Here is a 118,130-nt window from a genome sequence, read left to right on the forward strand (position 1 = left end):
AGTAGCCGGAAAGCTTTGGCTCTCTCAATGTCAAAAACAGAAGGGAGTCATTTCGCTTTGAAGGAAGCACTACTTGCTCCACTTGTTTTGATGACTTCTCCATGTGTGAAGTGCAAGTATTCGATTGAACATGGGAAGCTTTCCACACAGGGCAATGAAACCTCATGACAAGTCAGTGTCATCTATTAGGACTCTGCTGGTAGGAGGTAAAAGAGTCACCTGAAAGCACAAAGTTCAATGAACGTGTTAAATGGTCTGGGTGAGCACAGTTTAGTTTAGTACTGACTAATATAACCATTACCTGAGGGTTTTTCTTTGCTGTTACTGCTTTTCTGCATAATGTGCGGGCCAATACAAAAGCCCACTTTAGAGGAAGATGGAAAAAGAGTAGCGGAGGATGGGGGCCAAGCGGTTTGCTGTGGTGAGGTAAAATTGCAGACGAAAGCATATCTCCTAATCACGCAGCCCAGAGGATGGAAGAGGAGGAATCCTCTTACTGTTATTGTTTCCCATGTTCTTCCACCCCCGGTAATATTTTCCACATTAAAGCATGCTCTTTGCCCTCGCTCCAAAGACGGACCCAAATTTCACAGGAGAAAACCAAAGGAACCGCAAAAAACGACCGGGAGAACCCATGTCTGCTCAAGACTTAAATAATACTTTTATACGACAAAGTCCTACAGATGAGCTGCTGGCTTAGAAACGGCCGTATTCTTCTTTAATTTATTGGATTCAACAGCTCACACTGATGTAATGTGATTTCATGCTTTATAGTTACAGTAATGAGTAGATGCCTTCGGAAAGATTTTATAAGACTCTTACACCACGGGTCTTACAGCTCGGAGAAATCTGGATACAAAATGTTTACTAGTATAACCTAAACGTGGCTCGAGTGGAACAGTGAGGCATTTCCTGGACCACATCAGAAAACGAGACAAGCTTAATTACCACACGCTTCTGAACAAACACATGTATACACTTAGTTCCCCATTCAGCACAGACTGCTTTCAGAGGCCAGTGTTGAGCTCATAATTTGGCTGAGTGTCTGCAAGCTTTTTTGTCTCGTTCCTTCAGACTACCTCATAAGAACAGTCTTCCAATCCCGCTTTGGACATGCATGTTTAGTTTGGAAGTTTAGCTTGGGAATCATTTCTGAACATGCAAAGTCAGGTCCTTTTAGCTCTGCCTCTTCGTCATTGCAGCTAGGATCAGGAAAGAGGTTTGAATTTGGTTAGTTGAACAGGCAGATGTCAGGGACAGAGTTTCATCTCTGCACTTTTCCTTTGAAAAGTTTCTGAAGTGCGAAGTGTTTACTAGTGAAATGCCACCGGCTTCCTGCACATGAATGCTGCGTCAAGTGTTTAATTTCCGGCGAGCGGCGGAGCTCGTTGCCATAATTACTGTCCATTTGACAGGTTGTTGTAAATGTCGCATGTCATTCCCGAGGACCTGATGCTGTGACATAAAACGCCTGCTGAAACTACTCAAAAGTTACATTCATCCAGCAACAGCAATCAAATGAAACTTTTTATTACTCGTGCTTTTCCTTCACAGCACTGGCAGTCGGTTTCACTGTGGAACAATAGGGTGCCTGTCGATCGAATTGTCTCAAAAGGAAAACTTTATAACGTTTGCTGTTCCTCCAGAGCCATGCAGCAAATTTCTTTTCCAAGAGCTCTGTTCGTATAACCTTACTTGGATGACCTTAAGGTACCGGACTGCAATGTACTCAGTCGAAAAAACTCCATGGCTTTTGTTTCAACCGTTGCTCTAGTCAGACACTTAATCAGCCCTAAACTCTCATTTGCACGGCTATTTGTAGCAGATGCTGTACTTGATTACTCCCCTATTTGTGGACTAGAAGAATAAAGTAGAGTAATTCATGGTCTGTTCATTTGCAAAAACATAGCTGGTAGCCTGCTGCATAAAGATTATTTTAAATGCGGATCATTATGCTTGTGTTATGTTACCTCTGTCTTAATACCTTAAATTGAAGGTGCTTAACCACTGTTACCTAATGTTTGTCTGTCATGGCTTCCCTGAGCCAGCCATAACAACTTAGCCAATATTTAGTCAGCTATTTCCACTGGTCAGGCCATTAAAAAGACTGGAGCCCCAGACAGACAGTATTACACCAGTGTGTCTGTTCAGGCAACATCCTCAGATTATGTAAACACTGTGCGTTATAGTGCTGAGTCTCCTGTCAGCATAGAAGTCTGCATCTGTGACAAAGACTGTTATCCACTATGTGTGCTTCGCTAAACCAGTGTCAGAGTATTTAAATTTACTTAGTGTACTTTTTACTGCCAGCTTTTCAGCAGCCTGATTTAACATTCTCAAACCCAATTTCCTTTTTAAATCTTTTAATTGTGTGCACGTGTGCATTAAACATTTAATTAAGCTGTGAATCAGCCCTCGTTATGCAATCCATCATTTGTAGTTTTAGGGAATCGCAGCTATCAGTGGTTTTTTGCCTCCTATACAACATGCGGAAGTGGTTAGAGGGAGTCAACAGGAGACAGCTGTCTGCTCATTCAGCTAAATAATTCTTTGATATTTCCTGATATTGTAGATTTTCTTATTGTTTGCTTTCCTTATTCTTCTCTGAAAGAGAGAGAGACTAAGAGTACTGTGCACAAGTCTTGAGCCACCCTTTCTTTCTGTTTAGCTTCTTGTAATTCTTAAAGTGGAAAACAATAGTTGAGCAATAGTTCTCCAGGATTTCTGATGGTCTTCTTCTTTTTTGTACATTGGCTGCTTTCGCATTCGTTTTCAGTCTAGACTTTGTACTTGACCATTTTCAAAACAAATTGTCAAGATTTTTGTGTTAAGCCACTTTACAGTCATTTAAGCATAAAAAAGTCACCTAAGTTAAGGGATGAACCACTGTGGTGTCTACACACAACAGGCAAATTACCAATGAAACAATCTAAAATTGCATCTTTAAGCAATTTGTTACAAGCAGCCTGTCATCAAAAGAAATAATTTTTTATCATCTCTTTGGTTAAATCTTTGAGAATTGTATGGAAGACCATTTCTACCACAAAAAATATATCCATAACTAAGCAAAAGTAAGTCAAAATTTTGACTTATTAACTCAAATTTTTGAGAAAAGTAACTCGAAATTTCAAGTTAGCGCTGCCAATGACTTCGTGAATGACATAATTTCTTGTTACTCGGAAGCTGAAGCCCTCAGCTACAAATGCTACAGCTAAGCTACCAGTATTGCAGTCAGTCATGAATGCACAAATTGCTGAGTATTTTCAGCGTGGCTTCACAAATGATGAAATCCTTGTGTTATTAGCTGAATCACATGGCGTTACTATCAGCAAACATACTCTCGAAAGCGCCAATTTGTTGCTATACATTGGTAGCTCACGATCTGGTTTTGAGTGCACATTCCTCTGCTCCATATCCTTCCGGGTAATAATAATAATAATAATAATAATCCGGTAATAACTCCAAATTTCAAGTTATGGATACTTTTGTTTTGATTCCCAAGAATCTATTAAAACTAGACATAACTCAGCAACTGGATAAGTGAAGGCCAAAAGACTGAGCATCAGGCTTCCAAAAATAAATAATGAGCGATGTATTTGGCCCTTCAGCTGATACATGAAGTGACCTCAGTGGAAGAGTGGCTGTCAGGAAACCTAAAGGATGGGAAACAGGGAGAAAAGACTGAGGTATACCAAATTACACAAGAACTAGAGTGAATGACTAGACTGTTTTGAACACAAGTATCAAGGAGGTTAGGAGCCGGTGGTTAAAAAATGGTTGAAATTATGAAAGCAGAAAAGCATGGTCAGATTTTCATCCACCGAGCAAGACAATCTAGAAAGCATCTGATTGGCAACAGCTTCTTCTTTCAGCATGACAATGATCCCAAACATATGGCCAATGCAGTAAAAGCACACGTGGACAGCAAAAACGCAATTGAACACTATCAGTCATGGATCATGGATCAGTCATGGATCAAGATTATTGGAGCAGTGTGGGATCATCTTGACAGAGAACAGAACGAAAGGCAGGAACGTCCAAAGAAGTGCCTTGAATATATTTCAAGATGTCTGGAGAACTATGACCGAAGACTGCTTAAAGAAATAAGAAGAAAGCATGGCAGAGTTCAGGCTGTGTTGAAAAATAAAGGTGGTCATGCCAAATACTGACTTTCAGGCTTGTTAGAATTGTTCAAAACTTTTTTTTCCCTTATATACCGTTAGCACTTATATTTCTATGTGTGTTTGCACATGTTTGCGCAAGTCACTGTACCTGTTTCCCAATTTCTGAGCAATTTGGGATAAAGCTAGCTGGATTGTCTTTTTTTTTCTTCCACAAACTATTTGCCATTGCATAACAGCAAAGTAAAGATGTCCTTGTTATGGAACCTCCAGAGACACTACTGAGAGTAAAGACAGCAGCTTCTCCCTCAGCAGCAGCTCAGCCATGCTGAAATGCCAGAGTCTGGCATGCTGGTCATGCTGTAGAAAGAATTTTGGACCAATAATCATCTACTTCCTGACTGTATTGTAAGGATAATAATCTAAACGTCTAAAGTACCTAAAACCTTTGCCCTGTACTGTATATTCTCCATGTCCTATGTTCTAGTTTAATTAAATAATTACAGGAAGCAGTGTTTGCATGTTTTTAAATTCTTTCCTGTAGTTGAAGAACCTTGGCTTAAACGTGGCCTTTGGACATCTGAAACCCGACCTGTCCCCATGCATGTACAGCAAAACGCTGCAAACCAAAATGAAACTTTTAGCTAACTCAGGTGTAAATTTAGACTTTAGCTACTATAAAGTTGCAACAGTTTGAGACGTGGGAGTTTATCCCTCAGCAGTTTAAGTCATTACAACCTCTTTGCTACAGGTTGGAACTTTAGCCCCGAACAATGAACCTGGAGAGCTGATGGAAAAGCCATCTATACTGAGACTGGTTTTATTGCTTTCCAGGCCTGCTTTCCCCCCTATGAGGTAATTTTGGAGGAATGTCCCAGAGAGTAAAGTAAAAGTCAGGTCAGAGTACTTGACCTGTTTGTTTTGAGCCTAACTCTTGCAACTTTCCTTTTTTGGAAACAAAGCTAAGAAGCTTAAATTTCTTGACTCCCGACTTTACTAGTGCGCTAACATCGAGCTTGTAAAAGAACAGTGCTTGTGTCAGCACCCACAGTGTGTATCAAATGAATGTAAGACCTGTCTTGGGGGAAGCCTTCATTGAGGTTGTAAAATTGAGTCACTGACTTGTAGGTGAGGGTACTGTAAGCACTGGCTAAAATCGCTCTGTTTCATATTTTACACACTGACTAGGTTCATAGTAGTGTGTGAAATATAACAGCTTAGCCTTGTGATAATATACCTAGAAATAAATCCTCCCCAGTTAACAATTTGGTTTAATTCCCGGTAATAAATAAAATAGAGAACATGCATCTCTAGAGTCTTAAAATAAGTCCACAGAAGAAGTGCAGACTGCTTCTGCTGATATCACAGAGAGTGGGTTTTACAGTAGTTTGGCCTGGGATGTTTTCACCAACCGTGGGCAGTTCGCAGAGTAGCTGTTTTTCATTAAATTTAAGTCGGATCGTTTGTCATAAACTCAACGGCGCAACAAATTTGCAAAAAGGATGGCAAGGCATAAGGAAAAGCTGTGTTAATACTTCGTGTTGTTAACCAGATGAGATCAAAGAGGCAAACGGTACATGCTGTAACAGCTCAGTTCTGATAAGTCAGTCTGGTATAGGTACTGCTGTTTATTCAAAGGGGGCAATGCATATTAATTCACATAAGTACTTAAATGCATCATGTAAATGTGCCAGATTTAGCCACACAGGCTAAATTTCACATTTTCATATCTAAAATAAAAGACATACCCACATAACACTGAAAACACCTATGTTACGCACTATGACAAAAACATCAGATTTATTGAATTTTACCGTAATGTGAAGAATTATATGCCCATTTTATCTAATGTTTTAATATCCAGTTGGTGCTGCTCAAAAACCCCACTCCTCTCCAAGTGGGATCTCACCGAGGCTCGGCATTTTTTTTGGCCTCTTCAGCTTTGATTTTTCTCTCTCTGTTTACTATAAAAGCTCGTGTGATCACCGGCCGTTGGTTTATATTTACTGTGGCAACGGATAAGCTCCATCCTGACTGTCAACGTCTGAAAGTCTGAACACGATGTTGTCTCCAGTCGTTGTATGTTTTCATGTTTATGGAGAGGAGGACTGTTGTAATCACTCAGGCCAGAAGTTTTTAAAAGAAGTCAGCTGTTTATACCAAGTATTTGGATAAAGTCTGATCACTAATGACATTGACCGGTTTTGACTTTATTTACTAAATACTCCTAGAAAAATGTTGTGCCTCTACCTCAGTGCATTTCTGAAGCGAGGAGTAATGAGTTATGGAAACAAAGATCACTTCCACTTAAACTCGTGACGTCACGTGTCAAAGGATTTCAGCTTCTTATGGCCTCTGTCTTCATTTGTAGGTAGAGCAGAGCTCTAAACTTACACTGCGATTCTTTGAATAGTTAAGTGATTTCCTAAACTTGGGATGTGAGATGTGGCAAAAACAAATATTAAAATTAAGCTGATTAGTCAAATATGCCACAAAGAGTTTCTCCATTTTCAGGGGATATTGTGTGTGGCGCTTACAAGTGCTAACCGTGCTATATGAGAAGGTTGATGAAATATTTTAGGCTTTAGGTTGCTAACTTTTTTTTTTAAGAAATTGCAACATAATTACCCGAATGTGCTGATTTATTGCCCACAGCTGACTTCCATTTGTCATTCTTTTTTGGTTGTTTATCGCTCTGGTCACTCGCTGCTACGTGTCATTTGCAACAACAAAGAAACAGCAGAGCGGTTGCAGTTCGTTGCCATGGACAGGATTTCATACAACACCCATGAACGGTTATGTCTCATACTAGAGCCATGAGTCTTTGTTGGCTCTGTCCGTGTTGTAAAATGTGGAGAGGACAAGCTAAATATAAATGTGTATTGGATTTCAAGAAGCACGAAATAGACGGTGCTGAGAGGAAAGCCGGAGAGAACACCGTGGCTGGTCCCATGGCACCGTCTGTGATGGATGGCTGTCAGCCCCTCCAGTGCCACCCCATTTCCTGGGGTCACACCACTGGAGGTCATGTCTCTCTGGAAGTCAGCCACCAGAACTCTCAGCCCCATGACGGGAAAAGCTCCGATACATCTTTGAAACTCATAAACTGTCGAATAGAGCCAAAGCAACAAAATGTAAATGTTGCACTAAATGGCTGCCAAGACAAACAGTGTCTTCGTGGTTTTTTCCAAGACTTCTTCTTGAAAATATACAACATTGACTGACTCTCAGATGTGGTATAGCGTGTCTTTATTGGAACCATATAAGGCCCATTCTTTTCTTATGAGGTAATTCTGTTTGCAGTTATATGGGGGGGTGTATCCAGTGATGTCACCCCGTAATTTACCCTATGCTCTCTTCACAGATTTGCTGATGGTCTATGTAGTGTCTGACTTCTCATCAGAGGCAGGAAATGACCAGTTATGGCTGCAACTGTTGCTGCATAAGAAGAGTCCTTAAAGACTTCATTAGTTCTTTTTAAAGCACAGCGACACATGTTCAGCTCTTACTTAACTAAATGATTTAAAAGAAGTTGGTACCGTCTAAAATATGAGAGTAGCTTTTTCAAATCATTATGCAACCGGTTGTTCAGAGTCATAACCACTTTTTCCCCATAGACGCTGAACGGAAGACTCTCGGCTTATCCTGAACCTCTTTGTTGCAAAGCTATTTATAATGCTGATATTTCCATTTCGTCCCGTTCCAGGCTGTAGATGAAATGAATGGAGCGTCGCACTCTGCCAGCTGCAGCTTGCTGGTGTTGATTGCACTGAATATGTGTAATAAAGTCAACTCTGAAATTGGAAAGCACCAAGTGTCTACAGACTGGGGACCAGATGTCAAAAACACCTAAAATGAACAGCGTGACCTTTTAAAAAGTCATTTCACAAGTGTGTGATTACGGGCGTGGAGCAGAGAGGCATCTGGTTGATAACGAGGGAGTTTTTCCTCCTCACTGTCTCCAAGCGCCTGCTCACAGAGGGTCGTCTGATTGATGGGGCTTCTTTCTCATATTGTAGCATCTTTGCCTTTATGATATAAAGGTCACCAAGGCAACTGTTGTTGTGATTTGGAGCAATGTAAGTAAAACCGAATTGAACTGACCTATGCTCATATTGGTAAAGTATCTTATATATTATAGCAATATGGAATGTAGTTTGTAAAATTAACAAAACGTATGTGTTATGTCTTACTCAGGGAGTAAATCTTGATTTGCAGTCACACGTCTAAGCAACTATATTTCTGTAACCAAAACACTAAAACTTGCAATGTAGCATGTGAGTTGTTGCAGGGCTTTGGCTGAGGGGGGGTTCATCTCAGCGTTACTGCCTCTGGTTTGGGGCTGTAAAGCACTTCTTTAGTATCAGTCCTACACAGCATGGGGTGTGTCTAAAAGTCATTGCTGGAGCAAAATTGACAATTACCTATCCTGTCAGGGCTGTAGATCTAAGCAGAGTGATTAGGTAACAACTGTGGGTCTGACCTCACTAATGGTGCAGACACAAAATATCCTGAGGGAGCAAAGAGTGCTTGTGCCGCCAACTATTTAAACTGGCGGGGGTTGCAAGTAAAATAAAAGTCTTTTTATCTGGAGCTTTAAACTAGATATCTACACACAGCAGAGACCTTTCTCTCTGCTCACTATCGAGGGGCATACCTGGCTATCTAAGTACTCGATTTATCATGACAAGAGTTCTGTTGTTAAAAAGTCTTATTGTTGCCTGCTGTTGCTGAATGTGGCATTAATGAGAGTAGTGCGGTTGAGCTGGAAGAGCTGAGCTGAAAGGCTGTAGAGAATAGCACAGAGGGCTCATAATTATCACTGGATTTCTCACAGTGAGTTACAGCAGTTACATCATTTATTACTATATTGATTATAGCAGCTTTATAAGTCTCAATGTCTTTGTGTAATTCTCTATAATTATGTAGTTATAGCGGTTACTGAATTATGCGCAATTAAAACAACAAAATTCAGTTCGTGCACGTTACTACTCTTAGTGGTGTGCTGCGTTGCTTTATTTTGCTTGGACCTCTTCGTGCAAGTGGTTATATAAGAGTTTTATTCAATTGAGCCTGGAAAGTCTTTTTTCTAAGAAGAAATGTGAATGTGAGGAAGAAGAAAATCTGGCGTCTGATGTCCTGCTATAATGCCAGGACTGATGTGAATGACATTAAATGTCGAATCGAACCCAAAACAGTAGCTTTGAGACTTTTGTGTAAGAGTGTGTATGTGGTGGTCTTTATTCCTATTTCCTTCTGTAGCAAAAAAATGTTTGATTTGGTACAACGCCCCCCACTCCCGCTCCCATCTGCAGTCCCGTGGAGTAATGGAAGGAAGCGGGGCTTGGCTGGCAGATTGGGTAGCAGGATGGATGGAACTACTGTGGTGAACTCTGTGGGGATGAAGTCAGTGTCTGGCTCGCATTAAATCTTTACCAGACACATTCAGTCAACCAACAGCTAGATTCCAGCCAACATGCTTAGAACACATGAAGGTGTTAGCCTAGATCAAGACAAGCTGATGTCTCTGTTGCATGTGTTGGAGGAGCGCTGCGGGTGGCTGGAAGAGTGTCCCAGTAATGATTTCACTGGCTATTCTACAGAGAGCCATGTGATGTCTTATACAGCGCTGTAAAAGGTAAAGACCAGTTCAAAACTTACTAATGTTCTTGGCAAGCTGTTCACTGACGTGTGCAGGAAATATTGTCAAGCTAGTTGAAAAGAATGATGTCAACGAATATGCCACACAGCATTTGTGTTTTATTGCCCCGGCGAGAGGAGAGATGGCTTTGAGGGCTTCGCTGGTGCAGATTTGTAATGCAGGTCGGTGTGAGCTTGTAGACATGTCTGACACGTCTGCCTGAGATATCAGCCTCTGATCATAGTTAGCCTTTTTTCCATGCAAAAAATAAACATATAAATAAATAAATAAACATTTTATCCTTTTTCACAACCGCCTTAGTGAGAGAAAGTTCACTTAGCACCACAAAAATTAAGCTAAAATGTGTGAGTGCACGTGCATTATAAATAACCTTTTAAATACAAAATTACCCAAATTATTATTTATGGACCATGTCTGCATTATTCCACACTTACCTATTTTCCTCTGGCTTACTTTCATAAAGATTTTCTTTTTTTATGTATGTATGTTCAACTGCTGCTATGGCAACAAGTAAATATTGCCATGTCATGCTTTTCATCTGTGCACAAGTGGTTTCCAGGAGGGCACAGGGTAATGTTATGGTTAATACTATACTGCGTATGTATGTTGATTATCACATTTATTGGCAGCACAGCTGTATGGAGCAAGAAACTTAAAATGTCATCTGGAAAATAGATTTCAATTTTATAAATTGGTCTCCACACTTGAGTGCTATGCTGACAAAGTATGTGCTAACAAAATGCATTAATGGCTCTCAAGCATGTTGCCAGCATCTTTATATTCACGCAGTTACTGCAGTGTGCAGCATGATTACATTTGCATTAGTTGGGCCTTTGGTGACCCTCATCCTCTGTTTCAACTTCATGCACTGATTCGGTGCCAGACAATCTGCTCTAAACTTCACATTTTAAGATGTCTAACAATAATGATGAATATGCAAGAAATACTCAGTGTTTGGCGAATTGGCTCAGACTACACTTTTGCTCATGGACATCCTCCATTACGCTTTTACCAGTAGTTCAGTCGCCACTTCATAGTATTACTCAGTCTCTCCACAGATGCTGGTGACCATATGAATGTTGGACATTAGTCATATTCCTTACTGGTTTGGATTCCAGTTGTGTCTGATGTTAAATAAAAGGGTGTCATTGAAAAAAAGCAAAAAAAAAAAAAAAAAACGTCTGGAAAACTTCTTGTACCAACTTTAATGGGTACAGGCTCTTTCAACACACACATGCTTTTCTTGCAAATTCTTGAGTTTTTCCTTCAATTACCAATGTTAAACAATCCAAAGTTACTTTAAAGGTATATTTAGCTGTTTTTGAGGTTATTGAAAAGAAAAAATAATATTGTGCAAGGATAAAATGTATAAATGTAGAATTTTGTGGACCCCCATCCCCCTTACTTTAGAGTTTCCGGTCACAATGGACCAGTCAGTTTTAACAGCTCTTAAATTAACACAACAAACATTTTTCACCAACAAATTCAGTTCAATAGGTCGTTCAGTGGGTCTTTTATTTATTTGGTCATTCACTGGGCCATTCAGGGGGTCAGAGGCCGAAAGGGGTGGGGGGTGGATTCCCATTCATTTCCTATGGCGGACACTTTTGACCGGGAACACCACATATATAACAAAGTTGATTAAAGCACTCAAAATTCAATGAAAGAGGTGCTCGTTACTTTTATATGTTCAAGTTCATAGTGTGGAGGATGTCATAAGGCCTTGAAGCAATCAGATGTAAAACACAATATTTATGAGTGTTTTAATTTGTAAATCAGTCAGATTTAATCCGAACACGACAGGAAGGTTTCAAGAATACACAGGAACAGATTTGTGGAAACCGAGATGTTGTCCCATCATCTTAAACACAGTGGCCGAGATGGACATGGCCGTTCCACCTAAGTGCGTATTGAGTTTGTGGCGAGGGAACGGCCACATACGCGTAACCTGAAAAAAAAAAAAAAAAAAAAACAAGAAAAGGAGATAACTCACAGGTAAGAAAACAGAATTCAGTTGACTGCAAGCTGTTATCTACTGCCATCTGGTGGTGAGATTTTACACGCTCTACCTTTAATTATGAATGTTAGACTATTCAAGGCTACATGAATTGCATTAAATTTAGGTTTGAATCGGGAACAGTAAAGCTGAAAATCATCTGAATACAAAATTTTGCAAGTCGTTAACTTTGCTGACAAAGCCAAACATTAAGCAAGTTCAACAATATGAGACATATACTGGTCAGCCTCTTCTGTTATTCCCTGATATCATTTGTAAAACTTTTCCGAGTCTCAGTCTGCTCACAAAAGAAGGACCAAGTTGAAAAGCTGAATCTGGCAAGTTTTTATTGAGCCAAGTTTTGGTCAGAAGAAAGCAACAATTCCTTATCTGCTTTCAGTCTTAGCCAGAGAAGCTCTAATTTATTGTCCATGAAGCTAAAGCTGGCTCAGTCAGTGTACCATAAAAAGTACTTTGAGTGTAATATTTGGAGGTAAAATGGTAACATATTATTGCCTTAACTCTTCTGTTGCCATTTCTGGACAGTTGAACTAGATATAAAAACACAGCATTGACACATTATCAGCTTATAAAAAAATGTATTATGAAACCAGTGCTTGCTCGCACACCCTACACATGGCGAGAAATGTGAAATATTAAAACCACTTGTCTAATATTGTGTAGCGCTCCCTCATCCCTACAAAACAGCTCTTTTACCACCGTTGCACTGATGAGGAACCTCCTGTGTCCTGTGGTGTCTGGAGCCATTCCTCCTTTGTTTTATAGCAAAGTTTGAAAAGGAGTTTATTTTTGTGGTACACATATAAGTAACATCCACAAGAAATCCAGAGAAACTGCCCAAGACGATCAATGCTCCTTATTTCTCACGTCAGTGGTTTTAATATCTGACATTCATCCTCCTATTAACTGCGTTTTTATTCCACTGACTTCTGAGAAAATCTCTTTATCAACTAAATATCCCAGTGTGTTCACCAGATGCTAACTTTCTCAGTGTACTGATGCTCAACAGGTAGTTTGAAATACATCTATCATTGGATTTTTTTGAATAAAACCAGCTGCCTGCATCTGGAAAAGAGAGCTTAAAGACTCAAAAGAAAAGCTCTGCAAGAGCTTGAGAGTTGAATAATAATTCTTTGTGAGTTCATCATGAGCTAAACCCTTCATATCACACACTGTCATTTTTGTTTAAAATATGGACTACTTCAGCACTTTTTTTTTTGGTCTTTTTAAATATTTTTCAGGATGTGAAAGTTTTCTGAGTGATTAAACAGCGGCTGATTTGTGCGTGAAGCAGAATCTAGGACAAAGTGAAATGTTTGACAAGAGTTTGACTCGAAGAATTCTTTTGTTTGCAGGTTTAATTTGTTAATTATGGTTATGCTCCGAGCTTCATTGCTTATACCTACTAATAGGCAGCAGTGTTGTGCTCATTAGCGAGTGGAGCACAGCAAGTCCCCATTTCTCCTGACATCCTGACTGTGTAAAGCAGTAGGGGAGATGGTACTGGTAGCCATCGCTCAGACGTAAGCATTCATTCCCACTAATACTTTGTGTTTTATAGAAAAGGGAAAACAGCCTTCAGTCTGCCTTACAGCGCTTTTTTTTTTACACGTGTTACAGGGAATTAGTGATACTTAATGAAGGATAAGCTTCCAAGTTTGTGTGCAGTCCTGCTGTTTTTCTCTGAAAGAAATGGGAGAAGGAAATGTAATTTTTTCTCATTTTAATGCTATTTTTAATTATTTGCTACCACTGCTCGTTCTATTTACACATATCTGTTAAAAAATTCCAGTGGTAGCACTGATTTAGTTATTGCCCATGCTTCAGAAATATTAAAGACGCAGCGCAGATGGTTTTAATTAGCCTGGCATGCACCATAGTCAAAAAGAATTAAGTTTAATGCGTGTTTGTTTAGAAACTCGAGCAGCATGGAACATAATGGGACAGTATTCACAGACCTGCATTTATTTTAAAAAGGAAACATTTTTACCTAATAGTAATGTTAGTATTGCTACATGACAGGTTTTGGCTTTAACAGAGTGCTCCAACATTATTTCAGCAGATCAATTCTCTTGTAAATGTTGCAACAAATACTAAATCTTCACAAACGCCATCAGCTTTGTATTCACTAGTTATTCCTAACATGCAGTCACGGCTAATGAGCACATCATAGAAAACAACCTGAGGCAACTGCACACACACACAGCACTGAAGCATCAACAAACACGCTTCCCCGGTACAGCGCAGGCCAGCTTTCCTTGACCTTCTCTATTACTCATTTCGGGGAAATGAACAGCAAAGAACTGGGTTCTGTATTCCAGATGAGCACATCATAGGTTTCAGGAGAAACCGTGTACGATGTGGGGGGGCTAATATAAACATCTCTCCTGTAAAGTTCGAGCTGCCCAGTGCGATTTGGGTTTTGTCAGTTATGACCAGCAGCTCAACATCTGAGATTAATGACGCTAAGAGAGCACCGTTACCCAGCAGCGAGGACTCTAGAGATCACCCGCGAGTGGATCTTTTTAAAAACGGGCTAAATCCTGCTCCATCTACAGAGCAGCTGAGGTATTACCTCAGGCAACGGCTATTTACTGGAGATTTCCTGTTTTCCAAAGTGAAGAATCTATGATTCATATGACTTCCTGGTTTTGATTAAAGCGCTAAAAGATTCTTGATTTAAAGCATATTTTTGTCCAGAGCAAATTTTATGTTGCAGATGGGGGGCAAATTAAAAAACAAAACAAAAAAAAGCAGGAAGTTTCTTGGTGTTGAGCTATCACGTGGTGTTAGAACAACTTTACTGTGTTGGCATTGACTCTACTGAAGGGATGGTTGAGATCTGGCCACTGTGAAGCTGATGATCTAAATCACGACCCATCATGGCCTGTAGATGGGGATGTTGTCATTCTGGAAGAGATCACTCTTATGAGTACAGAAGTATTGTTTTGCAACAATGTAATAATTGTGATTAATTTTGTATTGGTCGGACTCTAATGTGTTATCCCTGTGTATATCCTGTTAGATTTGACCCCTTTCTGATTGAAATATAAAACTGCTTTTTTTAGATGTAAAAAATCCAGGTTAAATAAAGGTCTGGACTGAGATCACCAAAAAGGAATAATGATATAACAAGATTAAGCTCAAACACTCAAAGTTCTTCTTGCCCCATTAAAGGGAGGATTTTCTTAGTATGGTCCCCAAAGTTAAAGTTTGTTTTTTGAGTTTTTCTTCTTCAACAGAAGATAATTAAAACTACGGTGGTACGGCAGTAAGATAGACAAAAACAAAATTGTGGTCCATTTTATTTCTGTGGATATTTGACATTCATTTACAGCAACAGGGACATACTGTACTTAAACTGCACTTTATGGTTTTCAGGTTATGTTCCTTTTCAGATTTGTACAACAGCGGCACATATTTGACTACTGAACACCATCGATAACTTTCAATACAGTGCTCTGTACAGTGGTGTGAAAGCAGGAGAGGCATGCTAGTTTGTAGCGCCACGCTGGAGAAAATGTAAGTGCAGTCCAACTGTGCTTCATTATTTGTTAATAACTATATTACCTTTGTAAAATCAGCACCAATCACATCGCTTGTAATGGTATCGCCAAAATACATTCAGAATAGCACCTTTACAATTTACGTGACAACAAAACGTAAGAAAAGAGTACAAAAATATTAAGATAGATGAAAGACTGTTGTTAGCTAGTTACAATGTGCCATTACAATGCCAGTAGATCCTTAATAAGTCAAACTCTCTGTGACAGGAAGTTTTATTAACCAGTGATGTGTTCAAATTCCTTAAATAAATTAAAATAATAGGGGTAACATTGTACAGTTTCGTAGCTGTGATAGTAGCTTAGCAGCAGGCTTGTATTTCCATGCTGCAAACATGTTTTTATATGAAAAGGAATTTTTCCCAGTAATAGAAATGCAACACTTTAAACTAACATACAAAATGTTTGATAGAAGAACATAAAAAAAAAGTTCCTGATACATTCTGAATTTTCAGATGTGAATTAGATGGTCTCTGCATTTTTTAACCACAAAGAGGGTGCAGGGTAATGAAATGAACTTCAGATGTCTTCCGAACAGGATGTTCTGCTCTGTGATCAAAAGATCCCACAGAAGCCAAGATTTGGAACAGGACTTTTCCTGCTATGATTCAGTCGCAAGTCAAGATACACAATAATTATCCACTTGCTAACATCCTGGGGGGGCAGAGTCATGTGGAAAGCAGCATGGACGATCAGTAGGGGTAGGGTGAGATGGAAATGTAGATGATAAAGATGCTCTGGTAGGTAATGCGGCCTTGCAGCGATATAGTGGTGGCCTGCACTTTGAGCCTCACTAGTCCAGGTCTGTCCAGAACCTGCAGGGTGTAGATGATCCCTCTGCCGGCCTCATCTCTGATACCGAACACCTGCCCCAGCCCGCCTGCCTCCGGTTCTTGCTCAAGTATTGTAAAGGATGTGCGCTCCTGCAGGATGCCAGACTCTGAGAAAGCTGACAGTCGTACCACGTTGTGATTGGCTGGAATGCCGGAGGGAAGAGTGAGCAGCTTGTACTGCAGGAGCAGAGGAGAGCCTCCGATGGCGCAATCCAGCAAGCAAGGCCTGTAACAGGTCCTTTAAAAGTCGTCCGGAAAAAAAAAAAATTATTAATTCATATAATGAACATAATTTTGCATTTGTGTGGTATCTACAACTTAATTAATAACCCTGTATAACACTTATTAATGTTGCAAATTACCCGGGTCTTCTTCCACTCTGGTAGGATGCAGGGCAGGGTGTATCCAGACACTGGTATCCTCCTCGGGTGTTAAAACACATCTGGTTGCGTCCACACTGGATGCCTTGTTCTACACACTCATCAATGTCTAAGAGAAAGAGAGGGGATAAGTATATAGCTGTAATAATTTGAGGGGAAGGTGGAAGTTTTAAAACAGTTTAAGGAGACATTTACCTTTACAGCTTCGGCCGTTGGGTAGCAGCTGGTATCCAGGGGGACACAGGCACTGGAAACTACCAATCGTATTTCGGCATTCATGTTGGCACGGTTTCTTGAGGAGGCACTCGTCCACATCTGTAAGTGGAAAACAACAGAACATTGTTTGGGCTTATATTGTAAGAATCCTTTGTTATTTTACATCTTTTGGAGTCTTTTTGATTTCAACTTACCAACACACTTGCCGTCTCTGTTGGTGTACCCGACAGGACAGCTCTGCCTGGTGATGCGAGATACTCCATGGGAACGGGAGAGGATTGGCCTGCCGAGGGATGACACCAGCTGTGGGACGAGTCTCGCCCTGACTCTGGTTCCGTTTGTGAAGGTGTGCCCTCTCTCAAGCCCTGCGCAGGAGCGCCCATCGCCGAGTAGCACTGTCCCAGGGGGGCACAGACACCTGAAGCTGCCCGGCACATTGCGGCACTGATAGGCGCAGGGATTTGGCGTTTGCAGACACTCATCGATGTCTGGAAATGAAAAACAAAAGTTAAGTAGTGATTTGTGCTTCCGTTGGGTGTGATGTTTAGGGTTTTTTTGTTAAACAAACGTAATAATTACCCAAACATGGAAGCCCAACTCCCTGAGATCGATAGCCTCTGGGACACACGCATCCATAACCTCCGACTGTGTTTCGACAGATCTGAGTGTAGCGACACATGTGACTTCCATCCTGGCATTCGTCAATATCTGAAAAATGTCCAGATCAAAAAAGGATGATTTTCACACAGTCATATCCAGTGTTGGGTAAGTTACTTTAAAATAGTAACTTAGTTACATTACTAGTTACTTCTCTCAAAAGTAACTCAGTTACTTCAAGTTACTCGTTACTTTCAAAGTAACTAGTTACCAGGGAAAGTAACTTTGGTTTTACTCAGACTTCTCTTGTTAATGTGTTGCTTCCATAACTTTGCCAGTCTTCTAGCTTGCTTACTTGCCACAGTGCACTGTGCCACCTACCAATAGAAAGGAAAAGATAATGTGCACATTTCCACGAGAGAAATCCCACGCCTGGACCGTCATTGACTGCTGCCATGATTCTAGCCTACGTCACAGCGTCATGTGCGTCTTTTACATCCAACACAAAAACTGCAGTCGTGGTGATTGTACTCAGAACTCGGAAATTCTGCCTTCTGAATAGGAAGATGTAGGTAACACCAGACTGCAGATGAGCTGCATACAGAGCTGGACTGGGACAGAAAATTGGCCCGGGCGTTTTGACTAGAGACCGCCCACCATTATAGGAAAAATCATAAAGCCTTTGAATGAAAATAAACACTGTTGTGACAGTGATGTTCACTGTTCTGATGGTATATATGCATCAGTCTATCAATCGTTTGTTGTAAGATTCAGATAATTATTTAATAAAAGCTAGACATTTTAAATGAGAATAAGAAAGAAAAGTATTTCTTTGTGCCCCCCTCTCCCTGTTAATGCCCTACATGCCCCCCTGGCAACACTTTGCTAGACCCGCCCCTGCACAGTTACCAGCTGTCAGCTACATAAAAAAGGATCCTGGTGTTATTTGTCTCTCAGAAACAGTTCATAACTTCAACTCATTCATGTCACCTAAAAGGTAAACCTGTTTCTCCATCACAGCTCTGATGGTTCAGTAAGGACATCTCCTGGTTTCATCTTCATGTTTCCCTCTCACCACATCTCCAAACCGACATCATGACCAGCAGCTGTTACAGCTGTGGCTCCAGCAAACATCAGCTGATACTAGAAATTAATATTAAATAAATTCTAACAACAGCTGATCAAGCTTAAACGTGCTGCTGTTGTTTAGCGCGACATCCGTTGGTTTCCTCTTTCTGGCGCAAAGTGGGCGATAAATAAACAAGAGAGAAAAGCCGATCAGCTGATCATTGATCAGTTTTCATGACTGAAGTAGAAACGGGAGAGGGAAGGGAGAGAATGAAAGAAGAAGAGGCAGCTGTGCAGCGTAAACAAAGAATAACTCCAGCTTTGTGCCTTTTTCATTGTAGCTGAATTACGGGACAAACTGTTCCTTTTCACCTCAATAAGAAACGCGTAATATTTTCTCTGAATACCAGACGGGACGGTTGGCAACTCTAATAACTTATGAACAAAATAAAGTTCAACATCATTAACTTCACAGCACCACCCAGCTGTATAGAAACTCCGTCATGCTAGCTAGCACGCAGTACGGAAAAAGTCAGAATAACGAAAATAAACTCCACCTAAACTTGGTTCATATCTGACCCAGATAGACTGCAGGTCAGAACTTCTTACCTGAAGTTCAGTTCACACTTGGACCTGCGGCCGCCTCGGGCCTCTCCTCCTCCTGCCTCCCCTTTCCTTCATCCACCTGCTGGCCTCCACCACTTGCTAATGTTACTGAATCTGTGGAAGCTCCGCGATGCCACCACACGAAGTAACGAGTAACGAGCCCATCTAAATCCCAGTAACGACTAACGCGTTCCTGATTTTGGCACAATAACTAGTTACCGTGCTCGTTACCACAATAATAACGTAGTTACTGTAACGCGTTACTTAATAACGCGTTAGTCCCAACACTGGTCATATCCAGCTATACCTTAACGATAGATTAAGGTTAATGGTTATATTGACAAAACCGATAACTTTAGTTTGCTTTTCCTCACTTTGGCTAAATAAAGGTTGATTTAAGCCTGGATTATGCATCTTGTTCTTGTTGTATTTTTCCTGAAATTATCATTTTCTCTTTATTAAGAAAAAAAAAGACCCCTTTACACACGCCTGTGTTTAGTGATTGCTCCTACACTGCAAACACTGCCTCTTTTACGTGAGTGCACTTGGCTAGATTGGGACGACCTGAGCTAATATGTGTGTTAATGCTGACTGCGATTGCTGACATGAAGCCAGTTAAAGAGAAGATATCCTGAGTACCTTAAAGCTGCCGTGCAGCAGTGTCTACCATAAACTTTGCTGCATCTTGTTACAGAAGTTTTCTTTTCGCAGCAGTGGATTTACAGTTCATAAAATCTTTTGCTCTCTATTTGGCCTCTTTTGACCAGTGATCAGTGGTTCTTTTGGCTTTCAAAAGGATTACAGGGGGTTTCATTTCCACTTATTAGGAAAACCATTTTAGCAAATTCACGATACAGTGTTGAAGGGTTGGAGGTAGAAGCCAAATCTGAGTCTTTCAAGGCATGAATGAGTTCATGCTGTCAGTCAATAAATTAAGCAGTGATTAATGAACAGGAACTGTTAAATGAAGCAATAAAGGCGTGTGCTGCTGAACTTGGGGAGCCGCTACAACGAGTCTTCAACCTCAGTCTGCGACTGGGGAGAGTGCCCGCCCTATGGAAGACATCCTGCATCGTCCCGGTCCCCAAAAAGAACCGGCCCAATGAGCTGAATGACTTCCGACCGGTGGCACTGACGTCACATCTTATGAAGACTCTAGAGCGGCTCTTCCTCAACCTCCTCCGACCACAGGTACAACATGCCCAGGACCCACTACAGTTTGCATACAAGGCGGGTGTCGGAGTGGAGGATGCCATCCTGTACCTCCTACACAGAGCCCACTCACACCTGGATGGGGGAAAAGGCACGGTCAGGATCCTGTTTCTTGACTTTTCCAGTGCCTTTAATACCATCCGGCCCTGTATGCTTCAGGAAAAACTGAACAGGATGGAGGTGGACCCCTGCCTGGTGGCTTGGATCTCCGACTACCTCACCGACAGACCACAGTACGTCAGGCTGAAGGACATCACGTCTGACACAGTGGTCAGCAGCACAGGAGCACCACAGGGAACTGTGCTGTCCCCTCTTCTCTTCACCCTGTACACCTCTGACTTCGGCTACAACTCTGAATTATGCCACATTCAGAAGTTTGCAGACGACACAGCCATCATGGGGTGTATCTGGGATAATCAGGAAGAGGAGTACAGAAGTCTGGTGAGGAACTTTGTCGCATGGAGTCACACAAACCACCTGCAACTCAACACCTCAAAGACTAAGGAACTGGTTGTGGACTTCGGGAGGTCCAGAGCAGGTCCACTGCCGGTTCAGATAGAGGGGGAGGAGGTGGAGGTGGTCAACAAGTACAAGTACCTCGGGCTGTGGGTGGACAATAAACTGGACTGGTCATGCAACACAGAGCACCTGTATAAAAAAGCCCAAAGCCAACTGTACTTCCTCAGGAGGCTGAGGTCTTTTAACATCTGCAGGAAGCTCCTGAGGATGTTTTACCAGTCGGTGGTTGCTGGAGTACTTTACTATGCTGTGGTGTGCTGGGGGAGCAGCACAGCAAAGAAGGACTCATCCAGGCTGGAGAAACTGATCAGGAAGGCTAGCTCTGTGGTCGGCATGAAGCTGGACACTCTGGTGACAGTGGCAGAGAAAAGGACATTAAAGAAACTGATGGACATTATGGACAATGCCAGGCATCCTCTGCACACGGCCATTAACAACCAGAAGAGTCTGTTCAGTGACAGGTTGGTTCTCCCAAAGACAAGAACTAACAGACTTAAAAACTCCTTTGTCCCACACGCCATCAGACTGTTTAACTCCTCTCTGGAGGGGAGAGGGAGGGGAAACAGGAGGACAAAGGAGGGGGGAACAACTAAGCTGTAGTGCCTCTTCACCTCACTGTGCAATACCTTTTGTGCAATACTTTTGTAAATAGTCAACAGTGCAATAGACTCAATACTTGAAATGTGCAATTCACTTGTATTTTTATTTTTTATTCCTATTTATTCTATTTATCCCCTTCGTATATATTTTATTTATATTGTCTCTGTATTTATATATATGTGTGTGTGTGTGTGTGTGTGTGTGTGTGTGTGTGTGTGTGTGTGTGTGTGTGTGTGTGTGTGTGTGTGTGTGTGTGTGTGTGTGTGTATATATATATAATATTCTGTAACTATGTAACTTCTGTCGGTGCTGTGCTTTTTTGGAAATCGAATTTCCCAGAGGAACCCACCCGAGGGATTAATAAAGTTCTATCTATCTATCTATCTATCTATCTATCCATCTATCTATCTATCTATCTATCTATCTATCTATCTATCTATCTATCTATCTATCTATCTATCTATCTATCTATCTATCTATCTATGTCTAAATAAATAAAGTGGATAAAAGCAGCTTACCCACGCAGGCCCCATTCTCTGCTTTGGTCATTCCAGCTGGGCAGCTGTCGAAACACTGGTATCCTCCTTCTGTGTTACGGCACTGCTGGTGAGCCGGGCATACGTTCCTCGTGCATTCATTGATGTCTGCAAAAGTTAAACCGTCACATCGGAGCTGTTAGTAAATATTCTGCAGGGCCCGCATTACTGTGGATGCTGTATCAATGGAAAATACATCCAAGGGGAATAAACAGGCTTTTCAACATTATAAGTATAAGAAGCAGCGTTACAACAAAGAACACAAACTGAACACAAACTTCCTTATATTTTGTGCTAAGTTTGTATATAAAAAAATGCAGTTGGGTGTAGTCTTATCTTTTGAAATCTTCTGTAGCATAACTTAATAAGAATTCAAACAAGTTAAGGCAGGCAGGTAGTTTTTGTTCTTTTTATCTCAACTGACCAATGCAGTGACGTCCTGACAGCTGGTATCCAGGGTGGCAAACACAGCGGTAGGAACCCAGAGTATTGAGGCACTGGTGCTGGCACGGGGAGACAGCGGACTCTTGGCACTCATCTACATCTAAAAGACCAATTCGACACATACAGCAGGGCTTTATCGCTGATTAACACTTAAGTGATTGGCAAGAAATGAGATTTTTATTATTGTTGCAGGTGCAAATATAATAAAATATTACACGAACAGGAAAATAATGAGACGTTTATGCCTCCATATGAAATGCTGGACATTTTAACAGTGATTAACAGCTGCTTGCCTTCACAGCTGGTTCCTGTGATGCTGGCCTTAAATCCTGGTCCACACTTGGCCTGGCAGCGATACGTTCCCACTGTGTTGACACACTGCTGGTTGTAGTGGCACATGTGTGAGCCTTGGGAACATTCATCGATATCTGCATGAGGGAAACAGTTAGTGAGATCATTTTAGATTTACTTAAGTAGGACATTATCTCTGTGCACTGTGTATTGTAATATTGGATATTGCAAAAAAATCACCCAGCAGGTTTTCTTTGTCTTACCTTGGCATACATTGGTGTCTGCAGAAATGGTGAAGCCAGATGGACAGGTACAGGAAAAGCCTCCCATAATGTTGTTACACGAATGAGAGCAGGGAGACTGGAGCGCACACTCATCTTCATCTAATAAGAATGCATTTGATGATAATAATAAAATAGAACAGTCACAAATGTTCAAATAAATGGTGTTAAAAATGATTGAGGTATTAAAAAATAAGCACAGCATACCAGCACAGTAGGAGGTGGTGTCAAGAGTGAAACCTTTAGGGCATGCGTCTTCATAACCATCTGCAAACACAGAGTACATGCAATGTTAGGCTTTCCAACAGATCCTGGATTTCATGTAAAATCGAGTTTAAATTGCTGGAATTTTTTAATATTTTTGCAGACCTGGTACGTGTAGGCTGGCAGTAACATGGAAGTCCAAAGTGAGCGTAAACATGTTGTAGGCACTATTCATCCCAGAAACCTTGAGCAGTTGAAGCACAGGACCCTGGCGCTCTTCCTGGCCCTCGTAAATAATTGTGTGATTACAACGCAGCACCATGGGGCTTCCTCCTCTCTGGTGGGTTTGCGTTGACCACGAGTACAGCTGCCCTTGGCCCGTCTGCACATATGACTCATCGAACTCCTACGGGGCAGGAGTGAAATCGGGTCACACAAACTAAAGAGGATCGGAGGTGTGAAACTAAAGTGTCATGTCTTTAAGTCAGGATTTGATCTGAATGATCTTTAAATACACATTGCGATGAAAGCTGTGAACACACCTGAAGGCTCATGTGAGATGATGATAATGAAGGAGGAACAAATCCGTTAATTACTATGTCAATTAGCAAAACACCCTCCGAATCCAGACCTCTGGCAACATGAGTCAAACGTAGGATTTCCCCTGTTAGAAGAGATTAAAAAACCAAAAAACATAACACTGTAAATCCACTTAAAACCACAAGGGAGCGTGCTGTAACTGCTTAGAAGCACAAGCCTCCATGTTCAATGTATGTGACTGCTAGTAAGTGCTGCCATCTACTGACTGTTTTACAAAAGAGCGCATAATGGACATGAAAAACTCAACATTTGTTGTTGTTCCTGTAAAATCACACCACAGTTTAGAAGAAACTAAACAGAAATAAAAAGAGTTGAACAAAACTTATCTTAAGCCGAGTACTTTCATCGATTAAATATGCAGTGCATGACCTTAAATAAATGAATCAAAAGCTTTAAATATTAACTGGCATATGCACGGAAAACAAAGCAAAAATGTGTAGTAGGCAAAGCTCACCAGTCTCGAACTCCAGCTGAGACTCCTGTCTGAACTGGCCCTGAGTGAAAGCGTAGCCATTTCTGGCTGCTCCATTCTGCAGCACGGTGGTCCAATAGATGGGTGCAAACACAGACACCAGCACCCGCAGCAAGGGACCTACAACAAGACAGCATTAGCTCTGTGCCTCTGCTGCTCTGCTACACATCAACATGTGATTTGAACAAGATTGGGAATGCATCCCCAAGAATTCAACTCTTTCTAGTAAAATTCAGCGTGACCACTGTTTAATGAAGTGGTAACTGTTAGGTATGAGGCTGAGGTCAACAGCAACCAATGGTACACAATGGTACATGCCATCACTCACCCACAGTGGGAGGAATATTGTCAAGGCGTGCCTGCACAGTGCTGCTCCCCTCGTCATCATTGTCTGTAATGTTGGCCTCCAGGTAGGACACACCAAACTCTCTGTCATTGACCATTCCTATCAGGCTGCCTCTAGTCCTGCGTGGAACCTCACCTGGCAGCACCAAAATACGTTTAAATAAGCTACATTAACTGAAATTCATTAATATCAGGTTGTCCTAAACGCTCCCTGAAAGTGTTTAAAGTTACTGACATGGACTGGAAAGAAAGAGCATACTTCTGTGTTAGACACCACTCCTCATTTAATTATTACTTATTATTAATCTCTGGCTTTCTTCCATATTGCGTCTCTTGTCCTGTCTTCCTCCCTTCACCCCCAACTGGTCACAACAGATGACTGCCCCTCCTTGAGCCTGGTTGTGCCGGAGGTTTCTTCCTGTTAAAAGGGAGTTTTTCCTTCCCACTGTCACCAAGCGCTTGGTTTTCTCTGTATTATTTTTAGTTCTTATGGTACTGAGCTAACTTGAGGGGACTGCTGTTGTGATTTGGCAGTGTATATATAAAATTGAATTGAAGGGTTGAATAATGAAATATTTTGTAGTTATTGGCAACGGCCAAGATTGCAAATACTGAGATAATATATTTTAATTTTCAAATTTCCTCATGCATTACACAGACATATTTTTTTGGAGGCATCAAAATGAATCGAAATGAATAACAAAGCCACTGGTACCTGGACACAAGCCGACCTGACATTTTCTAGAGTCGATACTGGGGCCGCTGCATGATCGGCCTCCATTAGCTGGTTCTGGGTTGTTGCATAGTCTGATTCGCTCTTGGAAGCCTTGGCCACAGATGCTACTGCATGGTCCCCACTCCTGCCAGCTAGAGTAGCCTCCATTGACTAAGAGAGGAAGAGAAGAAAAGAATTTTCAACAGTGGGTCCTCAGGAAGTTCATTTGCACAGGTTATGTTGTGCAAACTTGCTGTTGTGCAAAGGAAAGGAGCACTTGCAACACATGAAAGCAACAGACATGAATAAGTGAACACGGGGGGAAACTAACATTTTAAAGTCGTTCTTAAAAGTGGATTGGAGGCAGTTTGGGAAGTACATTATGGTACAAACTTGTTTGAATTTTTTATTTCATAACCCGTTAAATAAATCATATAGACAGAACTCACTCTGAACCTTGAGCGTAATGGTCCTCTCAGCTGTTCCAGCCTCACTTTCAGCCACACACTGATACTCCCCTTCATCTGCAGCCTGTAGATCAACCAGGTTTAGCTGATTATCGAATTATCTAAGGAACAGTTATCCTTTAATAGGACTACAAACCTTCCAGACAAACATATCTCTGAATTGGGTACAGTTTTACAGTTTAGGGAAATTACCATACAAGCAAACAAAATCTGACATTTTCAATGGGGCAGTTGACTTTATTCCATTGAATTGTTTGTCATAATTAATATTACAGGGACAGAGAGAGGAAATTTCATAATAAGAGCACTCTGCTGGAAGGACAGTCATCTGTCTGTGAGAAAGTCTCAGCTGCAGGCTGTGCAATTACAGCAGCAGTTAGAGACCATAATAAGGTTAGAGGCTACGGAAAGAGGGGCAGAGTCTGGGAACATACAGCATTCTGTTTGTTTCTTCCCTCTGAGCCTAATGCTGTTAGCCTCTCCGGCTGAACTGAATCTGATTTAGATGGGAGCAGGACACTACAGGACAGTCACACGCTGTTCCTCTACCCAAGGGTATTGTAGATGAAGCTCAGATGGGATGAATAAAGCGCCGCTGTTCTACTCAGATGGAGCCTTCTTGCGCAAACTACATCGGAAAATGTTTCATGCCAGAGTGAGCTAGGCTTGACAGAACTTGTTTAGAAGCAGGATTACTGCTCAAAAGAACAGAAATAGGAGGAGAAAAGAAAATGTTATATTTACAGTGGTGCTGTAAATGACCAGAGATCCGTTGTGGAGGGTTTGCATTCGGAGGAAGCGAGGTAGCGGTTTTCCATTTCTGAGCCAGCGGAGGACAGGGCTGGGGTCTCCGTGGACGGGACAGTCAAGCACAGCAGAGCCACCCTGAATGACTGTCTGAGACGTGTGGGCTTCACCCTTCAACACCGGAGGCTCTGGAAACACATAGCATGTGTATTTTCAGATAGAATGTGTCATAATGTAAATATCTATAGAAAGTTCAGTGAGCGGGAATCCTCGAGGATAAATCTCACCTCTGATACGGACGAACGAGAGCGCTCTAATGGAACCCACGCTGTTTGCTGCTATGCACACGTAGGTCCCAGCATCACTCCGAGTCACATTCTCAATGATGATGGAGCTTCTGCCTGCCTCATCTACAGTGGCACCTGCAACAGTTTTGCAGTTTTACACCACAGTTTTATTTTAAATTAGGCTTCTTTTTTTTTAAACTGAATGCATTACACATAATAACAAATACAGTAATCTGTGTGGCAATTATGAGCTGTGTAACTGAAGAAAAAAAGGAAAACACTACCTGCATAGGGACTGTTGTTGACAGTCCAGGAGATAGTAGGAGAAGGCGTTCCCTGAGCATGGCACGATAAGGCAAGAGTCTGCCCTTTGTTTAGCATTGCATCGCCTGGCAGCTCCTTGAATGCAGGCCTCATATTGATGGTCAGTCGGATGTCTTGCCTCGCAGAGCCTGCTGCATTGGTGGCTACGCATGTAAACACACCAGCGTCTCCTGACTGTTGAAGGAAAGAAGCAGCAGCTGAGTGTTGCACATGGAACTACAGTGAGATGCAGTTCATAATAAAGTGCAGAGAAAGCATGACATAGAGGCTAACCTCAGCCCTCTCTATGATCAGCTCTCCTGACCGTAAGACGGTGAATTTGCCAGGGAGGTTGGGCACCACGCTGCCGTCCTTCTCCCATGACACTTTAGGCTCTGGTGAACCCTGAGCAGCGCAGGGCAGCAGAGCCTGAAATCCTTGGATAACTGACAGTTGCGTCTGTGTAGGAGCAATCACGGGTGGGACTGAAAAGAGACACCACTATTAACACAAACATGTTACGACACAGCGCAGCTTGTAAAGTGCTTCACTCACCTTGAATGAGCAGCCTCATATCATGGCTGGCTCTGCCGGCGGGGTTTTTAGCAGTACACGTGTAAAGACCCGCGTCGCTGCGCTGGGTAGAAATAATTGCCAGAGTTCCATTGGAGAAGACGCGCACATGAGCGCCATCAAGCACAGGCCTCCTCTCTTTGTGCCAGGTGACTTCAGGCAGAGGCTGCCCATCAGCTATGCACTCCAGGCTGACTGGCTGGCCTAGCACAGCCATGTACTCGACATGAGGCACGCTCAACACTGGTGGAACTGCGGAAACATAAGATGAGCAGATATTTATTTGCAAATTTCCTAAAATGTATGTAATGTTTCATAAGATTATGAAACATTACATAATGTTATTCCCATGGTGAGATAAAAAAATCGGCATTACCTTGAAGGACTAATTTTGTCCGGCCCACAGCTACACCAGCTTCATTCTTTGCCAGGCACTGATAGGTCCCTGCATCACCAAGCGTCACACGGGAAAACTTCAGAGCTCCGTTCGGGAGCACAGCCAGCCTGTGACCTAGACACACAGTCACATGAAAATTACTGGTCCACATGAGACAGGTCAAATTAAAGCCCACAGCATGATGACATTGCTGTCTTATCTGTAAAACGTTAAAACAAAACAAAGAAAAGATTCTTGTTGGAGTATGACTTAGTTGCTGTTAAATGTGTTGGATTCTAATATATGAAAACTGTGCATAATTACAGCAATGTTCATCTGTCTGTCTCTTCATAAATAAGGATTTGGCTCATATTTTTTGTACCGTTACCTGTTGCTATGGGAACTCCCTCTCTTTGCCAGGTGATGGATGGTCTGGGGAAGCCCTGAACCTCACAGGGGAGAAGAGTCCCGTGATTCAGCACTACTTGTACCTCTTCTGCCATTGGTCTGATCTCTGGCAGCTCTGTGTGTGGAAGACAGAACACAGTGTCATATGGTTTCATACATTTTAACATAAACATAATAAGATAACATATGTCCTTGGAGGCCTACCATGCACTGAGAGAGAGATGTGTTTGTGAGCCACTCCAGCTGGGTTTCTGGCTGAGCATGTATATTTGCCAATATGACTGGGCAAAGCAGCAGTTATCTCCAACTCTCCTGCATTAAAGTGAGTACAAAGAACATGTGTTTACAGAGGACCGTGATGTATGAAAATGTAAGGAAACAGCAACTGGTGTGCTGCTTTACCAGTGGGAAGGATGCGGTAGCTTCCTCCTCTGGAGCTCAGTTTGGCTCCACCCTTCGTCCAGGTGACAGTGGGCATTGGGCGTCCTTGTATGTGACAAGGCAACACGACAGGAGACATTTTCACAGCTTTAACTGCCGTAACATCATCTTCAATAGATGGAGGGACTACGGGAGAGAACAGCAAATTTGTGGGCTGAATTATCTGAAACAGCATTCTACAGCCGGCTGATTTTCACAACACTTTAAATCAATACCTTGCAGGATGACCTCGATGACTCTGCGCTCCTCTCCAACATCATTGACTGCAGTGCACTCAAAATAACCTTCATCCTCATTGGCTGGGGACAAAAGAACCAGAGACCCTGAGGACAGTAACCTGAACAGATAAGCAGAACTGCATCAGCTTTGAAGTTTTTATAGCTGTACGAGTTGTACTGCATACCAATTGTGTATTTGAAGCGTACAGGCATAGCTTTGTCTATACCTGTATGCACCAGGCTGCTGGCTGATATCCAGGGGAGTGCCATTCCTCTTCCAGGATACTTTAGGAGAAGGTATACCTGCAGCCTCACAGCTAAGCAGGGCTCTGATACCAGTGGTTACTGTCACGTTGAATGGACCCGGACTGATTGAGGGACCCACTAAAAGGACACAGAAGACCTTCAGCTAAGCTGTTATAACAATAAAAAATTGTGCTAAAAACTGAATCTGCTGGCATCCCCAAAATCTTCATAAGCTAAGTACTGCTTATACTGTCTTTACCAAACACACGAAGATCCACTCCTCGGTGATCTGAGCCAGCCTGGTTGGACGCGGTGCAGTAGTAGCGACCAGCGTTATTCAGCTGAGCTGCATGTACGCGCAACGAGCCCTCGGATAATATGGTGTATCTGAAATGCACGAAAGATGAATGAGTTGGGGATACACCGCGTCTGTGTTCGACAGATACAGTCGAGTGTGACGTATACAATTACAGACACCTGTGAGAAATCTCAGGACGTACTTATTGTTATCTTGACGCACGGGGAAGCCGTCTTTCCTCCACATGACCACAGGTGAGGAGTCGCCTTTGACTTCACAGGGTAAAACTGCATCCTGGCCAATATGTACAGTCACCACTGAGCTGCTCTCCTTTATTACAGGTGGTACTGGAAGTAAAGAGACAGAATCTTGTTGTGTTTAGCATATAAAACTCTTTTTTTCTCCCCAGACATGAATGTTGAACGACACACCAAACACTTATTTCCCTTAAAACCACCCTAAACGCACAAACAGTGGTTTCCCTTGAAACTTGCTTGAGTAGGTGGCTCTTTTTAAGCCTCTCTTCAAATGATGATGTTACATGTTACCACATGTTACTTCTAATTCTTTACTCAGCCTCCTAAATAAACTTCTTGAACTTTGCTCCAGCTACCCACCTACAGTCAACCTTTAATGGCAGCATTAAAAGTTGAAATACGACAGGGGAATTTCTCTTTCATCTCTATTAGTCCTCACACATATAAATATTTAGGAATCTGGATCACATGCAAGTACAAAGTTACTTACCACCTTTCTAAATTAATACAACACAGAGATTTGATTGGTTTCTCACAAAGTGATTGCACATGTCGCCCAAACTTTGTGCAAACAGTTGCAGTCTGTTGCAGACAGGTTGCCAACAGTCTGACTGAGTCTTTGTTAATGAGCAAAACTCAAGGGGACTCAACTCAACGGACTGCCAGTTGGTTGTATTTTAGTTTTATTCCTATACAGCAGGAATGCTGCTGAGGTCAAATATGTCATCTTTATCCCAGAGTTATCCCAGTTGATGTATTATCAGCTATAATAGTAAATATAACAGTATAGTAGAATAAAATAGAATAATAGTAGACTAACTCCATCTTATAGAAACATTTATGGCAGGTTTCAGTAGCAGTGTTGGTATATTTGACAACCTCATTATCCAGCAGGAAAAATGACTTGAGATAACTTTATCTTATTGGATAAAAAGTGTAACTTTGATAACATGATTAGCAGATGAAAAAGGGGATAAATCACAATATATGTGCAATATTCAGCACTCAGCACATCACACTAGTATTGCATTGTGAAGAACTGTGATAATATCATACTGTGGGGTGTCTGATCATTTCCACCTCGAACAATTAATTAGGCTTCTGTTCTATTGTACTGCAGAGCCTCAGCTACAACTAGCTACTCTTTGCATGTATCTATGACCTTCTTATGTAAGTTCAAAATAAGTCATGACAATGTATTAAAGTGACAGCTCTTTTAGCTCTTTTAAACATTTGTTTGTTTTTTCTAACAGGCATTTCAGAAACTAGTGGCTCCGTGGTGTAGTGGTTAACACATTTGCCTTACATGTAGGTCCCCGGTTTGACACCAGGAGGCGACAGAAACCCAGCCTCAGGGGCTCACGAGGTATCGTACTTGCATTTGTCTTATTCCAAGACTGGATCAATTAGAGCAGGGGTCCCCAATCCCAGTCCACAAGGGCCGTTGTCCCTGCAGGTTTTAGATCTCACCCTGGGTCAACACACCTGAATCACATGATTAGTTCAATACCAGGCCTCTGAAGAACTTCAAGACATGTTGAGAAGGTAATGTATCCATTTAAATCAGCTGTGATGGATCAAGGACACATCTAAAACCTGCAAGGACACCAGCCCTCGTGGACTGGGATTGGGGACCCCTGAATTAGAGGGTTACACCACAAAGGTCATCCACTGTTTGGGGGTTTTTTCATCTGTGGCAAGTCAAAGCATCCAGATGTATTCACTGTGGCAACCCCTTGATAAATAGCAGCTCAGTGTGCCATTCATTCATAGCTCACTAACACTTTTACTGCAAAACATTTTTAGAAGCAGCTCCATTGTCTGCAGTGTTTGGCATGACTCCAAAGAATGGAGTATACTTTGGTCTTTCACTCTCTCCTTGATAACTTGGACTGGTTACTAACTGCAGTAACTGGCAACTTGCTGAGTTAAATATTTGGTTGTCATGTGTTTATGTCTACGGTTCAAAAGTTCAACAGTTTAAAAACAAGATATGACAAGTATGCTTACAGAGAATTTCCACAGTGAAGAAGAGACTGCTGCTTCCAGCTATGTTGGTAACCACACAGCTATACTGGCCGCTATCCTCAGACCTGACTTCCTGTATCTCCAGGTACTGACCCCCTGCAAGCTGCTGGATACGACCACCCAGCTGATACAACAGAAGGAAAGGAAAGATAGAATACGCAAGTCAAAGAGGAGATCAATACTTTTAATAGTGGATGACTTATTTGAGTTCACATTCTGCACCTGCAGTTTGGTTTCACCCTTGTACCACTCTATGTGTGGAGGAGGGTCGCTGTCAGCCAGGCACTCCAGAGTGAGGTGACCGTTAACCGGCACTGTCAATGTCCTCACATCACCGGAGCCAAGGAGCGTTGGTGGTACTGCAACACAACCACTGACCATTAAGATTTATGTGATCCACAATAACAGCAACAAAAGGAAAGTAAAAGAAAAAAAAGTGCTGTGAGCCTGAAGTGCTCCTTCAGGAAGAGCTTGGTAAAGTTATGAGGCCGTGTGGAACAGATGAAGTCAGAATGTAGATCGGGGACAGGTATAAAAAGCATGTGTTTTCACTTAAAAAAAGACATTACTAAAAAAAGTGCTATAAAAATGTGTGCCACACAGTTTTGAATCTTCTAGAAGAGTCTTAATTATAGGAATGGGGAAAAGAAACACCATGAATTTGGGAAAACACTGATCTAAGCAGTCTGGCAGGTCTTAACTGCATTGTGTATGATTATATTTATAGAAGCATCATTTTACTCAAATATTAACAAGTGGAATAAATGGTGAGTAGTGCACACTCATAAATTAAAGTCAGGCCATCAATAAAAACCCAAGAAAATGCACCCTGCGCTGCATGCATGTCATATTGCGTGCAAAACAGCGAGACCGATATACAAGCAGCGCAAGTCTGTTTTTCACTTGTGTAAAAATCCAGACTTTTATTCCTGATCGCACACAGAGCTTTATTCATGCAGTACCAGGTGCAAAGAGAGGAGGAAGTTAAGGGAAAAGGGGGGCATGACATATTTCTTCCATGCTGAATAATATCCAAGAACAGCTTGTGTCACCTTGGACCCGGACCCAGTGGTTTTTTCCATCCTCTCCGGCTAGGCTGCTGGCCAAGCAGGTGTACAGACCTGCATCCTCGACCTTTAAAGAGACAATATCAATCAGCTTGAGTGGTTCTTGCATGACAATGCTTTATTTGAAAATTTACACTCAACTAAAGTGACGACTAAGGTTTAAAAAGAGTGGGTATGTTTTTCTGTTTGTTTTTTAACAGGAGTGATTGCTTAGAAAAAGTCTTAGCGACATACATTGTCTTAAATAAAGTTTTACACCTTAAATTGCCAATCTCAGGAGAACATGTGCTCGCACAGTCAGTAATTTATACCTGAACTTTGCTAATCCTGATAAAGTTTCCGTCCTGCTGAACGATATCAGATCTCTCCACGGGCCGACCATCCTTGAGCCAGCTGAGGGTAGGAGGTGGGACTCCCACAGCAGAGCACTCCAGCTCAAGTGGACTGTTAACTGCTATGGTCAGCTCTTCTGGTGAGTCGGAGCTGACTATCTTTGGAGGCTCTGCATTAGAAAGCAAAATGTGTTAGCTTATGTTCTTTTTCTTTATTGCAGATATAAATAAATAAAAAGAGGGTGATCGTACCAAGCACGGTGAGGTTGAAGCTCTTGGTACTGCTTCCAGCCTGGTTACTAGCCACGCAGCTGTAAAAGCCCGCATCTGAGGGGGCCACGTCAGGAAGCTGCAGTCTTGTCTCCTGTCCATCCAGTAGCAGGTTGCGGTGAAGGGACAGCGGCTGTCCATCTTTCATCCACGTTAGCGTCGGAGGGGGGACGCCACGTGCTTCACAGGATAAAGTCACCAAGGATCCCTGGATTACTGAAACTGGCTCCACCGGTTCGACGTGATTCACACCGGGGGGCACTGCAGACCATAAACACAGAGTGTGAAACCCCACCGACCCAGCATGTTCTGTTTTCATGTTATCTACTGTTGGGATTGTACCTTGGACTTGGACATTATAGCTGAGCTCTGCAAGACCAGCTTGACTGCGTGCCACACACGTGTAAACTCCAGAATCAGACAGCTGCACAGGAGAAATCCTTTTTTTTTTAATGAAGAAAGAGAACATTTAGAATGACCTCATCCACCAACCTGTAATCTTTTTACAACACAGTCTGTAATCATCTTAACTGACCTCAGCAAAGAGTCACCGGAGAGGAGGCGAGCGCGGTGACTGAGGAGCAGCGGATGCCCATTCTTCAGCCAGCTGATCTGAGGCGGGGGGTTTCCTGCTGCCTGACACTCTAGCGTCACAGCGCTGTCCTGCGTGACCTGCACCTCTTTGGGGATGGTGGTCTCACCAGAAATAGATGGCGGTACTGCCACAGATGAAATAGACTGTGAAGAAATCGCTCAGAAACTTAACGCAGATAAACAAAGCTAAGGGGTGAAAAACCAACCTAGAGTAAAGACGGTGTAGATTTTGCTCTCCTGGCCGGCCGAATTCACAGCCAGGCAGGTGTACGTCCCAGAATCCTCAGGACTCAGGCGCAGCAAAGTCAGTGTGCTGCCATCAGATGTCACGCTGCCAGAGAACAAGCACGCTTTGTTTTCACATCCATTTTTCTCTATTATTTGTCCACATCTGAACCTCGGTGTAATTCTTTCATTATCACCCACATCCCACAGTTTTCTCACAGTCGCATGCAGATACATAAACACAGTCGCTTACTGTCTGATGACCACATAAGCTGGCGAACAGCTGTGAAGCAGCTGCTTTTACAGTTTTTCATGATCTAACTGGGCAAGACACTATAAACCATTTGTTCGTCGTGCACATCATTCTCTGTGTTTCTGATTAACGGTGACACTTTCCCAAACCCTTAATGAAGGCTGTTCATCGATTCAAATATTTACCATTGTTATGATTACTTCACACTTGACAGAGCGGGGCCTGAGAATGACTTACGCAATGTGACGGGCATCCGATCCCTCCAGAGTCACTCCATCTTTCAGCCAGCTGAGGCGAGGTGTGGGGATTCCATTTGCTCTGCACTCCAGGGTCAGCTCCTCTCCTCTGGGTGCACTCACTTCAGATGGGAGGTCAGAGTCCAGGATGGTTGGGGAGACTGAGTAGGGCAGAGATTACTGTTAAACACCTTTTGAAATCATTTCTCTCATAACACATGCTTTAAGAAACCTCGTTACCCTGCACGGTGACTGTGTACTCTTTTCGTGTTTCTCCCTCGCTGTTCTTGGCCACACACATGTATGTTCCGGCATGAGACAGGCTGAGAGGCCCCAGCTCCAGCCTGGTGCCTCGAACAGACCACTGCCACTGCAGGCTGCTTTCTGGAAACCACACAGATCCACTTAATCTAGCTGTGACACCCTTTGGCACGTCTGCATTTCTCCACATTTCCATGTCACTCCCTCCCACTTACCAATAGGAGTTCCATCTTTAAGCCAAGAGATGCTGGGAACGGGTACGCCTGTGGCCTCACACAGCAGAGCCACGTGGGAGCCCAGGCTATAATTTAGAGACTCTCGAAGAGGTCCATCCAGGACAGGTGGAACTGTCAATATATATTTATGAGAATTTAGTCCATTAAAGACATTTGTCTATAGCGATTTTGTTCCAAAATGCTACAGAGTGATTTTTACCATGAACCGTCAGCCTAAAGGTTCTGTCCGCCTGTCCAGCCACATTGGACACTTTGCAAGTGTACGTGCCACTATCTCCCATCTAGTAACCACAAAGGAAAAAATTGTGAGTTGTGTTTTCTTTACAAGTTATAATCCAAAGGGATTCATGATTTTTTTTTTTTTTTTTGGAACACCGGCTTCAAATGCTTTCAGATGGGTGATCTCAGCTCCAGCCTGTTAGAATTAGTCAGAATTATCTCAGGGGTTTTAAATGCACCAGATAAAGGAACAGTGAGTGCAGTGAAAATATGTATACATTACACATCAGCACGCTGTTGAAAACCCCTTAAAATCCTTTTTTATGTTTTGTTTGCAGTCATAAAAAATGTCTGATGAGTCTGACCTGGACTCCTATTATCTCCAGCTGGTACTGATCCATCTTTAGTCCGTTCCCTGCAGCCAACTGGAGCCCATTCTTGTACCACGTGACTTCAGGCTCGGGGAAGCCGTGGGCTTCGCATCGCAAGGTGACTGAGGAGCCAACCTGAGGGGTCACCGAGTCTGACTCAGCATCGTGCCGGGGCTTCAGGGTGGGCACGACTGTTGGTTTGCACATTTAGAGAGGACATGATCTCAGTTTGATTCATTCAGAATTCGAATGAGTCACTCCTGAACTCTTCTCAGTCACAGCTGGCTTGAGATAAACAGATTTTTTTTGCCAGGCAGTGTTTTGGGATTTGATCATCTGTATATGTGGCTGAATTGTGCAGATGGGTCACAGTGTGTTTGCTCACCATAAACACTGAGGAGAATACTCTTCTGGTCCTGCCCTGCTGAGTTGGTGGCTGTGCAAACATATTGCCCTGCATCTTCTAGTCTGGCCCGGGGCAACTGTAGCATCTGGCCACCTATTACATATATATAGGCAATATATCAAATAATGATATGAAATATCAGTGCAAGAATTAGATTCTACCCAATATAATGCTTCTGATTGAAGGATTTGGGTATTGAAGATGGCCCAGAGGCTAACCTGGCAGAATGTGAATGCTGGTGCTGAAATGGAGGACTTGTCCATCTTTGGTCCAGGTAATCTCTGGAGGAGGGTATGCTTGGACGTCACACAGCAAAGACACCATGTGGCCCTCAGTCACACTAACCTCCTCCTCTTTAGGGCCTGTTATTCTAGGAGGGACTGCAAAAAGAGAAGAGAGTTGCATATCACAGTAAAGACTTTTTTGGGGGTTTTTTGGGGGGGGGGTTTACCTTGCACTGTCAGACTGAAGAGCTTCTCAATTGTTCCGACCTTGTTCTCCGCTACACACGAATACCCAGCCATGTCTGAAACCTGGACACTGAGAAGCTGTAAGTTAGGACACAAGCGTTATTCTTCACTATAGAACGTTACGGTTGGATCTGTCTATTTGCTGGCAACGGTGCACAAAGGTCAGAGATAACTAACTTGAAGCTGAGTCCCATCCTCACTGATGTGGTGCTGTGAGTCCATGTGCACCGGCTGCCCTTCTCTCAGCCAGGAGACGACTGGAGCTGGATGTCCAATCACGTCACAGTGTAGAACCACGGTGCTGTTAACCACTGCTCCTATCTCCTCCATAAACTCCTTTGATGCTCCAGTAATAACAGGAGGGACTATGGAAGTTAAACACAACTGAAATTATTAAGTTACATCTCTATAATCACAGATTTTATTATGCAAACATTTTAATTACATCTAACTTAGGTATATGTACTCACTTACCTAGAATCTCCAGATCAAAGTGCATGCGATCCTCCCCTGCCTCATTAACAGCCTGACACGTATACCTTCCAGCATCCTCCTTCTGCACTCGGGCAATTTGTAGCACTTGTCCCCCTGTCATACATTAAAAATGACTCCTCAGTTACATATAACAACTGCACTAGTGGTTTTACATGAGGTTTTACAGAGTTTTCCCTGACCTGGAAGAAGCACCACTCCATCTGCAGAGGTTAACTTTTTGCCGTCTTTATACCAGCTGAGCTTGGGAGGGGGAATGGCATTGCTCTCACAGGACAGGCTGATTTGATGGCCTAGCACAACTTCCCGCTTCTCCACCACGTTCTCATCATTAAGGTCGTCTTCGTGTCCCAAACCCCAGGATGCTTCCCTGTTATTCACCCGGTGGAAAATCGGAGGGACTAAAGAGACAGCGGCACATTAGAGCCAGATTGCTTTCTATACAAAGGTTTAAAATGAAGTGTTTTTCTAGCTGCTATACACTGAATTAACCGAACACACCTTGAATAGTTACACGAAAGTGTCTCTTGTCCTCTCCTGCAGAGTTGGTGACCACACAGGTGTACTGACCCTCATGGGACAGCATGGCATTCTCTATGTGAAGGAAGTGGCCGCTCTCTTTAATGCCAGCATGGATGTTTCCAGTCAGCAGCTAAAACACAAAGAAAATACACAGTTAATGTGAAGTATTGCTCGCAGGAATCTGTGGGTTGATGAATAAATAAAACAGACTGTCTCTGATACTTTGTTCAAAAGTGCTCTTTAAGCTCGATGGAGCCTCCTTAAGATTTGTTGCCTCTTTGAACTACTGTCTCAAGAAAATATTTAGCAGATCTTTAAATGTGGCTTTAAAACACCCAAGACATACAGAGCTTCCACCCACACTCAGAAAGAAAATCATATTTTACATCATCTTTAATCCAATTCCTGCTTCTCATATTGTAGGCCCTGCAGAATATTCATACACGTGCACTTGCATTCTGAACAGAATAAAGGACACAGTACATCAAAACACAGTAGGTCACGAAAAAAACAAAAAAAGAAATCGCACAGTGTTTTATGTCTTGAGGTTTAATCACTGGATTCTTCCTCTATGTCTATAATTAACTGGCTTACTCATCACACTAAATAAGGCGAGTGGAGGTGGGTTGTGCAAGAGGGTTGCTGTAATTCATACCAGTTGCCAATAGAGGCTGGCAGAGGTTAGAACTTGTTCCATTGAAAACACATTTTGATTTTAGGAAGCATAGCTTTTAACGGTGACACACACGGACCTGTCCGTCTTTGAACCACTGGACTTTGGGCTCGGGGAAACCTTTGGCGAGGCAGGACAGAGTTAAGCTCCCGTTGATCCGCACTTTCTGTTCCTGACCACCAAACGTTAGGGAGGTAGAGTCTCCTTCTATCTGCGGTGGGACTAAAGAGATGAAAACATTAAAAATCAAATCCCTCTTTTATTTTTCACCTTGTTAGAGATGCACATGTCTCTTACCCAGAACACTGAGTGAATAGTGCTTGATGGCAGTGCCAGCTGGATTTGTAGCCCTGCAAGTGTAGAGGCCGCTGCTGTCTCCCTGTGCCGAACCCAGCCGCAGGGCCAGCCCACCGCGGGTGTATGTCAGCTGGGGAGTGGATACGATGGGGTGATTGTCCTTGAGCCAGGTGATGCTGGGTGTGGGGAAGCCCTCGACGTTGCAGGGGAGGATTGCAGGGAAACCCAGCACCACTGACACCTCTGATGTCTCAGTAGTCCCCTTAATAGTGGGAGGGGCTGGAGTAAAAAACAGAGAACACGTTTATTTTTAACAGCCAAATCATTTTTTACTGGCACACAGTACAGAATAACCAGAGCAACAGGCGAATGCTTTGCTTTTGTGTAGGAAACCTTCTAAAAAAGAAATGCAGCGTGTGGTACTCTATTACTGCACCTGACAGAGAAATGTCCCCTTGAAGAGAATTCAATATGTGCACATCGACCACATGGCTAAATACAATGTTAACTATAGAGGCTGGGCATTCACATGAATTATATATGATGCCTCGCAATTCTCTTTCTCAGAGTGTTGCCATAACAGCAGCAATTTAGGGAAAAATGTCAGAGTAATATCCTGAATCTATACAACTGTTTTGTTTTTTGCTTTGTTTTTTTCATAGGTGTTAAATCAATAACTGCTGTTAAATTCAGGTGAGTGTAGTTGGAGGTTTACATTTTGTTAAAAAAAAATGTTCAAAACAACCTTGGACGTTGAGTCTAAATTGGCGCATCTGAGTTCCTGCGTCGTTACTGGCCAGACACCGGTAAAGACCCTGGTCTCTCGGCCTTACTGACTTCACCTTCAGCACCTGGCCATCTTCCAGAAACTCCACATGAGGGTCTCCATCGCGGGACAGAACCCTGGAGAAAGAACGGAAAGGATGATCGAATCAATTCAGTGAATCCTGCATCCTGTGTACGCTGCTGAATGTCACGTCGATAAAAGAGATTCTTACTCTCCGTCGCGGCTCCATTCCACTCTTGGCGCTGGTTTTCCACTAACCCGACACTGAAACTCCACCTCCTGGCCCAGTACCACAGTTAACTCCTGCATTCGAGACGTTCCTGAGATCACAGGTGGAGCTGGCGAAAAACACCACATGCTCAATGACTAGTTTGCATTAAGAATGAATGCTGAATGTGTATCTTATCACAGATCCCCAAACTGGTCTTTCTTGCTGCCTTATACCTTCCTCTTAAATATCCATGTGAAAGCAGGTTTATAATGAGCTCACCTTGCACCACTATGTTATATTGTCTTTGGGTCTCTCCAGCTGAGTTTTGAGCTGTGCAGACAAACTGTCCTGCATGTTCAGGCTGAACTCTGTAGATTCTGAGCAGCCTATTTCCATTCTCAAGATACACCCCAGGGTTGTCCACCTGCACACACAGAAATCAGCTTGAGTGCATCCACACTGTTTAAATGTTATTGAAATAATTGCCACTTGGTGGCATTGTACCGCTAGAGATCGACAAGATAGCATTTACAGTAAAAACATGTAACCTGGCTTTTAGATTTTTCTGTAAATGGGAATCCAGGATGACACACTCACAGCTTTGCCATCTTTAGTCCAGGTGATTGTTGGAGAGGGGATCCCAAAGGCGTCACATCCCAGCGTGAGAGGCTGCTTCAAGGTGACAGTGAGGTTCAGCGGTTGGCCATTATCTTGAATTTCAGGGGGAACTAAGACAGCACAGAAAGAAAGGTTTATGGACCATCGTTATGTGTAAAATATACTTTTAACAGCAGGAAAACAGCCATGAGATAAGTTCTCACCATTCACTTTTAGCCTGGTCTTTCTCTCCACAGAGCCTGCCTCATTAACTGCCACACACTTGAAGTCCCCACTGTGGCTGGCAGACGCTGCGCTAATTACAAGAGCTCCATCCCTCGCCACGGAAAAGTCGGGTTGTTCGGGGTGTATCTCCAGGCCATTCTTGAACCAGCGTACTTTGGGATTAGGCGAACCTGCAGGTGCAGCGACAAGAAAAGCGAGTGAGGATAAAATGAGCTTTATTGATCATATCGGACAGAAAGAAGAGTTACTTCCATCTCTCTTCTTCTGTGCAGGATAACTTAACGGGCAAGCAGCCCAGACTACAAAAAAGCCAGCTCTCTACATTTATCAGACTGCAGGACAGCAGGGAGTGGATGCCAAAATGGTTAGAGTCCTTGTCGCCTGCAGGCTTAAGATTTCAAGGTCAAAGTCACATAAAAAAAGTAAAACACTGCATAGAGGAGTGACGGAGGATGTAATACTTAAAATGCAGACATAAAGATTTATTGCTAAACACTGGGATGAGAGTGAGTAGAGAGAGTAAGAGCTGTAAGAAAGATAGTGGTTGAACAAGTGGTTCAAAGGCACTGGCGTGTTTCCTCAGGAGCCTTAAAAACACATGTGTTTGGTGGATTATTGGGTGGAAATAGAGCTAGAAATGCCCGACAGAAGAAAACTGGATCAGGGACAAGGTGGAGAATTTAAAAAGCTTTGTAACCCTCCAAAAATCTCCACAACAGATTCCCTAACAGACTAACAGAGCAGCACAGAGCCACACTCCCTCGATTTACAGAGGTGACACATATACAAACACCACTTGAAAAAATCAACCGCAGCACCCTTCCTTCTCCATCCCCCAAAAAGCAGGAGAAGACGCAGCACAACCAAAGGTGACGTTACTGTCTGTTTCCTCTCAGAACACGTGTTTACAGTTAAGGAGCTCTGAAGCAAATTCATTATCTCATTGCTGCGGGAAATGCATACAGATGTTGTGTTTTAGATGTTAACAGATCTCATTAGCAGGCTCTGAATTTATTTACCGGGGCTGACGAAGTCTGAGATTATCTCTTCCATGTGTTTCTCCAATAATTACCTCTATCAAATGCAATGTGCTTGTTGGTGAATTAATAATTTCCTTCTGGCAGAGACTGTGCTTGTTTCCCCTCGTGCAGATAGATCTCAAAGAAAACAAAAGGACCAAAGAAAGTGGGGATCCTCGTTTGGTGCTGCAGGCTGACTGCCTCTCCGGCCCGTCAAGAGCATCAAGCATTTCTGTATTTCTGTGCTTGGTACTGTCAACCCTTCCGTATGACTCAGAAGAAAGGTGAGGCCAGCGAGGCTTCGTCTTTCTCTTCCTGTGCTTCACGGCGCACCTCAGACATCTCTGTCCTTTATCTGCCAGAAGCAGCCTGTAATTAGGATTCCGCTCCCAGCAGGCCCGACACACAGGAAAGCAGATGTGGCTCACAGAGGCAGGAGGCAGACTGATGTTCCAGCTGTTGCTCCACATTATACACAGTGCTCACCTCCTCTCATTGAGCTGGTTACCATGACACAGCTCCACACAAACAATACCTGTTTGTGCGGGCTGCCACTGAGTAGCCATCAGTCCAGACGGAGACGCGACACCGACGCTTGCTGCGTTTTGATAAAACAGCAGGTCCTCCACATCCCTACAGAATGTCTCTCGTTCGCAAATGGATGTTAGGAAATAGAGACAATGGCATGCCTCCGGGTGCTGCAGTGAAAAGAAGTTTCTCCTTTTAAGATGGCAACTAGGAGTCTGTGGTGACAGTGAAACATTCTTTTGATTGCGCACAAAAACACATCACTGTCCTACATATAACATTGATTTCTCTCTTTTTTTTCTCCTTTCTGTGTTGCAGAAACAAACTGAAAGATGACAGAGTTCAGTTTTAGGCTCCCTAAAACTTGAATTACACCTTTTCAGTGTGTCCACGCTGACTCATCTGTGAATCATTCCATACCTTTAGCGGGGCAAGGGATGATGACCTTGCTGTTTGCCACTTTCTCCATGATAACATCTCCAGGTTCGGCAAAGGTCGGGGCCTCTGTGAGTACAGAAAAATATGTTAAGTGCTAGTTCAAAGTGCAAGGGCAGCTAATAAATAAGAGGTGCAATGACAATTAGTTTTAGGTTTCGGAGTAAGAAGAAGCCTCAATAGGATCTAAACATGATTTGAAAAACCGAACAGATTCTCCCCAATGACCAGAGCGTGCATCATGCTTTGACAGCCTGAGCCAGGCTGACTTCTTTTTCTTATCTCTTAAATCAGACAGTCATATTGAGATCGAGATCATTTTTTTAAGAGAGAGACCCCAAAAAATGCCACACAAAGTGACAGGACCACACAAACGGCACATGTAAGTCAAACTGAAACCAACAAGTCAAGCGTGAAATAGAGAGAATCAAAGCAATTACAGGGGTTGCTGCAAAAAGAAACAACAGCTGTTAAAGCCTGAACATCTGTAAGAAGAATGGGAAAATCCAGTTTTTTGCTTTTAAAAGATGAGTTTTGGTTTAGGAGAGGTTAGAATGTCCCTGTGCGCTTGATCCCCTTGATGTTGAAAATGAGTAAATGATTAAGTAGGGAAGCTGGGAAAGCATCAAAGGCAGACTGCAGATGAGTAAGAGCATGTGTCAGAGAGGAACAAGGGCATGGAAATATAAAAGGGGACTGATCGGGAAGAATAATATTATTTATATATCACGTAAATAACAACAAGAAAGCTTGATTCAGTACAAATGGACACGACTCTGAGTTCTTAACCCGAAGTCATCTCCCTTTGTGAATGTTTATCAGAAGGTCAAATAGCTCACTGTTTGCCAGTTTGTACGGTCAATGTGCGCCTAAAGTGAATGTGCCTCTAAACGCTGAGAGGGCCGAAAACAGATGCATCATTAGTGAACCTTCATATGACCAGTGATAGTGAATAGTTGTTCAGATATATCATAGAAAACAACCATGAGTCACAATTTAATAGTTCTGCAAGTGAACAAGCAGGTCTGAGGAATTGAACTCGTGACATTCACCAAGAATTTCCAGCTTGATCTCCAAGGTCTCCTGTCCTGCACTGTTCGAGGCCACACACCGGTAGGCGGCCTGGTCGGCGTGGCTGACCTGCTGGATCCTCAGGGGTGTAACATTCTTGTCCCCAACAGGTGATCCATTGCGAAACCAGCTGATCTCAGGGCTCGGCTCTCCCTGCGCTATACATGGCAGAGTCACTGTTTGGCCGAGCAGGGCTTTCAGGAGGGAGGGTGCTGGCAGAATCCTGGGTTTAGCTGAGGACAAAACAAATATCCTAAATATTAGATGCACATAGTTTTGAACATTGACACAAACTTTATCACATTAAAGTTACAGGCTGTCCATGCTGTAGCTTTGAATAATCTCCAGTTCCCTTTTCCTGCTAAATTTATGAAGAAATAACAAAGGGATGGCCCACAACTACCGATAACCAACTGATTTCGCATCAACTCTCAAACCTGAAATGAAAAAAAAAAGCATAGAGAACTGTGCATAAAAATGAATGAAATTCCCCAGCTGTTAATGCAATATTGAAGCTCGACAGCAGCTTTAAGCCCATCATAAAACTGTAACTTGAGTATGTCATGGTAAATGGCTTTAAAGTAGCAAAAATCTATGTGCAAAAATATTTGGAACTGTATTCATACACACGTCTCACATATAAGTGATATATTCACACAGAGACTTAAAGATATTGGCTGAACAAACAAGTTTCCATAAACTTCAACTTTTACTGAAACCCTGTGGAGTTACCTTGAATGTGTAAATTGTAGCTTAGGGACGCGTTGCCTGCTGGGTTTTCTGCAGTGCAGGTGTACAGTTTACTATCAATCAGGCGCACATCAGTGATCTTCAGAGAGCCTGAAGGCAAAACAGTGAACCTGGGGAGTGGTTAGGGGTCAAGGGCAAAGACATGGAGAAAACACAGAACTTTATGAGTCACTGAAGATCTACAGCTACTGTGTTCTGATAAAATAGGTGTGTCTGTTTTCTTTTTCTCTCCTATATCTCCTATATTTTGAAGCATGCATATAAACCACCTCCTGCAGGCCAGAACTCCTTTAAAGCTGACTGAGGAAAAGTGGAAAACTGTTCAGTGTTCAGATGAATCAAGACTTTAACTTCTTTTTTGGAGAAAATGGACACAAAAATCTCTGCAGCAAAGAAGAGAGGGAGCGTCTGTGTTGTTATCAGCACTCATTTCAAAATCCTGCAGGGGGTGCAATAGCAAAAGTGGCAGCTTGCACATCTGCAAAGCTAGAAAGATTCCAGAGAAACTTTGTACCAGATGATGTCTTTTTCAGGGATGGTCTTGCACATTTCAGCAAAACAATGCTAAACTGCACACTGCATCTATTACAATGACTTCATAGCAGAAGAGTCTGGGTGTTGAACTGCAGTTCAAAACATTTACCAACTGGAAACATCTGGCATCATGAAGTGAAAAACATGACAAAGAAGATCTAGGACTGCTGAGCAGCTAGAATCCTATATCACATAAGAACGGGACAACATTCCAAGAAGTCCCACAGCTGGTCTCTTCAGCTCCCAGATGTTTATGGACTGCTGTTAAAAGAAGAGGGAATGCTACACAGTAGTAAACATGGCCCTGCCCCAATTTTTCTAGATTTGTTGCTGCCATCAAATTCAGAATTAGCTCATATTTTTTCAGAGTTTAAACATTTAATATCTTTTCTGTGCTGTATTGTAAATAAAATGTGGGCTTATGAGAGACACAAATCATTACGTTCTGGTTGACATTTTATACAGCGTCCAAACTTTTTTTTTTTTTTTGGTATTTGGGTTGTACAACAAGTATCAGAGCATTTGACAGGTATACATAAATTGAATTATGCTGTCAAACACTTAGTGGTCCTTATTCAATTATGTTGTTTTGTTGAAATGGAAAAAGAAAATGTGTGAGGGTTAGAGTTCATAAAGAGCAAGCAATAGCCGGAGTCTGGACCTCATCCAGAGCTAAGTACGATTGTCTGGGATAATTACAATGTGAAAGGGTCAGCAGTGTTTGACCTGATAATATCACCATGGGAAAGGTTGTAGGTTCAAAAAGATCAATGCGGATTTTTCTGTTTGCGTGTGCAGCTATTGTGCGTTTACGACCGCGGGGTCAGGAAATAAAGATAAAGTGAAAATCAAAAGGTTGACTTAATGGTGGAGCTCGAATGAAAGGTCGCACAGGTCTCCAAAGTCAAAGCGTCATCCTTCCTGGGACCAACTAAGTTCAAAGCAACGTTTTGGCCCAACTTGCCATTTGTTTTTTTTGATGTTTGTCAAAGTCAAACAAGTGGACAGATGGTGGTCATCACACACACTCCAGTACACAACCTCAGCTCCAAAGTCAGGCCTTGCTTGCTGTGGGTCAGCAACTTTAAAGGAGGGTGTGGTAACCTGAAATGCTACAGAAGCTATCCAGCTGTACAAATGTATAATATACAGCAATGTAAACACACCTCTGCGATTTATCTTTGATAAGTGTGTCTGCTAAGCAACCAAATTCTAACAATAACACGCCTGTCTAAGTGGAAACGAGCTAGAAGCACAAAGAGCTCTGTATTTTAGACGCACATATGGTGTAATGTCTTTCACCCACCCCCCCACCTCCCCAAACAGCCGTAGGAGAGACGACAGCATCCAGCTCGAAAACTGAAAGGCGGCCTCTGCAGTGGTTAATGTGAGCTCAGGCTACAGCGGTGCTGCTCCTCGTGACATGAACAGCCCCTCTCGCTCATCCATCACTCCCCACATTGGTGTCATCTGTGTACACAGTGCGACTGGCCAAAGACTAACTGGGACAAATTGGCCTCATCAGGATCAGGTCTCCTGTGACCAAATCTTCTGACTCAGTATTGAAAAAAGGAAAGAGAAAAACAAAAAACTCCCTGCCTGGTACTAGTCTGAATACATGGATATGAGATAAATATCATCTCCCACTGTTTAAGTTATTTTAAAAATCAGCACCCCTCAGTTATTTCCTCCGAACCTCAGAGTGTAGCTTAAAGGAGTTAATGTTCCTTTACAGAGCCCGCTCCTTCCATAGGTCCCTGCGTATGCAAAGCATGACGCTGGGTTTGTTCACAGGGATGTGTTATTCTCATCAGACAGGACTAGTAAAGAGTCAGCATGTTGTTTTACTGCCGAAACACCGCGGGGAATCTGAACATCAGACAGACACAACTTGTATCTCTTCCACTGTCAGTTCACTTTCCGCCCCTCTTCCTGGCACCCCCTCCCTCCAACGCCACCCCCCACCGTTTCCTTCTTCCTGACCCCACACAAGTCATACTGTATCTGAGTCACAACGGCTTTCAACTCCCTCTGTCATTCTTCTATCTGCACTAAATGATTCGGCCTGGTGTCTGGCCCAAAGAGTCTGCCTGTCATCCATCCAGCTCGTGTCTCGGGGCAGCCTGCCTGCCTGTCTGCGCCCAGAGTGACCACACATGAAAGCCAGGAATCAGGCAACCACGTGGGACCAGATGTTTTACCTCGGTTTAGCCAACTGGTGATGCCCACACACAGATCTCTAGTCTCTGCTGCCTCTGCCTGGCCGCTCTTCCAGAGGCATTACGGCATGTTAGCAGAAGCTTTGAACAACAGCCAGAGCTCTTTGTAAAAGCTGACTCAGGTGTTAGTTAAGTCAGAGGTAAAGTATGGTTAGTGCTTTTGGATTATGTCAGCTTATATTTGAGACATTTAACTGCATGATTGTCGGGGTGAGGTAAGGCTTCCTCTTACCCAGCTGTGACGGGGGGGATGGGATGCCCGTTTCGGCTCCACGTGACTAACGGAGAAGGACTCCCTTCAGCCTCACACGGGAGAACAACCTCTGCCCCCACCTCTGCAGCCATGTTTACTGTGTTGTCGTGACCAGTCACGCCCATTATCTTTGGCACAGCTTGAACACAACAAAAGAACTTGTTAGACGACCACATAGGCACTTCCTTTACAATTCCAAACGCAAACTGTTTGCCTCCGTTCGCCTTACTATTGACACTCAGCTGGATCTCGCGACTAGCATAGCCCACAGGACTGGTGGCAGTGCAGATGTAGATGCCTGCATCTTCGGCGGAGGGGTTGGGGATGTGGAGGTGTCCCTCAGAGTCAGACTGAAGAGCGGAGCTGTCCCTGGGCAGGGGCTGCCTCCCCTGGCAGAATAAGATCAGACAGAACATATTATATTAGAAAAGTCCTCCACACAAGCGTGCGCATGGATGCTAAGATTAGTTCAAGGTTTACAACCCAACCTTTGATGTCTAATGGAATTACTGGCCACCCCTTCGGATTGCTCTCTATCTGCAGCGTGCACACGCAAGAACCGAGGCAGCTGCGCATCCACTCGCTCTGAACATTAGAGCGCTTTAACAGATACACTTTTATCTGACAAGAAGGTAAATTTACTTGACTCTAGAGTAACATTTTGAAAATGTTAGGGGAAAGGCCGGGTGGAATATAAATCCGGCTCAGTTCAGCAACATGTAGACAACAACAGCATGCTGACCTCGTGCAGGGTAGTATTAGTACAGGGTACGTAATAGTGGCAGGGTATTTCATCGGCCATGTTTTTCTTGCCTTTAAAGAAAAGATGATATCACTGCAGTTCCTAATTTCAGTGGTGGAAGAGAAACAGATGCATTAACAGTATACAAACTGCCGCTTCTGCTTCACTACACGTCAAAGATAAATGTACACTTTTTACCAGGCAATATTTATCTCACAGCTTTAGCAACATTACAAATTATTAATCTGTTATATTGCAGCGGCTGTCAAAGGCAACGCTGCAGTACCACACAAGCTGTAATAAGATCTGTTTTTGCATCCTGGATGGATCGAGAGCATCGGCTTAGCACCGCCTGGTTGCACATAAACTTTTGTGTTTTCCTCTCGTGATATGATGAAGTGTTGTACTAGGAGGGGATGCGGGAAAGTCTTGAAATAGATTCCTAAGGTACGATAAAAACAGGGTGATTTGCACCAGTCAAGCAGCAATATAGTAAAGTTGCCATGGTTACTTCCCTCCCTGGCCAGGTTAATCAAGTCTTGATTGCAGTGGAAACTGTTTTTGTTGGTGGTGTTTTGTTTTGTTCTGTTTTTTTGTGTTCTGACAAATCAAAGAAAAGACCAGAGGGGAAAAAAAGAAAACTGTTTGAATAAGACAAAAAAAATGTAATTGTATTTATGTAAATGTAATCACAGTAAGTGAAGGCGATTTGAAGTGCTACAGATGTATGTGTAAAATAAAAAAAATATCCAGAGTAACTTAGTGTGCCTCAAAATGAATTCAGAATTAAAACCCTTTTTCATTATCAGTCATTTCACACTGATTTGATTCTGGTTTTATTAATATCGTTATGCTTGTATTGACTGGCACGGTCCAAGATTGCACTCTTAAGGATAATCTAGATCCCATCACCGCTGAGTATTGATTTTTGCTGTTGCCTGATTGTGATAATTATTTCCAAAGTGCTAATAATGACTCATTGTAAGCTGAACTGATACAAAGGGCTGACCTTGGACTAGACGGTGCTGTGGAAGTCACGCTTGATTTACTGAGCTGAAGCTGAAGGTTGCGAGTGTTACCTTGGACCAGACAACATCTGGTTTGGGAACGCCGGTGGTTTCGCATGATAGCCTGATGGCTACACCCTCGTTGGCTATGTAGTGGTACGGACCAGCGCTGATCTCTGGGGGCACTGTGGAAGAATAAGGTCATAAAACACAGCTGTCTGACTGAGCGTGAAGAAGCGATCTGCTGCTGCATTACCACCGGCCTCAGCTGACCAGCAACATCGGCGTTTGAGGCATTTCTTCATTACAAACTGATGATGAACCGTGATCCTGGCTGTCTGTCATTACATGCTCATGACTCCATTTATCAAAGCATGCAATAAAGCAGGCCCTCTCTCTGTGATGACAACAGGTGGTCGATTCATTCAAAAATTGTTTTCCATGCTGAGTTGGCACATTTTTGGCTTAATTGTCCAATTATATAGCCTGTGGTTGCAAACTTTGCACTGAGAAAGTGCATTCAGTGAGTGAAAGGGTCTGCTTTTAGATTAGGCTCATATATTTTCTTGCTGATATTTTATTAGTGCACATTAAATATGACGATAGAACCAGATGTAGGAGATGTAAGTTTAGTTTAGCTTGGATTATGGAAGCTTAGTATAAGTGGGAAACAACTAACCTGGCTGTGCCAAAAATGTAAATTACACACACAATTTGGGATTTTACAGCGGGTCATTTACTACAATAATTTGAGTCAGTTACTTTCTGGAGTATCTCCAAGACTATAAGCCTGTCTTAGCTGCTTGTGCTTATTGTTTGCTGGCTTTGATTTTATTGGTAATGTGAGTGTTACTATTCCTTTACTCTCCTACCGTGAACCTCCAGGCTGACTGTGATGTTCGCGGAGCCTGCCACATTAACCGCAGTGCACACATAAATCCCAGTGTCCTCTGGGATGGCTCTTTCGATGTACAAACTGCCATCGCTCCTCAAGAACATCCTTCTGTTCAGATGGAACTGTGCAAACGAAAAAAGTAAAAATATTCCTGTCATACACAAACACAGATATGATCCATGGGAGAGGCAGGTTTGAGTTTGATGTTTTTACCAGCCTTACAGGTTTTCCATTCTTGGACCAGTGTCTTTCTGGAAGAGGAATTCCATCCAACAACATGCAAGGAATACTAAGTGACTGACCGCTCCCGGTGGTGATCACTGGGGCAACTTGGGCCAATAGAGGTGGCTCTGCAAGAAAAAGGATTTGAAATGATTATTAAACAACAAGAGCAGGAATATATGTGTTATAGCCACAGTGTCCTTCTGTGTGTTTCTGCTACATGCATATATGGGATCACAAAAAGAGCCTACCCAGTCCAGTGACACTAACTCTGGCCTCAGATTTGATGGTTCCAAACTGGTTCTTGGCCTCGCAGATGTATAGACCTTCATCATCCAGCCAGACACCTACAGTCAAACACACATCATTGAAAAATGCACCCCGCCGCACATTACAATACATCTGAGAGTAGCAGCATCATCACACTTACCAAGAAAGAAAACAGTCTATCTAAAAAAACTAAATAAGTTCATGCTAATAGCAGCTAAGACCCCTACTCAGTAACAACTGGTATTATTGGCCTGACAGTGCTGTAATTAGGAGCTAAAAATAGAAAATAACAGGATTAATGGGTTTGGCTCAGCTGCTATCCTGCTGTCCCACTCAGTAAATTCTCTTGAGATCACATCTTGGAAGATCAACATATGTTTCAATTCTTCTGTCCTAGCAAATATTGAAGGATTCCAGGATAAAGCATTAAAGGTAACCCGTGAGGAGCAGGATTCAAGGAGATAGTGGCGTTTGAGCACTACGCAATATGAACAGAGACATTTCTGAAACTGCAGGTAAAAAAAATAAAATAAAGCCATCTGTAGCAGATGGAGCCAATCAGGTCAGAGGGCAGCCGCAAATGGAAACAGTGACAGAAACGGCCCATGTAAATATGTCTGTTCCTGTCCAATATTATATTTCACACTATAAACATTTAGTCTCAGGAGCACAAAGCATCACGGTATGTGGCTAAGAATAGTCATGTTTCAGGCTGAAATATCTTCCAGAGTTCACAGCTTTGATCCCCCTGCCCTGATGAGGACAAAGACAGACGCCTTCTCTTGCCAAATAATTAACAACATTTTAAGGAGAGTCTTTTCACAGAGCAGAGATAATGCTTTTAGCAGGATGGATATTCGAGAGGCATCGGTTTACTGTAACTTTACCAATGGCAATGACATCCCGGCTCTCCCACCTCTTAAGAAAATGTTAGCTGGATTTAATATGATACTCTTCTATATATACTTGCACAATTTGAGTCAAGCCAGTTCGAGCAGGGAAACCGTGAGGCTGCCGCACAGCACACCAAAGCTCTTTGCTGTGATAACTCACTCTGGATTAGAAGATGTCCGTTCTCCAGCTGCATTGTTTTACTGTGGCTGTCTGAACGCATGAGAATCTGTCTGCCATCCTGTCTGCGCCAGGTCACCGTCGGCTGCGGGAATCCCCGGGCAGTGCAGGGGAGGGTGATATTCTCCCCGACATTGACTGTCACGTCAGCCGGTGCCTCGGAAAACAATGGACCCGCTGTGGAAGGAAGAGTGGTGCCAGATGGATGTTTTTTCCTTTGTATAAATGTGAGAGAAATACAAGTTTTATGTGGAAAACTGTAGTGTGGCCTCACCTCCAACCACCAGACTAACAGTGCCAGAGGAGGTTCCAGCAGAGCTGCTCGCCACACAGCTGTACTGACCAGCGTCGACCTCCTGCACGGCACGAATGTGCAGCGTCCCGCGATGTACGTCCTGCTCAACAAAAGGAGCAGAGCCCACCTCGAGTTCACCTGGAAGTACGAGCAATATAAGCTTGTCGTCCTCTAACAGAGACATCTCCACAGTCATTTTAATAAAAGCACTGTGTATGGCGTTAACTCACCTTTGAACCAGTGGACAAGAGGGGACGGAAAGCCTGTGGCCTGACACTCGAGAGTTGCATCACCACCAACAGTCACTAGCACAACCTGCTGTACCACTGTTATTCTTGGTGCCTCTGCAGAACAAAAAAAATCAGTGGGATGAACTTTTTATTCCAGGGATGTCCAAGTCATTTTACATCATAGGCCTCGGGACTTTGATTTTAAACGGACCAGTGAAAATCCCCTTTCTATCGGTGCAAAGGAGTTTAACTGCACATTTAAACCCTGCGATATCTCAATGTAAGAAAAAGAAGTGGAATTTCAAAGGTGCGTCTCAGTTTTTCCACGTGATAAAGAAACGCTGCTATAGTAAAATAAAGAAATTTGTCAGCATGACTCTGTGGACTTAAACTGTAACAAATAAATGTGTAAAGTTACAGAAGTACTGATAGTTCGTGGGCCAGATTCTCCTGTGGTTTTAAAGTGGGGCATTTTTGTTGTTCTATTTTATTCATTTATTTAATTGTTTAATTGCAAATTCTATTTCTGCATTACTTTGGTTTAGTATGAATGGCTGTTTTGGAGGTCTATCAGTAGGACAAGCTTACAGTTTAAAGTCCAAAATTTATGCTCTCCTTCACATTTTCTAAAGACATCTAGTGGGCCGGATTGGAGTTTTTGCTGGGCCAATTCTGCCCCCCGGGCCTTATGTTAGGCCCCCCTTTTTTTAGTTTATAGCAATGCACCGGTCTTTCATGCAGCGCTACTGTACATGAACAGTAATGTGCTGTTTGTTTATACCAGCAAGGGCATGAGAAAAACCCTGATGTGAATGTAAAAATGATGCTTATACTTTAGACCCAGGCAGCTGAGCTGAAAGGATGAGATGATCTACTGTGTTATAAGGTTTTCCCTGATTTGACAGATCAGTGTTGTTAAAAATGACATTCAGAGACAAGTGCGTATAATACCAGCAAGCCCCAGGAAAATGCTGCCATAATCCATCAGTGTTACGGTTTCTGTCAAGCACTAACTGACAGCCGTGAGTGAAACTTCAGGCCCACAACTGTCAGCGCTCACCAAACAAGGAGAGAAACATCACGTCGTGTGAGACAGAGCTGTATGTGGCCATGTTCGCTTGCTGTATACTCTGCTCTATCCTGCTGGATATCATTAAAAGAAATGCGCCTTAAAAACAGTCAACACGGGCAAAAATGCTTCGTGTCACTGGAAGTTAAAAATGAAGTCAGAAGAGAAGCAATTATTCAGAACAGAAACTTTAACAACTCCGAATGACGAAAGGCTAATTCCAGCAACAATATATCTTCGCGCTGGCATCCTCAACCAGACATCTGTCGGGATGTGTTGACTTACCCGCATAACTAAGTGACACAGACTGAGAGGCAGTCCCAGCCTCGTTGCTTGCCAGACATGTGTAGTTCCCAGCATCCTCTGGGAGGGCCCCTTTAATGGTTAGAACTCCATGCTGGTTCAGACTGAACCTGTAGCATACAGTGGACAGGATTCATGTTTGTTGATACTTTTGTTGATTACAAGCGCAGATGTAAAACAGAGATCCATCTCTCTGAATCTTTATGCTGCCGTTTGGTGTCACGGGAGAAATTTGTGTGTGTGCGAATGTATATTTCACTGCTGACATATAAAATACTTGTGGTTTGGGGGGAAAAAAAGGGTTGACATGAGTAGATGTAAATTTCCAAAGCGATGCAAACAAGATGAGGCGATGGCGCATGTAGGTCAAGTGGAACGTAATGACTCTCTGAGTCCTTTGTGCCAGAGGTGCCGAGTGGGCTGAGAGTTCCCCTCTTACCTCGGCCGATTAGTTAGGAACACGTTGCCTTGGCTCCAGAAGAGCCGGGGAGGGGGGGAGCCGGACGCCGAGCAGACCAGGCGGATCTCATCGCCTTGGGAGAAAGCCAGGGACTGCGGGTGCACTACCACAGAAGGAGCCTCTGCAGTTGAAATCAAAGGAAGGCAAAAAAATGTAAAAAAAAATAAAAAGCAGACGATGACTCAGGGCCTTGTCACAGGCTGCATGATGTCATTTATAGCTATCACAAGCTTAACAAGAGCAAACTTGATGCTGTGGGCTGCAAAGCAATTACAAAAACACTCCATGTCTGACTTCATAACTACAGGATATTCTTGAAGACATATTTATTTGCCTGTTTGTTGAAGTCATTGCAAATATCTGAGTGCATTCCCTCAGTAGACGCCACACTTTTCAACACGCATAAGTCTTTGCTGATGAGAAAAGGAAGTGGCTTAATCTGATTGCAAGGAGGTCGAGGCAATAATGGAAAACAGATGACGGGGGCCCGCGAGGATCCGTTAAGCCCTGCCGCGTTAAATGTTTAAGCAGATGAGCCGCAGGGTATTGGGCTATCATACCTGGGACGTGGAGCCACACGGCGATTCTGCTGTCTCCGTAGGGGTTGGTTGCCACGCAGCGGTACTCCCCAGCATCCTGAGCCCGCACAGCGCTGATCTGCAGGTAAGAGTTGGGCAGCAGCTTCACCCTCCCTGCCCGTGCCTGGATAGCATAGCCCCCTCGATGCCAGGTCAAATTGTGGCGCATATTTCCCTCCACCTGACAGGACAGCACAGCCACGCCTCCCACAGAAGATGTCACATTCTCTGGGGGCTTCAAGACCGGAGGAGGATCTGTTTTAGTGGAAACATGAGTGCAGACAATGTTTAAAACAAATATTTGTGCAGACATGCTTTCTATCTAGTTTATGTCTAAACGATAAAGCAGAGGTTTGTATCTAAATGGCTGGAACGCACCCACATCCAACTGAAGGGGAGTGTGCGCTTGCATTGTTGTTGTGTGACATACCTCTAACAGTTAACTGTGTTACAGCCCACCCCTGCCCTGCGCTGCTCTGCGCCATACACTCATACGGGCCTTCGTCCTCGGCTGATGCCTTCGGAATTTCCCATGATGCAACGGCAGAATACCTGAAGCAAAGACACGTTTGGTTTATTGGCCAGCACATATTCCTCTTATTTCATGTCACACCCAGTGGCTCTTTGGCACATCCACGCACTGGAAATAATTTTCATCAAAAGTCAGCTGCACTTCATGAAAGTAATTCAAGCCAGAGAGTCAACACCAAGACAAAATAGTTGCTTTGTTAAATTGAGTATGTGATGTTTAGAAAATCAACTGTGTATATATCCACTTGTTGACAGATGAACCAATAAAATGCAAGAGTGAGGCAGCACTAATGCTTTACAGGCGTGCCCACTGGTAAGATTAGGGAGTGACTTAATTAATGCTTTTAAATGAGGTAATAGGCGCGCGAAGCTTCGGGGATCTGAGGGAATCGGAAGGAAGGCGAGCCAAATGTTATGGAGTGCTGAGCAAATAGAGAAGAGACTCACTGAAAGAACCTCTCGCTTCCCAGTGTAATTCCACTTCTGGTGAATCTTAGTCTGTAGGGAATGTCACTCTTTACAGAGCAGCCAATCACAGCTGGCTGCATATAAACGCCCTTCACTACAGTCGACATGCTCACAGCTGGAGCATCTGCACAAGGGAGGAAACAAAGGTTAAAGGCTATAAAGAGATTGATGAGGTATGGGAGACACTGCAGTGTGGCTTTGGTGAAGAGGGATGCCTTGCCTGGAATGATGTTGGTGTAGGAGACGCTGGACAGCCTCTGGAAGCGGTAGCCCTCTTCGTCTTTGCCCGTTACCTTGATGAAGAAGCTCTGGGAAGGGGTGCGGAATTCCGGGAGACTCCACAGGCCTTGTTTTCCAAGGTCAGAGGGCAGCGGTACAGGGATCGTTCGCAAGGAGCGGCCTGAGCCTGACACAAGCTCCACATGGCTCAGATGACCTGGAGGCTTCAGGCCGGTGCATTTTAGTAAAACATGGGATGGGAGCCCTGAAGGACAAAGGAAGATCGGCATGAGGTAATTTTCTGCACATGGTCTCGGTCAAATAAAAGGCAAAGAGCTAACAGACACATGCCAGACACCTTTTATCGGCCTCTCTCTCGTGTGGTTGAACTCTGTAACAGGTACGCTGGAGAAGCCTGCGCGGAAGTCGAGACTGCTGACTCCTGTGACCCTCAGAGTGTGACGCCCACTACAGCTTATCTTTAGAGTGAAACGTGTGAAGTGAATTCAGCATCATAAAAAAGTCAGACAAAACACATTTGTGATTTATTCACCAAAATAAATACCTTCAGTTTCCAGGCACCGGGTCTAGGAAACTTGAGGTTTATCACACGAGCTGAGTTGGGAATATTCAAGAGTTCTTTAAGGCCCTCCTCTACACCAACTGCCCGACCTTGGAAAAGGAAACATAACAGATGTTATTTCAAAGAAAAACATGACTTTCTTTAAAAGCACTGATAATGCTAGGAGTAGATAAGAATAAATAGGAAAAGCAGGAATGAGTTACCCAAAGGATCGCTGAGCTCGATTTCTGGTGCTGGTCCACTGAGTGACACCGTGACCTCTCTGAGGCTTGGGTCAAAGGGAACTTCCCAGTTGTTTTCCTGGGCACTGTCATGATTGGAGGACAGAAGGTGGACCTTCATGGCCTGAACTGTTTCCTCTACCCACTTTAAAACCTGGCAGGAGGCAAAACACAGCATTTGCAGGAGCACAACCAAGCAAGATATTCCTGAGTGCATTAATCAAACTGTCAGAGAGGTAAACTTCAAAAGGCAGGAGAGGGACAGGAAGGACGCACTGGCCTTAACTCCGAAAGCCCCCACAAAGCCCTTGCTTTTCCCTGTTCTTCGTCTTTCGGACTATTCTTTCATCACAAAACTATTCATGAGACGGATTTTGCCTAAACAAAGGAAAAGTGAAGCAGCTCAGCTGTCAAACTGATAACATACAGTTTTCTGCACTTTCAAGCACGTATTCCCAGAAAAAGTGTCTCTCACAGTGGAAGCCTGTCAGGCAGCAGTCCCGCTGCAGCGGCGCAGGTTTTATTAATCATAAAGCTTGTTCCTCAGAAGACAAAGCGGAAGCGGTGGATCGGGTTGTGGGAACGGCCGTGGTTTTGAATTAAACCTAAGCATTAAACTGAATCAGGCAGGCATTTCACACTTTTCTGCTGAAAGGTTTAAGCTGAAGAAGTCTGATGAGGTCAGACAGTGACTCTCTTCTTAGTCATTCCACCACTTTGAGCAAAGATTACAGAAAGGTTGAACAAGCTGATTGTACATGATGGTAAAAACAGTCATTACTTAGACTTTAATTTCCCTCAGCAGCTCTCCACAGGAATCTGTGATGTTACAGGATTTCAGCTTTGACAGGTGCTTGACCCTCTGGGTGTAATCATCAGCGAGGTACTGATTAAAAATGCAGTTTCTCTTTTGTTTTCACTCAAATCAAAACAGAAGCACAGCAAAAGCCCACTGACTTTTCACAGAGTCCTATTTCAGCGGTCACAGCAAACTAAATGTCGTCCATCTTCCAAACGCTTAACAAGCAGCTGCTGTCTAATATTTGTTTTCACCTCGTATTGAGAGGCATCACGGTTTAACTGTGCCTGTAATGAAGCCAAATGAAAACATTTCCTCGGCAGGCCCTTCAGAGATGAGGCCAACACCAACACGTTTTACGACACAGACGTAAAAATGAAACAGGGAAAGCCTTTGATAATTTAATTATCAGCCCTCGACTTCTCCTCTATCGGGTCTGCAAGGTCCTGACAGCAGCTGGTTCCTCTTGCCATTTTACAACTGGAAACAGCTGTAATGTCTGCCACGTGTGCAGTCGTCACAGTCAGAGCAGGAAACTGCTTAGAAGTGACCCACATCTATGTCTGTGTCTTATGCGGTAGAGCAAAGAGGAGTGGGCATTTCTCTGCCCTCGGACCTCAGATGAAAGAGAAGAAGAGCCCAGAGGTGGGGCCAGTTCCCTGTCTGGGCTGGCCTGCAGGGTCTAGAAGAGCCGAGCGCCGTAGCCTCTCCCTGGCTCTACCACTGGGAATGCAAAGGACCTTAAGTCCCCGTGAAACCTCATCCAGCGTGTCTCAGATGATCAGGCTTACAGGGCTGTAACAGGAAAGACCCCCTGCTGCTATTCATAGAAGCATGACAGATGGGGCAGAGAAGAAGTGTTACCTAAAGCTGGGGTGATGGTGTATTCCCCACATCGATTCAGGTACATTACCTGAAGAAGAAAATGCGTGACCGCGCCACTGTAAGGTAGAACAGCTTGCCTCCAGACCTCCCAGCGGGCTAGAGGTCAGCTCTGTCTTTACGCAGGTATAAACACAGCATTTACCGGATATTTGCATGAAGATGGCCCGCTCCAAATCAAGGTTATTAAAGTAAACGAGACCCAGACAGATCCCCTGCTCCTTCTGAGTGGGAGTTTCCACATAGAGAGGCTCAGCTACAGGATAAGCAGTGCTTTTGTTTAGCCGGACTGTGGGTAAAAGGTACCTAGATTTTATGCCTGGCAACCATTACCATTGCCATTTCCCTTAACTCGCTGCAGCACCCATAATCAGAAAAGACCCCGAGGCTAATCTTATAAACAACTCATCAAGGTGCTCGAGTTATCCATGTATGCACCAACTAGAAACACAAAACTAATAAATCTCAGGTCTTTCTCTGAGCGAACATCACATCACCCAGTAAAACATCACATTCCTCATTGTTCTTCAGCACTTTAGGGCACTTAAGAACGCAGATATTTTTAAATGTTCAACACTTTAAAGACAGCGGTTCTCATTGCCTGTGTTCTGTGTTACCATTTTCACTCACTTATCATAACCAATTAAAATTTAAAGCGCGTAAAGAGCGTGTTACACACAGAGCTGACAATAAACTGTTGTGCGAGGACCTGGAGCCAATTCCACTGGGCAGCTGTGTTGGAAGAAGCGAAACCATGAAAGATCACATCCTGGGATTAGAGAGTAAAATAAGCAGTCTGTTTTCTCTGCGCTGGCCCCCCTGGAGACCACAAAAAGACACTGTATATTTCATTTGGCTGCACATTATTAAACTACTATTAATGGTGAATATTTGGTTAGATTTGTACTACTTCTGAGGATTTTTAAGGGATTAAAGGATTTGCATTAATTTGGTAAAAGCATGCCACCCAGGAGCTAAAAAAATCATACAGGTTAAAAAAAGAGAAGCGACTGACAGACAGCGTAAATCCAAGAGGGGAAAAAAAGCCTGTTTATATGAAAATGTACACAAAGACTATGTTCAAAATAATAGGGCTACATTAGCACAAAGCCATCTGGTGTTGAGGTATAAGGTCTAGACTACATTTGGTCCCCTGTTCCCTTAATACGACAACAGTAAAATGACTTTTAAGCACTCCTTAAACAGCTGGTAGGATTATGGAGTGATAATGAAACGAGCTGCCACACACACACACACAGGCATTGTATGTCTAGCTATATGCAAGCATGACTTGACAGGAAACAGACCCCCCCACACACACAAAGACCCACACAAACACATCTGAGTTCAGAGGTTCAGTGGGCCACCAGTGTGCAGAGCTGTTGGCTCCAGCTCAGCGCTGCCCAGCCATCTCCTGTGTTGACATGTAGGATACCAGTGTCTCTTCCAGAGGAAACTCTGGCTTCTTTTACGTCTGCTTGGGAAGTGAGCCCCGCTGTCTTTGGCTTCTGAGACTCAGCTCCTGTTACATGCTGCTTCCGATATAAAGGAACCACCGGCCCGTATCGTATGACCAGGAAGTTTAATATCAGCACTGGAATCATTTGATTAGGCTAAATGAATTCCTCATTATCATCTATTATCGGTGGGTCAAATGGGAGTTGATGTTGTTCTGCTCCTGCTCTCCTCTGTTATTAGAAAATATCACCCCTTTCATATTCAAATACACTAGAGAGTTCCAATTTAGGGGCTAATTCATTATGTGTGAGGGCTTAATGGGGGTTCGGTGGCCAGTCGTCAGAGCGCACGGTTACTCTGCGTTGCTCTCACCTCGTTGACCTGCTGCTTATCCAAGTGAAAGATTTGCCCAGAGGAGGTGGCGGCGATCTCCTCGTACGCCCTGTAACCAGGCTGAGAGCGGTCTCCACAGTCCCCGGTCAACACAAATACTACCTGGGAACGAAGAGGACAGAGGAGTTAAGAGGATTACATTTGTTGAGTGTTTGCTTTCTGCTGAGTCGCTTTCACTTTGCTCCAAATGCTCATTGTCATGCATCATGTAGGGGCTGAGACGAGCAACTTTCCTGATCCCGGGAACTTCTTTGGAATGCAGATGGTTTTTCTTTTTTACAGCATTGCTGTTGTATCCCTTTTGTGACAGCGTGCAATAAATGCAGAGGCTCTAAAGACAGTGTGGGATGGGGCTCGTGTTTGTAGGTTCAACTGTGTTCCAGATAACATCAGTTAAATGGCATCTTGATCATTATGGGAGTATTCAGCACCAGTGAATACAAATGAGATGCTTGTGGGCATGTTTTTATTTTCTTTTAATCAGTTTACATACCATAGATTTGATCAAAGAGAAGCCTGCATCTATCGGATGTTTGACATTGAATAAAGAGCACACATTGGACTGATTAAGTATGTATCAGTTTTGTCCTGATGTATAAGAGGCCTGTTTAAATTCCCTGCCTTGTACCTGTGATTGACGGAGTTGCACCAGTTGCAGAACATCTCTCTTCAGGCGGTAGTCTTTGGCCCTGGCATCAGTAAACACATAGATAAAGGATCCAGGCAGGGAAACCTCCAGTGCTTTCTTTATGGCTCCGATACTCATTTCAGGGCAGTCGCCTCCACCCTGTGTGATAGAATCACATTTGCTTAAAAACTCCAGAAAAAAAAATCATATATTTATATTTTTTAAATGTTCATTCAGATATCGTGTTGTTGAACACATCCATTTTGTGGAGAGACACATCAAATGTTTCTTAAATACGTTTAAATCACTACCCATAAAAGCAGCACTAATTTACTTTTGAAAGAAGAAAGAACCGGTCCCATAAACGATGTGCCTTATATGAGTAAACATTTGAATAACTGTTCAATTCAGTACAATCTGGGGTTCTTAACATTCAACAGATGTGCTGCTTATCATGATTACAGTTTTAGGGGCTGGCAATCCACATACTGTTCACCATAATCTAAAGGTTTCATTCGTACAAAATTATTAATTTATGTAATCTGTGTCTGAACCTGGACAAACAGCTCTTGCAGATCCTGCTGGAACTTCTTTGGGTCGGTGGTGATGGACACGGGGCCGATATCTGTCAGATTAAAAATATACATCAGGAAAAAAAACCTTTCTGTGAAGAAAATCAAACCCAGTCAGCCGGTTCTGTTCTGATTTCTGAAGAGTGTATGCCTATACAGAACAGGATAATCATTGCAACCACAAAACGCCTATGGTCTGGAATTTTTAGAAGGGAGAGCGTTTGTTTGTTTCCTCTTAGCAGCTTTGCCCTTATGAGCAGAGGAAAAGCACATAGCATCAAAAACCCTATTAAGCCAAAGCACATTTTATCAAGGCCAGAATGATGCCCCACAGCCGTTGTGCACCACATGAATATCAATCACACATCACAGGGCACAAGAGAGGCCGTGCTGACAAAATTACAGCGTAACATTTTGTTTTACACAAATCACTAAAAATCTGGCGACAGTTTGCACGATGACGGAATAATCATTTTCCAGACCCAAGGATGATGGATAAAAGCCTGTCAGGGCCTGACACTTATTTGGATGTCTTCTGGGGCCAAACTACAGAACAGTAAACATTAACCAGTGCAGAGGGAATGCATTGTGTTGCTGCCCTCCATAAACACGAGCACTTCATCACAGTTATTACAGAAAAAGACCCTCATCCAGTCTTGTATACCTCATGATTTTGGTGTGTCATTGCTCTTTATTCCAACTGTCAAATATAATTTTGAAGTATCTTTGTGAGACTAATGATACAGAGTTTGCAGACATGTGTCAGGGCCATGACATTTCTAATTCATTCTCGGTGTTTTCTCCAGCTGCTTTCAAGTGCTTGTCGACCTCTCAAGAGTGCCTGAGAGGAAACACCGACGGCGCTGTCACGCCTCTTCGTCAGCCACAGAGGGCTTCTCTGGGATCTTGGAAGTTTACAAGGTCCCCAAGGGCATAGGCGCATTAAACACAGACAAAATGTGTGGCGTTAGGGTAGGCAACCCCCACAACTCCCCCCCCCCCCCCCCCCCCCCCCCCGGGTGGCCAGTGGGGGGGCTGCGAGGCAGAAGAGGGAGGAGAGGCAGGAGTAGGGTGGGGTGAGTGTGGGGTGGCGATTGGGGTAATTACACACACAAGCAGACAGCATATGCTTCCCATCAGCGCACAAACACCCTCCCCCCATTGGAGCACTCTTATTTTCAAGCTGTAGCTTTCCCGTATAGAAAGGAAGATGCTGGGCTGGGATGAAGAGCCTTACCTGTCCCCAAGACCCACTGTGAGCTCGCATATCCTCCCCTGCTTGACGTCTTGCATCAGTTTCACTTCCACTGAAGCCGCTATGCAGCAGCACACTCTGCTACACGTTCTGAGATGCGTTGCAAGTATAAGTGTGTAAATGGCAGATATAAATAGTAAATCAGTGCAAGGCGCGGAAACTATAAAAATACCACGCTCTCTTTGTAGTAATTCAAGAAAGTCTTTTCCTTTGAAGTCAATGCTCCAATAAATTATAATCATATTCATGAATTAACAAACATACGCATTCCATACATCCACTTTCACGAAAAAAAAGTTTCTTAAGTTGTGGCTCTTTAGTTAAAGAACAAACTTGTGTTAAAGGTAGAAAAAGTACCTGGGTCGTGGAAGGGGACCAGGACAAAGTTTTTAATGGGTCTGGTCCTCCGGCTGAGCGTCTTCTCCAGGATCCGTGAGGCGCCCTCTATCACCTGTTTCAGATCGTCGTACATGGAGCCGGTAACATCGAACACAAAGGCCAGGGTCGAGGCGCTGTCATCGGATTCATCACCCGTCTCAACGCGGGGGTCTGCCAAAAGTCTGTGCGCGCATACTGAGAGCGCCAAGACTAAGCACTTTAATAAGGCACCGGCCATTTTCCAAATTTACTGCATCTGTCTTTTGGAATAAGGCGAGTCATATATTTAAAAAAAAAGGATCACAAAGTTTTAAAAAGTTTTGATTTCGAAGCCGCCCAAATGACTCTGGCACTGCTTCTAGTAGATTTAGAACAACGCGGCTCAGCTGAAACACTTCAAAATCCAGTGCTGAATACTTCCACGGGAGTACATCCGTGCGTAAAGTTTGGAGGAGCATGTGGACTGGCCCCAGGAGAGCTGGTGCTCTGACGCTCCAAACGGGGGCGGAGATGGGTATTAAAAAGTTCCCGGGACCCAACCTGTTTTTTTCTCCTTTCCTTCGTGTGTTTGTGTGAAAGTGTGTGTGTGTGTAACTCGACCCCACTGTGACTTCCAGGCTTCTTTAACCCTATTCAACATTTCCCGTCAGTTTATTTTTCTCTACAATGGCGGTGGGCCCCTGGAGACGCACTTTTTAACAGCTTTCCCCTGTTACCAGCGGGGCCTGGCGTCTGTATTTTGGACGTGTCGAGAACATTGTCTCAGTAACAGCCTGGTTTTTATAAATAGCCATAGTTTATATTCAGCTGACACCAACCTAATTTTATACATAGCCCACGCTGACAAATATCTCCTTGACATATGAATGAAGAGCAATGTCACTGTGCTTCTTTTCTTTTCTGCTGATGTGGATGAAATGTTATTGATCATTAAAAATGTTATCCTCGTGGACTTGGTGCCCAGCTATGATATATCGTTTTTAATGTGATCAGACCTCACAGAGGAAGCCACCACCCACCCCCAGATCTTACAAACGCAAATATGTCAGCTAATTCCAAAGTAAGCTGCATAAAAGCAGAACATTTCTTTTAAGAAACTGATTATTCACATGAAAACACACTCGTGTTTTACTGTACTTAAGTTACACAAGCTACATTTGAAACTTATGCTGAATAAAAAAAAAACCCGTAAAGAAACAGTTTCAGGTCAAGGCCCCAGACCCTTCCTCCTCTTGAATACACCTGCATCTGTCCTTCATGAAAGGGGGGGGGGGGGGGGGGGGGGGATAAGAGACAGGAGAAGAAAGAAAGCAGGTCTGAGCAGGCCCGGAGAGCCCAGCAACTTTAAAAGACACGAGCCCCACCCATTAAACCCATCAATGCCAAGACGTCAGAGTTTTATGTACTTCATTGTTCATCACATAACTACACAGTGCAGGCTTATACCACAGAGCAAGCTGGCATGTTAGATTCTGTGTTATAAAGCATTACAGGCACTAAAGCTTGACATGACACCTTCCCTTAACAGTGGTACAGCAGTGCAAAACTGGACTCATAATAAATTACATTTGAATCACAAAACATCAGGGTCTGTGCAAACTTGAGTTACTTCTTGAGAGTTGATTAAGATTCGTAAAGTTTAAAATATTGCAAATAAACACATGAGCAACAGTCATTCTACAAAGCAGCCCCTTAAAGTTATTAAAAGCTGTTAAAAAAAATAAATAATAATATTTTTTTTTATATATATATATATATATATATATATATTTTTTTTTTTTTTTTTTTTTTAAATGAAAGTTTTCTATCCATTACAAACTAAGGATACAGTAATAGAAAAGATAGCCACTTAAATGCATTTTATTCTGTGCTCTTATACTGTCAATCAACAGGAAAATGACATTTAGAATTTAGTAAATTTGCATAAGGCATAAAGATCAGTGAAGCTGAAAAACATCTTAATGCTCAAAATGAAACAATCCAATGGAGAAAAAAAAAAGGCATCAATACATGTGCAGGTCTCACACAGAACAAATACCAAGCAGACAACTGAAACCACAGAGCTCACAAAAGCTTCACAGTCAGAAATGATGTCCGTTTGTGGCTCTCAGTGACCACGGCTTTGTGTTGCTGAGGGTGCTCTCCAAAGAAATACTGAGCTTCAATTCGGCTGCTGTGAGAACTGGGCTGGGCTGCTTGGCCGGGCCATTCGAGAGGCGGGGGCAGCAGAGCAAACAACAGCAGGGAGACTGAACCACGATGGGATGCACGGGCTGCAAACACAGCAAAATAATCCATAGAAAACTCTGTGCTACTTCAAAATTCCTCCTCACATGAAAAAACAAAACAAAAACCCTGCTCTCTCGAGAAAAGGAAACCTCGGGGCGTGACAAAAATGAGAATCGGGCAACAATAATGAAAAATACAGTGCAATACATTTCAACAACCTTTGATTTAAAAATAAAACTTCATTCCATATTTATGAGGAAATTCCCATAAATGCAGCAAAAAAAAAAAAAAAAAAAAAAAAAAAAAAAGCCGAAAATAAATTACCATTATATTTACATTATATAATACACACTATACTGCTTTGTGTCTTTAAGTTAGTGTTCACATTATCACAAAAGTAACACTTTCTTCCCCCCCGACAGATTCTCCTGTGGTTTAGAGTCTCTCTGTGTGGTGATGAAGCAGCAGCACAGTTCCTCTGAGTGAGCAGTTCACTTTGCATCTGCCGCTTTACAGCATGTGAACAAGATGCACACGAACATCTCCACAGGAATTCAGTACCTCGCACTACACAATACTCCAAAGTCCAGAGTTACTCAAGGGTGTGATGCGATGCTGCGTAGCTGCAGAAGCACGCACAAACAACGGAGGGTTTTGCAGACAGGTTTGGATTCGCTATCACATCAGACGATATATTTGTTCACAGTCCGCTATTGGAAACGCAGATGGGCAGATACTTGGGAGTAGAAAAGTTTGCAATCTGCTTCTGGGTGATCGAGTTAAAATGTGGCTTCCTCCCATTATTAGTGTGATGGTGCTGTACTGGTGTGTAACGGACAGTGGGGGGAAGCTGAGTGGGATCCATCTGAGGTGTAAGAGGGATGTGAGTGGAGCAGTTGAGTTATGATACCTGGTTGTGTTCAGAGCATGCTGGGTAATCACTAACAGAGCTGCTGTGTTACTACAAAAAAAAAGAAAAAAAGTCTTCACAAGCTCACTTCACAGTTGACAAAACGCTGAGCAGGATGTCAGCAACAATTGGCAGCAGCCAGTGCATTACATTAGCCAGTGAGAGGAGGTCCTGTCTCGCTCTTCGTTCAGCGCTGCAAGAATATTTGATTGCCAGTAAACAAATGAGCCAGATGAATAATTCATAAGAACAAACTCAAGAGCAGAAAGTGGCTTCTTCACTTTGGTTTCAACCCGCAGACTGAAGTTCCTTTCTGTATTCTTTGCTCTGAAGAAATAGAAATTACACAGCATTACTGTGAGGCTGAAGCATGACCGGGAACTGAAAAATCACCCATGCGGGTAGGTATGCAGGTAGCAGCTGATTAATACCCCACTCACCTTACATTCCTACACAAGTCCATCATAGAGTGACAATGCCTGAACAATTGAGGGATCTGCCTTTGATCCTTCCTGAAACTCCTGCAGAGTCAGCTTCCCGTCTGCATTCTGCAACACGACACAAAAACAGAAAAATATATCGAGCTGAAGCCCTGTGATGCTTTTACACACACCTTCCAGCAGGGGGCAAAAAAGCATCTCAGGCCATGTCATGTTGCCCCTATTCTACGCTATTGGGACTGATGTTTGGTTCAGTGCACTTGGACAGTCACCACTCTCAGCTAATACAAATCACTAAGTGCTGCTGTGCTGCACAGTTACTCCTATGGGCTGATCTTGGCAGTAGTGAGCTGACAAACACGCCCATGCAGGCAGCATCTCATCTTTCACTAAAGCCGAGTAGATTCTTGGAGCTGACAGAGCGGGCACCAGCACTGAGCGCTAGAGGTGGAGGAGAATATATATATATGATGTTTATAGACTGCAGGCGGTGTTAGTGACACTGTGATGAATACAGCTAACAGCTCTAAACTTAACAGCGTCCATATCAAAGCCCCGAGGGTGGCAACAAAGGTAGACGAAAGCCCTAATAAAGTTAAACTCATGACTATATCAGTGTCAGTCTCAATGAATATCAGATATTGCTCTATCACTATTTACTAGGGGTGCAACGATACACAAAATTCACGGTTCGGTTCGGTTCGATACTTTGGTGTCACGGTTCGATATTTTTTCGATACAAAAAAATGTTCATGCCTTTTTAATTTGTCATTTATTAAAATTATAAATATATATTTTAACTCAAAAGTACAGTTTTTAAATTTAACCCTAACCCTTGTGCGCGTTTTTTATTTTGACAGCAAATGCGCACCTGCGGACCACTTATGTGCAGCCCTGGTTATTTAGCTCGTCATATTGCAGCCACAGAAATTCTTTTGTCCATGAAACCATAAAGCTGCACTTTCTTTTTGCCTTATAGTCTCATTTGTCATAACTTCTCCGTTTTGTGGTAAGCTTTTCTTTGGCTGTCACTTCTTCACCCCGACCTGTCTTATTTGGCTCAGCAGAACTAAAATATATATACTGCTACTTTTACACACGGACTCACATAAGCTCAGCGATTCTCTGCGCGATCAACCTCTCACATGTTTAAGCTTGCTGCGGGAGATTTCACTTGTCATGTTTGCATAGTAAGCTAACGATTAATAAGACGATGTCAGAGGAATTGGTGCACAAATTATCATCACTCACAGATCAGTGCTGTCATTGCAAAGTGAAAGCAAAAAAACAAGCGCAAATTCAAACGCGATTTCAATATGTCACATATTGACAGTGGCTCACCGATGCCAATGACATAATTACCCAGCTACATTTCTGAAAGAATGCAAAAGCATTGACATATATTTTTCCTTCCTACAATAGCCCGACGGGCAGAGTAGCCCGTCTGAAAAAAATCGCTAGCCCCAGGACGTCGGGCTAGCGATATTGCAAGCCCTGTATCTGATTGAGGAATCACTCATCTTTGGAAAAGAGAGTTTATTACAGAGAAATGTCTCTTTCCAAAATAAAAGCTATACTATCCGCTTCTTCTGGGCTATATTCTCAGCAGCATAAGGAGAATCACGTGCTAACAGCTGTCTAAATGACTCGGCTAAAGTTAGTAGCATGCTTGTTGTTTTTGTCTTTGCACTAGGATGATGTCGGCGTAAATGTGCAGTCATATTCGTTGTGTTCCCACTAGTGCTTTCAGGTTAATCTCGTTGAAATGACCTTAACGCCACAACACGGCAAATCTCCGTTAACGAGCTACCGCCGATCGCCCCGTGCATGGGGCTAGACGGCCAACACGTTAACGAGCTAACTGCGCTAACACACTAGTTCCCACCCATGTAATTGAGCATTGCATGGCACATCCAACATACTGTTTTACTTTAGTCCATGACTCGCTTACCTTCAGGGTCATACGTCACATGAAAACCAAAATAATTCCAAACGCCAGATCTGAATGAGGGTGGGGGAGGTCCATGTTGCAACTTCTGTCTTGCTAGCTTGCCCTGCGCTCTTCCTCCTGACTATGCTGTCTGTGTTGAGCGCTCAGTGGATCTGCGCTCGACAGTGCAGCCTAGGCGGAGTAGTCGAACGCAGATTCACTGAGCGCTCAACACAGACAGCATCGTCAGAAGGAAAGTTGATAAAATAAATTACAAATGTTGTATTGTTCGATACATATGCGTACCGAACCGAAAGCACTGTATCGAACGGTTCAATATCGATACGAATATCGTTGCACCCCTACTAATTACATCTCTAGTACTCAAACACTGACCTTATCCATCATTGCAAAAATGCGGTCCACACGCTTCTCTGGTGTGTTTTCTTCCTCAGGCAACTCCACAGTGTTCCCCTACGACATCAGCAACATCATAATGCTTCATATGGTGTTTGCATTAAAACGAGTCAGGATTAGATCTCTAATGTTTGGGAAAACTTACCACCATCTGATATATGGCATCTACAATGTTCAGCATCTCGTCTCGGGTTATGTAGCCATCATTGTCGAGATCATATAATTTAAAAGCCCCTGTACAAAGACAAGAAGTTAAAATATGTGGGCTTCATGTGGGTGAAAAAGGAGGATAAATATCGTCACACTTTGTCACAGGTTTAAAAATTAAGTCAAGGTTTTATTTGCCGTTTTTCTCTCTAGAAGTCTGTACTCCTGTCATTTAAATATTAACAACAAGAGAGGAGATTCCATCTTCTTACATCGCAGCTTTTCATCTAGAGTCCCCCGGGAAGTCACTGACAAGGCCTGGATGAACTCGGAGAACTCGATGCGTCCATCCTGCAGAGCGACCGAGAGAGGGGAGAGAAAGAGAGTGAAGAGAAATGGCCCAGAGACAAGACGAGGCTCTCACTTCACACTTGCAGTGGCTGTACTTTCACAAACTCTGTCCTGTTCTTTTCATGATGTCCTTGCTGGATTCTTCTGAAAATGGGGCCAGACGTTTGCTCCAAGTCAGATGCTATTTTTTGCCTCGCACCTGGCTCTCTCCTGAGGTAGAAATATGTCACCTCTGGTCATTAGTAAGAAGAATGCTACTGGCTCAAAGTCTAAAAATTACAGCAGGCAAACATACGACCACAACATACGGGGAGTAAAGACGCCTCGCATTTTCCAGTCATTTCACATCACGAATGGACGCGAGTGATCATTCTGTCCAACGGGGCAGGAACCGTTCCACTCTGAAATTTAGTTTTCTCTAAGTGTTGTTAAAATGTGACTCGCTGAGCTAAAAAAACAAAACAAAACAAAAAACCCCACAAAAAAAAGACGAATTACACTTTTAAATCCACACTTTGTGCATCAAAGAGTGGTCTACTGACTTGATTCTAAATCATAAAAACACAACTCAAAGTTTCTCAGACGCCATTAATTCAAACCAATCCATCATGTTATGACTTCCTGTTTCAAGCAGCTGACGGAGTCTGTCGTCTTCCTACATTCTGCTAAGTCAGCTGCCCACTGCAAGTTTAGCCACAGTATTCTTTAAAGCAGGGGAAAAAAGCCTGGTGTTTTTGTGCCCCTCAGGGTCAGCTAATGCTATCTCTACCAGACAGCTGACTAGACAGAAAATGCTAAAGTCATGTGTTGCAGATCGCACAAGTCCCAAAAACTGCTACGATCAATGCATTCTCTAACTACGGGGTGCGTAATGCTAATGAAGGTCACAGATAAACATCAGATGAAGGGGATTGTGTGATCTTCCTGACACAAAGCCTTTTAACTCAAGTCAATACACCTCCGGGGGGCTCAGCAGCTTTCTGCGAACTGCTCTTCTTCAGTTTGTGTCCCCAAACACAATCACAATGATCACGTACAGCTACAGTGAGGTGGATTTCTTCAGAAAAATGCATCTATCTTGTTGGCTTTGCCAGTACATCCTCCAACCCTCACCCCATAAAGAGAACAGCACATTCTCTGGGTTACAATTATAGGTTATTGTAGACACGAAGACTCCACTGCAGCTCGTTGCTCCTTTTTGAGCAAAAAGAAGGGGTACCTAGTGTAATATAATATCTTTAAGTGTAAAATATATCCAGGTTCTTTTTGTGCTAATGTTGCCAGAAATACATAATGTGAGCACTCAGTGTGCATCACAGAAAGAATATCTGCACTGGCACTGCTAGATTCTTCAGTTGTAGGTAATGTACACGTCCCAATGGGGAAATAGTTAATTACATTTTTGCCTATAATTTTTATGACAATGCCCAAAACAAACAGCTCTCATTCAAAAACTGTGTGTATACAGATGTGAGAGACTACAGCTCTGAGGGGGAAAAATACAACAATAATGGCACTGGAATAATAATTAAAATGAAAAAGATTACAACGCTTCTCTTTTATTCTGCTCAGTAGTCCCTAGATGTTCACAAAGAAAGAGATGCTGTTCTCACAAACTGACATGATCTGAACAAAAACCTCCAGATTAGCCCTCTCCTCAGACTCCTTTTATCTAACGGCAATGCCAGCCCCAAATGATCATATTACTGTGAACTAGCAAGGGTATTTTAATATTTCCCTACACACCCTAAAAGGCTAATAAAACATATGAATTTGTTTACAAACCTTATTTTCATCAAAAACATTGAAGACAAAGGAGGCAAACTTTGTGGGATCTCCAAAAGGGAAAAACTGCTTGTATATCTTCTGAAAACCCACAGCATCCAACTGCCCACTCGGGCAATCTTTGATGAAACCTTTGTACCTAAAAAGAAAAACAGAGCGCACTGTGAGATTATTTTAAAAAGTAATACAGCCTTATGCAATGCAACCATACGAAACGAGAATTCATAATCAAGACTAGAACGGACAGCAGCAGTAGACTGAAGTCACCTCCTCACTCTTACCATAGGCATTACTGATTCAGTCTGAAAGAGTGCGCTAGATCAAAAAGGTAAAGTGCAAAGCTATTTGTCTCATTCACAGATAAGACGATCGCCTTAATCCAATAGCAAGCCCAGGGTGGTTAACTCTAATCAAATTACTCTCTGCTCCTCTTTTGATAATATGCGTGGCTGGTAGATAAGTCTGAGAGCTTCCTCTTGCCCTCTGGAAATACCATATCTGGAGAGTGACTTAACATCTCTATTAGCCTAAATATAGAAGCATTTCATAAGCAATTTCAAGCGCAATCACTCAAAGGTAGGCAGTGTTCTTCTATGTCTTCATAAGGGAAGTCTGCATCCACAGAGTCTAACCACACAGGAACAGGTTAGGAAGCAAGTAAGCGAGATTTAGTCTTTACAAAAATAAATCTTAGATGAATAGTAGGAGGAGGAGGACATGACAGGGAAATAATAACACTCTAGTTATAAAAAGCATTGCAAAAAGCTTTTCCTCTTAATCAACAGCAAAAATGACACAAGTTCACACAAGGGAGCACTGCGTGTTCGTCTCTGCTTAAGCTCTGGCTGTTCGTAATAAGACTGGGCTATAATTAAGGCCAGAGAAAGCGCGTTCTGATGAAGAATGAAGGCCAGGGGCGATCTTTTCCACTCACACTCTGACTCTTCACTCCTCTTAAACTCTTTTACTTTTAATCTGCCCGGGAGATAATGAAGCCAGCTCCTTACAGTCAAAGAAATAGGCAAGGAGCTTTGAGGAGCAGCTGGGAAAAAGTTCAGCGAGAAGAAAAGCGAGAAGAGAGCAGAACCACAAAATTCTCATATATGAATTATCTGGAGATACATGCAGGGAAAAAAAAAAGAAAGCCTAGCTTAACTATGCAGGCTATAACCTGATTGGTATTCAAAGAACCGAACGCACAATGCATATCGTAATCCACAGCCGACCTATTTCACCTGAATTCTTTTGTCATTTTTAATGCTTGACGGGGGAATATCAAAGAAAAGACTGAAGACAATGAAATGTGCTCTATCATACTGTACATACAGTGCTCATGTTCAAGCACAGAACATTACAAGTACAAAAACTAGTACAATTAGTACAAAACCGTTAGTACAGTGCATTCAAATTCTCCGTTTACTGCTTTCAGGCACTGAAGACAGTACACCCACAGTGAGAGGAATATGAATTCATCGAATCACATCTAAAATAAATATTCTTATTCTGTCAATATCACATCTAGTTTGCTCTTTTTTTAAATAATGTCAGATCAGGAGGGTCAAATATCAGCAAATTTTAGCTCATTGCAGACAAGCAAAAATAAATTAGCACTCCCATATTGATGCATGCGCTTAAAGATGCACTGGCATCTGTTTTCTAATAAGTAACAAGACACTGCATGGCAAAAATCACAGTTTGGAAATGTGTTGAGAATCGTGGCAAAAATGCTGTTTTATATCCTTCTCTGTCCAGAGGATAAATGAATTCACTGAGATGAAGATCAGCAAAAATGATGTTGTCCAGACACTTTGTTGCTTTGCGTTTTGAGCCATTATGCATGGCAAAAAGAAGGCTTTTAGAAGGGCACCCATCAGGAGCATTTCTCGGGCTGTGAAAGCAAATCTTCTGTGGTTTAAAAGGAACTTTATAGAAAAAAAAACAAAAAACTGAGTGACTGTTGATGTAGTTTGGGTTTTCTCGACTTTAGCTCGAGCCTTAAAATTTAACAAAAAGCCTGTGTTGCAAGCAGGAGGTATGGCATTTAAGAGGAGAAAGCATCTGTTGCATTATGGGAAATGGATAAAAGGATAGGGCGGACTCGGCTGCTTTAATTTTGAACAGTTTTTTAATTTTTTGCTCTTTCAGAGGAACTCAATCTTTTTTTAATGCAATGCTAAAATCACTTGAGTACCTTAGAGCTGCGTAAATAAGGATTCCCCCCCCTTTTTGCAACTCATAAGGAATTACCATCTTAGAAAACATCTTCCAGTAATTTAGCACATCTACAACATTTTCAAGGTTTCAAAATGTGAGAACGCCTGACTACAGTGTCTATAGTAGTATTTCCTTAGACCTGTAAATATACTTGTATGCAAAACTAATCCAGTGACATTTAAGCAGTTAATAGCAACAGGCCAACAATTATAAAATAATTTCTTACACATGATAAAATAAAAGAGCTCTAATGACGCAGTAGTGCATTTCATCTTATGATTATTATTATTACAGCTCCACAGTGTTTCAGTTTTAATAGCTGAATATTTAAATAATTAACTATTTATTTCAAGTGAAATCAATTGTGCATCAACCAGACAGCCACTTAACTGTAACATTAAAAGAACAACGGCAAGAATAAGTCAGACTACTAAGCCTGCCCCTTTTTTGTTAAACATTTTGCTAGCATCAAATTTTAAAAAAAAAATTTAATTAAAAAATTAAAAAAAAAATAAAATCATAAAACAACTTGATACGCTGTCTTTGCACAATTTCCACAAAAAGCAGGGTTTAAACAGTGAAGTGCACCTTTACTGACATTTTGCACAGCATCCCAAACTTTGGGAAACACATCAACTATACAACAGCTAATTTACATATGCACTGTACACTCAAACTGTAGATATAGTGGATACAGTAAGCACTGCACCAACGTGTAAACATGTTTGCAGTGTCAGCTGCTCATAATACGAATCACTTTCATTTGCCAAGAACACGTCATGTACAAGAGATCCTACTTGGTGACATTAGTGCTAAGACACACACACGTTCAGCCTGTACTTGAAGCGGTGTAATAGTGCAACTACGTGCTGTACTTGTGGGGATGTGACATTGTGGATCAGACTACTCTCGGGTGCTGGGATGAAGATAAGATATTTATTTTCTGGCACTGGTTGTGTTCTTTGGCATCTACCACGGTGGCTTGGTACTGTGCAGGATGTTTCTTTTGCTCCTGCCTAGCTGGCAGGGAACATCACTGAGCTATGGCATTTAGTTATTGATTTCAGGTAGGCCGCGGGCATACTAATGATGTTCCCTTAGAGGAGAATTAGAAAGGAGAATAAATTTAATGCACAACACAGGCATTTATCTAACCCTGCTAATTCTTCTGTGTCTGTGCTTGTGCTCTAATTACACGCCATCTGGCATTCCCCCTGGTAAAATTCCCTCTCATCCCTCACACTCAGCCGTGTTGATTGCTACTGATCTTCAAGTGAGGGCTCGTGCAAACTTTCCTGTGAAAGACAGCGAGAGCGATGGCGAGCTAGCTGGCTGCACAGCCGGCGGGGTGGAGGTTTGGGGAGGGGAGGGTTTCCGCCCCAGTGCACTCAGGCAGCCCTAGAGACAGGCCAGCTCGAAGGCTCTGGACCTGCCAATGTCCAGTGATATCTAATGCTGCTGTACTACTGCTATGTGCCGTGGCTCCCTTTCCCCCTGCAAAAAAACTCCCCAACAGGAAACATGAAGAGCAACTAGTTCTAAAGGCAAAGCTCTTTTCACGCATGTGGAATTAGGTCATGAAATGCAAACGTCAAAAGGAGGAGAACTAAAATGTGAACATTGAAGAGTCATCACTTCATTACAGAGCTCTTTTTTCTGATTTATGGTCTACTTTGATTTGGATTTTCAAAGAAATAATAGCCCAATAGCACCACCCGGCAAACAAAAGAGATGACTGTGCTCACGCTTGAATCATCTCCGCTAATGAAGAAAGCATTGTTTCTTATCCATCTGCCAGAGGCTGTCAAATTGTCCCTTCACAAAAAGATCCATAAATTCACACCTTAACAATAAAAGCAGATTGCTCCGGGCCCACTTTTATGCAATATCCTGGCTTAAACTGTCTTTGTTTTATGAATTTGCTTCGTTTTGACACATTGACGTGCATGTTTTAACGCTGTTAACATAGACGGGGATCAGACAAAGGCTAGACCTCTATAAGCCCATCTTGGCTCAGGTCACAGTGACTAATAGGAACAGAATCTGACAGGAAGGATTACTAATGAGCAACCTTGTGTAGGTTTTGTGGCCAAGTAGTCATGACTGCCTGAAAGTGAAACAGCTTGCACCCCTGCCATTCCTCTGTTATCAGACATCCCTTTTGCAAACAGAGCAAAAAGGTTGTGGAGGAATGCATCATGGAAATGTTTGTATCAGTATTATCAGCCTTCAAAGTCATTCTGTCTCAGTTAGGCTTCAAAGTCATTCTATTTTCAGAACTCATCTGTCTTCAGGGAAGTGTGAAGGAGATGGCTCCAAATCGACTATCAAACCAAATCCAGCAACACTGTTTGCTGACTCAAGAAAACGAATCCTGAGAAGGGATACATCGAAAAGGGTTTTTTCCAGCTGGGTCAATGTAAAACTTCCTGACCCTTTTGAGACCTGGGACATGTAACGATGCTGACCTCGTCAATCTGTCAAGGTCACTGTGTTTACCTGATCGTGATGCACACCTTTCACTTTACGTGCCAAAGAATTGTTTTAATCGTGACGACGACAGATCTCAACATCGATTCTAATTGAGTGTGACCGCATTTGTAAATATCTTTCTCGAGTGTGTATTTTTCCGTTTATGTATGCTGCACGTCACTGCCCCTCACACAAAGGCTGAGAGAGATAGAGAGCGCGATCTCCACCGGATGGTCTAAATCAGGAGTGCATCATAGGTAAATACCTTTTGTAAATTAGAAACACAGCCAGCAAGATGCTATTATTTCTCACATTATTGCAATTAAAGGCATTCTCCAAAGACAACCATGCTATCAGTGAGCCAAGCAATTCATGAAGAGACACTTTGAGTCAAACTTTTGTGCCTGCCAATCTGTTAATACAGCATGCAGTTTGGATTTGTGGTGTGTTAAAAATGACACAGTATCTTTTATATAAAAAAAACATGAAACCAGCACATTCAGATGCTGTCAGATTAATGCAAAGGAGTAAACCTGAAAGGAGCGTCTAACTCCAGCGAGCTTTGTCACTGAAGACGCTGCTAAATGCTAATATTTGACTAGCCCCACATGAACAAAGGAAAAAAAAAAAATCTCATTAAAAATGCATGCACACACTTACCACTGCTGCACCTCCTTCTCTGTAACTGTAAGAGAAATAAAGAGTGACATTAGCTAGATGCAAAACTTAGCATATCAGACACAATAGAGGAGCCTGGAAGCCAACCATATTGGTACTAGGCTTTCAAACATGTTTTATGCAACAACAACAAAAAAAACCCATTAAGTTTCAACATGCAATTATTGGAATTAGAGCAGGGCGATATGGCCAAAAATATTTATCACGATATATTTGAAAATTTGCGATAACGATTTAACTGACGATATAATTGATGTGAGACAAAATACAACTCCACAACATTACTAGCGCAAAAAGACAACCTTCCATTTATTTTCACTTAAACAAGAAGCTGGTTTTTATGTACATTAAAGCTTTATAAAAATGTAACAGTGCAAATGCAAATTCCTTGCTGAAAGTTTAACCAAAAGGCATTTCCAGTAGAAATGGGCTGACATATCCTGAGCATAACCATGTATAATATCCACTGAAGTTAAAAAGAGGTGCTTTGCAACATTAAACTGTAGTGTGCAGTACGTATTTTTCGGACCATAAGGTGCACGGGATTATAACGCACATTAAGTGAAACAAAACAGTCAGATAAATCAAACTTTATTAAACTCATTCTTCTTGCTTCCTCCACTTCTGTACCATTGATTCATTAATGTTGAATTCTCTGGCAGCTGCTCTATTCCCATGTTGTTGCAGTATATTAATGACTAACCTTGTATTGTGGATGGATTATCTCAGTTGTGGAAAAGTGTTAGTGTTTGTCCTCCAGCTTCACTGTTTATGTTATGCTAACGTAGCTGTGTCGCTAGCAGTCACGTAGCACATCATTATATACCAGCTAGCCCAACTTCAATAACCCTACAAACGTCACTGCTGTTTAGTTTCCTGTCTTCATTTATGTTGGAAGTGAAAGCAGAGCTGTACGTTTGAATTTTTTCAGAAATCTCTCAGTCAGAACATGCGGTTGTTCAGTGATGACACGACGAATCCTACTTCCGGGTCTAAAGTAGTCTGCGTTTAATATGGCTTTTGTGTTGTTAACATGTATTTTCTGATATTTGATCTCAAAAAGCTCCTAAAACAGTCAGTGATCCCTGTTGACCTCCCTCGGCTTTTATTACTGCTAATCATTTATTTAAGCTCAGTTTTTAAAACCTTAGGATGTAACTACAGCCCAGCCCATGCAGCAGTATATGAATGACTAACCTCGTATTATGGATGGATTATCTCAGTTGTTCTCCTGGCTGAAGTTTGGTCCTTTTACAGCATCCTGCCATGCGATTACATTTGTTCCTGACCACCGAGAAAACTCACGTTAACTTTTATCGAGTGGAAAAAAAGTTAGCTTGTTTATATTATGCTAACATAGCTGTGTCGCTAGCGGTCACGTAGCAAATCATTATATACCAGCTAGCCCAACTTCAGTAACCCTACAAACGTCACTGCTGTTTAGTTTTCTGTCTTCATTTATGTTGGAAGTGATAGCAGAGCTGTACGTTTTAATTTGTTTCCAAAACCCCGCAGTCAGGACATGCTATATTGTATTTAGATAGAAGCTAGCGAGCTAACACCCTGCTAACTTCTAACTCCGTTAAATGTCATAAATTCCGTTTTCATGGATGCCTGGATGTTAAACTCAATTGTTACACCTGGTAGAGCAGAACGCTGATCATTTTATTAAAGATGAAAGACTTTAGACAGTTTTTCAACTCTCAGTAATGCCATAGTGATCGTTTGATATATGGACCTGCAGTGGAGTTTAGACCCAGACACGGCTAGTGACGTCAGACTGAACAACCGGATATCATGCTTAGGTAACTAGCGAAACTAGCGAGCTAACTTCCGCTAGCTTCCTGCTAACTTCTAACTCAGTTAAATGTAATAAATTTTGTTTTCATGGATGCCTGGAAGTTAAACTTCATAGTTACACCTGGTAAAGCAGCAATGCTGATCGTTTTATTAAAGATGAAAGAATTTAGAGAGTTTTAAACTCTCAGTGATGCTGCAGTGTTGTTTGACCTGAAGCATACGGAGTTTAGGACCCAGATTACTCCCAGATTTAAGAGCATCTTAGTCTGACAAATACGACAATAACGACGGCCGCTTGCATGTTCTGCAAAAAAAAAAAAGTGCTTTGTCGTGTATCTGACGGACAAACACCAAACCAGTTCCACATCACTGAAGTTGCACCATTTTTACAAACCAATTCTGGTTCATCTGTTTCACTCAACAATCGGCCATGTGCGTATGAAAACAAAGGCACTGCGCATGCGCGGTTTACTCATATTCTATCGCGATATTTCATTTTCCTATCGTTGCCTAACATTATACCGGTATTACCGTGAACGGTATAATATGGCCCAGCCCTAATTGGAATACAGCTTTTGTTTTGCTGAAAATAGAATTCATTAATTCTAGTATATCCTGTATAGCAGTAGACAAGTGGGAGTAAACCCTAGAGAGCCACAAAAAGACGAGGAAAGCAGAGGGAATGAAGGTCAGCCACTGATTTAAGAAAAAGAACTGTTTATGTGGCAGGATGTGTTATCATGCCCACACAAGCACTACTATCTGCCAGTATGTAATCAACCATTCCCACATGCCTTTCCCTTGTCTCTTTACTTTCTCTCAAGTAACCAAAGTAATTTTCAGCCTCTTGGCTCCTGGGATTACTAATGAAAAAAAAGGGCTGGAAATCAATAGCATTAGTTTAACCAGGTGGTCTTTTGAGAGGCTCTCTGAACTCATGTTGCTGCTGCTGCAGCAAGCTGACAATAGATGCTGTCTACCACCACTTCTGTTTGGCCCGGGGGAAAATAAAAGGCTTTTAAAGACAACAAAACGACAGTAACTTAATCACTAATTTCATCTACTGTAATGTTGAACCTTGAGCAGCTCATAGTCATGGTTACTAGCCAGGTAAAACACAGAGAGGGTAAAAAGTGTTGAGTAAGCAAGGCTACATTCTCCTGTAAAAAAATAAAAATAAAAATATAAAATTACATTATCCAGCAGTCTCGCATTGTAGGAGACAGACAAATTTAAAAAAAACAAAAAAAAAACAAAAAAAAAAACAACCTTCACAACAAATTTGGGAAAAAAGAAAATAAACACCTGAAACACAAAACATGATATTTACCAAATGTTTGTGATAATGCGACTACCTCAGATCAAGAGCAAAACAATACAGGGACTACGGATAAGGAGCTCTGCATATATCTCCATCTCAATTTGTTCTGCTCAGCATTTAAACCGAGAAACTCATCCTGTGACCATTTTCTGGTCAGTAAATGACAGGGTCAATCTCACTACTTTTAGCCAAGCCAAGCTAGCATTAAATTGGCCTCAAAAGCCATTGCTGCAGTCAGAAATTGAGGCAATTTACCATGGCTGCGATTTAATAAAAAACCGTGTTACATAACTCAGTCAGCGGCAATGGGCAATAATGCAATCAGCCAGTTGCAGGAGGGTGCGGGGCCCACTCAGTTGTTGGCCCTGCAGGGTCTAGCTAGAACACATTCAGCTTGTGCCTCCATCGCTATGAGTGTCATTGTCTCTTTTCACTTCAAAAAAAGAAAAAGAAAAAATCTTCATGCTGATACATGGGCCTATGCTACATCCTGCAGACATTTTAATAGGATTGCTGGTCCTTCCATGTAATGCCAGAACAGTCATTCAGGGAAGCATTTATGGGGAGGAGCGAGTTTGTAACTATTCCCTACTGTTTTCCACTAAAGACCAGAAAAATCACTCATTAGTGAGAGCTGTTGCACAGCCTACTGTTGTCTCTGAAGGTGTTTTACTGACGATAACAAAAAAAAAAAAATTCCAAAAATATGCTCATAAGAAATTTTCTAAAATACAATAAATCCAGATGTCAGCATTTATTCCTCGTAAATAAATGGGCCTCAATTCTGGCCTTGCTGTTTACCTTTTAACACACATTATTTTCTGTGCAAAACATCCTGCATCTTTTACCAGACACACACAAACACAAACAAACAGAGGGGCACAGGGAAATTTACTGAGTCCCCAATCTGTCAAGGACCAAAGGAAAGCATTGACTAAAATGGCAGACTACGCTTCTCATGGGAGCGCAAGAGAAAGAGGTAACAGGATGAAGGAAAGCAGAAACGATAGTCTCAAGTCAAGCAACAACAGTAGCAACAAGAGAACGATCACGCTGGGAGAGAAAAGCTCAGAGCCCCTCTCAGCGATGCTAACCAGATAAGATCCTAATTATACTATTCCATTCCCTGCTCAAAGAGGGCGGTTAGGGGGAAAAGCAAAAGAGACAGGGTGAAAGGTTAAGAGAGAATGAGAAAACCAGTCAGACAGGGGGAGAGAGCGAGAGAGAGAAAGGGACAGCAGCAAGCAGTCCAGCCCAGCATGAAGTCTAATCTTCCTCCACAGCAATTTCCTGCTACAACAGCCTTCCTTGGTTCTGCTGTGGAGAGACCAACCACACAAATAACACTGTCATTAAGCAGCCAGGGGATGTCAACTCCCACCCACACCTGCACACCACGGTGCTCAAATAATAATAATAATAATAATAGCAATGCTGTGCTCCAAAAATAACACACAAGTGGTTAATATAGTGGATACCAAGCAGACATTGCTGGTGGTAATTAGAAATGTGATCCAAAGTGATAGCTGAGCAGACGTTGATAAGCAACGGCTGGTAAGATGGTAGAAATACAGTCAATTTGCACCCTAATGCATCAACGGGAACAACAATCGAAGATATAATTACAAAGTCGCACCTTCGCTACAGTTCTTTATCGGAAGGTCAGTCCCCTTTCTGTGAGTCCACCCCATCCATCGATCTTGACGCAGGAATGCAATTTATAAGTGTGGCGGCACAAGCACAAGCACAATTGATTTACCCTTTCTACGTTTAAATTTATCAATGTCTGTCACATTAGAAGTAGAACATACAGCATGTTTACAAGCACAGCACATAAAACCACATTCTCATCGGTAAAGAAAAGCTATCATTACAGCTGCCACAAACTCTACTATGTCCTCAGCGTAACTTAAAGACCCCCGCTTGCAACTTTTTACTCAGCCTTAGCTGATTGCAGTCTGCGATACATTCAAGAATCTGAAATTTGAAACAAATGAGGAGATCATTCGCAACTGACATCTGCTCTGTCAGTGGTGAAAAATGTATAGCATCCCAAAGCATCCCAGCAGGCAGCGTTATTTACTCTTAAGCCTGTGTGGTGCACAGTGGGTGGAAAATGAGATTAGCAAACCGCAGCAATAAACTCTGTATTATGTATTCCTATTGCAAGCTGTATGTTCTTTAACCTCAGGCCAACAGGCTATGACAAGCTCACAGAAAAAGTTTCTGCAAAGTTTTTCTTTGTAAGAACAAGCAAAAAACAAACACACTTTCAGTTACTCACAGTAGGTTTTCCTTGTCAACTCCTCTACCACCTCTGGCTTGAGCTTGCTGTTGGATTTACCCATGATCTTCAGCTCTCTTCGACGCCCCCAAATCCACGCTGGCACGTATCACCTGTTACTACGTCCTCGCCAGTCTGCTCCTCTGCCAAAACACGCAAGAGAAGTGGGGCTAGTTTAGGTGCGAAGACACGGGTGAGATAGGAGAAAGACACTTTTATTTGAGTTTGCTTTGACAGAAAAGGAAATAAAACACTCCCATTCAGGCTAATCGTTCTGTATATATCACTCTAGCTGCGGTCATGATCTGCTCAGCCATCAGCACTCCACACAGACGAGTCAAACCCCAGGGGACCACGTGAAGAGGACCCAGCAGGCTATTGAGTCTATACGAGCGCTGCGGAGCGCCTATGTGTCCGCCTCATTTCTTTACAGCAGCCCGTGGGCGAAGAGTGGCGTTTGGACGCGTTGCTACCTTCGTCCTTGGATACAAGAGTCACTCAGTGGCTGGGTTAAGCACGCTTGCTCCCTCACAGTCATTCTCTGTTCTTCTCACTCCTCCCACCCCTCCTTTCCCACCACTATCTCTATTGCTCAGGGTAAGTTACTGTAGAAAAAGAGTCCTCCCTCTTGACAGCTGAGATAAGGAGGTGTGTAAACTAAAATACAATGAACAGAGCTCGACTTGGATGCCCCCCGCTGCACTTTGCGCTCGCTCTAAAACGTTAGCTCTAATCCTTGGAATTTACACAGACACCACAGTGTAAAGAAACAGTTTTAAAAAGCTTCAGTAATAATTTCTAGGGGGGGAAAAAAGAAGATACCAGAAAGACGCCAAGTCTGTTCATGGTTCTACAGCTCTGATGCCAACTGAACAGCACAAAAGAGATCCGGTGCTGCTCTTAAAATAAGCATGTGAGCTGTCTACCAAGTTTAGATGTGTATTTGAAGAGTGACAGTTTTCTTTTTTTTTTCTCCTCCATTCTGACTCATAATTCTCCCTCCTTTTCTGGCCTCATGACAACATGGCATGGTGGTTTCTTCCTCTCTGTCACAGAGATGGGGATAATGGAATTTCTTTGTACCGTGGGCCGGGCGTTGGCATGCACTGACGGTTAACCACAGCAGCTGTCTGAGCCACAGAATTAGAAGACTACTGTACGCACTATGCACCTTCACTGCAAACATCTGTACTCTGCGTCGACGGCCAGTGATGTCTTTGCGAGGGATGCCACGCTGGTAATCACCATTTTGCGTTTGCTCAAGCCTTCTGGTCCTGGATATTGCACAGACACTATGAAAATAAACAAACAGACAGCAGTTACAAAGGGAATGACAGGCATGTGCTGTATTTCATGAGAAATGGACTGGACTGTCACCTAGAGCCACAGACACATGGGCACTTAACTGGAAAAACACTCAAAACAAGACGACCTTTGTAGTGACTGCCTAAGCTGCTGAGTGTAGCCAGCAGGCATCACACAATATGCAGCTAGAAGAGTGCTGTCAATTTAACTGTAGAGGCTGCTATTAAAGTATTCTGCGTTAAATCAGCACAGCCTAAACGAGCAGAAAATGAAGTCACGTTGTGAAATGACTGATTCAAACAGCTGGCTAAGACAAAACAGCACAACTAAAATACATACATTCTCAACAAACGTATAGCCTGGTTAAAACCCTCGAAAAGCGCTTTGTTTTTATTAATTTCAACGTGTTTTGATTGACAGCAGCGAGAAATACATACAGTCGCGGCAGCAGCAGGTGGGATGTTGCCTGGCAGTACCATAGCAACCCTCAGTTTATGGCTACAGTGCGGGAAGCTAGTCATTGTACTCGAAACGTTTGGTACCCATGCTGTTCCGTGTAGCTAGTTGACAAGGAAAAAAACAGAAAACACACCTTTAAACGAATAAAGAAAAAAACGTTCCCATATAAAGCGGCTTCTGGTTACCTCAGCCACAAAAGCGGAAAGTCGCGGTGAAAAGAAAAAATTTGCCCCACAGCAGAAAGCCGCTGTCCGACGCCGTCTTCCTTCGCCGAGTTCCGGAGTGAGCGACTCGCTGCTGCGCGGATGGCCGTCCGTGCTGCTCTGATGCCGCCGTCAGGGAGTGACGTTGCTGCCTCTGCTGCATGGCCCCGACCAACTCAGCTCAGTGCCAGAGACACTGACGTCGCGGTACCACTGGACACACACTGACTCTTTGTGTGCTTTAAGAGCCTTTACACGTGTCACCGGGCATATAGCGAGAGGTTAACTTTTCGACTCACATTCACATTATATGTAACGTTGTTTACAGGTCAGTCTGCCTGCCCAGTTTTACACACAAAAAAAGAAAGAAAAAAAATGGTTGAAAGTGGTGGTGAGGTTTGTCTTTATAACACTCAAATTAGACACTTACCCTTTTTAATGTTTAATCACTGCACTGGATTCAAAGTTAGTGTTTGTAACTTGAGAATTCTGAGTTTGTTGTTCAAACGGACAAAAATTAATTGTGGCAAAGGGTTGAATTAAAATGCACTAAGTTACATTTTTAGCATAAATATCAAAGTTCCTTAAGTAAAGGGGCTAAAACGATTCAGAATAATCTAACTTTTAGTCCTTCGTCGGGGTCAGTCAAGGTTGAGCAACACTACAAGTCCCACAATGCCATTGAAGGCAGTCCTGCGTTTGAGGTAAAATTCCAAATTTACATGATATCTGATTTACAGCGTTTGGCCTAAATAACTACCGTTAATAACACTGGTTTGTACAAAGATCACTTTTTAAGTGTGAAGTAAAGAAAGGTTTATTTTTTTCTATTTATTTATTTATTGCTATGTTTAAAAGCTACAAAGTAATCCACTTCCATATCTGCACTTGTTTAAACTTTTCAGTATTCTCACATCAAACCAAATAACACAGAAATGATTAGCATTTGCTAATGGCGTTTCTCATTAACACATCATACATATTCAATGACTTATTAAAAAAAACAAACACCTAAAATCAATGGCATTTTAAATACAAGCTATTTTCAATGATTTCAAATGTCAGCAGCAGAGCAGCCCATACTCAAAAAAAGATCACCTGCCTCTTTTGCTCTCTCTGTTCTCTCTCTTTCCTCCATTAATAGTGAATTATCACGCTTAATGTTAATGGTTGAAAACAAGGCAGGTAGCCAAGTTACACACTGAAATAGTTTTTGTGTTTCGTGATATGCTTGGTTTCGTTTTTTTAAAGCTTGGTTACAAAACGATAACATCAAGTCATGTTTGGAGAGACTGATCTGCTAGCTTGTTAAAAAGCCCATCTACAGTCTCAAAGCCTCCCTAGGGCAGCAAGCCGTTCAAACAATGGGGTGTGAATAAATGATGTGTGTAAGTGGGTCGTTACATTTTCAGCAAAAGGCTGCTGAATCACTGCTGAGTATGAACTTTAACACTCACAGGCCTTTGGTCAAAATTAAAATAACTTCACCAGAGGGCTTCAGGCATAATGAGAACACGAGTTAAAGCGTGACCACCATGGAAACATGAGAGGGAATTTCTGAGGTCCCCCTGTTGGTGAATCGGCTGCTGATGCCATAGTCTGCTGCTTGATAGGTATGTAAGTGCACACATCCTCTAAACATAACACCGTACATGCTATTACATATATGGTTTTATGTTATGTTCTTGAGAAGAAAAATGTGTGTACTCACTGCTTTTCACTTGCTTTCTCGTCAGGACCCAGACTATCCAATAACTGTTCAGTGAATCCAAGTACTCTTATATTTATCCATCCATGCATCTTCTCTCGCTTACCCAATTCAAGGTCGCAGTGGAGCCTTTCCCAGTGAGAAGTGGAGTACACCCTGTACTGATGCAGACTGGTATTGTTATTTATTCCTTTCATATCTTAACTGTGAAATGTGTTAAGGGCCACTTACGGAATATTATTCAACCTTTGCCAGGTTCTATAAGGACTTTATAATGAGTTTCACATAAGCAGACACACACATACACACACTCGACCGTGGAGCTGGAATGCAAGGAGCTTGTCTGGCATCAGGAGCAAGTTAGTTCAGTGTCCTCCCCAAAAACACTACTAGTGTGGAGGGCTCAGGTATCAGAAGTTTATCAAAGCTTATACATAGCTGAATACATGTATATCACTTATGAGTGAGTTATTTTTAGTAACATAAAATGCTGACACTCTGATTCAACCATAGTAAACAAAATGTTGTGGTCAAAGAAAAATACTGTTACTACTGAAAATAGGCTTCGTAAGGTACTATATTAACTTTGTAAGGTAGGGTCAAGTTTTTGACCTTCACAGAGAAAGCCTGGGTTCAAAATCCAGTGAATTATGCTTAATAAAGTTTGCTAAAAATACAAATTTCCGGGCAAAAGGACAACGTGTCTGCAGACTTGCCCGACTTGTCTGCTTTTCTCAGCAGCACAGTTTTGAAACTGAATACAGACTGGGATGTTTTTATTGCACATCTTCATATATGACTCTAATGATAGATTTGCAGGTCTTGTACACGTTCACAAAAATTAAATTCACAAATTTGACTAGAGAGAGATTGGGAGACATCTGTGTACAGGTTTCCAAATAAAGGTAAAAGCCTCATTATTCATCAAATATTTAGGGAGTAAAGTTTGTTAGCCTTGGATGTGCATGATTTTCTAATATTAGTCACTGAGCTACAAAAAAAAAAGAAAAGGTTATCTTTTTTTTTTGTGGTTATAATATGATGGATGATTTTGGAAGAATGCCCATCCCTTCTTGGCAACCACGCTATTGACTGTATTTAAAAAGTGGGCTTGGTTTCCGGGTCTGAAAAATGATACGTAAAAAGTGAAAGGGGGTTGGGGGTCGTTTTGTTACCAAAACAAGAAAGATTTCAGTAATCTCTGTGGGAAATACAAACCTTCAGTAGCTTGATCTATGAGCCCAGCAAATACTTTCCTAATGAGTTTTATGGTCTCAGTGGCTAGTTTGTTAAACACAGCATGATGTTCATTCTAGAAATGATGCTCTCTGTTAAAACACAGCAATAAAGCAGCATTTGCCTTGGGGCAGGCCTACCTTATGATTGGTAATTTCTTACCCTACGAGGGGGCCTGTTTGTGGCCACACCCAACTACGGCTGGTTTCAAAATGCTAAGATGCAACTATCACCTCAGCCTTTGGGATGAAACGTTACTAACCAATGGGGGATTTTCTCAGTGGTTGCATACATCTCTTATGTACAGTCTGTGTGTGCAACTCATTTATGTTATTAAAACAAACTGCACAATCCACCCCATTTTTTTAAAGATTGTTCCTTCTTTTCCCAAAATTCATGAAACTCTCTTCTGTTAAATTCCATGCGTCTGACCAAAAGACAAAGAATCCACAATCGAAGGGCTGTGGCAGAAGTAAATAAAACTGAAAGCTTGAGAGTGGGATTGTAAATTGAGACACCATACCAGCAAATTTCAGGTAAGGTGTATCCAAACATAGGCTACTATAATTACTGATCTGGAGATTGCAGGGTCCTGCTGGGAAAGAGCACAAGATGGGAATAAGGGAAAATGATTTCAGATACATACTTGCTAAAAGATGGGGAAAGGAATTTTAATTGGTCTGAAGAAAAAGATTAATGCGCTGCAGTTTCGTGTATTGATTTTTATACTGAAGGACGTGAGGACGAGTCATGTAACCAGAAGGCTCATTTGTATTTTTGCTCTCGATTCCTCTTACTCATGCTCGAGTCCAAACTTTGCAGTCAGACATCTCCATGCGTAGCTTATTAAAATTCAACTCCCCCGAGCATCATGTAAACAGATGTTCAGCTATTGGATTTGTTCATTAACAACTGCCACGCCATCATCCTATAGCCCGATAGGAGCTTTCTGTTAATTCATGGGAGGATTGGATCAAAATGTAGGCTGTCTGACTTGGCCAGCTTAGTATTCAGTATCCTTCCCTGCAGTCCCTTATTGCAGTCAACTGCAGTTACAGTAGCCCCGTAGGAATAGAGAGAACAAGGCTGAGAAATAGAGAAAGAGGCCATGGCAAAAATGGGGCAAATTGCTCTAAGATTTTTTTTTATCTTTCTGGATCGTTTAGAACTTTAGAAGCCTTGTTGAGTTTACTAAACTAAAGTCTGCATCTTGTATCAAGTTCAGTCTAAATGCTGTCTTATGTTTGTCTAATTTTAGATCACTATGTTGAAGTTAACTTCAGTAGGTATTGCAGCAGGTAAGGTTTGCATTGTCTGGATCTGTTTGAAAGGCAATTGCATTACCATTGCACCACCCAACTGTATGCTTATACATACAGTATCTGCTTTGTGATATCACAGACTTTTAAACTAGTGTTTTGCTGCTGCTGTCGGCCTTGTGTGATAATTCTTTTTTTGTGCATATCTGTGATGCCACACATTTTAGCTCATAAAACAGTCTCGGTGTAGAAAACTCGACTTCCAGAGCGAGACATGAAAATTCTGCTCCTATAGTCATTTAACTTCCAAACAGGACAACATTACAGAATAATGCATTGATCAAACACCGCTTTACCTCACATCACACCATTATTGAAACACATATTACAAAAGCGCCTCCCCTGAAAATGATTGTTCATAATCACTTGCAGATTATAGCTGTTTATCAGAAACCACACACCACGATCATTAAGGCATCACCATCAGCAGCACAGTGGCATCATTAAATGCAGGCGCAACGTCGGCATCCCTGCGATATGCTGACATATGCTAAAACAGCTGGGGGGCTCCTGGAAGAAATGCCACGGCCAGGAAAATGACTGCACATTTCAAGTTTCAGCACCCTCCGTATTGCCTTGAAAACACTGGAAAGCTATCATATCAGGGCTGACAGTATAGCATCAACACAATATTTGTCTTAATTAGCAGATGGAACACTGAAAGGGAGGAGAAACTCCACCAGCAGGAGGAAATATTCTTAGGTTTACAGATTTTCCAGAGAGAGAGAGACACCCATGCATAAATTGAGGAAATAAATGTTCAGAGGAACGTCAGTATGTTTGAAAAACAGATGTTACAGGGCCATTCTGCTGGTACTTTTATGCATGAAGGTAACTTTGATTCAGCATCTGATACATCACTGTGACAATTTTATAAATAGTCCAGTACTTAAGTCTGAACAGAAATGCAGCTTTACTGAGACATGAAAGGTGTGCTATATTTATGCGAGGACTTCTGCTTATAGTTACAGCTGATAACTTGCAGAAAAAAGTCAGGTCAGAAGATTCTGTTCAATCATCCACTAAAACTAACATACTTGATCTGCCATCAGTGCTTTTCCCCAACATAAAGTTTTGGTGATGGACTGTCATAAAGAGGCAGGTGAACATTTCTGTTGTTTTTGTTGTTGTTGCACACACACAAATCTTTGCGACTCTGTGACAGATGGATGGAATGACAAAGAGCAGCAGATGAGCGACAATCCTTTTATGTACAAGCCAGAGCCACTCTACTTAAATGCATCTCAAAATTAAACACTGCGAGGCTGGACTTCACAGTGAAAAAAACCCAGTTTACCAAATGTCTTTCCAAAATGTCGTAATGCGTGACATGCAGTTTTACATGACTTTAATATAGTTTCTAGCAATAAGATAACTACAAATGGGGCACAAAGTGATCTAACAGAGATTACTTTCTATGAATATTTTTCAAGCCATAAACAGCTTCCTCCTTCCTCAGTAATTACAACCAAACAAAATTTTCCTGAGGCTTCATCTGCTGTGCCCACTTGTGTATCCCATATGGCTAGATATATATAATTTAGGACATCATGAATATACAATTCATGCCCTCCTCAGAGTGAGCAGGCATGAGACTCCGACGACGCTCATCACAGTCTGTTGTGCTCGGCAAATCTAGCATGGCATTGAGGTTTTAGTGGCGCAGCAATGCTGGTGTAATGCTTGTGACACCCAGCTGTTAATTCAGACTGACAACAGGCAGATATCTGGCCGACTAATGGCAGATGGGGCTTGAATCCTAGCTTTGCAGAGATAAACTATACCCCCAGAGGAAGGAAGGGGATGGAGAGGAACAGAGAGAGCGAGTGAGAGAGGAAGAGGGTCAAATGCTATTTCCACAACATTTCGGAGTTTATGTAAGGCGTGGAATACATTCTGGTTATACTTGAATCTTTTTCATAGCAGGATGAGAAACCAGCGTTGTGTTAAAAGTCAGATGGAATCTGATAAGTTCATTGCTACTGTATTCATGTCATCAAAGGAATATCAAAGCATAAAGTTATATTTAAAATGGCTTTCCTCCACCAAGTGTTTAAAAAAAAGCACTAAAAATAGTTGGAGAGAAGAAAGTCTTTCTTCTGACCTAATTTAAACTGTAAAGGAAATTAATTATAGCCACAGACCAAAGTTATTAGATCGTCTAATGTTGCTTAAATTGAGCTGTTTTATTGCTTACACTCTGAATCTTCGGCCCTTACAAATAAGCAGCTTAACGCTGGTTTCATCTCTGTCGTGAACATGAGGGATGTTAGTTTGTTACACTCTTGTGGAGTAGCTCCTGCTCTCTCCCCCCGTTACTTTCATTTCATCCACAGGATCATGTGTGCCCTCTAATGGCTACAACGGGTAACAAACTTCACAATCACTTGTAACAAATTCAGCACAATTCATTTGTTGTCTGGGAAAGGCCTATAAATATGGTGGGGTGTCTAAAGTTGGACTTTTGGTTTCTAAATAAAGCAAGGAAGCTGCCATCACTGCAAATACAAAAACTCTCGGTGGGTCGTCATAGCTTTTATCACTCAGTGACAAAAGGCAAGAAATGACACATATTAGTCATAGCACACGCTGAGAGAGCCAACCAATAAGAGCTGTCCTCTTGGTCTCCAACCCCCCAAAAAAACAGCAAATGACGCGTGACGCTCATCAACTTTGTCCCTACTGTTTACATAAACGCATACTCACAGACTCTTGGCTCTGTCCTGCCTGAGTAGGAGGATCACATATTGTCCTGGTGTTAAAGCGGAGCAGGTACACACACAGGAAGAAGGAGAAACATGGTTTTTATGACTCTGTTCTGTCTGCTGCTGCTGCGGCCTGGCTTAAGCGCACTAATGATTTCTCCATTGGAAAAGGTAGGTGGAAAGCTGCGGGTGAACAGGAGCACTGCGGTTAGTCATTCCACTGCTCGGAACTTCTGCAAAGTACATTGAACTCTTCAACTTTAAGCTGTTTATCATCCTGCGAAAAACCCACAAGTTACAGAGAGTCCTAACTTTGGTTATTGGATTTACATGCATACTGCTAACAAGCAATTAGCAGTATTTTCATGTTTTTTTTTTGGTGTTTGACTCACATGTCTAAATCTAGTTACATAGCATTAATTTCACTACTAGATGTAAACAAAGTTTTGTTCCTTTCAAAAGCCTTTTCATCACTCGACCAGTCCAAGAGTACTTTCCTATCCAGGTTCTTCTCATTCCACAGGTATGTGTGTCAATGGAAGCTTGAAAATACAACAAAATGAGAAAAAAAGTATATACACAACCACTGGCACACAGACAGGTTATCATTCTGTGTCTGCACTGTTTTCTTCTTGGTCGCAGTAAGTGAGCGACTGCGTCGGTCAGCTGTGATGCCTGATATCACCCATCTGGAGCTACTGGTAGTGGTGGGGCCTGATGTCCAGCAGGTCCACAGGCAGGACACAGAAAGATACATCCTCACCAACCTCAACATTGTAAGCCTGATCGCACACATGCAAAAGAAGTTAGAACTAGTGGATGGGAATGTTTACTGGAACAATCCGTAAATGGAGCTGTGAGGATGATATAGGGAGGAATCAGCAGATAATGAAAGAGGTGTTAAAAGCAATAAGTCAGAGACAGTAATGTGTTCTGAAGTTGTACCGTGTCTGCTGAATTCTTTCCATAGTCTGGCCTGGTGTAAGTGCTCCGCAATTCTATAGTCCCAATACACTGAAAGTGATGAAATATAGTAATTGGACTTATATTTCAATTTCCACCCAGGCCTCAGAGCTGTTGAGAGACATTACCCTGGGTGCCAACATGAGGGTGCACCTGGTCCGCATGATCATCCTGTCAGAGCCAGAGGTAAGTGGCTTTCTGTTATGACTCCAGCTCATTATAGTTAAGTCACAAATGACCAAATATTAGATATAGCTTTTTAGCACAATAATCTGAAGTCCTACAGTGCTTGTGTAAGCTATTGTCACATCTATAGCTTATTAAGCTGCTGCTATCCATAGTGACTCTGAATGTGAGCAACATGATTAAAAGTTTCAGTGCAAAGTACTTTAATTCTCTTGTTACATTTGACCATGTTTTAGCCAGAGATCCAGCTGTCTACCAACATCACTTCTTCTCTCAGAAGTGTGTGTGACTGGGGCAGAAGGATTAACCCTTCAAATGACACGGACCCGCTACATGCAGATCTTCTACTGTACATTACAAGGTATGTTAACTGTCTGTATCTGGTTATAAGAGGATGTTTTATTATCTTGCAGATGAGCAAAATGATTTTTTTTTTTGCTTTACCATCACAATCAGGTATGACCTGGTGTTACCTGATGGAAACAAGCAGGTCAGGGGAGTAACACAGCTCGGTGGGGCTTGCTCCAGTGACTGGAGCTGTGTGATTACAGAGGACACTGGCTTTGACCTGGGAATCACCATCGCTCATGAAATTGGCCACAGGTAAAAGGGATAATCCACGGGACCTAAAATGTATACTTTAGTTTACAGCTGTGTCTAATTTGGGGCATTCCTTATTATTTCTGTCATTTTGAAATGATCAAACAGTATAATTCAGTTTAATTGCTTTTTTTTCCCCCCTTAAGTGAGTTTTTCTTTCTATTTTCAGTCAGAGATAAATTTTTGTCTATACAGGAAATGTTTTCAATGTTTCCAAGAAATTCTTCACAAATCACAGACCCATAAAAAAAAGCTTTAATTGTACTGTGCAGTTTAATTCAGCTCATAACACTCACTATAGTCACCATACTGGACCGTGATTGACAGTTTAAATGGTGCTTTACATGCTTCAAGACTGTTTTACCGTAATTGTTTGCTCTGGTATTCTTGGCAATTTAAAATACCTTTAAATGTCACCAGCCAGGGAATGTCATCTTTTAACAACCGCATGCTCACAGCATCCTACACTATGGTTACTTTAACATCTTTTATGCTTGATTGTATTTCACCCAGCTTTGGAATCAACCATGACGGAGTAGGAAACACCTGCAGCAGGAGTGGGTTCATGATGGCCTCTGACGGAGGCTACAACAGTGTGGATTTGACCTGGTCTCCCTGCAGCAGACAGCAGCTTCTTACTTTCTTCAGGTGGGCCAACCTGTTCACAGCAGCTGTGCAAGAAATGCCATTCATTTATCATGCACATCTGGCACTACTGAATATGGTATTTACTCTTAAGTCGTGTCTTCATATCTGCCACAGAGGTTGATCCTTAAAACGTAATTTATATTAAGTCTTCAGTCTTTCAGCGCAATATAATGTCAGCGCTTTGGGTTTTCTCATCTGTTGGTATTCTCAGTGAAGGGAAGGCGGAATGTGTAAAAGATCTCCCTGCAATGGAAGGATCCCTGCAAGACTGGAAGCCAGGGCTCTACTATGGCGTGGATGACCAGTGTCGTATAGCTTTTGGTAGCACTGCGAAAGCCTGCTCTTTCACCAATAATGACCTGGTATGTCACAGTCTTCATGGCACAGGATGGGAAATTGACATTACCACATTTTCAGTTTGTTAACAACCTTTTTCTCCTTTCCATCAGCCAGCTTGTCGTTTTCTGTCTTGCCACGTCAATCTAGACGACAATAGCTCCTGCAAACGCCTCCTAGTGCCGCTTCTGGATGGGACAGAGTGTGGTCCTAATCAGGTACAGCTCTGCAGGCACCAGAGAGTCATCAAACAGTAGTGTGTTTTTCACGGGATGCAATCCTCTCTTCTAGTGGTGTCTAAAGGGGCGCTGTGTGTCTCCAGATGATCTCAGCTCCCCTGATGTGGTTCACGGCTCCTGGTCTGGCTGGTCTGAGTTTTCTTCCTGCTCGAGGACGTGTGGTGGCGGTGTCGCACTTCGTACGCGGCAATGTAACAACCCAAGGTTAACAAATGGATGCGTCAGTAAAAACATGTTGCTGAACTTCTTCTTAAGAACATGTGGGATTTTGGTGTGTCACCTCTAATTTTCAGACCTGCGTTTGGAGGGAATGATTGTGAAGGCCCAGATATCGAGGCTGAACTTTGTAACCAGCAAGTAAGTACTTACCGGCTATGTTTACATTGGGCCTCCATACAATAGGTCAATATTGTTTAATCAATGGAACATTGGACCCAAAATCATTCCCAGCTTTGAATGAGCTTTTCTTAGTAGTTTGCAGCCCATAATTTCAACAGAAATGATTAAATGTCTTAGAATTACGAGAAAATAAGTCATGCACATGTGAAAATAAGAGCATGGGACAAATCAGCTATTCTTCAAATTCAGTTTACTGCCAGAGTATCCTTACTGTAATTTGGGCTTGGCAGTGTAAACTTGACTTATTAGGAGAAAATAACACTTTTCTTACCATCTACCTTATTGCAGCCCTGTGAGCGCACTCAACTTAATTTCATGGCAGAGCAGTGCTCCCAAACAGATAACCACCCCCTCTACCTGCCACCAAACAGTGCTTCCTTCTACACATGGATTCCTGCATTAGGCTTTACACAGGGTAGGTCTAAGCAAACTTGATTTTTTTTTCTTTAGAGCAAAATGTGAAAAATGTGTACACCTAACATTTCTTATTCTTATCCTAACCAGGGGATGAACAGTGCAGATATATGTGCCAGTCAGATGGAGAAAACTTCATAGTGAGCCGTGGCTCTCAGTTTGTGGATGGTACTCGCTGTGAGACAGACAGCCCTCCTCCATTCGGCGCTACAGCAGCTTGTCTAAGAGGCAGATGCCAGGTAGGGATGGGTTAATGAGGCTAAATATATCAGGGATCAAATGCCATATCCCTCTTTCTGTGATCTTTCTTTTGTCTCTGATCAGCTGTTTGGCTGTGATGGTGTCCTGCACTCTGGAAAAGTACGGGATATCTGTGGGGTGTGTGGTGGAAATGGGTCTTCCTGCAGGTTGATATCTGACTCCTACAGTGGTGGTCAGGCCAGAGGTAACAAACTGAGTGCCATTAATTTAAGTTATTTGTAAAGCAAATATGATGTTTTCCTGCTTTTTTCCCTGTTGTACATAAGCAAATTTAATGCTTTTGGGGTGTGAAAGGTTTTTTTTCTTTACTAGTTTGAAAAGAATAATTGATGGCATTAATAACTGCTGTATTATCGTGCATCAGTTATAAATCAGTGATTTATTTTTGTTTCAGAGTACATCACCTTTGTCTCGGTGCCAGTGAATGCCACACAGGTTCATATTATCAACAGGGCACCTCTCTTCACTCATATGGGTGAGTGGCATAACTGGACAGGAGATTTACATTTCTATAAGACAACCTTAACAGGATTAAAACTTTGCATCCACAGCTGTAAAGACTGGGGAGACGTACATTGTGTCTGGAATGGGCAGCATGGCTCTGAATATGACCCACCCTTCCCCGCTGGATGAAAACCGCCTGGAGTACCGAATCCATCTAACACCTGACCTTTTGCCTGAGATGGAGGAGCTGCTCGTGCCTGGGCCTCTGCAAAAGGAGATAAAAGTACAGGTCAGGCGAGGAAATCTTACTAAACTGTTCACGTGGCTTTGTGCAACAGTTATAGTGATTTTGTTTTGTTTTTTCTCACTGTAGATCTATCGCAAATATGGAAAAGAATATGGAGAAAAAACAAATCCAAACATTAGCTACCAGTTCTATGTGCCTACCAGAAACAGCAGCCAAATGGATGTGTTACCCAAAGGCAAATGGTCTGTTTTCCCAACACCCTGCTCTGTATCTTGTGGATCAGGTAAGTAACTTAACGAAGAAAGTGACAAAAAAAATACTGTTGATGACGGGGATCATTTGAGACCTTGAGAGACCGTGTAGTGTTTGCTTTTTTGTTTGGGAAACAGATGTCTTTTGCAAGTAAAATGCCATATTGAAAGCATTTGTATAATAGTGTTTAGCAGTGGCTGTCAAACTCTGGTGTGCGCTGCCTACTGAGAGCTTAGATTATTGGGGAAAAGAATGAAGTGGAACTAAGTTGAATGAAAATCATTTAGTTGGCAACATAAATAAAAAGGAAGCTAACACTATCATAGCAATCTTTACTTGACTAAAGTTCATATTTTGTTGCTAAAGAGTGACAAAAAGTGTACCAGTCTCTGGTGCAATGTTAACAGCACATCCCAATTCTTCTACATGATAAAGAGATTATGCTGTAGTAAATTAAAGAATACAGGCCCAGACTGTCTTGTTAATTTACAGATAATGTCCTACTTGTTTATTTTACTGTGAATTTTTCTGTCATTTAATTGTTTATCTGCTATTTCACTACTTTGGTGTAGCATGAAGGCTGTGGGGGAGGTCTTTATAAGTAGGAAAAGTTGTAAAATTCATGAAAATACAGTTAGAAGTCCATAATTTACACCCTTATGTTTGATACCTGATGTAGACTATAGGAGGCTACAACTGTTAAATCCAAGGTCTTGTAAACATTTGCGTCTTCCACCTTTCACCCCTCAACAGGTGTTCGGAGGCATGTTTATATTTGTGCAGATGAAGAGACCAGCAAACCTTTGGAGGAACATGACTGTTCAACACCCCGTCCAACCACACTGCTCTACACAACCTGTAATCTTGCACCCTGTCCCCCCAGGTTGGGTTCATACTCAGCTTCTTTTGACATACAGTGCTCAGCACAAACTAGCACATGTAAAATGTACTATTTTACAGATGGACTGCAGGGACGTTTGGGCCTTGTAGCGCCTCTTGTGGTGGGGGAGAAAGAGTGCGTCCTGTAAGGTGTGTTCAGAAACATGGATCTGATGTGGTGAAGGTTCCAGATTCCAAATGTCCACCTGATACAGCTCCGCACGCTATTGAAAAATGTAACCTGCAGCACTGTCCTGCCAGGTATGACATCTGCAATGTAATGCTGATTATTAGATTCACAGAGTGTGAACAGTTAACATTGTAAATCTTCGGTCTGTGCGTTTATAGATGGCACGCATCAGAGCCAGGGGATTGTTCGGCAATCTGCGGGCCAGGAGAAGCAAAACAGATTGTATCATGCATCCGACCTGAAGGTGGCGTGGATGTTGAAGTCGATCAAAGTTTTTGTTCAAAGCAGATTAAACCCCCCGATTCTGTGCCCTGTGTGGTAGACGTGTGTCCCATTGGGTGGGAATCAGACCGAGAGGTAAAATCAACGATAACTTGAACTCCAGTGTTCTTTAAGAATGTGAAACATCTCTACAATTGTTGTCTTTCTTGACCAGGAACAACCCAGTCTAAAGTCAGATTTGTTACCACGCTCTAGTCAGCCTCGTGTGTATGTGTGGAGCCCTGTTATTAGCCCGTGTTCAAAGACCTGCGGCAATGGTAAGTCCTCCCTTAGTCAGAAACAGTGCTGTCTACTCAGATGTAGTAACTCAAAGCCCACTGATTATGTGCTGTAGGAACTCTGCAGGTGTGGTTTTCTTGTGTGGACCATCAAACCACACTGGGAGTGCCTGACTTCCACTGTGATGCCTCTACTAAACCTCATCCCAAGTCTGAGATATGCAGCACTTTACCCTGCCCTCCTATGTGAGACACTGTAGTAACCATAGAGATGTGTAGAAAGTAGGATGCAGATTTGAAATAAATGTTTTAAAATTACAGGATATTTTTCTTGTAACAACCAGGTGGCGCTCTAAGCAAGGAGTCTGCAGTGTTACGTGTGGAGGAGGGGTAGCAAACAGGGTGCTGTACTGTGCTCGGGAAGCAGAAGGGGAGGAGGTGGTTGTGGAAGATTCGGAGTGCAGTAACTTTCCCAAGCCCACAGCAGTGGTATCATGTAACACTCACAGCTGCCCAGCAAGGTGAAGATCACACAAAATGCAAACCTGAAATCGATTTCTGCAACAGCAAAAAAAATAATGAACTCCCCACCACTGTCACTTGACCAGGTGGAAGGTATTCAGGACGTTACCCTGCTCAGTCTCCTGTGACCTAGGTGTAGCTCAGAGGGTTGTGTCTTGTGTCCAGTTTATCCACGGCAAGGAGAGCATGGTGGCAGAGGAAAACTGCCATGCAGCTGTCAAACCAGCCATCACAGTGCCCTGCTTGGTGCAAGTCTGCACCTTTAGGTGGGAGGTGAAGCCGTGGAGCCAGGTACGTCACAAGATGGGGATGGCTATTAGATAGAAATGGGATGAAATAATCTCTTTTGAACCTGTTTTTTTTCTCCCGTCCACTCCTTCGCTGAATACCGAAGCAGTGGACACTGATGTCTCATTAAGCATGATATTGCTAACATTGTGAAATTTCCTTGTCATAAGTGTTGTGTTTCTCTCAAGTGTTCAGTATCCTGTGGCTACGGTATCCAATCCAGAGCTGTGTCCTGCATGGGCCCCTCTAAGCCAGAGCCCCTCAGCCCCCTGATTTGCATGCACATGCCCAAGCCAATCACCATCCAGGGCTGCTACACGGGCAGCTGCAGAGATGTGCCATCCACATCAGATAAACCCACTCCTCTGCATTCCACTCTAAGCCCTAAAAACATATCACAGCCAAGCATACGCCAACTTTCTCCTAGTCCAACAGAGGCCTTCACCATCCCAGTGACCCCAGTGGCTGCCACAACACTCACTCCAACCCATAAATCAAGTCAGTAGACATAAATACTTTAAGAGCTCATGAAGAACCGAAGGAAAAGCATTATTATTAATATTATAACATCTGCTCCTGTCTAGGTGCATGTGGACAGCTACTGCTGGAGGAATCAGGCACAGTGGATTTAACTGATGTGACAGATCGCTGTGTGGTATCCATAGGCCGACCCTTGGATGAGGTCATTCACATTAAAGTGGTGTCCAGCTCCCTGGACTGCAGAAAAAGTTGGTTCTATTAATAACACTAATACTGCTACTTTCTGTGCGAAGGCTGCAGCAGCAAAATAAATGCAACTCTGCGTGCGTTTTTACAGAGGAATACGTGGCATTTTTCGACCGACTGGCATTTATGAGGAAGTGCGCGCATGTGGGAGGTACTGAACTGACCACCAGAACAAATGTCCTGCTGGTGCGTCAAAATCTGCTCACGCCAGGGAGCGGGGTTGTGTTTACGTACAGTTCACAGAAAAATAAGAAGAGGAGCCACCATCAAGGTAAGACGGTGCTTGAACAGAACTAGGAATTTTTTGCAGAAGGAATCTTTTTGCAGAAGGATTGTCAAATATCATGAAAGATAGGATTATGATTAATGAAAGAGCATCCTTCATTTGTTGTTTGAATGGATGCAGCAACAAGTGAATTGAAACTTATTCACTTAAACTGAATTAACAGAGATTTGCAAGCCTGTACACAAGTCTTAAGCCACCCCTCACTACTTGTGCAAAGAAGGTTGTTGTTCGGTAGCGTTTGCATGTGTGTCACTCTCTTTCTACAGGGGGGCACAGCGGGGTCATGTTAGCAATCCATTAGAATTTACGTTACATCCACCAAGATCATCAACTGAAGTTAAAGTTAATAATTTTATTGAAAATTGACAAAAGCCATACAAGTTAGAAAGTATGAGTCTTTGGTGGTGTGCATTGTCGACATATAGAAACTACCATACTAAGATTTAAAATATAATGTCACATTTGACCTCTGACCTCTCCTTAAAGCTTGATAGATTGATTTGAAGGTCAAAATGATTTAAAACTGCCTTTGTTTACATTGACAACATACGGGTAAATAGGGAAAGATATGTGGGAATTTTAAATATCATGTTACTTTGGACCGCTGACCTCTTCTTCAAGGTCAAATGAGGTCAAACTGTCCAGTCATTAACAAATCAATACCTATTATCCATTACCTACTCTTAAATAACAAAAGCCACTTTGCACTTGATTTTACTTGAATACATTTGTAGTGCAGTATGTTTAAAAAGAATAAAGAAAACTAATTAATACATACAAAATTCATTTACTATTTCCTTAAAAGAAAATACTGCCCAGAGAGTGAGCTGATTGAGGTTGGCACTCTTATTTTCCTTCCAAAGAGTTGGATGTATGTGTAATTTTCAAAAGTCATCATGAGGATAAACTGGAGGAAAGTGGAATCTACTGTTCACTGAAGCCTCATTAGAAATGCTCTCAGTGGAAGAGTGGCTTTCAAGAAGCCATTCTTAAGAAAGGGAAAGATGGAGACAATTTTGAGCTATGCCAGCTTAAACAAGAAATGGACTGATGATCAGTGGCAGCAGGTCTGAATCTAAACCAGAACTATTTAGTTCAACTTATTGTCAGCATGTCAGAGGTCAGCTGAGAGGTGCAACAGTGAATCGTGGATTCACCTCCCCAGAGCTGGGACCTCAACATTATTGAAGCAGTGTGGAATTATTTTGGCAGACAACAGATCAAAACTTCCAAAGAAAAGCTTTGAATTTCCTTCAAGAAGCCTGAAGAACTATTCCTGAAGACTACTTTAAATTAAAAGAAAGCTTGCCTAAGAGGGTTTAGGCTGTGTGGAAGAATAAAGGTAATAATACCAAACCTAATTAGAAATGTACAAGCACTGTTTTATACCTTATATAGTGTATATATTACACGCGTGCATGTTTGCACATCTTCAGTAAATTTTGACACCTATTTCCCCATTTTTCCTAACAAAATATCAAGGAGGTTTGGCTCAAGACTTTTGCACAGTACTGTATGACGCAGTGAGAATACTTCCACAGTCTAACGCAATCATAAACAAAAGCCCTGCAATACATAACGTCAGATGAGAATACTGTAAGTTTTTTACGCTTTTGCCTCGGATAGAGTGAGACTGTTTTAAGATTTCCAGCTATATGGGCTGTTTTGTTCATATCCTTTCCATCCACCATGCAGGTGGGAAGGACGTGATATTCTAGCTATGAACAATCAATTCACAGCTATAATATTCCTTGTAGACAACTGTAAATTTTATTGCAATTGCACTAAACTGCACACAGACTATAGTGATGATAACTTGTTAACCAACGATCCATATTTGCCCCTCAGATTGTGACATTCAGCTGTTCTCCCCCAGCGGTGTGTTTGAGAATCCAATAACGTCCAGCACTAACCACACCTGTCGAGTGCTCATCAACGCCCCTCCCTCAGTGAAGATCAGAATCCAAGCACTACACATAGGATTAGTATTCAACACCACAAACTCCCAGTCTACATACATTATGGTGCGAACAAGCTCTCTAACATGTGTTGGTTCAATATGCTGTATCTTACAAGGACAAAAAGCGCACGAGTATAACTACTGCAATATGCTTGTTGTGTTATTCAGATCCGGGACATGGATGTCTTAAAGACCAACGTGTTTAAAGGTAACCAGCTGTTTCAGTGGCATGCGTCGGGAAATATGGCTGAGGTTGAATTTCACGGAGACTACCTGCATTCTGAAGGAAGCTTCAGAGCTCGATATTCATTTGTGCGCCTTTGATACCAGATACTGTTTTTGACAATGTTCACTTGTGCTCTGTTGAGAAGAAAGAGTTAAAGGTATAATATGCAGCAGTCATCAGTTATGTGATTTCTATAAACTGAACACAACATTTATATTTGGCCCCTCCTCTCTGGCTCCACAAAGCGAAAGGGAGGAGCGGTGCTCACGCGAGCTGAAAAAGGTGAAAGATGAAAAGGAGCGGTGTTAACAAGAACGAAGCTGTGACTCAAATAGCTGTGAAATGAAATGTTATTTGTGATAACGTGATTGTTTCGCAGCACTTTTCATTCTAAATCACAACTGTGAAGGGAGGTGCTGCATTGCTGGGTTTTGTGGGAATACACCTGAAGCGCATGCTCCATGATGGCTGCTATTGCCTCTGGCTCCGCTCAGACCCCCCGAACAGAAGGACCTCTGCGACTTTTCATGACACGGACAGCGGAGAAGACAGACAGTGACAGTAATGCCCCTCGTTCTGTATTTTTACAGAGTCCTGCACTCACACTCTCAGTTGTTGGTCAGAGACTACACACCCTTTGTACAAAGGCAACACCCCTGAAAAAGGAAAATAAGAAATTACAAGAAGGCTGTTTCCCTGCAGATTTACTTACCACCATACAGTTCTTGTGGTTCATAACTGCATATTATATCTTCAAGTGAAAGTGAAATGAAAAAGGATCTTACTGAAAGATCCTTTTTCATTAACTGTTATAACTATATGCAATTATTTTGACCTTAAATAAACAATAAACAAACCAAAGCACTCAAAATCTTTAACTTAAGCAAGGACAAAGTCATTTGGAAGATAGCACACAGAACTGCTGAAGTATAAAAATGGAGGGCGTACTTATACTATTACAGTTAGTAAATAATGCTCATCTAAAGTTCACACGCACACACACACCTATATATAGCTCTATCTCAATACTGATAGTCACACGGTAAATTTCCCATAATTCCTTTAAAAACTGGTTTCCCCATAGCTCCAACACACTCAGTCCATTGCAGGTCTGTGTCAGTGTGGCATTGTTCCAGGTTCAGCTACAGCCACAGCCCGGCGGGGGCACAAAAACACCGTGCCAGGTTCCTGTGTGGAATCACTGCTTGGCTGTAGCTGTGTCTTCCAAGAGAGCTCTCATGTCCAACAGTGCTTCCTCTACAGCCTGGGCAAAGTTGGCAGCATTTGTCTCCTCGCAGCTGTTAAAGGCTGTGATGGCGATGTTGATGTGCTCATCCATGGGATTGTAACACACTCCATAGCCATCTGGCACCATTGGACCAAAGCACATCACACAGTCTGTCTTGGAGCCAACCTGGACATCGAGACGGGAGGGATGAGGGCAAACATGCAAGTAAACAAATATTACAACACATTATCCTTTGCTCAGCAGTAACACACTGGGGCTTTTCTTAGATGCAAATATACCTGGCTGGTGGAGAGATTAAAATGATTAGCCACAGCATAAGAGGTGTCCATAAATATCTCAGGTATAGAGGTCAGGTCTTCTATGCTCTGCCTCTTGAGCCCAAGGAGGTGTCTGTCAATGGCCTGCCCATGAATTGCCTGAAAAAGCAATGGTGAGCATGTTAAAGTGATATTTATCAAGTAGTTAAAAAGTGGTTGTTTTGGGGATTTCAGCACTCACGTTGTACGTGTTTTCTTTATGCGTCTGAATGGCCTTCTGCAGCAGTGCCAGCTTCTCTGCGCTCTGTTTGAACATTTACTGCTCAGTTTTTACGATCACATTTAAAATGTTACATCGCTTGTGAGAGCCCATCATTTTTACTAGTACCTGTTTAGCTGGGTCTTGCATTGCCTGGACAAATTCAAGTGAGTCTGCAGTAGTTGACCGGATTGCATCTGTTCGCCCATATTTGAACATTCTTAAGGAAGCACTCTCATAGGTAGAGCAGCAAATATTATAGATCCTGGATTGAAAACAAAAAAAGTATATCATGCGGTGCACTCAGTGTCTGCATCCCACGGGACCTTTCCCCCCCTTTCAAGAGAGCGGACTTCTCACCTGAAGTACGCCAGCTGAAGAGCCATTTGCACAAAGGCATCTGGACTGAGCTTATGCTTCTTTGGCACATTTTTTCCAAAGTGAGAAAACACAAGCACTTTCACATCCAAGTCGTGTACCATTCTGACAAAAATGAGAAAAGAGGGAGTCAAAGAAAATGTCTGACATCAAAGCCCAAATGACAACAGCAACAAGAAAACTACATTCTGACTGCACAGCATGACATACATGTTCATATTTTGTTTGGCCTTCTCAATATCTCTCTTGACCTCAGGTGTAATGTTAAAACGCAGCTTCTGGGGCATGGGCAGGGGAATCATGGGAGCGCGACGGAATTGAGTCCTCTGCCTGTTGAGAAAAACGTGACCCGCCGAGTCAGTGTGAGCTCATCATAAACACGAAGAAACACTAGTCTAAAATCTGAAATAAACTTACATGTATTTAACAACGTAATCGATGAGAAACACAATGGGTGGACCCTCAGCAGGTGCATGTTCATACACCAGTCCACATGCACCGTCTTCACCAACAATGAACTGAGGACGATTTGCAGGTACATTCAAATTCTCAACCATTGCCAGAATCCTGTTTATTACTTTGGATCTGTGAGTCATTGCGCTCTTTTAAACTGACCTGTAGCGTCTTATCAAACCAGCGGTTGCCACTGTTCCAACGAGCACCTCCTCCATGCAGAATCTGGGCAGCTACGCGGCTCAGATACAAGTCATCAGACACCCGCAGCATTGGAGCATCCAAACAAACTGTAAAAATACTTTTCTGGATGGCACGAACTGAGTCTTTATTCGTCCTATCTGAGAAGAAAAAAAAAAGGGGGAAATGGAACTTGTGAATCACAAGATTCTAACAAAAAATGCTTTCTATCTATAGAATACATCTGGCTGATACTGTGGCTTGTCCTCACCCTTAATCAGGTTATTATAGGCTTTTCCCCAAGTGTTGCGGTGCTGTGATGTGAGGATGCCAATCGGTTCTTTGTTAGTCTGCAAAGAGGAGTTCCAGATCTTCTCCAGCTGCATATACATCTGATCCACTGTTAGTGGAGTGCCATCACTGTTGTACACATCTAGGACAAAAAACTAGAAGAGAAGCCGGGTTGATTCAGTAACAGATTTAGTTTATTACTCCTTTTCTTCATAATGACTATAAAAAAAAATCAGGATCTTTATAATTGAAGAAAGAACAGCAGTGCCATCTAGAGTACCTGAAAGTTGTGGACCACAGTGATGTGAGTCGGAGGTGTTTTTCCACTGGCGTGATTTACAACGATATCTCTCTTTGGTCCAGGAATACGACAAGAAGACAGGATCTGGTAATACTGGTCCATACAAAGAGGCTTCCCACTCAAATACTCTACAGGCAGAGTCTGACTACAACACAGTAACTAATATTATTCATTTGCAGTTTTGAAAAAAAAACAAAAAAAAAAACAAATAAAAAACAGCTGCAGGCCATGGTGATAATGAGCTTATTGCTACAGCAGTACAATGTTTGTATTGATTTCAGACAAACTCACGTGTCAATCATTTTTTTAAAGTCCAAAACTCCTGCAATTAATTTGGCAGCAAACCTGCAAAAAATAAAAAATAACAAGTCAGATTATAGATTACTACACATAATGGTCAGTGTATGCTTTGTTTTGCATCAATGCTCCAAAAGCTAGCGCTCATATATAGTGTTCACAGATGGAACAAAATCAGTCATGAACTATGGAGAGGAATGGAGAGGAACGCAGTTAAATTTTTAGAAGCTAAAAGTAAAAACAAAACAAAAACAAGCACTGGCTTGTTTACCACAGTCTCATATGTTTGGCACATATATTCTTATCATCTTCATTGTTATTTTTGCATTACATCTCCATGGTGCCCCTATGTTCACTGCATATCCTATGGGTCACAGCATTCAAAAACAGCTGAGCAATGGTATGAGAAGCCCTGGGGCTTTAAATAGCCAGCATGTGGAGGGAAGACTGTGCAAAGGTCAGCTTTAAATGAGCTTGTACTGTAACTTCAACACAAAGTAAATCACTTTTTAAAACAGCTTAATGGCTGCACTTATATTCAGACAATTAAACTTTATAACTTTTCGTTCGTAAATTAAAATTTACTGCACGCATTACAAGTGCTGGGGTTTTTTTTAGTGTTTGTGGGCCTGTGATTATTAAGATAAGCAGTTTGGATACTGTAAGGGCATGCTGGTTTCTCACCTCATTTGACCTTGACGATCATGAAAGTGCATCTGGGGCAGGACTACTCCAGGGCTGGTGTAAACTGCCACCGGCATACGGCAATCCAGGTAGGCCGACTGCATCCACCATTCTGTTAACTACACAAACACAGCTGTAGTCAGACCAGGGCGAAAAAAGAATTACTTTAATTTCTTAAACAGCCAAATTAAACATGTATTTAGTGTATGTAATTACAAAAGACAGATTCTTCTGTCAAAAGACTGCTTTTACACTCATCATGTCTACGGTGACACATAAAGTTAAATAAATCCATTTATCTACCCAGTTGTCCGTCTTGCGTGCCCGCCTTTCCAGTCCCTTTTGAAGCCTTTCTCCTACACCACCCTTAAGGAACTCCTGTACCACCTTTCTGGTGTGATCCATCTCTTCATCACTGATGAGGGGTTCCAAAGCTGCGAGGTAGCGCTCACACGTTTGATTCAAGGGTGGCACAGGTAGCTTAGGCAGACCCTCTTGGTGTGTCAGGGGCCTTGCAAGGATCTGCGTTACAGGTCTGACTAGGTGACATGGCTTCACCATACCTGGCCGCATCTATAAGATAATATCTTGTTAAGTTAAAAACTCTTCTGTTTTTTCTGCTATTACACATTAAATTGGAGTATTACAAATGGATTTAGAAAGTTGAAGGTGTCATTGCTATTTGAAGCCCAACAGACAGTTAAATATATAAATAGCCCAGTACATTCATACATGAGTGTGAATACTGAAATGTAATCTTATTGACAATCTCACTGGGGCTCGTTAACCCTGCAGATTAATTGAATCTCTTTAACCTCAAGTGTCAACATGTTGTTTAGTGCATGCAATCTAAGACTGCAGACATTAATGAGTCGCTGCAAACTGGTTTAAGCAAGAACTAGCTTCGGGCGTTGCGAACAACGGTAAATAACTTAGACAGGCTCGTGCTTTACAGTGAGATGATGATTTGGTGCATGAAAACGGACACCAAAACAACCGACAGAAGCAGCTATACTATTCGGACTAACTGTTGTTAGTCTCTGCCAGCTTATAAATAGGTTGACACAGTTGAACCTTCGGATGGGAGCTACAACAAAAACACATCAATATAAAGTCGTTATACGATTTATTGACAAAAAATAAGAAGATACATTCATATGATATCCCATTTGATTTAATATTACTCCAAATAAGGTTGAATTAAATACGTAACGGTTAGAAAAAATGTAGGGATATTTATGTCAAGCTGGAACACAACAATTAACTTCCGGTTAGCGATATCAACATAAAGTTATTGCTAAATATTTTGTGTATTTATTGCACGCCACGACAGAAAAGATGCAAGAATGTGGATAATACTGGGGGATGACTCCGAGTCACATTGCTGTTTCCCATGTCACGAACTAAGCTAACGCTAAGTTACTCTATGCTACGCTAAGCTAACGCTATGCAAAATGTTAGCTAACCCCCTCCCCGAAAAAAAGAAAAATACTCCGTTATATTCCTTAACGCACAATTTAAATGCACACGTTGGGTGAACGTAAGTTACATTTTAACCTACTGTTGCCACATTGTTGCTATTCTGCACAGCGCCCCTCCCTCTTCACTCACTCACTTGACCTGATGTCGCAAAATCAAACGTAACGTTACTGCGCTTTTTTAACACGCACTTAAAACACACGCAAAGGGGGAAAAAGGAGGACTCACCGCGGCTCTGACAAAAACACCCAGCATCTTGTCAGACGGACGCGCTAAAAACTTGGACTGTCCCGGGAATATAGATGGGGAAACCCTCGGGCAGTCATGTCTCAAGGACAAGCACTCTGCGCTCAGCTGTCCGCCCCCCGTCGGATACAGCAAACAAAACAAGCGCTCTCTCTCCTTGAAAAGTGTTTTTCTAGGTGGAGTTTGGCACACGTGAGACTGCTGTTTCAAAACAAATAATTACACTAAACCTCTACCCGCATGAAAGCTTCCTCAGCTCATTGTTTTATTCATTTTAGGAAAAATGGATTCAAATGTTCCACAAGAGCTGCTAATAAGCATTTGTCTTTTACTACTTCTGGTTATTGTGTTCAGAAATTGCATATTAAAACCTCCAAGTTCAGTGAAATGATGGCACATTTACTACTAATAATAATAATAACTGTAATAATAATAATAAGAAGAAGAACAAAAACACAAAATCTGTCTGTATTTCTAAGTTGACCGCTGCGCCCTCTTTCCAAGTAATTTGAAGTCAATGCATTTGTGTTTTTAGACTGTTTGTTTTATTGATTAATCAAAGCAGGCCCTGATATAAATATATATTTACATAATAAGAATAAGAATAAGAATTCTCGTTGAACTGTTGCACAAAGCTGCACAGATCTTCTCTGGCCACATGGTGGTAGTCGTCCAACATCTTTCCAAGGAGAAAACAGCATTCACTTATTTCTCCAGGAAATACAAACCAGTGACTCCGGTTTTCCCGCAGAAAAAAATAATTTAACAAAAAATCACCACCACAAAATAATATTTAAATAAAGGTTACAGTTTAGTCATGCTGTGTAGAAATTATTCGCACTAGCACAGGAAATGTCAATGTGCAAAAAGTAATGGAAATGCATATGACCATTCTGTATAATTTCAGCACTGTTTTTGTATAAAAAGTCCAAGAGAGAACTGCAGTCGTGTCATGATTTATTTAAAAGCAGCAAAATAAAACGATACAAAGAAATTAAAAACACATAGTCATACATATCAAAATGCTTCGATTGCTCTGGTCCAGCCGCTGCCTGTTAACAGCGTGTGTTTTAAACAAATTGTTTGAGTGGCGAATATTTGCTCAAGGTCCGTTTGCTGCCAACTCACAAACTCAGATAGCCCACCTGAGCCCAGCACCGAGATCAGGTTGGAGATGTTTGTGCTGTCCAACTGGTCAGAGTCTGAATGTGAATCATCATCACTCCTCATTCTTTTACACGGCACTGGCGCAAAGTCTGGCAAATAAAACTCTGGATCAACGATATGATAACTTATGTCAATCTTTCGCTTTTTTGTGTAGCACTGCGCGCCCTGCGGCTGTTTGGGCTGCGCGCAACAGTCTGTGTGGAAGTATCCGTTCGTGACAGTAGTCACCACATGGGTGTCCAAGTCCAGGACAGTCTTTTGGTTGGCTTGCGTGTTCGGGATAGATAACTCCCAGGAGGATTTGTCCGCACAGCTCCAACAGGCGTCCGAAACCATGAGGTCAGAGTCACTCGGTGAATCCATTGCGCAGGCAGATGCGCCTTGGTGCGCCACCTCTGCAGGCTGACCGTTGGGCTGGTGCGCTCCGCAGTGCCAAGTGTCCGACTCAACCCCAGTAAAGTTGCAGTAGAAGTCATCAGCCAACTCCGTGAAGCTCCCCGTCCATTCGAGGTATTCTTGCCTTTCTCGGACTACGGTTACATCCTCGTACGGATTCGTCCTCTGCATCTGCGACAAGTTTTTGCTCATGTAGAACTGCCTGGCGTTTCTCAGTACGTACGTTACCAGTAAGTTCTTGTGGAGCTTGATGCCTCCTCTCTGCGTCCTGGAGCTTTGGATTTTCCTCAAAGAAATGGAGATCAGATTCTGTGCTTCAAATGCACACTCCATCCTCAGTCGGGCCACCCTTTCTTTGCTCTCGGTCTCTCAAATCGTTTGTTTCCAAACTGGTGAAATAGTGATGCCTTTAGTTGAGATTCCTATCAGATTCGTGTAGACTGTGTCCATAGCGCTCCATGTCTTCCCAGTAAGGGCATGGATTTGCAACTCTCATCTTTCCTTGCCACGCCCTCACGTACACATTGTCCAATGGGAGGGAGGAGGTGCTTCTGTTATACGCAAATATCACTACTAGCCTCATTCAAAATGCACGTAGGAGCAGGCAAGCTGTATTTCACTAAATATGATCTTTTTAAATCTCAGTGCAGACAAATAGGAGACTTTGGAGTCCGCACTAAAACAGAAAGCAATGGAAGGTGGAAGAACAAGCAGAGGCGAATGTAGCGGGGTAGTACAATAGAGTGAAATAGTGTAATGGGATGTAATTTATAAATATAACATGTACTAACATGTAATAACAAATAAGAAAAATATTAGATGATGTGGATGTAGAATATAAGTAGAGAGGATGAACATTAAAACAGGGTTAAGTTGCATTTTATAATATCAACATTATCTACTTTACTCAGTTTCTTGACTGTTCCAATCATGTATCTTATTATTTTCCAAAACAGTTTATTACTTTATCATTTTATATACTGAGGATTCTTTCTCTACTATATTGTTACATTTTATATTACAATGTGCTACCACAGTACAAGACTATATACTACATTTTATGGCTGCTTGATGGCAAAAATCACAATTACACTTAACAGGATCAAAGCCGAGATTATAATGATTGAATCTAAAAGATAAAAAACTGATTCTATTATTTATTTAATTGTCTTTTAAACAGTTATGAGAACTTAATTTAAAAAAAAAGCCCTAATTCCCCAAAATCAACTAAATAAATACATTTTAAGCAAATAATAAGGTGAACTAAAGAAGTTTGGGAGAGAACAATATCACTATATTATATGGTATATTGCAATATAATATGATATGACACTATAAAACATGGTACTATGCCACGTTATTCTACATTATACTATAGTAATCCAAAGTTAGGTCCAAAGATTGTTGGATAAAGATGCTATTTTTTTTTTTTAATTTTACCTCTGTACACCACCATGATGAATTTTAAATTAAACAATCAAGATGCAGATTTTCAGCTTTGATTCCAGACGTTTAACAAAAGTATTACATTAACTGTTAAGGAATTAAAACCATTTTCATATATACATATATTTAGTCCCCCATTTTTAGATGTGCAAAAGTAAATCGACAAACCAAGATTTGTTTTAATACTTGGATGAAAATCATTTGCAATCAATGACTGCCCGAATCCTAGAACTCATGGATACACCCAAAATGCTGTGTTTCCTCCTTTGAGATGTTCTGCCAGGTCTTTACTGAAGCTGCCATCAGTTGCTACTTGTTTGTGGTTCTTTTTGACTTCAGTTTTATATTTAACAACTGAAAAGCATGCTCTACTGGGTCCGGATCAAGTGACTGACTTGCTCAGTGAAGTATATCCCATTTTTTTGTCTTGAGAAACTCTTTTGCAGTTTCCTTTGGCTCATTATGTGTGTGTTGTCTGATCAGTTTTTAAGCATTTAGTTGTACCCAGCAGTAAGTATAGCCCTGTACCCTTCAGAGTACTTCAGTACACTTCATAATACTACTTTTATAAGCAGTCTACTTCAATCAATAAACACTAGTTACTCGGTGCAATTGGCAGCCATGTCCATGGCATAATAATGCTTTTCCTAACCTTTCCACTTCCATATTTTTCTTTCCCCATCATTCTGGTACAAGTTAATCTTGGGTCATTTTTAAAATAACTTATTTTTTCCAGAACTGTGCAAGTTTTTTTTAAATGTCTTCTGGTAAAGTCTGCCCCTCTTGTTCTTGAGTGTAACCAGTGGTTTGCATCTTCTTGTAAATCCTTTGTATTCGTATTCACGAAGGTCTGCCTTGATTGTAGACACTGAGAATGAAACACTTACCTTCTCAAGACTATTCTCGATGAGGTTAGATGGTTGTAATTCTTAAACAGTTAATGTAAAATGTTTGTTAAATCCTTTGAATTAAAGTTGAAAATCGGTGTAGAGTATGGTTTCTCTCTATTTATGCTCTATAAAAATCACCTCTACAGCTTATCTATTTATTTATTTATTTTATTCTGACATTTTCCCCACTAGCATTTCACTCATATTGCCATTTAGCTATGTTACTGTATTGAGTTTACTTGTCTCATTTTTCCTGTGATTGTAACAAATAAAGCCCCTCTGCACATTTAGTTTGGCTGCTTTTTGTGTTGGTATATTAATTACAAATGTGCTCGGTGATTTTTTTTAAAGTACTTTCTTTGTTAGAGACTCACAGTTACAGTTACAGATATCCGATCTCCCAGTTTTCCCTAAAGCCACTTTTACTCTGTCTTTCAATACACTAGAATATGCTGCCCATAAGCTGTAGTTTACTGGATTATTCTTATTTCACATTAATATAATAAACCTATTATCTGTGCTCTGATTAAACCAAGGCACCTTAACAGTCTAGGATCTATGTTTTATATTCTATGTTACTTGATGATGATGAAAAGGTTGGGTATGGGAACATGACTATATTCTATGTAACAGTATGAAGAACGTAATGTAACCAAATTCAAGAATTATATAAATATGTTGTTACTTGTGTTACAAGTTTCTTCACTTATCTGTGCACATGGCAGAAAGAAAGAAAAGAAAGAAACAAATCATTTTTTTGATTTGGTTTCAGTTTCTGTGCAGGAGGAGGGCCATGGGGGAGTGGTACAGCAATACAGGTTGTGATCAGTGGAGCTATGGACATTAATTTTATGTTTTTTTGCTCAAAAGGATGAAACCATGATGATAAAGTGGAAACTGCATTAAGGACATAAACAATCACATTATATTGCTTACAAAACTTCGGCTCTTTGCATGCATCTGCACAGACAGCATGCAAACACAAAGACAGCCAAGAAGCCAGATTGATATTAATGCTGAGTGCATGCTGACCCCAGCCCAGCAGCCAGAGCCTGATCTTCAACAGGTAACAAAAGCAGTGATGAGCAGTCCAGCTTGAAGTCTCTGTTTTTATCAGTTCATGTTTCTAAAATAGGACCACTCTCTTTGGGCTGTTTTTTACCTTTTCTTTCTGTTGTTACCTTTTTGATGAAACATAAGCCTAAAAGAAAGATGTTATGTCTGTCCTCGTTAGGGTAGGGGTTTGTGTTGGTGTGTGGGACTGGAGCCTCGGGTTTAAGCTGTAAACTGACTATGTCATTATGAGACATTTATGTGACCTTTCACGGAGTAATGAGAAAGTCTTGTAACGAGCAGTCTAACTACTTTAATTAAAAAATTTTTAAAGTAATGTGTAATACGTTACTTTTGCTTCCGCTTCCAAAGGGTCTGCTCCATTTTTTCCTCCTGCCACATCTCTGCCACTTGAGCTTTTTTTTGCCATTCTGTTGTGATACTAGATCCCACCTGCAAGTAATTTCAGTGATATGGATGGGTGGCTCCTTCAAGTCTAAGCCCCATCTAACACTACCAGTCTTGCTTTGTTTTAATCAGGTCACTCATTCCCTTCACAGTCTTATAGATTTCAGTGCCAAGTAAACTTAATGCACATAGAAGTAGCCAAACAACTAGCTGTCCCATTCATTCCACTGCAACCTCCCATTCCTGCCACTGCTCTCAATAAACAAGTTTTTGCTCTGATCACTCATGAGACAGAACCAGTCCACTCAATCTAATCCGGTAATCATTTGAAGACTCTCTCATTCTACATTTTTGATTCCCCAGAGACCCCTCTGATCCTTGGTTATCCATGGCTAAAGAAACACAAGCCCCATATAGACTGGTCTGGTGATAAGATCGCAAGCTTTTCTGTCTTGCCAACTGCCTAAAATCGCTACTACCTTCCGGTTCACACAAACCTCCCTCACCAATCTTCCACCCCCCATATCTGTCCTCCAACCCTAAAGAGTACCACAACCTCCAAGAAGTTTTTAATAAAGACAAAGCCTTGTCGCTTCCCTCTCTCAGGCCCTACGATTGTGCCACTGACCTTCTCCCCGGGGCTCTGTTACCCTCTAGCTGCCTCAACAACCTGTCTCAGCGAGGCAATGGAAAAATATATTTGTGCGTCATTGGCTGCCGGCATCATCCATCCTTCCTCCTCCCCAGTAGGTGCTGACTTCTTCTTCATTGCCAAGAAAAGTAAGACGCCTGCATTTATTATAGGGGATTAAACAACATTACAGTTAAAAACAAGTGTCCATTACCACTCATCAACTCCGCTTTTGAACGCATCCACAGGGCCACTATTTTCGCCAAACTAGACCTCTGAAACACTTATCACCTCGTTCATATGAGGGAAGAGGATACATGAAAGACTGCATTTAATATGCCATTGGGATATTTTGAGTACTTGGCGATGCATTTGTAAATGATGTGTTGAGGTATTTTTTTGAACATTTTTGTCTTTGTATATTTAAATGATGTTTTTTATTTCTTCCATGTCCCTTGAGGAATATCAGATCCATGTTCATAGTATCCTACAACGTCTCCTGGAGAACTGCCTGTACGTCGTGGCAGAGAAATGTGAGTTTCACTCTTCCTTGATCTCTTTTCCGGGTTATATTTTGGCAGGAGGACAGACCCCTGAAGGTGCGGGCGGGAAAAAAAAGTCCCACTCCCACATCTCTAAACCATCTTCAGCGTTTTCTTGGATTTGCTGACTTCTACCGCCATTTTATCAGGAACTACAGTCTGGTAGCCACAGCTCTTACTCATCTTGGTCCCCAGAAGCCGAGGCAGCGGACTTCCGGTTTTGGCGCGGTAGCAAATGGCTGCCTGAAAGTTTCGGCTCCCCGCCGGGTGGAAATAATCCCCTTGGAAGATTATTCAGACACAAAGAACAGTACCTAAACTTGACATGGATGGGGATAAACAAAAAAAGCCTAAAGGCAAACCAAGCTCGGGACGGGAAAAGGGAGAGTTAGCCGAGGAAACTCGCAGCGGAGAGGTGAATAATGGCGAAGCTAGTCCCTCCATGCTAGCTATCTACGATGAGATCCGGGCTCTGAGATCGGACCTTAAAAGTGAAATGAGTGAGTTTCGACTTTCTTTCCACGATGATATGAAAAAGGAACTGAATGAGTTTAAAGGAGAAATTAACAAGAAACTTCAAGAAACTACAAAGGAGCTAGCGGCTACCACGGCAAGGGTAGAGGAGGCAGAACAGAGGATAGCCGAGATTGAAGAATGGGACACGGAGGTTAAGGAGGCACTCGCACTCATGATGGAGAGCCAGGAGACCCTGAGAGCAAAGCTGACCGAACTAGAAGCACGCTCACGCCGGAATAATCTCCGCATACATGGGGTACCGGAGGGATCAGAGGGCCCGGATCTGATAGAGTTTGTAACGAAGCTGATAAGGGCTCAAATCGGCCCGCCGGTTGCAGAAACAAACCTCGGAATCCAGCGCTGCCACCGGGCGCTCGCCCCAAAGCCCCAAGAAGGCGCTCCACCTAGATCACTGGTGCTGTGCTTTCTGGAGTACAGAATAAAAGAGATGGTACTGCATTCAGCGTGGAGAAAGAAGGATGTCCACTATGACAGGAAAAGGCTTTACTTTGATCAAGATTACCCCCCAGACATCCTTAGGAAAAGAAAGGCGTACGTGGGGATCCTGAGAGTGCTCGAAGCCAAGGGACTCTGCTTCCAAATGCCAGATCCAGCGAAGCTGAGGGTGTTTTTCGATAGCGGCACCAAACTCTACGAGAACGCGACAGAGGCAGCCGAAGACCTGAAGAAGAGAGGATTCTGCCTGGATGAAATCAAGGAACCAGGCCCCACGGCGCCGAAACAGCAGAGACCAGCAACGTGGGAGAGGGCCGGCGCAGATCGCAGCAGAAAGGCGGTGGATCGGCGGAGGATAAGAGAGAAACTACGGAGCTTCCACCGGGCCCCTCCGGGAACATCCGACTCCTGCGAGTGAAAACAAGAGGGTCTCCACATCCCCTCTGGAGCTTTGCAGTGAGGTATCCTGCTCTCATGCAGAGAGGAGGTTGAAATATTACTCCTCAGCAAATCTACCAATAACTCGAAATCTCTTCTGCACATGACAGTTTAAGCTGAACTCTATATCTAAGAGTTTCTACCAGTTCATCTCGTATCCCATATATGACCCTAACTACAGTGATTATTTTACTTTTATTATTATCTGGGTCGAATATATTCAGGCTTTTGGATGTTCAAATCACATCTGTAGCTCTGCTCTCCGCATATCCTGTGAAGAGTCTTTTTTTGTAGTTACTCCCTAAGCTTGTTAAAGAAGGAACTTTGTACCGGTTGGGCAATTCGGACGTAATAAAACAATGATACTGGTGCTGGGTATTTTCCCTGACACTGGAGGGAGGCCCTCGTCTGGACCGAGGATTTCCTCTCAACTCGAGGCTCCACCTGAACTTCGGACTTGGAAGTCTTTGATTTTGTTTTTTGGGATTACTTGTTTGTTGTTCTTGTTTATGTTCTGGTCGGCATGGGTGATGTTGCACAAGGGACCACAGCCTGAAAAAGTCGTATGCATCACCCGGAAAGTAAAATAATCACGTTGAACGTAAATGGGCTACATAATCCGATTAAAAGGGGCAAAATAATAGCCAAAATGAAACGTGAGAAGCTGCATGTAATTTTTTGGCAGGAGACACATTTATCTTCTTTAGAACATGAAAAATTGAAAAAACTTGGATTCCAGCATACCTACTACTTGTCTCATAAATCAGGCCGCAAAAGAGGAGTAGCCATATTGATCCCCAATGCTGTTAATTTTGAATTGTATTCAGAGATAAAGGACAAAGACGGGAGGTTCGTTTTGGTAAAGGGTAAATTAGAAGAGGAGGAAGTAACATTATTTAATGTATATGCCCCGCCAGGAAGCACCAAATCCTTCTATAAGAAGCTACTTGATTTAGCGGTCTTGGAAACACGGGGAGTTTTGATTTTTGGTGGAGACCTTAATGTTCAACTCCAGCCAAAACTAGACTCATCCAACCACCGGCAAAAGAAAAATTCAAATGCTATCATGGTCCAACACATGCTTACAGAATTGGGTCTGATTGATGTGTGGAGAGCCTCTCATCCAGGGGATAAACAGTTTACCTGTTACTCTGCGTGCCATTCAGTATATACTCGTATTGACTATTTTTTTATGTACAAATCAGACTGGCATAAGGTCGAGGAATGTAAAATTGGGGTCAGAGATTTATCTGTTCATTCAGGTGTGTATCTAACCCTGCGCCGCGCTAAACAGCGGACAAATACACTTTGGAGACTCAATACCAGTATTCTGAATGAGAAATCAGCACAAACACAAATCCAGCAGGAATTTGAAACTTATCTACTAAATAATGACAATGGCGAGGTATCTCCAAATACTCTATGGGACGCAGCAAAAGTTGTCATTAGAGGTAAGATTATTGCCCTCACAGCACACAGGAAAAAAGAAAAGCAGAAAAGACTTGAGAAGCTACAGGGGGAGTTGAAATCGTTAGAGTCTAGACATATTGCCCAAAAAGACCCCCAGATATTGGTGAGGATGAACAAAATTAAACAAGATTTAAACAGCATTTACGACGAGGAAATTGAAAAAAAGCTCAAATTTACAAAACAAAAGTATTATGAGACGGGACCTAGGGCGCTGAAACTTCTGTCGTGGAGGCTGCGAAAACAACAGGAAAAGAATAGAATTCATAAAATCAGGAACCCTGAGTCACAAATTATTTGCAGTAAACAGGAGGACATTCAACGGGCATTTGAACAGTATTACAAAGACCTATATACCCAACCTCCCCTAGTAGAGAATACAATGATGGAAGCCTTTCTAAACTCATTAGACCTACCATCTATAGGAGAATTGCAGGATAAAAAACTCATGGCTGAGATAACTGCTGAAGAGCTGCATAAAGCCATTTCCAGGCTGAAGGCGAATAAGGCACCGGGCACAGACGGTTATCCGTCCGAATGGTATAAAGAATTTAGGACACAACTAACACCAGTGCTGCTTAATTGCTTTAATCATACACTAAGAACAGGAGTAGCCCCACAATCTTGGAGAGAAGCAGTTATCTCAATTATCCCAAAAGACGGCAAAGATAAAAAAGAATGCAGCTCGTACATGCCAATCTCTATCCTTAACGTGGACTATAAATTATTTGCTTCAATATTAGCTAAGAGACTGGAATCAATTATCCCGGAGCTGATAGACTTAGATCAGACAGGCTTTGTCTCAAATAGACAGACCCAGGACAACCTGAGGAGAACGCTACAAGTGATGGATCATATAACATCAGGAAATATTAGTGCAATGTTGGTCAGCCTAGACGCCGAAAAGGCATTCGACTCGGCGGGTTGGGAATATCTATTTAGGGTACTAGCAAGATTCGGATTCAAAGATGGCTTCATTTAATGTATCGAAGCACTGTATCACTCCCCAACAGCCAGGATCAGGATTAATGGGCACCTGTCTCAAAATATTGCTTTGAAGCGAGGGACACGCCAGGGCTGTCCCTTGAGCCCGTCCCTGTTTGCCTTGTACATTGAGCCTTTGGCTCAGGCTA

The 118,130-nt window shown here is 42.3% G+C and overlaps 5 protein-coding genes and 1 long non-coding RNA gene across 13 annotated transcripts; 2 read left to right on the forward strand and 4 right to left on the reverse strand.

Annotated features, from left to right (window-relative positions):
- The first annotated feature begins 8,048 nt into the window (after positions 1-8,048).
- On the forward strand, positions 8,049-17,084 carry LOC113033440 (uncharacterized). Its single transcript, XR_003274027.1, has 3 exons — positions 8,049-8,200; positions 16,780-16,893; positions 17,023-17,084. It is a non-coding gene; the product is annotated as an uncharacterized LOC113033440 (long non-coding RNA).
- On the reverse strand, positions 15,088-63,509 carry hmcn2 (hemicentin 2). The gene is made up of 81 exons (XM_026187226.1): positions 63,014-63,509; positions 61,384-61,454; positions 60,830-60,988; positions 60,181-60,303; positions 56,652-56,823; positions 56,431-56,537; positions 56,224-56,344; positions 55,867-56,130; positions 55,626-55,770; positions 55,078-55,199; positions 54,630-54,902; positions 54,049-54,190; positions 53,592-53,719; positions 52,238-52,351; positions 51,987-52,145; positions 51,695-51,889; positions 50,623-50,718; positions 50,372-50,499; positions 50,127-50,271; positions 49,327-49,439; positions 47,735-47,894; positions 47,485-47,644; positions 44,482-44,609; positions 43,731-43,982; positions 42,664-42,747; positions 40,675-40,866; positions 40,451-40,581; positions 40,133-40,277; positions 39,854-39,980; positions 39,601-39,758; positions 38,856-39,134; positions 38,638-38,780; positions 37,865-38,015; positions 37,546-37,764; positions 37,346-37,459; positions 37,049-37,236; positions 36,853-36,949; positions 36,620-36,781; positions 36,381-36,494; positions 35,990-36,186; positions 35,605-35,686; positions 35,385-35,516; positions 35,149-35,292; positions 34,910-35,069; positions 34,401-34,525; positions 34,136-34,319; positions 33,943-34,040; positions 33,583-33,861; positions 33,310-33,500; positions 32,984-33,065; positions 32,154-32,290; positions 31,914-32,055; positions 29,849-29,993; positions 29,608-29,735; positions 29,330-29,486; positions 29,100-29,221; positions 28,846-29,010; positions 28,648-28,755; positions 28,424-28,558; positions 28,036-28,170; positions 27,642-27,911; positions 27,381-27,571; positions 27,068-27,281; positions 26,784-26,918; positions 26,494-26,684; positions 25,732-25,813; positions 25,283-25,453; positions 24,551-24,703; positions 24,205-24,342; positions 23,693-23,814; positions 23,316-23,556; positions 23,154-23,213; positions 22,929-23,048; positions 22,668-22,802; positions 22,355-22,474; positions 21,913-22,038; positions 17,372-17,500; positions 16,987-17,280; positions 16,772-16,891; positions 16,559-16,685; positions 15,088-16,434 (listed from the first exon to the last, which is right to left on the reverse strand). Exons 1-81 carry the CDS (start codon positions 63,270-63,272, stop codon positions 16,056-16,058), a joined length of 12,606 nt encoding a protein of 4,201 aa, XP_026043011.1. The 5' UTR covers positions 63,273-63,509; the 3' UTR covers positions 15,088-16,055.
- Positions 63,510-65,577: 2,068 nt separating this feature from the next.
- LOC113033010 (neuronal calcium sensor 1) lies at positions 65,578-84,184 on the reverse strand. 4 transcript variants are annotated; one of them, XM_026186248.1, is made up of 11 exons: positions 83,962-84,184; positions 83,755-83,877; positions 83,184-83,304; positions 82,013-82,155; positions 76,590-76,614; positions 71,244-71,382; positions 69,380-69,458; positions 69,106-69,194; positions 68,940-69,017; positions 66,614-66,721; positions 65,578-66,500 (listed from the first exon to the last, which is right to left on the reverse strand). In XM_026186248.1, exons 4-10 carry the CDS (start codon positions 82,074-82,076, stop codon positions 66,623-66,625), a joined length of 573 nt encoding a protein of 190 aa, XP_026042033.1. In that variant the 5' UTR covers positions 82,077-82,155; positions 83,184-83,304; positions 83,755-83,877; positions 83,962-84,184; the 3' UTR covers positions 65,578-66,500; positions 66,614-66,622. The 4 variants fall into 4 exon arrangements, with proteins under 4 accessions (XP_026042033.1, XP_026042032.1, XP_026042031.1 ...); XM_026186247.1 differs by lacking the exon at positions 83,755-83,877; XM_026186246.1 differs by lacking the exon at positions 83,755-83,877 and having other exon boundaries at positions 83,910-84,184.
- Positions 84,185-85,498: 1,314 nt separating this feature from the next.
- Positions 85,499-101,689, forward strand: adamts13 (ADAM metallopeptidase with thrombospondin type 1 motif, 13). Of its 4 annotated transcripts, XM_026186240.1 has the most exons (30): positions 85,499-85,592; positions 85,804-85,861; positions 91,410-91,470; positions 91,590-91,723; positions 92,013-92,096; positions 92,333-92,457; positions 92,553-92,699; positions 93,210-93,344; positions 93,556-93,706; positions 93,794-93,898; positions 93,972-94,123; positions 94,213-94,276; positions 94,607-94,733; positions 94,823-94,971; positions 95,057-95,177; positions 95,388-95,468; positions 95,545-95,726; positions 95,811-95,967; positions 96,690-96,819; positions 96,897-97,076; positions 97,164-97,362; positions 97,442-97,544; positions 97,622-97,751; positions 97,850-98,026; positions 98,114-98,318; positions 98,486-98,813; positions 98,900-99,043; positions 99,133-99,312; positions 101,176-101,351; positions 101,456-101,689. In XM_026186240.1, the coding sequence occupies exons 4-30, from the start codon at positions 91,619-91,621 to the stop codon at positions 101,609-101,611; spliced, it is 3,993 nt and encodes a 1,330-aa protein (XP_026042025.1). In that variant the 5' UTR covers positions 85,499-85,592; positions 85,804-85,861; positions 91,410-91,470; positions 91,590-91,618; the 3' UTR covers positions 101,612-101,689. The 4 variants fall into 4 exon arrangements, with proteins under 4 accessions (XP_026042025.1, XP_026042027.1, XP_026042023.1 ...); XM_026186242.1 differs by lacking the exon at positions 85,499-85,592 and having other exon boundaries at positions 85,710-85,861; XM_026186238.1 differs by lacking the exons at positions 85,499-85,592; positions 85,804-85,861 and adding an exon at positions 90,880-91,118.
- Positions 101,690-102,064: 375 nt separating this feature from the next.
- zgc:154046 (Carnitine O-acetyltransferase-like) lies at positions 102,065-107,750 on the reverse strand. Of its 2 annotated transcripts, none has more exons than XM_026186243.1 (14): positions 107,570-107,750; positions 106,166-106,435; positions 105,863-105,981; positions 105,173-105,226; positions 104,861-105,026; positions 104,561-104,735; positions 104,272-104,450; positions 104,074-104,174; positions 103,867-103,986; positions 103,639-103,761; positions 103,408-103,543; positions 103,261-103,323; positions 103,041-103,178; positions 102,065-102,927 (listed from the first exon to the last, which is right to left on the reverse strand). In XM_026186243.1, the coding sequence occupies exons 1-14, from the start codon at positions 107,594-107,596 to the stop codon at positions 102,712-102,714; spliced, it is 1,887 nt and encodes a 628-aa protein (XP_026042028.1). In that variant the 5' UTR covers positions 107,597-107,750; the 3' UTR covers positions 102,065-102,711. The 2 variants fall into 2 exon arrangements, with proteins under 2 accessions (XP_026042028.1, XP_026042029.1); XM_026186244.1 differs by lacking the exon at positions 107,570-107,750 and adding an exon at positions 107,424-107,512.
- A 402-nt stretch (positions 107,751-108,152) lies between these two features.
- LOC113033009 (immediate early response gene 5-like protein) lies at positions 108,153-110,012 on the reverse strand. Its single transcript, XM_026186245.1, has one exon. The coding sequence runs from the start codon at positions 109,481-109,483 to the stop codon at positions 108,605-108,607; it is 879 nt and encodes a 292-aa protein (XP_026042030.1). The 5' UTR covers positions 109,484-110,012; the 3' UTR covers positions 108,153-108,604.
- Between the last annotated feature and the right edge of the window lie 8,118 nt (positions 110,013-118,130).

This window comes from Astatotilapia calliptera, chromosome 12 (assembly GCF_900246225.1).
Source record: "Astatotilapia calliptera chromosome 12, fAstCal1.2, whole genome shotgun sequence".
NCBI lineage: Eukaryota > Metazoa > Chordata > Actinopteri > Cichliformes > Cichlidae > Astatotilapia > Astatotilapia calliptera.

Bases quoted from the DNA above. Each gene is read 5' to 3' on its own strand.
- hmcn2 (XM_026187226.1), bottom strand. From the start codon at position 63,272: ATGGCCGGTGCCTTATTAAAGTGCTTAGTCTTGGCGCTCTCAGTATGC. The intron at 32,056-32,153 runs GTGCAGAATGTG...CTGTTGTATCAG, and splicing joins AGGGTGAAACCAAACTGCAG to CTGGGTGGTCGTATCCAGCA. The intron at 28,559-28,647 runs GTAGGCCTCCAA...TTCCACACACAG, and splicing joins CATCTCTCTCTCAGTGCATG to AGCTGCCAGAGATCAGACCA.
- LOC113033010 (XM_026186247.1), bottom strand. From the start codon at position 82,076: ATGGGTAAATCCAACAGCAAGCTCAAGCCAGAGGTGGTAGAGGAGTTG. The intron at 69,459-71,243 runs GTTTGTAAACAA...GTCGCTCTGCAG, and splicing joins ATGTTTTTGATGAAAATAAG to GATGGACGCATCGAGTTCTC. The intron at 66,722-68,939 runs GTCAGTGTTTGA...GTCGTGTTGCAG, and splicing joins TTTTTGCAATGATGGATAAG to AATGCAGACGGGAAGCTGAC.
- adamts13 (XM_026186238.1), top strand. From the start codon at position 91,041: ATGGTTTTTATGACTCTGTTCTGTCTGCTGCTGCTGCGGCCTGGCTTA. The intron at 93,345-93,555 runs GTGGGCCAACCT...TGGTATTCTCAG, and splicing joins CAGCTTCTTACTTTCTTCAG to TGAAGGGAAGGCGGAATGTG. The intron at 97,545-97,621 runs GTAAGTCCTCCC...TATGTGCTGTAG, and splicing joins TTCAAAGACCTGCGGCAATG to GAACTCTGCAGGTGTGGTTT.
- zgc:154046 (XM_026186243.1), bottom strand. From the start codon at position 107,596: ATGCTGGGTGTTTTTGTCAGAGCCGCG. The intron at 105,982-106,165 runs GTAGATAAATGG...GTGTTTGTGTAG, and splicing joins CACGCAAGACGGACAACTGG to TTAACAGAATGGTGGATGCA. The intron at 105,227-105,862 runs GTGAGAAACCAG...TATTTTTTGCAG, and splicing joins GATCGTCAAGGTCAAATGAG to GTTTGCTGCCAAATTAATTG.
- LOC113033009 (XM_026186245.1), bottom strand. From the start codon at position 109,483: ATGGAGTGTGCATTTGAAGCACAGAATCTGATCTCCATTTCTTTGAGG.